The 144,179-nt window shown below is 42.5% G+C and overlaps 2 protein-coding genes, 1 non-coding gene and 2 pseudogenes across 6 annotated transcripts; 4 read left to right on the forward strand and 1 right to left on the reverse strand.

Moving 5' to 3' along the window:
- Positions 1 to 7,699: 7,699 nt before the first annotated feature.
- Positions 7,700 to 52,759, forward strand: DSP (desmoplakin). Of its 2 annotated transcripts, none has more exons than XM_036085131.2 (24): positions 7,700 to 8,239; positions 20,526 to 20,628; positions 22,653 to 22,801; positions 23,514 to 23,688; positions 27,893 to 28,021; positions 28,868 to 28,918; positions 30,342 to 30,503; positions 31,217 to 31,321; positions 32,192 to 32,287; positions 32,607 to 32,732; positions 33,071 to 33,223; positions 34,807 to 34,961; positions 37,284 to 37,410; positions 38,399 to 38,600; positions 38,845 to 39,071; positions 39,750 to 39,916; positions 40,362 to 40,500; positions 41,031 to 41,224; positions 42,304 to 42,466; positions 42,940 to 43,023; positions 44,038 to 44,145; positions 44,666 to 44,764; positions 45,506 to 47,800; positions 48,813 to 52,759. In XM_036085131.2, the coding sequence occupies exons 1-24, from the start codon at positions 8,040 to 8,042 to the stop codon at positions 52,062 to 52,064; spliced, it is 8,661 nt and encodes a 2,886-aa protein (XP_035941024.1). In that variant the 5' UTR covers positions 7,700 to 8,039; the 3' UTR covers positions 52,065 to 52,759. The 2 variants fall into 2 exon arrangements, with proteins under 2 accessions (XP_035941024.1, XP_035941025.1); XM_036085132.2 differs by having other exon boundaries at positions 7,702 to 8,239; positions 45,506 to 46,003.
- LOC118531213 (U6 spliceosomal RNA) lies at positions 43,290 to 43,396 on the forward strand. The gene has a single exon (XR_004915057.1). It is a non-coding gene; the product is annotated as a U6 spliceosomal RNA (small nuclear RNA).
- A 3,750-nt stretch (positions 52,760 to 56,509) lies between the features above and the next one.
- On the reverse strand, positions 56,510 to 57,044 carry LOC118531212 (large ribosomal subunit protein P1 pseudogene; annotated as a pseudogene).
- A 223-nt stretch (positions 57,045 to 57,267) lies between these two features.
- SNRNP48 (small nuclear ribonucleoprotein U11/U12 subunit 48) lies at positions 57,268 to 107,216 on the forward strand. 3 transcript variants are annotated; one of them, XM_036085137.2, is made up of 10 exons: positions 57,268 to 57,481; positions 60,839 to 60,952; positions 61,206 to 61,266; positions 62,099 to 62,173; positions 66,095 to 66,283; positions 66,725 to 66,846; positions 70,184 to 70,272; positions 70,669 to 70,833; positions 73,487 to 73,540; positions 106,929 to 107,216. In XM_036085137.2, the coding sequence occupies exons 1-9, from the start codon at positions 57,329 to 57,331 to the stop codon at positions 73,533 to 73,535; spliced, it is 1,017 nt and encodes a 338-aa protein (XP_035941030.1). In that variant the 5' UTR covers positions 57,268 to 57,328; the 3' UTR covers positions 73,536 to 73,540; positions 106,929 to 107,216. The 3 variants fall into 3 exon arrangements, with proteins under 3 accessions (XP_035941030.1, XP_035941028.1, XP_035941027.1); XM_036085135.2 differs by lacking the exon at positions 106,929 to 107,216 and adding an exon at positions 74,509 to 75,536; XM_036085134.2 differs by lacking the exon at positions 106,929 to 107,216 and having other exon boundaries at positions 73,487 to 74,405.
- LOC118531214 (U6 spliceosomal RNA) lies at positions 75,371 to 75,483 on the forward strand (annotated as a pseudogene).
- Positions 107,217 to 144,179: the final 36,963 nt, after the last annotated feature.

Raw genomic sequence — 144,179 nt, forward strand, 5'->3', positions numbered from 1 at the left:
CATGACCTGAGCGGAAACCAAGAGTCAGATACCTAACCAACTGAGCCACCCAGGCGCCCCCTAACACATACTTTTTAATGTAAACAGCCTGACCACACTATATATATGGCTTAAAAGTTGCTTTTTTTAAAAAATGAATCACTTTAAAAATTTTATTAATTAATTAATTAATTAATTGTTTTTAAGTTGACTCTACACCCAACATGGGATTCAACCTCACAACCCTGAGATCAAGAGTTGCTCACTGTACTGACCGAGCCAGCCAAGGGCCCCCATCCTTTTTTTCTTTTTTTCTTTTTTAATTTACAATACATTTGTCTTCTTTCTACATCCATGACTATATAAATGGACTACATCCATCCTCTTAACATTTATTTTTAATGATAACAATGGGAATGAGATGTTTTCCATGTTAATACAGTTCCCTCTTACAAAGACAAGTCCCTCGGCAGTTAAAAAAGAGGCTTAAAAAACCCTCCTTTGGTATATTACATATTTTCTCAGGGCTACAAACCCAAGAGAAATATTGATTTTTGTTTTCAGAATGCAGTAATCCTAACTTTAAATCATGAGATTATTTTTTTCTTATTCGGTAAAGCAAAATAAAAGGTTGTTTAGAGATGACAGGTGACATTTCTCCTCAGTACCTTGGTGGGAAAGGACTCCAGATGCTTTGCTTGATTCCAGCTAAAGCTAAATTGCTAAGCAGGTAAAACTTCAGGGAGCCGCCAGACAGGTTTAACGAGAATGATGTGTAGCTCTCCACACCCACCTTTGCAAGACAGAACTGCTTCACCGGCTTTGTTGAAACTGCCGTGGAACTGTGCTATAACTCTTCCCAAAATTTGAAACCTTTCTGTCTGATGTCAGCGTGGTTTAAATGTTTCAGGTGAAAATTCTGCAAATCATTAAAAATGCACAAATCAAATCCAGTTAGGTTTGTTGCAATGGGCACTAATTTACGGCAGAAGAAACAGTCCTGTAGGCTCTCCTCCTGATTTGCATGATTTTTTCTTGAATCCAAATCTTGCTGAAGGGAAGGTTTCTCGTTTGGAGATGAGTGTTCAGTTCACGAAGTCCTGGGGAGCTGATTAAAGAAACCAGAAGTAGCCCAGTCTCTTAGAGCTTCCCAAGTACAAATGTCCACGGGTTCCTAAAGGTTTTAGGAGAAAACCCTCTGGTTTCGGATGTCTGCAACCCTTATACTGAGGGCTACAGAGGGATTGCTGGAAGACCCTGCAAGGACTTGCTGGCCCCTGACGGGGCAGGGCTGTGTTCCTAAACATGTTTGGTGGTTGTTGTTAGCCTTCCATGTGATGATGGCTCACTGCTTCAGTTCTGCCTCTCCCTGTCTCATTTCCCATCCGCAGTGGATGCTACTTGCTATTGATGTGAAAAATTCTAGAACAGGGTGAATCACTCCTATAGAAAGCCCCAGGATCTGCACCTTGCCGCTTTGAAAGAGCCTTTTTAAAAACAAACAACAAAATGGTAAGCACCTTTTAAGGCAATGCTGACAAGACATTTTAAATGAGGTTGGAAAATGCTCGTGGTATGAGGCTAAATTAAGAAGTTGGATACAAATTTATATATAGAATCTGACATCAGGTAAAAAAAAAATTCATTGAAAAAAAAAAACTGGAAAGAAATCTACCAAAAATGCATAGTGTGATTGCCTCATCTGGATGGTGTAGTTATAGATGAAATTTCCTTAGCTTCTCTGCATCCCAGCTTTTCTGAGTTTTTTTTACAGCAAACAAACAGTTGTGGGGGAGGGGGGAATCCCCAACTTCAGATTCATCCTTCTAAGCAAACCTTTTACTTGATTTGCTAGAAAACTCTCAGGTCTAATCTAGGTTTTGCCCCCGACGGGCGGGGCCAGGATAAAGAATGCAACTTCTCACTGCCTCTGAGTTGTTTCTGTTCTGAAGAAACTCTGTTTCTTCCCCCAGATCTGCGATCTTAACAAGTCTCTGACAAAATGAAACTATTGCAACCCTAGGTTAGGAGAGTCTGTTGAAGCTGAGACTTTCCCCCTCCAGCTCCTGCTGTATTTAGATGCTCCCTTTTGTGTTTTTGTTACTACTAGCAGTTGGTTTATGTTTCGTATTTTATTTCCTGCCTTACATGCTTCAGATGTCAAGATAATTAAAGACAGGAGCTTATTCTTTAAACTCCCCTATGTGGACATTTCTTTCTGCAGCAGGGGAACAATATAACTGCAATAAATCCTTCCTGATGATAAAATGATAATGGTTGCAGGAAAGTGCTATTCTGCCTATGAATATCTATAATTTTGAAAGATGGTCACTTCAGGGACCAGGTGACATGTCCTTTGCATTACACGCTACCCAAAACTAGATGTCAGATCATTTATGGCTTCATTTCCATTCCGATTTTATGTTGTTTGTATATGAACCCGTGATTTGACTTTTTCTAAATGATGGAAGCTGTATTTTAAAAAAACCAACCAAAACAAAACAAAAACGTGCACTGTGATTTGATGACACCAAGAAAAACACTCACCTCACCTCACCTATAGGAATAGGACTAAATATAATGAGTAAGTTTTCTTGGTGTGACTTTTGCAGAGCAGGCTGATGATTTTGTAGTGACCAAATTTCCAGACATCCTATGTGTCTAATGTGGGAAAATAACAATTAATAAGATAGTTCCTTGGTTTTAAATTGATACCAAATTACTGCTCAGAAATGTATGCTTTCATGTCGGACTGTACAGGAATTTTGACATAGTGTAAAGGGCATGAGGCCAGAAACAGACAGGATTCTGATATTTTAGATATTAAGTAACTCAGGAAAGGTTCTTAACCTCTCCAGGACTCACTATTTTCTTTTATTAAAATGTGGGTTTTGGGGGCGTCTGGGTGGCTCAGTTGTTGGGCGTCTGACTCCAGCTCAGGTCATGATCTCAGGGTCCTGGGATCGAGCCCCACATTGGGCTCCACACTCAGTGGGGAGTCTGCTTCTCCCTCTCCCTCTGCCCCTCCCCGCAGCTCCTGCGCGTGCGCTTGCTCTCTCTCTCTTTCAAATAAATGAATAGAAAATCTTAAAAAAAATAAAATGTGGGTTTTGGCTTATATGGCATTTTAGTTGGGGAAATCTTTCTCGGGCTACAGCACCAGAAGACACAGGGCAGGTGCTGTGGGAGGACAGTGGGCTCCCATCAAGCTATGGCCAGTCTAGCGCTCTCACGATCTGTTCTGGCTGTTGGCCGTTCTCACAGGGTTTCCTTTGTAAAAAGAGTTCCAAGGCTCTAAAAGTTTTGAGAACAGGTGGTATAACAATTCTTTAAGGCAGCATTTGTTTCTGAAATTCTCTATGGAACATCAATTTTGAATTCCTTCAGTAAAGGCTAAGTAGCTATTCATAATTTTCTTCACGTGGCTATTAGCACATTATATATCCATGTGGCGTTTGGGGATAACTGGGTTTACCAGCAATCATCTGCATCTTGACTTTGTATTTATAGAAGTTGGAATAAGTGTTCCTGTCCCAATGTGACAGACTGACAGTTCCTCACAATCATGATGAGCTTAAAAAATTATTTTGAAGGGCATATTTAAAAGGCTAACTTACTTGGCACCTGTATTATGGTTATTGACTGTGTGCCTTACCCACTAAAAATTAGTGTGAGTTATTGTTTAGCGTGGCAGGTTAGAAGTCATTTGGCCAAGGGTGTGGGTGGTGCCTAGGTGGTCCAAAGCTGTGCTCACCATCATCCATGCCCTTAACCTCCAGCCCCTCAACCTTGCAACTCGGGCTCTTAATGCAAAAGAGGATCAGGCAGGAAAGCATGGATGGATCCCCAATATCTATGCTACCCAATTAAAGGCAGTAAAAAAACCCAGACTCTTAAAACCTAAAGGATAGCACCATTTATTAGATATGAACTGTGCGAAAACCAAAACAATTGGCAACCACAACAAATCTTCTCACTACAAGTGACAGAAAACGTATTTGAGAAGTTTCTCTCAGCTTTTTAATGTTTTTAAAAGTTAACCCCCTTCCCCTGGTAAAAATGAAAAACCACTACAAACAGAAAAATTCTCTGGTTCCTGAAGGACATTTGAACCAAAGATAATAAAGCTATTTATTGTATATATATATATATATATATATATGTATATGTGTTGCCAACATTTTCCTATTTTTGAAATGAAATTTATGTGGTTTATCAAATTGCTTTCTTCAATGAGTAGTTTCAACTTTAAGAGATCAATCTTATTTTGGGGATACTGAGAACCCAGATTTAATGATTCCTGGAGGATTGTAATTTACTCACAAGAAAGAAAAAGCAAAGATTAAACCCAAAATTAAATTATCTGCTATTTTAAGAGGCATTTTCTTTACCTCACGTTATAGTTCCAATCCTAGCTTAGTAGTTCTGATTTGTTAAAATACCGCTCCCCTGGCAGGCGGAACAGCTATTTTAATTCACGGGCTGTAAATCTTTTCTGTGTCCAAGGGATATCATTTCACCAACAAAGAGATATGAGAGGGTTCCCATGGGATTTTAAGCAAGTAAATGATCCTTCCTAATCTCATTGAAATCAAGGTGCTCTGTTTAGTTTTAAAAATATGCTCAGGATCTGACTGATGCCTCTTACCGAACCACAAGGTCATCTCCAAGGTCGGCCAGAGAGAAAGTTACATGTCAGTTATCTGTCTCTAACAGTACAAACGGACGTATCTACAAGTGGCAGGGAAAAAAATAGCTGACCTTAGTTAGGTCAGCTAGTGAGGACTTTGCCAGATTTTGGATGGGGCACTTTTTAAACCTGGTTGTAAGAAATAAGCTAAACCCTTCTTCTGTGCTCCCAAGATTCTATAAACATGCCTTTTTAATAAGGTATCGAATGTATTGGAATGATTTGTTTTCCTATCACAGGCTTGATATCCTGCGGAAAGGGAGCCCTGCCTTATTCATCTTCGTGTGATCAGCGCTGAGCCTATGGTGAGGCTCATAGTGGATGTTTTTTATTTTTTTAAAGGATTTTATTTATTTATTTGTCAGAGAGAGAGAGAGAGAACACAAGCAGGGAGAGTAGCAGGCAGAGGGAGAAGCAGGCTCCCCGATGAGCAAGGAGCCCGATGCAGGACTCAATCCCAGGACCCTGGGATCATGACCTGAGCTGAAGGCAGACGCTTAACTGACTGAGCCATCCAGGGGTCCCGCATAGTGGATGTTTAATAACTGCTTTTTAAGTGAATGAAGGTTAAATGTCTGCAAAAGGGAGTTTTATTGATTCATGGGGGATTAAAGACAAAGACACTAAAGCCTAAAATTTCCATCTAGCAAAGAGCTTTTGGTTTCATGGGTGATACCTTGGCTTTATATGTTTCTGTTTTCAAGAATGTTCACATAGTATAAAATTGGCAGGGCAAGATTATTATTTCCATTCTGCATGTGAAGAAATTGATCTCTTGCCCAAGTAAATTGTAGCACTAAGATCAGAACTCTAGTCTTCTGATCCCTAACCTTCACCATGGGACCTTCTATGAGGTGAGCCAATTTAGACAACTAATGTGTGTATGTCTGGATTCCATTTATCATGTCAATCTTTTATTTCATCCTTTTATCTTCCTTTATCATCCTTAGAGAAAGATAAATGGAAGCCATTGTCTTCCCAAACCTGGCATGTTTGGTTGGCTGGAAGCCGTTCACCTACCTGGGAATACCTAAAGGAGCTCAGGAAGCTATAGGATAGGCTACCAAGTAATGGTAGCCAGAGGTGCATAATTGGTGGGTTGTACTTTTCACCTCTTCTCCTGTTTCATAAATAGATCGAACAGCTCTGTGAGTCTGGGTGGTGTTTGGATCTATGTGTACCCAGGCTCCTGACTACCCAATGTGAGTTAGGTAGAGCTTTGTCATCAGTGGAATGTGGTTCATAGATTTGTCTTGTTTTTAAGGAGAATTCTCCTGTGCAATTGCATGACCTTCTCATTACACATTATTAGAATAAAGGAATCCCTGAATTTAATTGAAGGTTTACTATATTTTTCAGGGCAATGACTATGCCTCATCTATCTTCGTGTTTTCCAGAGTCCTCCCATACAGTAGGTTATAATTATTTGCTGAACCAATGAGATGCATAGAGGCAACAAAACACCCTACATTAAATTATGTGCATTATTCACTAACACCCCAAGTGGCTTTTCTCCCCTCCAACCAATGGATATTATGGGCGATTGGTGCTGATACGGACTCGCGGCCGTTGATTCAATTTTCAGAAGAAACACCATTCTTGTCTGTACATCAGTGTTTGTGTGAGCATTTGAATTTGAACTTTATCACATCCCCATTTATTAAAAAGGATTGGAAACTGAGACAGTGATGGGAATTACTGAGTGTGCTAACAGTGGCAAGCTTTTGTCTCAGTGTATTTAATCCAGTCAACTCTGTGGTCGGTCGGGAAGAAAAAGAACAGCATGTTTCGTTGAAGATTTGTGCCTAAAAAGTGAGGTGTGATTAGGGGTGCTATAATATGGGAACTTTTAGAAAACTACCCCACTCCCTTTAGGACATGCAAATATAGTTCCATTTTTGTTCTTTTCAGTTCACAAACATTTTGGAATATATCGTGTGAGAAGGTAAGTTAACGGGCATTGCTTGGGAAGATGACAAATACTTACTACAAAGATCTTTAAATGGTGTTTATTAAAGAGTAATTTAACAGTTTTCCAAATTATAAAAACAGCTTTTTCTGGGTAGTCTGACTGGGTCTGTACCTCAACCCTGGTCCCAGAGACTACAGTGTGGTTCACACCTAACTGGGAGGGGCCCTGGAGCAAGTTGCTGGGATGTTCTGGCTCAGAGTTACTCATCTGTCCCAAGTGGATGATCTCTGTCCAGGGTTCTTTGCTGCTCTCAGACTGAAGTCCCAGGAAGGCCACTGACTTGTGGGAAAAGCTGACTTTCGAAAGTGATGGGTCAAGGGAGAAGGTGCTCAGGGGTGTGAGACAAACTTTCCCAAGGTTCTTTAAAAATTTAAAAACTGGGTCTGGAGGTGGAAGTCTTTGCAATTTCTTGTTCAAAATGACGACCAGCTGGCAAAATAAAATAAATTACAATGTATATTTTCCTTTTACTTCATGGAAAAGTGGTTAGTGTGTTCCTTTTAATCCTCACACCAAAGAAATTAATTATTCATGGCGAAGACTTCCCCAGAAAGTGGTGGTTCGTTTTACACGTTGGAAATCGGACTTCTGAGACAACTTTTCTGGATTCCTGGAGTAAAAGAAAATTCAAACAAAGCTCCCTAAACGAAACCTCACTATCTAAGCTTGCTCTTCTCAATTATGTTTCTGTTCAAAGCTTGGCTGGCACCGTTTCCAGGGATTAGCAAAAGTAAATGTTTAATAAGTAACCGCCCAAGCGAATGGGCCTCATTTTTCGGCCTATTTCCGCCCGGGGGCCCGAAGAAATCCTGAAAAGCAGGGGCCGCAGCCGAAGCCTGCCCTCGGTCGCCGCGCCGGGGGCGCTCGGGTCTCGGGGACCCCGCCCCTGCCGGCGTCCCCCGGGCCTCGGAGGCGCAGGGCGGAGCCGCGGGCCGGCGGGCGCAGGTGGGGAGGGGCGGCCCGAGCGCGTCGGTGACACCCGCGGGGCGGGGGGGGAGGCGCGGCGGCTGCACCCCGCCCTGGGAAGAAACCGGCCAGGTGTGGTCTGGGCGCCGGGTGCCAGCGGGGAGGAGACTCGCGCCGCCACCGACCAACACCAACACCCAGCCGCGAGCCAGCTCCTCTGCGCCCTCGCCGCCCTCCGAGCCACAGCTCTTCCTGCCGCTCCTGCTCCCCGCCCGTCGTCGTCCCCGCGCCAGACCTCCGCCCGCCGCGCCGCGCCGCGCTCGCAGCGGCCGGGACGGCCCTCCTGGTGGCCAGGAGCGTCCCCACCACCCATCTGCGCGCCCGCCCCGGTTCCCGGTTTGGGGCCTTTCCTTTGAACCCCTCCGCCTTCTCCGAGCCGGCCCGCCCTCGCTTATGCCTCGGCGCTGAGCGGCTCTCTGAGTGCCCGCCGACATGAGCTGCAACGGAGGCTCCCACCCGCGGCTCAACACGCTGGGCCGCATGACCCGCGCCGAGTCCGGTCCCGACCTGCGCTACGAGGTGACCTGCGGCGGCGGCGGTGGCGGCGGCGGTGGCGGCGGCGGCGGCACCACCAGCAGGATGTACTACTCCCGGCGCTGCACGGTCACCGACCAGAACTCGGACGGCTACTGGTGGGTACCGGCCGGCGGGCAGGCACGGGGCGCTCGCGGCCGTGGGGGTCTCCCCGAACCCCAGCACATTGGGAAAGGGAGGGACCGAGCCCTCCTCTGACCTGCGAGAAAAGCCAGGTCCTGAAGGAGGAAAGTGGTTTTGCTGGAGTTCATGGAAGCATTTCCTGCTGGCGCTGGGGTAGGAGCCCGGTGTCCTCCCGCCCCGTGCGCTGCTCACACCGGGGTGGGTGGGTGTGTGCGAGCCGGGAGAGGAGCGGTTCCTTCCCTGCGAACGGGTGCTCCGTCCCGCCCTCCTCCCTTCCCGCGAGCGGGGGCAGGAGGCTGGCCAGCGAGGGGCGCAGGAGGACGCGGCGGGCGAGCGGGCCGCGGGGGTCTCTGCCTCCAGGACTGCCCCCTGCGCGGCCGGGCCCGGCTGCCATCCCCTTTGTCCCCGCCGGCAGGTGGGAGGTCGGGCGGGGCTGCGACAACAAAACCCAACCTAACCGGGCGCCTGGGTGGCTCAGTCGTTAAGCGTCTGCCTTCGGCTCAGGTCATGATCCCAGGGTCCTGGGATCGAGTCCCACGTCGGGCTCCCTGCTTGGTGGGAAGGAAGCCTGCTTCTCCCTCTCCCACTCCCGCTGCTTGTGTTCCTGCTCTCGCTATCTCTCTCTCTGTCAAATAAATAAATAAAATCTTTAAAACAACAACAACAACAAAAAAACCCCAACCTAACCAACTGTAACCAAAAGTAGAACAACAGTAAAGGAGCGGGGACTCCGGCCTGTCCTGTAGCCAGGGTTCGGATTCGGGGCTCCTCCGCCTCTCATGGCTTATCCCAAATGCCTGGTCACCCCGAGACCACCCCCCTCGGCACAGGCTGTGCGTGGGGCGGCGGGGGGTCCGGTCCCGAGAAGGCCCCGCCTCGATCTCCCCTGCTACCCAAACTGAGCTTCCGGGCAGGGGCAGCCGGCCGGCCCCAGGTCCGAGCTCCGCCGGGACGCGCCTGTCCCCCTTGCTCCGCTGCGCCGCAGTCTCCGCGGGCGAGCGTACCTGTGGCCCTGAGCCTGCGCCCTTGGTTTCCTCCTTTTAAAAAAGCCCCGGAGGAAGGACCTCAGTGTATTATTGGTAGAGGAGTGAGGGCGCGGGGTCTACGAGTGGGAGCGGGGGACATGTGGCGGGGAGGGCGCTGCTTCTCATCCGCGCCAGCCCGCGACGCTAGGGGCCTGTCCCGGTCAAGGGCCCCCCGGGATGCGGGCAGGGTCTGATCGCGGGGGTCATTTGGGAGGATGGGGGAAGATAATGAGGCTGCATGTACTCGGTCCCCAGAGCTGGACGCGGGGATGCCCACGAGAGCCGTGAGAATTTTGCGGTCCGCGCCCTCCCCGCCCCCCTGCAAGCCCTTCCCAAGGAGGGCTTTTGGGAAACTGGCCTGCGTTCCAGAAAATTACTTACCCTGCCTTGTGGCCTTAGGCTGGGGAGGAGCAACCTGAATACACTCCAGGAGTTTTTTGTTTTACCAGCAGTTTTGAAGGCAGGGACTACTCGAGTTGGGACCTGTTTTCTGCTTCGATTTACTTATGTATTTATTTCCCCCCCACCCCCCAGCATCTTGACAATTGAGTTCCTCTTTTTGAGTTAGCGAAGAGTTGTCTCAATCTTGGAGCTCTTGTTTTCTGAACATAATGCACCCCGGGGATTTCCAGGAGAAATGTGGCCAAGTACCAGGAAAAATGGGGAGAAAGTTTTGCCAGTTATCACTTTGGTTTTTAAGTTTGTTCTAAAACTTGGCCAACCGATTAAATCTGACACTTTACTTTTCCCTCCCAGTCTTCCTGTATTTGGGAAGCACGTTCTTTTAATCCACACATTTATAGTCAAGTCAGAATTTTGCAAGGATTCTTGAGCAGCATTTTTTTTTCTCCTGGCATTTTATGAATCAAGTATTTCATTTTGATTTTGTATTTTTTTAATAAAAATATGATTCTGTTCATCTAGAGCCTTATTTTTTTTAATTGATAATAAACATTACTGTTAATGGAATATTTCACTCCCTCGGCCTCCTATAGAGGTAAATTTGTACTGAATTAATATATCGGCTAATGAACTGCGTAAAGATCCATGGTTTATAAGGATTCTTCACGGAAACACTAAATTTCGAGGAGGCTCAATGTTTTCCCATCGTATTATTTCTTGTGTTCTGTTTTTCCAACCTAAAAGCTGTTTATAAATATGTCAAGTTTTACGTCTCTTTGGGAAGGAAAAACAGACTGAAGTTTTGAATTACGTAATTTGGGGGACGGGTGTTTCTTTCTGCGCTTTGATGTTGATCCGCTGGGGCAGCGGGGCGTCTTGCTTGGGGGCTGGAGTCAGCATGGGGCCCTTCTTTCTGGATCCAGTAATGGGGATTCTCCCAGCACGCCTGGCCAGCCAGTGGTGTGGCTGACCCTTCTGGAATTAGAGAATTAGCACACACACAAAAATTGCCCGCAGCTGCTGACTTGTGCATCTTAGAAATAACGATGACTGACTGAAGAGACATGGGGCTTGCCCGCACACCTTTTTTTCTGGTGTTTTTAAATGGTTTTGAGCGGAGGGATTTGTTGTCCCGGAGCATGTACTTCGTAGTAGGATGTCGTCTCTGACCCGACTGCCTTCTGCCAAATGAAGGAGGATTAAGAATTTAATAAGTGCTTTTCTGCCCCCAAGTTTTTCCAAATAAAGGGTTTTGTTTCTTTTTAAGGCACGAAAACTGGCATGAAAACTATTGGTTGAATTTAAGCTTGTTTATTTAAAAAACTGCCACTTTATTGTCTGAGTGATTTTTTTTTTAAATAATCGGGATTTTAAATAATAGGTGTTTGTATTTAATCTTTCCCTAAATAAACCAATTTGAGTGTGTAAAAAGCTCAAATCTTATTTTTTTAAGATGAATTTAAAACATCTTCCTGTGTCTGTGCTTTATATTAATAACACTTGTCAGTTGTTAAGACAGCATTTTATCTCATTTGCAGTTCTCCCTCCTTCCCTGCCCCACCCATCTTTTGTGTTTTCTTCATTGTGGTCTGAATGGAATCACAACTACTTTCATTTCTTTTTCTTTACTTAGCATTTCAAAGTTTGGTAAAAGTTAAGTGCTCGATGATGTAAGAGGTATATTTTTGAAAATTTAAACTGTGAATTTTGCTTGTATAGGATGTTATATTAATATGGCTTTCAATTTAGGCAGAACTACCACAGCCTTGTTCATGTGGTTAAAAGAAATGACAGATCTGTAGTGAAATTTGGTGGCCAAGTGACAAAGTCCCACAGTTGGATCTTTCACTGATCAAAGTGTGGATATTGTTGGAGGATTAAAAGCCAAATATAGTCAGTAAGCTGCAGAAATATGTGGTTATAAAGTTAATGCTTACTTTTCTCTAGAACTTGTGATTTCAAAGCCAAAATACATGTGATCTCTATTTGATATTAAAGTTCGTTTTAAACCATCTTTTAAAAAGAAGCCTCTTTCTTAGCAAGAGATACATGGGTCCATTTGCATTGAAGTCTAGAGGTGGGGAGAGTGCAAAAGTGTACAGAAGCCTCATTCTTCCACTTTGGAGATGAGTAGAGTAAGACTTGCCCTAAATCCCCGAGTCCACTCATGGCTAAGTTGGCACGAGAACCCACGGCTGCTCACCTCTGTCCTGTCAGCCTGTGCCCTTAGACCATGTACCTTTTGTAGTAGACTGGACATTCCTGTACTTAAACAATGAAAGTATCTCAATTCTATTCATTCGTTCATTCATTCATTCAGCAAATGAGGAACATGTGCTGTGTGTTAGGCGTCAAGGAGAGTCAAAGGTCGAAAATACAAAGACTTCTTGAAAGGAACGTAGCTCTTTAAAGTAAAATAAGCACCATGATACAAAAGGATAACAGACAGGAGGGTATCAGTGACTCCAAGGCCTCTTAAATATAACATCTGTGGTGGAGGCACTAGTGAGATTTTCTAAAGAAAGTGGTGCTGAGTTAGACTTGGGAGTGTTTCGGTTGGTCAGGATGGGTGGGCAGAGAGCATTCCAGGGGGAGAGAAGAGCATGAGAGAAGTCTGGGAGGCGAAAAACCAGGAGCACATTCAAGGCCTGTAGAGCGGTCTCCTGTCTGAGTGGGAAGCGGTAAGACGTCAGGAGGAAGGGCAGGTTGGGGCCAGAGCCTGGGACGCCTTGACTCCGTGGTGGGCAATGTGGATAGGCAGAGGGGAGCCATTGCCGATTTCACCGCAGCAAGGGATAGTGTCCTGCATCGCACGAGCAGGGAAATAAGACTGTTCCTAGTGAGCTGTCGGACTGTCCCTGCGGCAGCTGCGTGCAGGGTGCGGAGGGAGTTGGCTTAAGGAAGCCATCAGGCATGAAGGAGAGAGCTGATGAGTCTGACCGAGGGTGGTGGCCTGGCCGAGGGACAGGAGAGTGGTTGTGGCCAGGTGGAATGGCAGCTGGCCCTGAGAGCTGGAGGAGAGAGGCCAGGGAGAGTCTGGGAAAACAGGCTTGGAGCCAGGTGACTCACGGCAGGGATCTTCTAAATATTTTTCTGGGAAGTGATTGCAAAGTAAGATTCAGTTTAGCTTAATCTAGGGCAGATAACACTTACATGGTTATTAACTTTGAGTAAGTTCCCTCTTTTATAAAAATATCAGATCAGTGGTTAATAATAGTTACCATTACCTGGCAAACACCTGTGATGTGCCAGGTATCTTATGAACGTTATCTCAAGCTTCCCATTTTACAGATAGTAAAACTGAGGTTAAAGTAGTGACTTTATGACTTGGCCTAGGTCACACAGCTAGTTAGTGGTTGAGCTACATTTGAATCCAAAATACCACAGTGGATCAAGAAAAGATCAAACCCTGGCTATTAGAATTCATCTTTTGTCCTTGTGAACTCTTCTATCTAAAACTCTTTTAATCTCTTGCATTCCTGTGAAATATTTATTTCATAACCATTGTATTCTTTTGTTATTAATCCAGTAGGGTTTCCATCTGCTTAGGAAAGAACACAGTATGATGCTGCATTCAGCCAACTCATGTTGGTCAGATCTACAAAACACCTTTCAAGAGCAGTTAATTTTTTCTCTAAATATGGGCATAATTTCATTGTTGTTCAGGCGACTGAAATGTCTTGGGAAAGAGACAAAACCTGCTCATGCCCCTGATGCCTCAGAGCTGACTGCCTAGGGTGGAGCAAAGGCGGGCTTGGGTGTGACTTGGGGAGTCTAACTCAACCCTCAGCCAACCAGTCTTTCCAGATGAGGAGGTTCTAGAAGGAGTGTTTCAGTCTGGAGGCCATGGTGCTTAGGGCATTGCCCCACCCTTCACTCTGCTCTTTCTCTGTCCCGCACCGAGTGGGAAATGGTAGGTGTGGTTCTGATATTGAAGGCTCCCCGCCTCCCGCCACAGACCCTAAGACTCAGCGAGCCTCTCCTTTGAGGCAACATTCTGGAAAATGTTACTGTAGCCCAACCATTTACATCTTATCACCAACACCTGGGACTGGACGGTTCCAGGACCTGCAAGGACCTCACGAATGTGAAATCTACATTTCGTGAAAATGTTGATGCTTTAGCAAATAAGTATAAGTTCTTTCTTGGAATTACATTTAAAAAATTTTATTTATTTGTTTTTTAAAGTTTATTTATTTAGTAATCTCTATACCCAACGTGGGGCTCGAACTTAACAACCCCTAGATCAAGTTGCATGCTCTTCCAACTGAGCCATCCAGGTGCCCCTGAAATGAAATTTTTTGACATGCAAACATAACATCCCTTGCTTCATGTGGCACCTGAAAAAAGTTAAAAAGGAGCTGGCTTCTTGATGAATAACCAGATAACCTATAAATGATTTTTTTTTTTTTTTTTTTAGGTTTCAGAATGAATGGGAGGTTTCCCATAGGGGAATAATTCAAAATAGAAATTCCTTATTGCGGCATTAAGTTTGTAAGGACCAAATATTCATGTATCATCCCCACTTACTGAAGGAAAAGAGGGCATCTTTTTCTGAATCTTCTTGTCCCTTTAATAAGTTTTGTGCTGTTAAAATGTGTCACTCTCTTTGAATCGTCTCAAACTTTTATTTTCAGGCCTTTAATAATTTTGGGAACCTCTGAAATGCCTCACATATAGTACCTAATCCATGTCTTCTTTTTCATCTTTTTTTTTTTTTTTTTTTTTTTTGTGCTTCTCACCCTATCCCAACTTGATGCAAAAAATCCTTGGGCAAAGTTCAAAATTATGCACTGAGACAAAAACACAAAATGAAAAATAAAACTGAAATCTGAGAATCCTATCCTAGCAGCAGCAGCCGTGAGGATTGGGTTTGTGCGGGGTTTTGCCGACCTTCCCGGCTCCTCTGAGGCATCATGTCAACCCTAGGAGGTGGGTGTGTTCCTACGTGTTATAGATGCAGAAACTCCAAGCACAGTGAGTCTGCATTTGCTCAAAATCACAGGCTGTATGAGTAGAAGTGGCTGAGCAGGGAACGGACTCTTAGTCTACCCGACCTCAAAGTGTTCATGAAGTTAATGGTGTGTCATCCATTTGCCCCACAATGCTCCAGTCCACTGAAAACAGTGTGAAAATTAAAAAATGGAAAGGAAGTAGAGCTTTTATTAGAGACTGCTTCCAGAGCTCCTGGTTAAGGACAAAATGAAGGCTCAGAGGAGTCCCCCTTTCTAAAATTTATAGAAAAAAACCTTTTTTGCACATTGTTGGGGTGGGAATGGGGGTTAGGGGACAGGACAGGTGCACTACCTGACTTGGCTTTGGAAATCAGGGGAATGAGATGGTGGTCATAGTCTCAGATCAGTCTTTTATTTGCTTTTGTTTTTCTTCTCCTTTACTAAACCAAACAAACATGCATTCATTAAGTACCTTCTGTGTGCAAAACTGGGTTGTTAGGTGCATGTAGGAGTCACAGGTGACTAAGACGTAGGACTTTGCTCTCCAGGACTGGGGTAGACAGGTGTGTAGGTAACTAGCGCAGAATAAGGGCAGAGGTGGGAATGCAAGAGCTCGGGAGGAGGCAGCATTTGGTCTGTGACTTCCAAAGGATGGATACATGACATTTCGACTGATGTGTAGTGTGTAGTGTGTTTGGTGTGTCTTGGAGGTATAATATCGTCCTTTAATAAGAAAGTAAAATGATCACTTTTTCCCCTTTTAAGATCCTTTAAAGAAACTCAAAATAGTATACGTTAAAATGCTTTGAAAATTATAAAGAGCTAAGCAAATAGGCTTTAAGATCAATATTAATTGATGCATCGTATAATTATAATTTCCAATCAATATTTATTGAGCCTTTCTAAGGCCATTATTCTATGAACCTGAATACATAAAAAGACATAAAATGTCATTTCTGGTACCCGTTCAGGACCCTAAGTTGATGGAATGAACAAAAGAAAAGCAAGAGATAAAGATGGTGGCAGAGAGAGAGAGAGAGAGAGAGGAAGGAAGAAAAGAAGGAATCCAATAGGAGAGAAAGTATATCCACAAAAAGAAATACAAAATTCGTTGGCATGGGCCATGTGTGTAATGAGCAGTATAGATTAAAAACAAAAAGTAAAAAAAATTTACCTTGTAATGTTGCATGCCTCTGTTCAAAATATTTGTCTTGTATTTTTTTCCTATAATACTCTTGGCAGTAAGTGTTAAACTAATGTCTTAAAACAGCTAATTTTGAAATCTTATTTTTTAAGAAGAGAATGTTATTTGTTAGTAGTAAAATAAAACATAGAAAGCTCTCTAATATTGTTCACATATTTGTGTGCTCTAAGCTTAAAATATAGATTAGAATCCAAACACATTTTCCTTTTAGCTATTGTTGAACGGATCATTATGTAAACTGTTTGAACCATTACTTGTCTAAACAAGTTTTAGAATGAATTTAAAAAAATGTTTGTACAGGCAGGTTCTTTGTCGTATGAATCATTTGCCTTTGTAAGTTTGAAGATAAAAACCAGAATTTCAGAACAGTTAAAAACTTTGGAGGACTAATGTTATTTTTTTCAAGGACAGCTATTAATTTTAGTTTAGAAGTCAATATTTTTTTATTGATTTGAGCCAGGTGAGTTTTGTTTTCTTGTGGGCCTTTTTTTTTTTTTTTAACATGACATCTTTCATCTTCCTTGTCACTGAAATGGGATTTGTAAAACGTGAACTTTGAGCTTGTTCGTTAAATTCCCACCATGGTTTAAAATCTCTGCACCCCAACATTTATATAAATATATAAAAGTACCAGTACTGAAAAGTTCTTTGAGGCCAGCGATTTTTAAAATCTTTCTAAGCTTGTTAAATAAGTATATTTATTTAAAAACTATTTCTTCACCTACGATAGAATCTTGCATTTTCCCATTCACTTATGAACTGAAGAGAAAACTTCACTGCCATGAGACAGAACAGACTTTTATATTATTCTCAGTAGGAGTGAGTTCGTTTGGTAGTTTTGTGAAACAAAGTAACAGAAGAGTGAGCTAAATAAATCTTAAGTATCATCTAGGCTAACACATGAGAAAACCCAGGTCTAGACATTTCTGATATTAAAAAAAAAAGTTCTGGAATAGTTTTTTTTTTAAAGATTTTATTTATTTGAGAGAGAGAATGAGAGAGAGAGAGAGAGAGCACATGAGAGACGGGGAGGGTCAGAGGGAGAAGCAGACTCCCCGCCCCCGAGCAGGGAGCCCAATGTAGAGACTCGATCCCGAGACTCCAGGATCATGACCTGAGCTGAAGGCAGTTGCTTAACCAACTGAGCCTCCCCAAGTTCTGGAATTGTTACGTGGTCAGTAAAAAAATATGATTTGACTTAGGAAATTGTGAATGGCGCACAACTGTAAAAAAACACACGTGTTCCCCGAAGCCAGCTCTCCTGGCTGAAGGATCCAGCACTGCACAAGGTTGAGTGCCTGACGCCGGACTGACTCCATGACTCACAGTCCTTTTGCCCGCACTGCTTCCTTGATTTAAGTACAGCCATTTCTACGTGGATCCTCCCTTGGGCCAAAGACACTCACACTGAACGTGAAAGTAGATTCTCTTTTCCCCAGTCACCAAACCTCAGTGGGTCCGCGTTTCCCTTCCTCTGTCTGGTTTTGACCGACCGACCGACCTATGAGAAAAAGTGTACACCCGGTTCCCTTTCTCACCTAGCTCTGTGTCCAGAGGTTGTTCTCAGCCACACCTCGGACCGAAATGAGATTCTTACAGATGAAAGATGGGATGCGTGGATCTTGCTTTAAGAGCCAGGCGAAGTCTTGAGAAGTTGTGTGTCAGATGGAATTTGGTTAAGTAGATCATATTTTCCTATAGACAAAGAGCAAGGCCAAAGATTCTTCATTACATTGTTCTAACACTTAGCTTTTCCTTTTTTGTTGACCCTTAAAAAAATTAGATTTTTGTGCATTTCTCTTTCCTGTATTGTTTTTAATCTATTCACTTAATTGCCAAGCAACACATACAGGGTTTTAGTGGATATCTAGGGCATATGTGGTGAACATAGGCAGATCCTTTAGTAAAGCATGAAGAAGTCTTTTTAGAATTATCAGCAACATATGAAGTTGCCTGGGTTTTTCTGTTTTGTTTTGTTTTAAGTTCAGATGTATGTAGTGGAGAGGAAGCAGTTAAGATGGCATCTAAATTTATAGAGATGTCAACCACTCTCTAGACGAATGTCTTCTAAAAGGAGGAGGGGACAAAAAAAATGTAGAAAGTCCACCAGTATTTTAAGCCAATATTTAACTTCCTCACCTCCCTTTTTGCTGGATACAGTTCATTTCTGTGTCACGTAACTAATAGTTGGTTTCCAAGAAGCTGGTGAGTTTTATATTTTGTTGTCAAATGAATTTAGAATTTAGTGTCATAAACTCACTCTTAAAAAGACTTGTATGTACACTGTGGTCCATTCATTCACAGCTGAGTTGGCCTCCCTGCTTTTTTTTTTTTTTAAATACACTTTTATTTTGAAATAATTTCACTTTTACAGAAAAGTTGCAAAGCTACTAGAGAGTTTTCATAGACCCTTCACCCAGTTTCCCCTATCAGCTCTTACAGCTCAATTTGTGATACTTTTTATAACAGCATGAGTTATTAAGTCATTTAAGGGACCCTGACTTTCCATTGCACTAAGAGATAGCCCCTTCATTTATAAACTGAGGACTGGCTTTCTATGTGGGAATCACTCTCTGAACCAGACTGCTGAAAACAATCACTAAATGCTTCCGAACAAAGGTACTCTCATCCCCGTTCAAGAAAGAAAACAAAGATAATTACACAGGACCTTCCTAATTCCTTATCCATCCTAGGGTTCTAAATGAGCTTTTTGTATTTCCCAATTTTTTCCCTTTGTCTCTTGAATTTCTTTCCTGTGATTCTAAGGCAATTGGAATTTTGCACAAGTTGTGACAACTGATGGAGTTCTGTTTACATGTCAGCGATGTAATGTGCCAGATTTCCTGTGTAATTCTGCGTGGAAGGAAGAGAAGGCTGCATTCATGGGGGGTGAGGGGTGGGGCGTGCTGGTTTTGATAGGTGGGCCGTTCGGCAGCGCTCTGCCTGGGCCTGCCTGGAGGAGCCGTGTCATCATCTGGGAGCGGTTCCCAGGGAGAGCTTGGGTCCTCACCCCCATACATCAGCTAGTGCCGGCTTGTTGAGGAGCCTTGTTTGCAGGGAGGCCCGGCAAAGAGGTGGCAGGGAAAGTCAGTGCCTCTCCAGTGCGAAAAGATGCGGCATCAGGCACCGTGGGAGAAATCTCTTGCAATTTTACCCCGTCTGTGCATAGTATAGCCTGGGTTTTACAACTCCCCCCGACCTTTTTTTTTTTTAAACAGTGGAAGTCTTTCTTTACAGCACACACAGACACACCCACCCCCACACGCAGGTACATACACCAGGGGAGAAAGTGCAGTACATCAAACAGGCATCAGACCGTTCGTCTTATCTGCAGGTGCAGGCCGGCCCTGGCTGAAGGGGCCTGGGTGGCTCTGGGGCCCTGTGAGGAACTCGGGCTTCTTGCAGCGCGTTCAGGAGGCCTTTTCCTGAACATTAAACAATTTAATATGCTTTAAATCTCTCTTAAACTAAGCTATAGGCGGTTGTGCCCTGGCATAATGTATCTCGGCAAATTAACAAGCAAGACTGTTTTTATTATACCTTGCTCTTTTTGCTTGTGTCTGGAGCACATTACATTCCTGCAGTCTCTTTCTTTAAGATATGGCACACCTACAACACCAGGTTTTTTTTAAGGTTTCTGCCATGCATCTACCAGAAAATGTTTTGGGGCGCCTGGGTGGCTCCGTTGGTTAAGCGTCTGCCTTCAGCTCAGGTCATGATCCCGGGGTCCTGGGATCGAGCCCCTCGTCGGGCTCTGCGCTCAGCGGGGAATCTGTTTCTCCCTCTCCCTCTGTCCCTCTCCCCAGCTCATTCGCTCTCTCACTCTGTCTCAAATAAATAAACAAAATCTTTTTTTAAAAAAGTGTTTCATTTGAGGTGTACATTTGGGTGACTATCATTGTAGAGAAAAATATTCCATAGGGTCACCTTGAAAGGAAAAGTGGCTTGTTTTTGCATTAAAGTGGTTTACATTTCCCATCACTTTCCTGACACCGTATTTCTTTATCATTACTGTCTTACTGTGATTGCAGAAAATATTTTTGTAGAATAAGCTCATCTCATGCCTCTTACTGTTTTCCTCAGCCAGACTCGCCAGTGAAACTTTCATGCTCTGGGTCTGATTCCTTGAGGTCTGCCCTTGGAGGGGCTTGTGCAGATATTCCACACTGTCAATTATTGTGGGATGAAGCAGGAAAGGTGATAGATAAGCGGCTAGAAATGTGTTTTTACAACTCAAGGGACTATTTCTGGGTTGGATCTTGGACCTGGAAAAAAAAAAAACAACTTTGGGCTATTTAGTAAAATTGGAAAATGTTTTCTCCATTAGCAAATCGTATTCAATCAGTTTTAAATGCCCTGATTTTGATAGTTGTACTGTGGTTATATAATTGAATGTCTTTATTCTTAGGACACATATGCTGAAATATTTTGGTGTAACAGTTTATGATGATTTTCAAATGGTTCAGACAAGTGTATGTATCCATAGATAAATACACATACAGAGGCGGGAAGAGGGGTATAAAGGAATTTAGCAATGTTAGCATTTAGGGAATCTCGGTGAAGGGTCCAAGGGAGTGTTTTTGTTGCATTTTTTGCAACTTTTCTGAAAGCTAGAAATTATTTCGAAATGGGGAAAAAAATTCGTGCCTGCTTTTTTTGTTGTTTGCTTCATCAGTCAAACCGGTACCATGTCCAGACACCAGAACCAGAACACCATCCAGGAACTTCTCCAGAACTGCGCGGACTGTCTGATGAGGGCAGAGCTGATCGTGCAGCCGGTAAGCTTGCTTGTCCTGCTCAAGCATTAGCCACATCTTGCTTTGTTCCCAGTTAGCTTCGACTTATCCCCCTGACCCGTGCTTCCTCACTCATGACCCTCCTTCGCATACTTAGGGTTTAGAGATTATCTTTTTCAAAACGAACTAGAGAGGGATGTGTATCTTCTTAACCTAGTTGTAATGTTGGTTTAACAATGGGAACCAGTGCTCACCCAGGTTTTCCCCAGCGGATGTTTACACTACAGATGGCCACCCTTTTGGATTTGCAACAGCCCCTCATTTATTATTATTTGTGTGATTATTGTAATGCTTTCTCTTCCTAGAAACGCAACCTGACATGTGTATGTCACCATGTTGTGAGAACAATTCTATTTGAGAAACAAGAAAGAAAGAAAGGAAGGAAGGAAAGAAAGAAAGAAAGAAAAGAAAGAAAGAAAAGAAAGAAAGAAAGAGAAAGAAAGAAAAGAAAACATGCAATTAAAAATTGAGGAAAATGGTAGCCTTTATGAAAGCCTCATGATATTTCTGTATATTAGCTTAGGTTCTCATTGAAACAGGCTTAGAAATCCTGGACCCTGCGATGTTGTATGTGTAAAGTTTTTATTTTAAAACACTGTAGCTAGCATTCGAATTTGCTATGGGTTTGCTAAAAACAGACTAGAGAATGGTGCTGTAGACCCCTTCTTTCTCCCTCCCCTGATTTATTGTATCTCCCCGTGAAAGGATGGAGTTCCAGTCTCCCCGATGTGGACATTCATGTAGAGGTTAGACCTGGAATCTGGCCCATCACAAAGTACCCCTGTTAAATATAAAGAGGGATTTTAACCAAGTGAATTTTAAGGGTTCTGTTTGGAGAATATCTTAATGTTCTAATTTCTCAATTTTAGAGATTTAGGTGCATTCTGGTTTATTTTACCCAGTTAAAAAAATAACCTTACTTTAGTCCATGTAAAAGGATATTTGGGGCTTAGCAAACTAGCTTGGTTCTAGTTATGGTCGTTTCAGGTCTCTGATTTGCAGCACACTCCTCATCACAGAGCCGTGATTCCCTTACCTAAAGGAAAACGGGAGGCTCCGGCGATTTAATATTGAACACCTGACCTGGACACGATGTGTAGTGGCTATGGAAACATTTCACATGTGGTTCCAAAAATTTACGTGGCATCATGTTCTCAGTGTATTTCTACTTATGTGCACTGAAGTGTAATAACGTCAGGGAAATGTAGTGTATTTGCTACCATTTCTGTTAAGAGAAAGAAGGTTCATTTGGCTGAAGCCCAATTAAAGCAGCAAATGTAAAATTCTAAGGGAAAGCTGAAGCTTTATGGTCCTGAAGCAGCAGGCTTCTTTGCATGTGAAAAGAGGACGGTTTCCTTTTCTAAAACAATTTTTTAATTTTAAAATAATTATAGACTCACAAGAAGTTGTAAAAATAGCACAGAGCACTCTTGTGTGCCCATCACCCAGTTTTCCCACAGGTGACATCTCATATAAGGGTCATGCATCATCAGAAGCAGGAAATCGATTGGCCCAAGACAATGAATTAGATAGCTTCCTTTTTAAGAACTGAAAAACTATGATCCTATAAGATGGAGGAAAAGCTCAGCTTGTGTGGATAAGACCTTATCCAGTACAATAGTACCATGTTCTTACCCCAGTGAAATTCCCATTGGCTGAACGTCCTGTGTAAATATGAAAGATAGCACTTAACACATTGAAGGAAGGGAAAGATCAGTGTTCCATAAACACGCTTTTAAAAGCCTAGTAAAAATTTAAAATACAAAACAAATTTTGCTTCATGAATCCTTCTATATTTACCTACCTGTCTCAAATTAATAAGGTAATTTTCCAGTTAGGAATTTTTTTTTTTGCAGTCACGTGCAAAATGGAAAACTTACACTATTTGTTAAGTTCACAGCAGAAGGCTTTGCTTCCATTAACACAAGTGAAGCTTTTCTCTCCAGCATGAACACAAGTGAAGCATTCTCTCCACGTGTTTCCTTCATGTGAATTCTTTCCTTCAGGAACTGAAATACGGAGATGGAATACAGCTGGCTCGGAGCAGAGAACTGGATGAGTGTTTTGCCCAGGCCAATGATCAGATGGAAATTACCGATAGCTTGATCAGAGAGATGCGACAGATGGGCCAGCCCTGTGATGCTTATCAGAAAAGGTATTGCCCCTACCACAGAGCACAGATGCAGGCAGGCCTCCCCACTTACGCTCCATCCCACGGCCCAGGTCTTCCCTCGAAGGGAGCACAGCTTCACTTGGTATTTTGTAGCTACTGTGTCCAAATTGACTAAGATCACTGCCTCCATCTCATGTGGAATCACAAAGCTGCCATGAAAAGAATTACATAGACCCGCCCAAAGGAGCGGGCTTGTACTGAAGGGTTGAGTATGTTATGAGATGTTCACCGGACCTCCATTTGGGAAGCAGCAATGGCCTTTGGCACAGCATTTGACTTTTAAGAGTCCAATACCAAGCCAAGCGCTGTTTCATGCATACAAAAATGAGACTTGTAGAGTTGGGAAAGCAGGTTAAAGTAGAGACGGGTAGTCTTGATTTTGCTGTCATGGTACCTGGGGCCCAGGATATGAGGCTAATTCCCTGGGTGAAATCTGGGGGGAAAGCAGAAGGTGCTACCAGGTTAGGCAAAGCCGGCTACATTTCCCGTGATGTTTCAGACTCTGAGCGTCATAATATTGAGGGTTTTGTATGTGATTGAGAATTCGAGTCGTGTGGTAAAGAATTCTTCAAATCAAACATTTGTGACCTCCATCCTGACAATAAAGGAGACTCAGAAGGGGGGACATTTGCCCAGAACATGGGGTCATAGGCTGTTTTCTTGCAACAGTGTGATTGTGTTTCTTTCTTTTCAGACTGCTTCAGCTCCAGGAGCAAATGCGAGCCCTTTATAAAGCCATCAGCGTCCCTCGAGTCCGAAGGGCCAGCTCCAAGGGTGGTGGAGGGTACACCTGTCAGAGTGGCTCTGGGTGGGATGAATTCACCAAGCGCCTCACCAGCGATTGTCTGGGGTGGATGAGACAGCAGAGGGTAAGCAGCTTCCAGACGAGGTTGATTCTCGAATGTTCCAAGCCTGAGTGGGTCAGGGTCAGCCCCAGTGGTCTGGCTACAGAGTGGTCTACGATCTCGGCTGGCAGCAGAAACTTGCTGTTTTCCGTATTTTCCTCATATATAATTTATTTTTATTTTTTTACTTTTTAGAGAGAGAGAGAGAGCGTGTGCATGCTTGTGAGCGAGTGGGGGAGGGACAGAGAGAGAGAGAATCCTAAGCAGTCTCCATGCCCAGTGTGGAGCCCCATGTAGGCCTTGATCTCCCAACCCTGAGATCATGACCTGAGCCAAAATCAAGAGTCGGATGCTTAACCGACTGAGCCGCCTTGGCGCCCCGCCTCATATATAATTTAAATTGAAGGCTTCTATTTTGAAATAAATAAAACTTCAGACAGTTTTTTTTTTTTTTCCTTTCTTTCTTGTGGCTTAGGAAATGAGCCTCATTATTTTCTGGTCAAAACTTATCACACAGGTAACATTTAACAGGTATAACTTAATTAGTAGATTTTGAATATCTAGCTTTTACCGTTCACAACCTGAAAATGTGTTGGAGTTTATGTGCTAAAAACTTCATTGTTCTACCTGAGTCGTAAGTGACCTCATCTATGTTACTGATAGGTACTTAAAAATGTCGTGGAGGTTCATTTAAAATGTTAAATCAGAGGAGCTGGAAACACAGTAAAACTGGATATTCTGGTTTGGGCTCATCGGTTGCTTACCTTATATTTTTGAGGTATCAGTTGTTCTTGTGCAATCATTACGTCACGGGTGTGGGAGGGGAGCGAAATAATGGCCACCAAAGTATATGCCGAGCCTTTCCCCGCAACTGCAGTTTCTACAAAGTGTTTTCCCCTGCTAATTATTGTTGTGTGGTTTTATGTGGTCATTATGCCCTTTGATGAACAGGTGGCATTAGAAATATGCCAGAATCACGTAGATGGGAATTGTATAATTAAAACCTCATGCTAGTGAACCACTCTTCTCTGGAGAAGGTGGATACGTTAGATTGATAAATTGTACAGACATCGTTTGTGATGCCATGTGGTTGTGGTTGTAAGAAGTATTGGTCTTACTGCTTGTTGTTGGACCAGTTGAGCAGTGGTTCTAAAGTTTCTCAATCACTTGAGATTTTTTGTATGTGTTCTTTCCTAAGTGGTGGTGAGGGTTTATGGGTCTATACATTCATTCATTCAGTTAGTTAAGTTTTTCTTCCACTTAGCATAAAGACTATGCAATACTATCACAGAAGGTGGGGCTTATAGAGGAGAAAAGTCAGTAATAATCCCAGAAACCTAACTATAGTCCTATTTGCATGTTTTCAAATTCCTTTTTGATCTTTGAACACACATTTCTTGAGCTAAATTTTATATGTATTGGCACCATACCTGAAAGTGAGTGTTCAAAAACTGTTTCCTAGTCCTGAAAGTGAATATTATTGAAGAAAACAAGACATGTACACCCACATGCCACATTTCTGTCCAGAGCAGTGTGGGGTTAATTGCTATTTGAGCTGTAATAAAATCCTGCTCAGATAGGGCTGGGGGAGGGGTAGTGCTCTGGGCCCTGGGGAATGGAGCCCTGAAAAGAAGGCTTGGCAGAGCTGATGGGGCTTGAACTACATTGTAAGTGATGTTAGGTGAGACAACCTTTGAACCAAATAATTTATGAAACATCAAATCCCTTAATTTCTCCTTAGTATGACAGTTACATAAAAGGACAGCTCATAATTGGTCATTTTCCGCATTCACGTTGGGTGTAGCTTTGTGAGACTCCTTTGTCGCGAAAGCTCAGCATTTTTTAAGTTTTGGAAAATGGCGTTATCTCGTGGGCTCAGTTTTGTGTCTTGGTGGGGGAGTATTTTTTAATAGGTGCAACTGATGAGCAAAGCACTTCAGATCAGCTGGCCCCCAGGGGTTCAAAGGAACTAAAAGTCGTTTTATCACTTACAGCCCATTTGCTCCGGGATTCTCTGGGGCCCTTTCCCTCTTATCCTTCTTCCCCCAAGCATAGCCCGCATTCTTTCTCACTCCCGAAGGGACTGAGCTGCGGGCCCAGCTAGCTGATAAGGGAGCAGCGTCCCTCGAGGCCCCATGACCAGTAGGCAGTCACACATCTCCTGTGCCAGGCTTTTGTTTTGTTTCCCTGATTTGTGCTTCTGTTGATGGACAGGTCAGATACTGCACAGGTACCTGGCTGGTAATGAGGGGCGGGCACGGGAGCCTAGTCATCTCATTAACTTCCCAGTGTACTCACCTGTTTCTGCTTTAAAGCCGAGGGAGGGACAGGTCAAAGTCCTAGGTAACTTTCGGCAGTCTGGCTGAAATGGCTCCCCTCTCTGAAGGCTCGCCAAGTGTGTTAGGACATGGATGTGGCTTAGAACAATGTGTGTTATGTTCTTGCTGCAATACCAGACTGGAATGTTTGCCCTTGGCATGTCTAAGAGATGACACAGGTGATTTGGAAATTTACATGAGCTCGTGCAAAAGAAAGATGAGATGATAGGCTTGTGGAATAGAATGCTTGATTCTTATTATGTGGCGTTCTGAAATTTGAAGTGGGGGAGACTCAAATTAGAAAGGCAGTCAGATTTAACTTTTAAAGAGCTCACATAAATCTGCCATCTTTTTAATTTATTTTTATTTTTTATTTTTTATTTTATTATGTTGTGTTAGTCACCATACAGTACATCATTAGTTTTTGATGTAGTGTTCCATGATTCATTGTTTGTGCATAACATCCAGTGCTCCATGCAATACATGCCCTACTTAATACCCATCACCGGGCTCACCCATCCTCCCACCCCCCTCCCCTCTAAAACCCTCAGTTGTTTCCTGGAGTCCATAGTCTCTCATGGTTCATCTCCCCCCTCCGATTTCCCCCCCTTCATTTTTCCCTTCCTTCTCCTAATGTCCTCCATGTTAGTCCTTATATATATTCCACAAATAAGTGAAACCATATGATAATTGACTTTCTCTGCTTGACTTACTCACTTAGCATAATCTCCTCCAGTTCCATCCATGTTGATGCAAAAGTTGGGTATTCATCCTTTCTGATGGCTAAGTAATATTCCATTGTATATATGGCCCACATCTTCTTTATCCATTCATCTGTTGAAGGGCATCTCGGCTCCTTCCACAGTTTGGCTATTGCGGACATTGCTGCTATGAACATTGGGGTGCATATGGCCCTTCTTTTCACTACATCTGTGTCTTTGGGGTAAATACCCAGTAGTGCAATTACTGGGTCATAGGGTAGCTCTATTTTTAACTTTTTGAGGAAACTCCACACTGTTTTCCAAAGTGGCTGTACCAGCTTGCATTCCTAACAACAGTGTAAGAGGGTTCCCCTTTCTCCACAACCTCTCAATATTTGTTATTTCTTGCCTTGTCAATTTTTGCCATTCTAACTAGTGTAAGGTGGTTTTGATTTGAATTTCCCTGATGGCTAATGATGATGAACATTTTTTCATGTGTCTGTTAGCCATTTGTATGTCTTCTTTGGAGAAATGTCTGTTCATGTCTTCTCCCCAATAAATCCGCCATCTTAATATTGCCAACATTAATTGAAATGAGCTTTGAGTATGCTGTATAGTAACTTCTCTTTGAAATGGGTTATAGGGAGTTGGGCATCCTGAAAGGTAATGGTAAATGCTGAGTTTAAAGAGTTGATAATTACAGGAATCAAAACAATTTAAAGGAATAAACAATGAAAAATACGTTTAAGTTGGCTGTTTAGCTTGGGACATAGTACATGACTGAGCTTAATGAACTATTTCACAGTTTAAAATGACTGAATATAGAAACTTCTACCAGTAATTTCTAACGTGTCATACGTAGATATGCACACCTGTTATACACACACACACACCACTTCTACCCAGGTAGATTTTTTTTTTTCTTCAGAGGACATGATCTAGCTTTCAAGCATCTCATTCCTGCATCACCTGTCCTCAGCCATGGTGAGCTGGGGGTCAACAAGTTGTGGACCAGCCCCGTTTGCTGTTGAGAACTCCAAGCCTTTACAAAATTTTTTTGGTTTTGAAAATATTGAATATTGACATCTTCAGTCTTATCGGAATGGAAGCTATGTACGTCCCTTGGTGCTCTGACCTCTGATGCTCTGGGTAAGGTGAGTTAGATGCAAAGGATCGGACATGAAGGGCACACTCTCTTTCCCTCGGCAGGCGGAGATGGATCTGGTGGCCTGGGGCGTGGACCTGGCCTCTGTGGAGCAGCACATCAGCAGCCACAGAAGCATCCACAACACCATCGGGGACTATCGCTGGCAACTGGACAAAATCAAAGCCGACCTGGTACTTTGAGATGTTTCATTTTTAGAGTCTTGAAAAAGCATACCTAAGGATTGTGTAGTTCCTCAATCCTGGGCATTTTTTGTCTGTAAACATTAGCCTAAGATTTCTTCCCCAACGGACTGGAAACTTCTAAAAATCCCATTTCATAAATGGGGAAGTGGACTCGGATAGACCTAGTAGAGATTGTGTTAACTCTTAAGGAAGAGGTAAGCAAAAGGCGAAGGGCGTACACATGTGGATTTGTGTGTAGTTTGTAGATGAGTATTTTTGGGGATGGTAGGGTTTTTTGTTTGTTTTTTTTTCAGAAAGCAGAGCATCTCTTCAAATAGACAAAGCACAGCAATCGTAGAGATTTGTGTGCTTGGCGAATTCTTTTCTATGTGTCTCTTCCTGACACTTTTCCTTTGCTGAAAGGACTGGCTTGAAGCTGGGTCAAGAATTACAGCATGAAATAATCACCCGGTTTTAAGTGCCCGGTTCCGCCCAGATCTTCATGCTTCTAAATCCCTCACTTTTTTTTCTTTACTTAGACCAGAGATACTCATCTTCACTTCTGCGTTTTTTTCTCCCCTTACTTTTGTTCACTTGAGTATCTGACCAAATTTCTCCCTCTTTTCTCTAAGATCTAAAAGATGGTACCACCAGGCCAGTGGAGGGGGTGGGGGTTGCCTTCAAATCCAACTGGGAAAAGGTCCCTGTGGGTAAAAGTTTCTATAGAGCAAACACTTCTTTCTACTGAGTGATCTGAAGTCATTATCTGACAAAAAGGAGGTTTAGAAGGGTTGCTGTTTGTATACCAACCCACAAGGGGAATTAAATAATTACTCACTGTTTATCTTCTTCTAGCGTGAGAAATCTGCCATCTACCAGTTGGAGGAGGAGTATGAAAACCTGCTGGTAAGCTGACTTATTTCTGACATCTCTGTGTTCCATTCCATTAAAATGGAGCACGCCTGGGCGTGAGGCACCTAATGACCGTGGGAGTACCTGGAAGTATATACTTAGGGCCTATAGATGCGACTTTCATTTCTACTGCTGGGTTTCCTTTAGAAGTGAGTATTAGAAGATTTTTTTCTGAAGACAGTACCCAGCGCTGTTCTGTTTGTAAGTTGAGTGTCACATAGATAGCACCTATTTTAAATACTTGCAATTAAAGAGATAAAGCTTTTTCACTGGTGAATGGTAGCCTTTTTATGAAGTATTAGCAAAAATAAGACTTGTTTTCCCCAGATAGAAGTTTCTTAGACCATCATCACCATTTTATGACAAAATGGAAATCAATTCACTGGTCTGGTAAGAAGAAGAGCTATTGCCATTTTTTTTGCCTATTTGTGTCACCCAATCTTCACCTTTTCAGTATTTCTTTGTTGGTAGTGATCCTATTTATTTATTTATTTATTTATAGAGAGAGACAGAGAGAGAGAGAGCGCGCCTGAGTCAGGGGAAGATGGGGGAGGGGGAGAGAGAGAAGCCTCACACAGACTCCCCGCTGAGCATAGAACCCGACGCGGGACTTGATCCCAGGACCCTGAGATCATGACCCCTGCTGAAATCAAGAGTCAGACGCTCAGCTGACTCAGCCACCCAGGCACCCCGGCAATGATCCTTTTTAAATAATGTGGCTAGCTGTGACACAATTGTCCTGTTAGGTCTGGGTGTGACTAACGGTACCTTGAATTTTGGGAGTGCGGAAGAGGGCAGGAAAAGCTTAATTTATCTTTTTAAGATTCTAATTTTCCCTTTGTAATCTAAAACTAATTATTGAACCCAAACATCAGTGTCTGAATCAAGACCCTCTTGAATTAGGTTATTCCATTGAATCTAAAAGTACTCCCTGTTCATTGTTAAGCTTGGATGGGTCTTTTTTTACATACTAGGTGGTCAGTGAACATTTTATTGATTCATGTGATTTATTTATTTATTTAATTAATTAAAAAAATTTTTTTTAAAGAAGATAGCAGGAGGGGAAGAATGAAGGGGTGGATATCGGAGGGGGAGACGAACCATGAGAGATGATGGACTGAAAAACAAACTGAGGGTTCTAGAGGGGAGAGGGGTGGGAGGATGGATTAGCCTGGTGATGGGTATTAAAGAGGGCACGTTCTGCATGGAGCACTGGGTGTTATGCACAAACAATGAATCATGGAACACTACATCAAAAACTAATGATGTAATGTATGGTGATTAACATAACAATAAAAAATTAAAAAAAAAATTTTTTATGTAAAAGGGACCACACAGTCTTATCTCTGGAATCTGCAGAGAACACCATTAATGTGCATGATGTGATCCTAATGCTGCTTTTGAACTTCCTGTGTAGAAAGCATCCTTTGAGAGGATGGATCACCTACGACAGCTGCAGAACATCATCCAGGCCACGTCCCGAGAGATCATGTGGATCAATGACTGTGAGGAGGAGGAGCTGCTCTATGACTGGAGTGATCGGAACACCAACATCGCCCAGAAGCAGGAGGCCTTCTCTGTAAGCTCACCCCTTCTGGTTGTAGATGTGAGGCTCTTGCCTGGGAGGGCCCTGAGATGGGGATGAATGGCCTTGAAATAACTTAATCAACTCCTTTGTCATTCAGCCTCTGTTGAAATGGTCATGGAGAGCCATTCCTTTCTGGAAGCTTTTCTGGTGACTTTAGAGGGGCAATGCATTGCTTAACATCCTGGAAGTCAGCAGATAGGGTCAGAATTAGGCATTCAGATATCCCAGAGGGTGTGTAGCACAGTAGGATGGTGGATTAAAACTTATGTGTGGCTTTGGGCAAGACATGTCACCAGGGGGGCGCCTGGGTGGCTCAGTCATTAAGCATCGGCTCAGGTCATGTTCCCAGGGTCCTGGGATTGAGCCCTACATTGGGCTCCCTGCACTGCGGGAAGCCTGCTTCTCCCTCTCCCTCTCCCCCTGCTTGTGTTCCTTCTCTTGCTATCTCTCTCTGTCAAATAAATAAATCTTTAAAAAAAAAAAAGACATGTCACCAGTGTGGCCTCTGCCATGTACTAGATGACCTCAAACGTCCTTTTTGGTCTTAAAAATGCTATGATTCTTGAGGAAATCATAACACAATTCTTTGACATTGTTCATTTCCACAATGCAGTTTTGTGTTCTAAGTTCCCTTCAATATGGCGGAAGTGCTGGAAGGCTAATGGTGACTTGCTCTGAAGTGTTTACTTTTCTTTCATGTATAGATACGCATGAGCCAACTGGAAGTTAAGGAAAAAGAGCTCAATAAGCTTAAACAAGAAAGTGACCAACTTGTCCTCAATCAGCATCCAGCTTCAGACAAAATTGAGGTAGGCTTCATGAGATTTATATTTTTATTAGAGAAAAAAGGGAACTTTTTGTAAAGACTATACAGATGAATGATTCTTATCTGTCATAAAGCCATGACAAGTTTATTTTATATATTTTGGGATCAGCACCCTAGACTGGCAGTTGGCACGCTTTTCTGGAAAGGACCAAATAATAAACATTTTAGGTCTGCAGACCATTTGGTTTCTGTCGAAATTACTTAACTCTGCCATTATAGTGTGAAAGCAAACATAACAATATGTAAGTGAACAGGCATGGCTGTGTTCCAATAAAACTTTATTTATAAATGCAGGCAGTGGGCCAGATGTGGCCCTTGGGCTGTGGCTTGCTGACCTCTGCCCTAGGCTGCCATCTGTGGGCTGTGCTCAAGGCTGACATTAGCTGGTATGACATCAACTGGTATGGCCATATTGGTTGGAAGTATTTTCCTATCAGTTGGTGAGAGTCACTGCCTTAAGACCCTCAAGCCCTCTGCATGGGTTCCTCGGACTTGCCCGTCATCTTGGCAGCTGTATCGGGACAGGGTGCAGTGGAAGGACCCTGCTCCAGTGTCACCTCTAGTGTCTACTCTAATTCTGATTGGTCGGTAGCGATGCCATTTGAGTGAGTATTTTGACAAATACTCCTAATGGTATCTATTTGCTAAAACTGGTTTTAAAGTTTAATTTCTACGGTACCATGAGTTCCCTGTTGGGAAATTCTGTTTTCACTTTTTAGAAAAACATTTGCTTGATTTGGTAGTCGATAAAAAAATGTTTCATAGCTTTCAGTCGGGCTCACATATCTATCAAAGAACGGATGTCCTTGTATGCCTGAGTGGTGATGTGACAGCTGATGTTTTCTTGCTTCAGGCCTATATGGACACTCTTCAGACACAGTGGAGCTGGATTCTTCAGATCACCAAGTGCATTGACGTTCACCTCAAAGAAAATGCTGCCTACTTTCAGGTTTTTATGCTTAGTAGTAATTTAATTGTCATTTAGGTCCTAATACCTTATTTTTTGGAATGTATTTTTTTAAAGCACCGAAAACAATCTTCAAAATATTTTACAAATACCATTTATTGGCTTTCAGTTTAGAGCAGCACAGACTGGTAACCTGGGCACCAGTCACTCAGATGTCTCTTGCTGTCCCATGAGTTAATATCGTTTCATTAGCCACCTGTTAAATAGACTCGGGGAAGGTAGTCCTTGACATGGAAATGCTAGATGTTGCTGTTTACTGACTGCCTTTTCATTAACGCGTGATCACGCTCATCTTTAATAGTTTTTTGAAGAGGCCCAGTCAACCGAAGCCTACCTGAAGGGCCTTCAGGACTCCATCAGAAAGAAGTACCCCTGTGATAAGAACATGCCCCTGCAGCGCCTGCTGGAACAGATCAAAGAGCTGGAGGTATCATCACAAAGCAAAAACAGAGAGAATACTGATTACTTGGCGTGAAATTTCCTTTGGAAAAGCATACTTCAAATTCCATCTACGTAGGCTTTTCACACAATGATAGTCTTTCCCGCCCACTCAATTCACGGCTCTGTAGCTTCCAAAGTGGCTCATTATGAAAGGTCCCGAGAGTCCCTGCCCATAGAGGAATTTGTAGCTTTTTGGAGCTCAGACAATGATAGCAATTTCTTATTTGTCATGTCGTAGCAGCTATTTTGGTGTCACTTGCAGCTCTTCTCTGAAATTCACAGAGTATTTATGTGATGAAAACACGATCTTATTTGCAATTGCAGAAAGAACGAGAGAAAATCCTCGAATACAAGCGTCAGGTACAGAACTTGGTAAACAAGTCCAAGAAGATCGTGCAGCTGAAACCACGGAACCCAGACTATAGAAGCAACAAACCCATCATTCTCAGGGCTCTCTGTGACTACAAACAAGACCAGGTGTGCACTCGGTTATTCAGAATGAAGCCCAAGTTTTCCCTTTCTTTACACAGAGAGTTTTGTCAATAGAGGGAGTCGAGTTTAATCCAGGTTTCAGTGAGCAGCACAGAAAATGCCTTTCTTTCATACACAAAGCAGCAAGCTGTGGAAAAATGCAGCAGCTCTGTTCTAAGTCCTAGCAGAGTTTTTAATAATTAGGACAGCAGTTATTTATAGACTATTTATTTTATTTTATTTTTTATTTATTTTATTTTTTGGTAAAGATTTTATTTACTTGAGAGAGAGAGAGAAAGAGAGAGGGAGCGGGACGAGGGGCAGAGGGAGAGGGAGAAGCAGACTCCCCGCTGAGCAGAGAGCCCGACGAGGGGCTAGATCTCAGGACCCTGGGAGCATGACCTGAGCTGAAGGCAGACGCTTAACCGACTGAGCCACCCTGGCGTCCCTAGACTATTCATTTTAAGTCTTAACACTTTTCTTCTTCTAATATGCAAAACTTTATTTGTGATCACCCTTTAAATCTTAAATTTTAAAGTCTTTAAATTTCTTGAAAGATCTTTGAATTTCTGACATAAAAGAAATGAGAAATGTGACCATTATGCTGCATATGAAGTGACTATCATTGCAGATTTTCTGCAGTCACTGAGCCCATCAACTCTGCGGGCTTGCGGTAAATACAAGCATCTATATGGAAAGATGACTTGGTTTTACTAGTTATTTATGTAATTCCCACAGCTCTGATTTCTTATAAAAATTACGGAGGGTTTAAGAAATATGATCAGTTGCTTAGATAAATGTTCTAAAACAATGGAGTTTATTCTCGCAGGAAAAAATATTTTAAGAACTTGCATGGAGAGGAGAAGTTGAAATAGCGATTGAAATATGTAAATATCAAGCTTGTTACATTTCACCAGTGAGGATAGTTGTCATATTCGAAGTGTACCCCTTTCAAGAAGCTATGGAGTTAATTTAAAAAATAAGGTATTTGGATGTTGGAGTTAATTTAGAAAGTTGTTTTTCTGGGGACCTGATGCCAGAATTTGTTGTTTTTACTTCTAAATTTTAAGAGCGAATGTGTGAGGCAAGTAACTTTGCATAGTAAATCTAAAATGTAAAATATGAACTCACAAAAATAGGAAAGCCATGGGGTGAATTTTTGCTTTACAAAAGGATTTCTCACTTTACTGATGGATTCCCCAGGCTGTCTTTTAGAAAGTTACTTTACCTAATTCATTTTATACACACCTTTTAGGCTCTGGTGCATTATTTAAAGCATCAGTATTGTTGGGATGTATAAAGATCATCTTCATTTAAAGAAAAATAATAAGGAGCACCTGGGTAGCTTAGTCAGTTAAGCATTCGACTCTTGATCTCGACTCAGGTCATTATCTCATTGTTGTGAGTTCAAGCCCCATGTTGGACTCCACACTGGGCGTGGAGCCTACTTAAAAAAAATAAAATAAAGAAAAATAATAAGGTAAAAGCTCAAATGGTTTGCACAGTTTTATCTCTATTTCTCTTTGAGAAAAAAAGATAAACATGTGTACTCATGAGTAAAGCCAAAACACGGGCCACTTGCCTTACAGAAAATCGTGCACAAAGGGGATGAGTGCATCCTGAAGGACAATAATGAGCGCAGCAAGTGGTATGTGACGGGTCCTGGAGGTGTGGACATGCTCGTCCCTTCTGTCGGTCTGATTATCCCTCCTCCAAATCCTCTGGCCGTAGACCTCTCGTGCAAGTAAGTTGTTGAAGTTTCTAGTAGCCACAACGTGAATGCGAGTGTGGAGAAATAGGGCAAATGCTTATACGAAAAACACAGACATACTCTTTTTCACTAAAATCCCCTCCCTTGAAGAAAGGAGCCTCAGGAAGGTCCCCTTGCATTGTTATGCGACTTTATGTTGAAGATTCCAGTTTTTATTGGAAGGTAAAAGGGAATGTCTGACTGTGTACGGGGACCGGAGGAAACAATTCTTTTTTTTTAAATAGTAAATATTTAATATGTAAATATTAAACAACACACTACTGCACAAGCAATGGGCCAAATAAGAAATCAAATGGCAAATCAAAATATGTCCCAGAACAAAAGAAAATACCCCACAATATTCCAAAACCTATGGGATGCAGCAAAAGCAGATATTACAGTGAAATTTACCTGTGAATGCTTGTATTAAGAAAAAAAAGTTCAAATAAACAACTTAACATTATTCCACAAGGAACCAGGAAAAGAAGAAACCTAGCTGAAATTTAGTAGAGGAAGGAAAGAACAAAGAAAAATCAGAAATAAATAAAATCAAGACCAGAATAAACAATAACATAACACTGAAAGTAATGACCAGTTTTTCCAAAAAGAGAAACAAAATTGGCAATGCTTTAACTACATTAGCTAAGGGGGAAAAAAAAGGAGAGAAGATTCAAAAATCAAAATGAGAAATGGAAGAGAAAACAGTACAACAGTTAACTACAGAAATACATAGTGTGATAACAGATTACTCTAAAGAGTTATATACTAACAAATCAGATAACTTAGGGGGAAAAAAAACCCAGATAATTCCTAAAAATGCACGAGTTACCAAGATTGAATCATGAATCTTGAATCCAAGTAATAGGAAATCTTCGTAGACCAATAACAAGAATGAAAGTTAAATTAGGAATCAAAAATCTCCTGGCACAGGAAAGCTCAAGACCACATTAAAAATACATAATTAATGACAATCTTTATCAAAATCTTACAAATAATGGAATAGAGGAAACACATTCAAAATCATTCCATGAGGCCATTACTACCCCTAACCAAAGCAGGATAAAAATACAGAAATAAGAGTCTAGTTTGTCCCATATAAGTATTGTTACTCCGACTTTCTTTTGACATCCATTTGCATAATAAATGTTTCTCTACCCCCTCACCTTCACTCTGTAGCTGTCTGTTAGTCTAAAATGATTCTCTTGTAGGCAGCATATAGATGGGTCTTGTTTTTTTTTTTTAATCTGTTCTGACACCCTATGTCTTTTGATTAGAGCATTTAGTCCATTTATATTCAAAGTAATTATTGATAGATATGTATTTATTGCCATTTTATTACTTGTTTTGTCATTGTTTCTGGAGATGTTCTCTAATCCTTTCTTGTCTTTGTCACTTTTTGTCTCTCCTTTGCACTCAAAGAATCTCCTTTAATATTTCCTGCAGGGCTGGTTTAGTGGTCATAAACTCCTTTAGTTTTTGTTTGTCTGGGAAACTATCTCTCCTTCTACTCTGAATGACAGCCTTGCTGGATAGAGTATTCTTGGCTGCAGCCTTTTCCCATTCAGTACTTTGACTATATCATGCCACTCCCTTCTGGCTTGCCAAGTTTCTGTTGAGAAATCTCCAGCTAGCCTTACAGGTTTTCCCTTGTAAGTTAAGGACTTCTTTTGTCTTGCTGCTTTTAAGATTTTTTTCTTTACCACTCTTTTGCGAATTTAATTACAATATGTTTCGTGTTGGCCTGCTATTGTTAATTTTGATGGGAGTTCTCTGTGCCTCCTGGATCCAGATGTCTGTGAGGAAACAATTCCTACCATGTATCTTGAGGGCATTGTTTCAAAGTTCTTCTTCCCTTTTTAGACTATCAGTAATTTTGCAGGTAGCCACAAATATAAAATGCCCTTCATATTAATACCTGCTCATCAACAAGCAGGTAGAGCATTCATTGTACTGATTGTCCGTGGCAGATTCTTGTCCACCTTTTATTATGGAAATCCTCAGCCATACACAGAATAAGGAAGGTAACATAACAAGCCCACGTGCTCGCTTCCAAGCTGCAGTAGCCATCAGCATCCCATGAGCGGTTTCTCCCTGTCATCCTGCATGGTGTTAGACTTCTGTCTATTAGAAAGTGGCTGACAAACAACAGGAGAACAAAGTGAGTTACCTCTACTAATGTTGTTCACTGAGAATGAACTTTTGGAGAGTAACTTAGTCCAGATCCATTGAAATGTTGAGTGTTTAAAAAGTATACATTTGCCCATTACTCTGTTAGTTCTTGGGGACTCCAGTGTGTTTTCCCCTTGTGCCTTCTAGGATTGAGCAGTACTATGAGGCCATCTTGGCTCTGTGGAATCAGCTATACATCAACATGAAGAGCCTGGTGTCCTGGCACTACTGCATGATCGACATCGAGAAAATCAGGGCCATGACTATCGCCAAGGTACATCCTCAGGACCACTCGGGCTGCCTCGGGGAGGCTCCACACTGCCCCCCGTGGTGCTTCTTTCTGCCAGGCAGACCTCCTAGCAGTGCAGCTGATGCTTTTGTATGTCATCAGGAGAGTTAGCTCAGCCTGCCTGGGTGGTTAGGGTCCATCCCACATAGAGTGGGAGGGATTCACAAGTGGCTGGTTCTGGTACAAACAGAAGTACAAACTACAGTTCCCTGACAAGACAGAAGTACCATGGAAAAGGCATGTGGTCCTGTAATTTCTCCTTTGATGTAATGGAAAGCTAGATCATAAATTATTAACTGGATAGCACAGAAGTAAAAGGTGGGATAGAATTCTTGAAATAACACCCACAGCATTAGTTCTCTAGATCAGTGGTTTTTGAGTTATGGTCTGAAGAATCCTAGCTTAAGGGGGTCCTCTAGGGATGACAGGGCCAGCAGAGAGGAGAGAGGCACAGAATGGATACATCTGGTGCTCCCCCTTACTCCCCCTTTTCTCTTTTCAGTCAGAGCAGCTTTGCTATGATCTGCTTTAGGTTTGCGACTTCTGAGTAATATTTCCTTTGGCGAATAAAATTCTGCAGGAAAAAAATAGACAACCCACTGCCATGGCTTTGAGGAGCAAACTTGGAATCCTCAAGGACCTTTTATATCTTTTTCTTTTTTTAAAGATTTATTTATTTGAGAGAGTGGGGGGGGAGGGGCAGAGGGAGAGGGAGAATCTCAGGCAGACTCCACACTGAGCGCAGAGCCTGACGCAGGGCTTGATCTCACAACCTTGAGATCATGACCTGAGCCGAAACCAAGAGTCAGGTGCTTAACTGACTGCGCCACCGAGGAGCCCCAAAGACCTTTTATATCTTAATCAGCCTTTGACAAGTATTGCCTTAAGCCACTGATAGCATAGGGCTTTTTCCGGCACTCTTCTTGGTCATGCTATGGGGACAATCAAACGCTTCTGCCTGGTTTACTTGCAGCTGAAAACGATGCGGCAGGAAGATTACATGAAGACAATATCTGACCTTGAGCTACATTACCAAGAGTTCATCAGAAACAGCCAGGGCTCGGAGATGTTTGGAGATGACGATAAGCGGAAAATGCAGTCTCAGTTCACGGATGCCCAGAAGCACTACCAGACCCTGGTCATACAGCTCCCTGGCCACCCCCAGCACCAGACAGGTGCGCAGCGTCTTTCTCTTTGTATCCACCACACACACAGCTTTCACAGAAAGTAGTTTGCTTACAACTGGGTTCAGAATCACTTCTTTGGGAAATAACATATCAAAAGTCACCTATACACTAAATTTTCAGGATCAAATCAAAGGAGGGAGCTATAGTTTGTGCAGTATGGGTATTTTTTGAGGCCGAGCACCCTCCTAGCTAGGAATTCTCTGATTTTTGCTGTCCTGACATGTTTTTACAGTAACCACAACTGAAATCACTCATCATAGTTCCTGCCAAGATCTCAACCATAATAAAGTGATTGAAACCAACAGAGAAAATGACAAGCAGGAAACATGGATGCTGATGGAGCTCCAGAAGGTTCGCAGGCAGATGGAGCACTGTGAGGGCAGAATGGCCCTTAAAAACATCCTTCTAGCAGACCAAGGGTCTACGCACCACATCACAGTGAAAATAAATGAGCTCAAGGTAGGCATCCTGTACTGTTTTGCCTGATTCCAGCTATATTTGAATTTATCTGCAAACTAATTAAAAAAACTACTGGTTTAAATATTTATAGAGAAGAAGCACTAATTTTCAAGAAAACAGGCTTCTGGCAGGATTTCCTTTTTTCTTTGCCATGCCTCCAAATTTGTAGAAGGTTGCCAGGCTGGGGATTAAGCCACCTTTGTGTTGGTTTATGGGTTGCTGAATCAGGCTATGTCGTACTTCGTTCATTTTTAAAGTTTTCATAAACATTAATTTGGTTGCTGCCTGAAACCACCTATGATACAGGCTAAACAGGTGGAATCACTTTTATTTATAGAGAGGAGACTGACACGGAGAGATTTGATGGGGCGGGGGAGGGGGACTGGTAAAGGCTCAAAGCCATGGACAGAGCTGAGACCGTAGCCCCAGTGTTTTAACTCCCCGCTCCGGGATCTTTTCTGCTCAGCCACACCGGGGCACCACATTAGGAAATGCAACATATATACCCTAAGAAAGAGGGCCATGTTTACACAGTGCCGGAAAGGCCTCCCCGAAGAAGGAAATGAAATGTCAACTCCGTCTCTTGAGTCTTTTCCATTTAGTGGACTTGTTCGGGACAAAAAATGATGATAAGAATCAGACAGCTAAATCTAGCACTTTCCTTCTTTTTTTGAACAGAGTGTGCAGAACGATTCTCAAGCCATTGCTGAAGTTCTCAACCAGCTGAAAGATATGCTAGCTAACTTCAGAGGTTCAGAAAAATACTGCTATTTACAGAATGAGGTATTTGGACTGTTCCAGAAACTGGAAAACATCAATGGTGTTGCAGATGGCTACTTAAACAGGTAAACGCGACTGACCTCGATCACAGACATTTTGCTGTTCTCAGGCTTCATTTTGTCAGACTTCCTTTGCTTTCTATGCTTGACTCACTGTGGCCTTGTCTTCCAGTTTCTCGACTCACTACAGGCTTACTTACACTCGTCTGTGCTTCTGAGAGAGGGTCCTCTAGCCTCGGTGTTCATTCCACCGTGGTGAAATCTAATGCATCTCACAGCTAAGGTATATCTGTAAGAGCCAGGACTTCGAAATCTTCAGTGAATGCACAAGGGCTGTCTGAATCATGGTGCAGGGGCAGAGGGAGGGAGTTTATTCCTCCTGCAGCTTGTAAAATAGGCAAAATGAATTTTTATCAGCTTTAACATTCTTTCATTAATAGTGGCCAGAGCCAAACCTTCAAAGGCTAATTACATCACCGACAATGTTCTTGGCCTCCTTGGCTCTTTACAGCTTATGCACGGTGAGAACTCTACTCCAGGCCATCCTGCAGACAGAAGACATGTTAAAGGTGTACGAAGCCAGACTCACCGAAGAGGAAACCGTGTGCCTGGATCTGGATAAGGTGGAAGCTTACCGCTGTGGGCTGAAGGTAACCGAAGTTACATCCCGTTATCACAGTGCCCCGGGTTATGGGAAATAATGCAGGACTGCTCAGTCCCCAATCCTGAGGCTTCACTAAGTTTTTATGAGTCTTGAGGATTCCTGGATTTCACTGGCCATACATGGTTGACATCTGTCTTTATCTCTAGGACACTGTTTTCCAAAGTGTGCTAGCGGGAACTATGTGCATAGGTAATTTGTGGTGAGATGAGTTTGGGGAATGCAGAGTTAAACATAATTAAACTGGTTTCTTTACTACAGGACTTCTCCTCCTCTTCAAGAACGTTCATATGTGTTACAATTATTCAGGAACGGAATAGAGTATGGTATTCAGCATTTCGCAAACAAATGAATTTCTCACACCGAATCTTTTATTAACGGGGTAGCATAAGGAACTAGATCATGGACATAAATATTGGAAAATGCAATCAGTAAATACATCTTCCTGGATTGATTATCACTTAAAAATGCAAGTATTCCAAGAGATTAATTTGTACTCTTTTCTTTCTCCTGTGACAGAAAATCAAAAATGACTTGAACTTGAAGAAGTCCTTGTTGGCCACCATGAAGACAGAGCTGCAGAAAGCCCAGCAGATCCACTCCCAGACCTCACAGCAGTATCCACTCTATGACCTGGACCTGGGCAAGTTCAGTGACAAAGTCGCACAGCTGACAGACCGCTGGCAAAAAATAGATAAACAGATAGACTACAGGTGTGCCAACCTCTTTCCCTGCTTTCTTCCCATTTGGTTGTTCCAAGATAATGTCACTTGAAATAATCACTGTAAAAGTAGTGGTTTGGTTTGGTGTCTAAGGTAGGCACAAGGGGCTCTCTGTTCTTGGACTGCCTGGAGGTAGCTTTGTTGGCAATGGGAAGTAGCTAAATCACAATAGACCAGCTTGAATCAACCCATATCAGGTGCTCTCCAGGCTCTTAGGAAAAAGCGGAAGCCATTGCTCAGTCTCTTTTGGGCCCTATAAACTCTTGTTAGGACTGTTGGAAGGAGTAGATGCTTTGAGTGAGTGTTCTTCTGAAATGTAAGAAAATTACATCTTATACAAAAGAAATGCCTTATTCCAAATGAAGGTTAAAAAGTATCCAGAATTTTGATGTGGTTCCTTTTAGTAACTCCTTTTTTGAAAACATCTTTATTGATCAAAACGAACCAAACAAACGTCTTTATTGGTAACTAATTCACGTGTCATACAATTCACCCATTGGCAGTATACAGTCCAGTGGATTTTAGTGTATCAGAAAGGTGTAACCATCACCACAATTGACATCTACAACATTTTCTTTACCCTACAAAAAAAGCCCCGTTCCCATTACCAGTCACTCCCCATTACCTCCCAACCCTCTGGCCCCAAGCAACTGCCTGTCTTCCCTATGTCTCTGTAGATTTGCCTCTTCTGGACATTTCACATGAATGGAATCAGACAATGTGTGGTCCTTTGTGACTGTTTTTCCCACTCAGCATAATGTTTTCAAGGTTACTCCCTAGTGTAGCATGTATCAGTCCTTCATTCCTTTTTATGATTGAATCATATTCTACCATATGGCTATACCACATTTTATTTATTCCTTCATCCGTTGATGATTTTTTGGCTATCATGAAAGATGTCCCTAGGAACATTCATGTAGAACTTTTTGTATGGGTGCGTGTTTTCAGGTCTCTTGAACATGCAGCAGGTAGAATTACTGGGTGATACTGTGTGATGTCATGTGATAACTCTGTTAAATGCTTTCAGGAACAGTGGCACTGCTTTAACAATTTTATCCTGTTTTCTCCAGACTGTGGGACTTGGAGAAACAAATTAAGCAACTGAGGAATTACCGTGATAACTATCAGGCTTTCTGCAAGTGGCTCTATGATGCCAAACGCCGCCAGGATTCCTTAGAATCCATGAAGTTTGGTGACTCCAACACAGTCATGCGATTTTTGAATGAGCAGAAGGTACAAGCCAATTGGTCATTCCCTCAGATAACGCTAGGTGTGTTAGATAACTGGCTGTATTTTCCTCTGGTTTTCATAGCAGTACCTAGGTTCGAAACAATATTTAATATTACTAGTTCATTTTGTGAATGCTTGCAGAAGGCCCGGAGGAAAAAAAAAACAATTGAGATACTTACAAAGAAATCAATTATGAACTAGAAATAATGTAATATTGTAGCAAAGTATCTTTATAAATTGAGGTGTTAGGATCAGAAAAGAGCACAGATTAGAAAGTTTCCTCTTAGAGAAAAAAAGTTGAAGATTTCGTGCTTCTCTTTTCTGAGGAGAAAACATGCTCATCTCCTAAGGTTTAACTGTGAGGTCACTGAATGGAGAAATAAACTGAGGAAAAACAGTTGTTCGACAGTGAAATAACATTTATGTAAAATTATTTATATACTTTGATGTTTATAAATACTTTATTTTTTATATAGAACTTACACAATGAAATATGTGGCAAACGAGACAAATCAGAAGAAGTTCAAAAAATTGCCGAACTTTGTGCAAATTCGATTAAGGTATGTTAGCTTCGACAAAGAATGTTGGTATTTCTTTTTTTTTTTTTTAATTTTATTTATTTATTCGACAGAGAGAGTGAGAGAGCACAAGCAGAGGGAGCAGTAGAGGGAGAGGAAGAAGCAGGCTTCCCACTGAGCAGGGAGCCTGACGCGGGGCTTGATCCCAGGACCCTGAGATCATGACCTGAGCCGAAGGCAGACGCTTAACCATCTGAGCCACCCAGGCGCCCTGAATGTTGGCATTTCATCAAGAATAAATATTAACTGTGCTCCCTTCAGCAGCACATGTACTGAAATTGGAATGATACAGAGAATATTAGCATGGCTCTTGCACAAGGATGACATGCAAATTTGTGAAGTGTTCCAGATTTTAAAAATCTCTATTATTAACTGCATTATTTTCTGATTTACTTTAAAGAGCACACACCTCTTTTTTTAAATTTTAAAGATTTTTTATTTTTTTATTTTTTTAGAGAGAGAGAGCGCATGCGCATGCACGTGCATGAGCAGGGGGAAGGGCAGAGGGAGAGGGAGAAAGAGAATCCTGAGTAGACTCCAGACTGAGCACAGAGCCTGATGTGGGGCTCAATCTCATAACCTGAGCCAAAATCAAGAGTCAAATATTTAACCGACTGAGCCACCCAGGTGCCCCAAAGACTATAAACTTCTTGAGGATAGCAATTATGGCTTTATGTATTCTTTCCTGAACAGACCGTAGAAAGTTTGTCATCCGTTAACCTGAATTCATTGCACATTGGCAGTATCTATAGGAATGAGCTGGTCTTCATTCTTTACACTGGTAGTATGTGCAAAAATCTTCATTTGGTATATAAAGATGTACTACTTGGTTTAATAATGTAATATATTCGCTACTTGGACACCATCAGTACATGACAACCTTTGGGGTTGGTCATTAGAAATACAGCTTGATGATTTAAAACCGTGGAATTGTAGCTGTCAGTGACTCTTTTAAGCCCGTTAGGTAGGTTTATCTTAAACTTTTTTATTCGGCAGGATTATGAACTCCAGCTTGCATCATACACCTCAGGCCTGGAGACTCTCCTGAACATACCTATCAAGAGAACCATGGTGCAGTCTCCCTCTGGGGTGATTCTGCAAGAGGTAAATATGTCATTACATGTTTCTTAGTTGCCCCTCCTGCATCTTCTCTTTTCCCTGTGCCCTTCCTGTCTTCCCCGCAGACCCTGAATGCACCCCTTGTTACAGGGTACCTACTCAAAACAGGTTTAATAGCAGGTTATGCTCCCTTAGCGTGAGCCATCAATACCCGATGCATTTTAGGAAATGGTCAGTGGAAGTCTGTATCTAGTGTTTCTATGCTAGAATCTTTGCAGAAACTGGGCTTAAAGTCTAGGTTTAATGAGGGAGGCTTTTAACAAGTGGAAAGTGTCTAGTAGATTTTTAAAAGACAGCTTCTTCCCAAAGATGTCAGAGAACATCACCTTTCGGATGGCTTAGGAGAAACACCCTAGAGTCATGAGGTTGGAATACAATGTTATCAGCCCTTTGCTTTGTTGTACTTCTAGATTTTGGAATAAGCACACATGAATGAAGGGAGTTCACTCTTTAAATTATCTTTTCAATTTTAAATTATAATTTCTTTCACTCCTTCTTTTGCAAGGCTGCTGATATGCACGCTCGGTACATAGAACTACTTACAAGGTCTGGAGACTATTATAGATTCTTAAGTGAGATGCTGAAGAGTTTGGAAGATCTGAAGGTAATTTATTTACTTTATTTCCTTGGAGGATCAGAAAAGAAAATGGAATAGAACCTTATTATTGTTATTGCCTTGTTATAACCTGGATTTGGACATACTCACTGGTATATAGTTTGTTCATAAGTCAGGTATTAGTTCTGTGATCCAGGACACTGCTCTGAATGGAGTTAGGTAATATTTACAAAATTCTAGCTACTTTACCTTACAAAAAAACCCCAGTAATTTCCTTTATCGTTTGGTCAAGTGATTTGCTTTATTTGTTTGTGTGTGTGTTAAATTAAGGAAGAGAACATCCTGGACTGGCTGGATTTGGATTGTTTTATGTTGAATAATTGTTTCATTTACTCCTCATTTCTAATACACGCATTGAGTTTATATGGAAACTTCCTACCTTGAAATAAAGGAAACATAATTCATGAAATCTCAAGCTTTTGATCTTGGAAGAAATTGCCTCATTTACAGACGAGGCAAGGGAAACTCAAAGGTGTTCTATCAGTTGCTAAGATCGTACAGATAGTTGATGGAAGAATTGTGACGAGAACACAGATAGCATGCGTTCTTGTCTAGTAGCTTTCCCCTCATATCACTCTATATGTGTGCTTCTGCGTGTGTGTGTGTGTGTGTGTGTGTGTGGTGTGTGCACGCACGTATGCAGGCGTGTAAAGAGAAATGAGACCACATGATGGGCTTACAATGTGAAATGTTTTTCTTTCAACCTAATTTCTGCTTTTGCTTCCCCAGCTGAAAAATACCAAGATTGAAGTTTTGGAAGAGGAGCTCAGACTGGCCCGGGATGCCAATTCTGAAAACTGCAACAAGAACAAATTCCTGGATCAGAACCTGCAGAAATACCAGGCGGAATGTTCCCAGTTCAAAGCCAAGCTCGTGAGCCTGGAGGAGCTCAAGAGGCAGGCGGAGCTGGATGGGAAGTCAGCGAAGCAAAACCTGGACAAGTGCTATGGCCAAATAAAAGAACTCAACGAGAAGATCACCCGGCTGACTTACGAGATCGAAGATGAGAAGCGGAGGAGGAAGGCCGTGGAAGACAGGTTTGACCAACAGAAGAGTGACTATGACCAGCTGCAGAAGGCCAGGCAGTGTGAGAAGGAGAGCCTTGGCTGGCAGAAAATGGAGTCTGAGAAGGCCATCAAGGAGAAGGAGTACGAGATAGAAAGGTTGAGGGTTCTTCTGCAGGAGGAGGGCGCCCGGAAGAGAGAATATGAAAATGAGCTGGCAAAGGTAAGAAACCACTATAATGAGGAGATGAGTAATTTAAGGAACAAGTATGAAACAGAGATTAACATTACGAAGACCACCATCAAGGAGATATCCATGCAGAAAGAGGATGATTCCAAAAATCTGAGAAACCAGCTTGACCGCCTCTCGAGGGAAAATCGAGACCTGAAGGATGAAATCGTCAGGCTCAATGACAGCATCCTGCAGACCACCGAGCAGCGGCGGCGGGCCGAGGAAGATGCCCTGCAGCAGAAGGCCTGTGGCTCGGAGATGCTGCAAAAGAAGCAACATCTGGAGATCGAGCTGAAGCAGGTCATCCAGCAGCGCTCCGAGGACAACGCAAGACACAAGCAGTCCCTGGAGGAGGCTGCAAAGACCATTCAGGACAAAAACAAGGAGATAGAGAGACTCAAAGCTGAGTTTCAGGAGGAGGCCAAGCGCCGCTGGGAATATGAGAATGAACTGGCTAAGGTAAGAAACAATTACGATGAGGAAATCATTAGCTTAAAGAACCAGTTCGAGACGGAGATCAACGTCACCAAGACAACCATCCACCAGCTCACCATGCAGAAGGAAGAGGACACCAGTGGCTACCGAGCCCAGATCGACAACCTCACCAGGGAAAACCGGAGCCTGTGTGAGGAAGTAAAGCGGCTGAAGAACACGTTGGCCCAGACCGCGGAGACTCTCAGGAGGGTGGAGGAAAACGCCCAGCAGCAGAAGGCCACCGGCACCGAGGTGTCGCAGAGGAAACAGCAGCTGGAGATCGAGCTGAGGCAGGTCACTCAGATGCGCACCGAGGAGAGCGTGCGATACAAGCAGTCATTGGACGATGCTGCCAAGACGATCCAGGACAAAAACAAGGAGATAGAAAGGTTAAAGCAACTGATAGAGACGGAAAGCAGCGCGCGGAAGTGCCTGGAAGAGGAGAACGCGAAGTTGCAAAGGGCCCAGTATGAGCTGCAGAAAGCGAACAGCAGTGCGACCGAGATGATCGGCAAGCTGAAGGTTCAGGAGCAAGAGCTCACACGCCTGAGGCTCGACTACGAGAGGGTCTCCCAGGAGAGGACCGTGAGGGACCAGGACATTGCGCGGTTCCAGAGCTCTCTGAAGGACCTGCAGCTGCAGAAGCAGAAGGTGGAAGAGGAGCTGAGCCGGCTGAGGAGGGCCGCCTCAGAAGACTCGTCGAAAAGGAAGAAGCTGGAGGATGAGCTGGAAGGCATGAGGAGGTCTCTGAAGGAGCAGGCGATAAAAATCACCAGCCTGACCCAGCAGCTGGAGCAGGCGTCCATCGTCAAGAAACGCAGTGAGGACGACCTCCGGCAGCAGAGGGAAGTGCTGGACAGCCACCTGAGGGACAAGCAGAGGACCCAGGAGGAGCTCAGAAGGCTCTCCTCCGAGGTCGAGGCCCTGAGGCGGCAGTTGCTTCAGGAGCAGGAAAGTGTCAAACAAGCGCACCTGAGGAACGAGCATTTCCAGAAGGCGATAGAGGATAAGAGCAGAAGCTTGAATGAAAGCAAAATCGAAATCGAGAGGCTGCAGTGCCTCACAGAGAACCTGACCAAGGAGCACTTGATGCTGGAGGAAGAGCTTCGGAACCTGAGGCTGGAGTACGACGACCTCAGGAGGAGCCGGAGTGAGGCGGATAGTGACAAAAACACGACCATCTCTGAACTCAGGAGCCAGCTGCAGATCAGCAACAACCGGACCATGGAACTGCAGGGGCTGATTAATGATTTACAGAGAGAGAGGGAAAATTTGAGACAGGAAATTGAGAAATTCCAAAAGCAGGCTTTAGAGGTATTCACAAATATTTGATCACAGCTTCACTGTCTTTGAAATCATTCACTCCACTTTCATCTCATCTCGGCTGTGCTCTGCTCCTGGGATTGGCTGCTCGCAGACACTCCGCTTTTTCTGTTTATTGCTGTACTGCTATCTGTCGTAACCCAGGCCACTGCTTTAAAGTGATCTCAGTGCTGTTTGCCCTTCTGTTCTCTCCCTGCGTCGATGCCAGTCTGTGTGGAACCTCTGTCTGGCCAGGCTTTTCGAACATCAGCAGGGGTACAACAGCTCAGAGTTTGTCTTCTGAATGTTCCACTCTATTTTCTAGAAGATAGCTCTTGCTTAGTGAGTTCTGACCTGCACTTTTCACAGAAATTTTTCTAAATAAAAGCCTTATTAAAGGGGTTTTCTATGCAATTTTAAAATCACTTTTTCTTTCTTGCTTACATGATTTTTCTGCATGCATTATTCTATTCTCTTTTGATCATGACCCTCATATGTTTCTTTTTGTTTGCCTTTTCTTCTTTTAACCCCTAATTTAAAAATGCCTTCTTGAAGTTCTAATACATTTGACTTCTGTAGACAATATTTGTGTGGGGTGTATTTGTGTATTTGTGTGTGGGGCTGGGTGTGGGGTGCGTATATGTCCACAGATTTATTTTGCTTTATTAAACATGTTAGTATAGTTATAACAGGTGGGATGTAGGTGTAGCAGGGGGACAAAACTCCCCATCTTTTTTCGAACCATAATTCCTGTTAAGAACAAGAGAGGTCTACAACTTCTCCTAGTTCCTTCTAAAAAAAAAAAAAAAAAGTAAGTATGAAGCCATTTATCAAAGTGGCAACATATATCTACGGAATTTCTTTTCATGAATTTATAAGATAAAATAGCAGCATAGCAAAGGAACACAGAGGAAGGGCAAATAAGTTTTTTTTTTTTTAATGTAGGAGAAGAGATTGAATTATGATCGCCATATGATACAATCAAAACATTATTTCTTCCCATTTCTTTCTTTTTAAATTCCAGGCATCTAACAGGATTCAGGAATCAAAGAACCAATGCACTCAGGTGGTGCAGGAAAGAGAGAGCCTTCTGGTGAAGATCAAAGTTCTGGAGCAGGACAAGAGCAGGCTGCAGAGGCTGGAGGACGAGCTCACTCGCCTGAAGACAACGCTGGAGGCGGAAAGCAGGCTGAAACAACGCCTGGAGTGTGAGAAACAGCAAATCCAGAATGACCTCAATCAGTGGAAAACCCAGTATTCCCGCAAGGAAGAGACCATTAGGAAGATCGAGTCGGAGAGAGAAAAGAGCGAGAGAGAGAAGAACAGCTTCAGGAGCGAGATCGAGAGACTGCAGGCAGAGATCAAGAGGATCGAGGAGCGGTACAGGCGCAAATTGGAGGATTCCACCCGGGAGACGCAGTCGCAGTTGGAAACAGAGCGCTCCCGCCTTCAGAGGGAAATCGACAAGCTCAAGCAGCGCCCCTACGGGGCCCATCGGGAGACCCAGACTGAGTACGAGTGGACCGTTGACTCCTCCAAGCTGGTGTTCGATGGACTGAGGAAGAAGGTGACGGCCATGCAGCTCTACGAGTGCCAGCTGATTGACAAAACAACCTTGGACAAACTGTTGAAGGGGAAAAAGTCAGTGGAAGAAGTTGCCTCTGAAATCCAGCCTTTCCTTCGGGGTGCAGGAGCTATTGCTGGGGCATCTGCTTCCCCCAAGGAGAAGTACTCTCTGGTGGAGGCCAAGAGAAAGAAACTAATCACCCCAGAATCCACAGTCATGCTCCTGGAGGCCCAGGCAGCTACAGGCGGTATAATCGACCCCCACAGGAATGAGAAGCTGACTGTGGACAATGCAATCGCTCGGGACCTCATCGACTTCGATGACCGTCAGCAGATATACACTGCAGAGAAAGCTGTCACTGGTTTTGACGATCCGTTTTTGGGCAAGACGGTCTCGGTTTCAGAAGCCATCAAGAAAAATCTGATCGACAGAGAAACCGGAATGCGCCTGCTGGAGGCCCAGATTGCATCAGGGGGTGTGGTGGACCCCGTGAATAGCGTCTTTTTGCCAAAAGATGTAGCGTTGGCCCGTGGGCTGATTGACAGAGATTTGTATCGGTCCCTGAATGATCCCCGAGATAGTCAGAAAAACTTTGTGGATCCAGTCACCAAAAAGAAAGTCAGTTACATGCAACTGAGGGAACGGTGCAGAATCGAACCACACACTGGTCTGCTCTTGCTGTCGGTGCAGAAGAGAAGTATGTCCTTCCAAGGAATCAGACAACAGGTGACCGTTTCTGAGCTGGTAGATTCTGGTATATTGAGACCATCCACTGTAAATGAACTGGAATCAGGTCAGATTTCTTATGACGAGGTTGGCGAGAGAATTAAAGACTTCCTTCAGGGTTCAAGTTGCATAGCAGGCATATACAATGAGACCACGAAGCAGAAGCTTGGCATTTATGAGGCCATGAAAATAGGCTTGGTCCGACCTGGTACTGCTCTGGAGTTGCTGGAAGCCCAAGCAGCCACTGGCTTTATAGTGGATCCTGTTAGCAACTTGAGGTTACCGGTGGAGGAAGCCTACAAAAGAGGCCTGGTGGGCATTGAGTTCAAAGAGAAGCTCCTGTCTGCAGAACGAGCGGTCACCGGGTATAATGATCCTGAAACAGGAAACATCATCTCTTTGTTCCAAGCCATGAACAAGGAACTCATTGAAAAGGGCCATGGCATTCGTTTATTGGAAGCACAGATCGCGACGGGCGGGATCATCGACCCGAAGGAGAGCCATCGTTTGCCAGTTGACATGGCCTACAAGAGGGGCTACTTTAATGAGGAGCTCAGTGAGATTCTCTCAGATCCGAGTGACGATACAAAAGGATTTTTTGACCCCAACACAGAAGAAAATCTTACCTATCTGCAACTAAAAGAAAGATGTATCAAAGATGAGGAGACAGGGCTCTGTCTTCTGCCCCTGAAAGAAAAGAAGAAGGAGGTGCAGACATCACAAAAGAATACTCTCAGGAAGCGTAGAGTGGTCATCGTTGACCCAGAAACCAACAAGGAGATGTCTGTTCAGGAGGCCTACAAGAAGGGCCTGATAGATTATGAAACCTTCAGAGAACTGTGTGAGCAGGAGTGTGAGTGGGAAGAAATAACCATCACTGGGTCCGATGGCTCCACCAGGGTGGTCCTGGTAGATAGGAAGACAGGCAGTCAGTATGATATTCAAGACGCTGTTGACAAGGGCCTCATTGACAGGAAGTTCTTTGATCAGTACCGATCCGGCAGCCTCAGCCTCACTCAGTTTGCTGATATGATCTCCTTGAAAAACGGTGTTGGCGGCAACAGCAGTGGTATAGGGGGCGGTGTCAGTGATGATGTGTTTAACAACTCGCGACACGAGTCAGTAAGTAAGACTTCTGCCATCTCCAGTGTCAGGAACATAACCATCAGGAGCAGCTCTCTGTCTGACCCCCTGGAAGAATCGAGCCCCATTGCAGCCATCTTTGACACAGAAAACCTAGAGAAGATCTCCATTACGGAAGGAATAGAGCGGGGCATTGTCGATAGCATCACTGGTCAGAGGCTTCTGGAGGCTCAGGCCTGCACGGGCGGCATCATCCACCCAACCAGCGGTCAGAAGCTGTCACTTCAGGACGCAGTCTCCCAGGGTCTGATTGACCAAGATATGGCCACCAGGCTGAAGCCCGCCCAGAAAGCCTTCATTGGCTTTGAAGGCGTGAAGGGAAAGAAGAAGATGTCAGCAGCAGAGGCAGTAAAAGAAAAATGGCTCCCCTACGAGGCAGGTCAGCGCTTCCTGGAGTTCCAGTACCTCACTGGAGGCCTTGTTGACCCAGAAGTGCATGGGAGGATAAGCACGGAAGAAGCCATCAGGAAGGGGTTCATCGACGGCAGAGCGGCTCAGAGGCTGCAAGACACCAGCAGCTATGCCAAAATCCTGACCTGCCCCAAAACCAAATTAAAAATATCCTATAAGGATGCCATGAATCGCTCCATGGTGGAAGATATCACCGGCCTTCGCCTTCTGGAGGCCGCCTCTGTTTCATCTAAGGGCTTGCCTAGCCCTTATAACATGTCTTCTGCCCCAGGCTCCCGCTCAGGATCCCGCTCCGGCTCTCGCTCTGGATCCCGCTCCGGCTCTCGCTCTGGTTCCCGCAGTGGGTCCCGGAGAGGAAGCTTTGATGCAACGGGGAATTCTTCCTACTCTTACACCTACTCCTTTAGCAGTAGCTCTATTGGGCACTAGTAGTCAGTTAGTTGCTATTTCCTTGGCTTCATTTATGTGAATTTTCACTTTACTAAATACTTTACTAAAAGAAAACCTAGTGCTTATAGTATAGTGATAGAGCTTTCTATGATTAAGAAGACATAACTTTAGTTGAAATCAAATAGTAAAGGCTGTTCTGGCTTTTTATCTTCTTAGCTCACCCGAAGTATGTAACACACTGGATGTAGTGTGTATGAAGTGACAATCAGTTGTAAGGATAGCACAAATTGAATCTAGAGTTTGTTCCTTCTATGTTTAGATTTTTGATCGATTCGTGTACTTCTTTTGGCCTATAATACAGATTTCTGTTCTTGGAGATGAAATTAAGCTGATCATGGATACTTTAGTCATCATTCTGTTTCTCATCTAAATATTTCCATTTTCTGTATTAGGAGAAAATTCTCTCTCCCATTCTCCCTAGAATACTCCACCCCAAACCCAAACATTTTGGAACAAGTCTCCTTTAGTTTTAGATTGTGGATTGTGTAACCTATATACTCTTACATGCACCTGTTTGGTTTGGCATTAATTTGACTATATGTGAGTGATAGCAGCAATCTTTGCTTCTCTTTGGTCAAAGTTTTCTGTTTATTTTGCTTGTCATTTACTATGTACTTTAAAATGGTGTCTTTATGAAGTTTGCTATTCTGGCAATAAACTTTTCGACTTTTGAAGTTTTTGCGTTTTGATTTCATATGTTTATACACACAAGGTAGTTATCAGCATCTTTCTGTTAATTGTACAATATGTCTAAAACCTTCTGTTTACTAAGTACCTATTAAGACTATTAAAAAAAAAACAAACCAGTTTATTCCTGAATTCTTGCTAGAAGTTGGTCTTTTGTAGTTTCTCCAACATTTCTCAAGTGCCTATTGTATGCAGAGTCCTTGGAAAGAAGCCTGTGTCCAGGCCACAGGTCAATACCCAGTTCTTGTTTATTCTGGACAATAAGTTCTAAGGAGCATGGGCAAAAGTCACCACAATACCATTAGAAAAATCGGAAGTGGCTCAGATTCCATTCGGGTAGTCTCCAAATACGTGGGGTTTCATTTTGTCCCCTAAGAGGAAAGAATTGTCCTTGAACCTATAAAAACGAGTCCTGAAGAATTCTTGGCTCTCTGTTGAAGGACAATGAGATCTAAGCCTATTCTTTGTATCAAAGGAAACTTTGGAAATTCAGACATTTGTCATTAAATCAACATGACCTTACTGAATACTTATTATGTCTAGTATTAGGCTAGGTACTATGAGGATTCAACAGAATTTACAAGCCCCCTGACTTCAAGACATTTGCAGCCTGGGTGGGGACAAGAGATACATATAAAGCAATCAGAGGGACAACTTTCGTATGTCAGCAATATCTATTAATATACTCAAACATTTTATAGCATAGATTAGAAGATAGGCAAACAAATGAGATGCTAATTGTGAAGAACAAAAAAGATCATATGTAAGACAATACTTAAATTGTTGGGGCCTTTTGGGACTTTGGGTGAAAATAGCATTCATTTCTTCCTTGTCTTACCTCCTTTTCTTCTCCTTGCTCCCCTCCCAAGCTGGAGGACTTATAATTAACTTCATTCACTAAGTGTTGAGTTCTGTGTGCTACGCATTGTTCCAGAAGCTATGAATCCCATGGTAGAAACACATGTACAAAAATAGCCCTTGTAATAGAAAAGGAAGAGAAAAATATGTGGTAAATGCTGTGTTGGGCAAAATGAAGGAAGATCTTCATGCTGGAGCTAGGAGACTGTTTCAGTCAGTTTGGGCTGCCATAACAAGATGCCACAGACCATGTGACTTAAATTCATTTTCTCATAGTTGCGGAGGCTAGAAGTCCAAGGTAGAAGTGTTCTTAGGTTGGCTGCTGGTAAAAGCTCTCTTTCTGGATGGTAGGCAGTAAAGGGTAGGGAAGGAGCTCTGGTATGTCTTCCTTGTCTTAGAAGGACTTTAATTTTATCACGTTAGAGCCCCATCTTTATGACCTCATTTAACTTTAGTTACCTCCATATAGTCCTTATCTCTAAATACAGTCACATTGGGGGTTAGGGCTCCAATATATGAATTGGGGCGGGGGTGGGGACGACACACAATTCAGCCTATAATAGGGGCCTAATCTAGAATGGGTCAGAAGTTCTCTCCGGAAGAATGGTGATTAAACAGATTAATAAGGGGCACCTGGGTGGCTCAGTCAGTTAAGCGTCTGCCTTCAGCTCAGGTCATGATCCCGGGGTCCAGGGATCGAGCCCTACATCGGGCTCCTTGCTCAGCAGGGAGCCTGCTTCTCCCTCTCCCACTCCCCCTGCTTGTGCAGTCTCTCTCTCTTTCTCTGTCAAATAAATAAATCAAATCTTTAAAAAAAATAAAAAATAGATTAGTAAGCATCAATGTAAAGCAGTTCTTCAGGTTGAAAGAGTATACCTTCAGGCTGTTGCCAAAGTTGTCATTAAGCTCTGAGGTGGGATAGGCTGTGTCCTGGAGAGAGGACATCCTTGACCTTGGCTAGTTTTGATTTGGTTCACCTGCAGCGTGCCTCCACAGAAAAGTTATGTATGTATGTATTTTTCGATGAAAATCATCATTTCACATCCAAAAAGTCTCACATTTTCTAGACTGCTGCTGGGTTAACCACGTAAATGCAGATAAAAAGTAGGGATGTTGTGGGCAGAGTATAACTAAACCAGAACTCATCCCTTACCCCACAGCTGCTTGCAGCTATTGGCCTATTTCTGTATTTTGGGGGTACTATTTTTGGGCTTATTTATACTCATCACCTTTTTTTTTTTTTTGTGAGAGAATTGTACTATCTGCCCGTGGAAATAGCTATTCACAAAAATTCCGTCCACAGTTTCATCTGATAGAAACAAGCACAAAAGGAAGCAAAGATTTGGCATCAGGCTTGAAAAAAGTAAAAATAAATAATATAAGAGGGGTTGGGTTCTGGGAGTTAAAACCACTTGGGGAAATTAAAAGGGCTGATTCCAGGGCTTGGATAGGAAAATGTACAAAGTAAGCTTGGGTTAATCAAGGAAGAGGAAGTACTCAAGGACTAATGGGACACATCATAGAGACACAAAGTGGTTTAAGTGGCTTCCACTGGTCAAATTTGGGACAATTGGAGCATCAAGGAGAATTATGATGGTAATGGAGTATGTAATAACGAATTTTTTTTTTAAAGGTTTTTATTTATTTATTTGAGAGAGAGAGCATGAGCAGGGAGGAGGGGCAGAGGGAGAAGCAAACTCCCTGCTGAGCAGAGAGCCTGATGCAGGACTGGATCCCAGGACCCCAGGATCATGACCTGAGCCAAAGGCAGATGCTTAACTGACTGGGCCACCCAGGTGCTCTGTAATAATTAATTTTAAAACCTTATATCGGTAATAATTTTTAAAATCCCTTGATTCCATAGTGAACAACAAAATGAAGGTATGCTAAGAAGGCCAGTTAACAAATACAGAAGCCATGACAGTATTAGAGAATCATCATTTATAACTCCTAACATAATGACAGATTCACTGAAGGATTGTGTGAGTTTTTTGGGGAACAGGACATTCATATGGTCTCAAAGTATCATCCCACAGAGGGAAATGTCATACAGCGGAGTGATATAACCATCTACCTTTACCAAATGATCAAATTTAGCATTACTAATAGAAGGAGAATCTAAGATATGTATTCTGGGGCGCCTGGGTGGCTCAGTCATTAAGCGTCTGCCTTCCGCTCAGGTCATGGTCCCAGGGTCCTGGGATCGAGCCCCACATCGGGCTCCTTGCTCTGCGGGAAGCCTGCTCTCCCTCTCCTGCTCCCCCTGCTTGTGTTCCTCCTCTCGCTGTATCTCTCTCTCTGTCAAATAAATAAAATCTTTAAAAAAAAAAAAAAAAGATATGTGTTCTGTATGAGATGTAATAAAGAGTCACACACATCTCCTTGCAAAAATGCTTGAACAAAACCTAATCATAAGGGGAAAATCTGATAAATCTAGAAAGAGGAACATTCTACAAGACAACTGGCTGCAGCTCCCAACAAAATTCAGTGACTTAATTTGAAGACGGTGGGGAGACGTTCCAGGTTAAAAGAGATGATAGCCGATTACAGCTCATGGTTTGAAAAAAACTAATGAAATGGCTATGAAAGGAATTTGGGGGACAACTGGGGAAATTTGAATATAAACTGAACATTGGAAGATATTATGAAATTATGAATTCTCTTAGATTTGACCATGTATGGTAGTTATGTAGGACAATGTTCTTATTCTTAGGAGATGCATACAGGCATATTTGGGGGTTGAAGGAGCTGCAACTGACTCTCAAATAATTCTGCAAAAATAAGTATGTGGGGCTCTGTGTGTATGTGTATGTGTGGAGAGAGTGAGAGAAAGCAAACATGGGCAAATGTTAACAACTAATGAGCTGGAGGATGGTTATGCAAATGCTTGTTGTGCTACTCTTTAAACTCTTCTGTAGACATAAACCATTTTTTAAAAACAGTTCAGCTTTTTTAATGAACATGTTTAAAGGCGTTTAGTCAAAAAGACCAAAGCCCACGTCACCATCAGACTCCTCGGATTCTTCTTTCTTTGCTTCCACGTTCTTCTCAGCAGCGGCAGCAGTGGTGGACCGGGCAGGACCTTGGCTGGTGCAGCGCGAGCCGCTGGGGCAGGTCTACCAGCCCCTACGTTGAGATGAGGCTCCCAATGCTAACACTGGCCGGGGCCTTTCCAAACAAGCCTGGCCAGAAAGGTTCAACATTTAATGAGGTCATTGATCTTCTCCTCCGTGACCGCCACCACATCGTCGTGCAGCATGAGGGCCGAGGAGATGCAGGCGAGCTCCGAGGTGGAGGCCACGGTGCCGGCAAGTGGCCTGCGGGAGCTGCCGGAAGCCGGTGCCAGCCCCCGTTTGCACACCTCATCCCAACGTGGCCTAGCTTCATCGGAAGGACCGAGCATCTTAGCGGCAGCTGACGAAAGGGCGATATAAACCATTTTTTTAAAAAGTTGGGGGGGCGGGAGGGAATGCAGTTCAGGGAAGCCCAGGCGCAAATGCACCGGGGAGCAGTTGCGCCAGCAGCGACTCCTGGAAGACACCCGGAACACCTCTCAAAATGACAGCTCCCGCCCTTCCCGGGCCTTTCCCTATAGGCGGTTCCAGTCACGTGGCGGCCTGGTCCCGCCCACAGCTCCCAGAGGCCCGCGCGCGGCGCCGCCAGTTCGGCTGTTCCCTTCTGGCGGGTCGGGCGCGGCCATGGAGGGCGAGCCGCCCCCGGTGGAGGAACGGCGGCGGCTGCAGCAGGAGCTTAGCGGGTTCGTGGAGAGCTGCTGCCGGACGCTGGAGGAGGTGACGGCGTCCCTGGGCTGGAGCCTGGATCGGCTGGACCCCGGGGAGGAGGCGGCAGAGGTGAATGGGGGCTTGCGCGCCGGGTCCTTTTGGGGGCCCTCAGCCTGCGGTCTTCTGTGGCGGGGGAGGAATCCGCGTGGGAGCCCCTGCCCGTCTGCAGAGCCGTGGTGGGCGCCGGGGACCCGGCCTGGGGCGCCCTTGACGCCTACGGGCCTCGGGTGGGGCGCGCGGGGGGCCTTCGGAGCGCTCGGCGCCCGCCGCTTGTGCGGCGCTCCTTCCGCGGAACTCCGGTTCGAGGAGAAGGTAAAACTGCGGTGGGTGAGGAGGGGTGGCAGGTCTGGGGTTTATCTAGAAAATAGGTGAATCGGCCTCGGAGTGCTGCTAGCAGACGTATTGCCCGTTTGCTTTGTCATCTGTCACATGGATGCAGCAGTTGCACCAGATTCGGCGTCAAGAGAGCTTGGGAGTTCAGTTCTCCCTTTTCTGCCTTAAAATTCTACACTTCTGACGGGGACAGCATTGATTCTAGGATTATTAGAGGGTATCACTAAGAGATGGTGACTAACAACTCTTTTGAACATTAGAATTGCTTTAAAAAAATGTAGGTAGGGGCACCTGGGTGGCTCAGTCGTTAAGCGTCTGCCTTCAGCTCAGGTCATGATCCCGCGGTCCTGGGATCGAGCCCCGCATCGGGCTCCCTGCTCAGTGGGAAGCCCGCTTCTCCCTCTCCCACTCCCCATGCTTGAGTTCCCTCTCTAGCTGTCTTTCTCTCTGTCAAATAAATAAAATCTTAAAAAAAAAAAAAATGTAGGTAGGTGTATTAGAATGAACAATCCTGATTTTTTTGGTTTGTTCATTTGGGGGGATGGGAGGAAGAGAAGCGCTTCAGTGTGGGATAATTCATGATCTCTAATGCTCTTTCTGGGTTCATCACGCTGTAATAATTTCTCCCAGGTTTAAATTACATGCCTGATTCCCTGAAGACACCTAAGGCATGTTTGATTTATACACAAACAGTTCACATTTATTGTGTTAAAGGCGGCGTCATGGAAATTTTAAAATTTGTTTAGAGCGGTGTTTGAAGCTGTGAATTCTATCGAGTGGGGCCTACCATGCCCTTAACACTGTTTGCTCAGCATCGTAATAACCTGAAATTTCTCGTATTAACACTTAAATGGCACTTTGCTTATGCCACTGACTATACCTTAGTTACCTCGTTTAATACTTATAAGTACCGAATGAGTACTGTTAGCCACATTTTATAAATGAGAAAACAAACCCACAGAGGTGGTAATTTGCCCAAGGACACACTGCTCGTAAATAGCACTTGGGATTTTGAACCTAGGCATTCTGGCTCCTGAGAATCTCTGTGTTTAATTGCTATGCTGCCTCTCTAAAACTTCTTTGTAAAATTCCAAAATTATGACAAATAGCTGAGAGTATACATCAAAATGTTACAGAACCAACGTCTGATACTCAAGAGAGTGACTAGTTTCAAAATCCCGGTACGTGACATCCATCATTCCTGGAATAGGTGCAGTCCGCATAGTTAACGAAGCCTCACTTTTCTGCTAGAGTGTTTTAATACTGAAGTTCAGTGAACAGCAGTCACAGGTTCTAACAGAGCTTGCCGTCTGGTTGTAGTTGAGGGGAAATCCAGAGAAATCAGCCTACATTATAATGTGATAAAGTCTGTGAAGGGTGGAATAGCTGTTTATTATAGGCTGTGGTAGGACAGTAGAGGTTTCCTGGGTAAAGTGAATTCTAAGCTGGTAACAGTGGCTGAATTAGCTAGGTGAAGCATCAGCGGTAGGGGAAGTCCATACAAAAGGGTGTGACCAGATCAGGAAACCTAAGGTGGTTAAGGATAGATAGCCAAGCATAGGCTGTAGAGAAGAAGGGGACTGATGGTGGGAAGGATCCAGATCTTAAAGGTCCTTGTGTCAGCCGTATTAAAGAATCTGGATTTTTTTGTTGTTGTTTTTAAATGAGGGCAATGGGGAAGCATGGTAGTACTTTAAGCCAGACTATATCATCCTATTTGCCTTTTAATAAACTAATAATTGATTACATTTGAACACTTGCTATGTACCAGGCCCTGTTTGAATTGCTTTATGTGTATAAACTCATGTATAATTTATTTAATCTTCACAATAGCTGTGTGAGAAAAGTCCTATTATACCCATTTTATAGATGAGGAAACTGAGGCAAAGAAAGGTAAAATACCTTGACCAAGTTCATATAGTAAGTGGCAGACCTGGGATTCAGAGTAGCCACAGAGTGGAGAATGGGAAGGACAACAGGTCTGGAAGCAGAGCAGTTAGGCAATAGCTGTTGTAATCCAGGAGAACGATGCTGATGTCCCAAAGTGGGGAAGTAACAGTGAGGATGGATTATGTAGAGGGATTTCAGAGTTACTTAGGAGTAAAAAGGACTGGGTAATTGATTAGATGTCAATGACGAGGAAGAAGAGGTGATTTTCTGTGTGAGGAAATGGGACCTTTTATTGAAACTGGGAGACATAAGAGGAACATGTTTGGGGTCAGGTGACCATGAATATAATGAATTTATTTTTGTTATATTGAATTGTTAGGGTTTTTTGTATAAGGTACTCAAAAGAGAACAAGGTCTAAAGATCTAGATTTGGGGAGCCTTTTCTCTATAGTGAAAATTAAAGCCATGAGATTTTCCGGTCAGTGTATATCAAATGGCAAAAGGTCACTGGTTTGACTTATGTGAAGCATCAACATTTAAAGGGGTACAGGTAGAACAAGGAAGACATCTTGAGAGAAGACCAAGTAGAAGAACTAGAGAGGTAGAACATGAAGACTGTATCCGGATGACAGAAATGGGCAATTGGATTGTGACCTTCGAAGAGTTCAAATGTTTTAAAGAGTCTGACATGTGTTTTGACACATTTTCTTCAGCGAGAAGATTGTTAGTGACCTACTGACTGGTAGTTTGTAAACAAATCTTTTAAAGTGTTGGGCTTTGAAGAGGTGGAGAGGGGACTATAAAGGAGAGAGAGAGATTGAGGGAAGTTTTTTGTTTTTTTTTGTTTTAATTTGCACATACATCACACAGGGGGCTGGGAAAGAGGCCTCCAGAAGAGGAGATAAATGGATAGTACTACTTAATCAAGTAGTAAACATTTAATGGTATAATCATTTGAATATTATGTTCCCGTGGGGTGCCTGGGTGCTCAGTTGGTTAAGTGTCTGACTCTTGGTTTCACTTCAGCTCAGGATCTCATGGGTCTTGGGGTCCAGCCCCACCTGGGTTCCGTGCTCAGCAGGGAGTTCGCTTGAGATTCTCTCCCTCTGCCCTGCACATGTGCTGTCTTTCTCTCTCTCACATAAATAAATCTTTTAAAAAACAAATGTTTCTTTTTTCTTTGCTTCTCTTTCTTTTTTATAGGATGAAGTTGTGATATGTCCCTATGATTCCAATCATCACATGCCTAAATCATCTTTAGCAAAGCACATGGTGTCTTGCAGATTGAGGAAACTGGGCTATACCAAAGAAGAAGAGGTACCATATATTTATGATGTATATGTCATGTAATTCATGCGTGAATAAATTCAGAATATTTGGAAGGTATAGTGTAAAGTTTTCTGACATAAAATACTAGTCATTTGTGAGGTAGAATGGTATTTGCTTAATTGCGCAAATTTTTGTAAGAAATATTTAAGTGATAGTAATCTCTTGTTGGTTCATGTCAAATCTTAAAATAGTCAATTATTGGTTACTCATGAATACTAACTCTTTTGTTTTTACTGTTTAGGATCAAATGTATAATTCTGATTTTTTCTATGAGAATGTGAAGATACCTTCAATTACTCTGAGTAAGTATTAATTTAATAGATTATAATTTAAAAATAGTATAGGCATTGATATTTCATTTTTGAATTATCAAAAGAATGGACTTTATAAGTGTGCTTGTGATTAAGAAAGACATTTTGTACCTTAAGAGAATGTAGGATTAATTAATGTACAGTGAAACTAGTTTGCTTAATCTGGAATTTAGAGACCAGGCTTACATTAATAGGCAGTGAAAACCCTCCAAAGCTTTATACAGTAAGACAGATACCTTCTTTCTTGAATATAACAAAATCTGGCCATACAACACAGTTTGCAAACTGAGGATGGAAATGTGTTCCAAGTGTTCACAGCATATGTGGAGGTTAAAATTCCAGGCTCTGGAATCAATGCCCTGATTCAACTCCTGGTTTTGTCACTAGTAGATTTGTGACTTTCAGCAAGTAGTTACACATTTTTGTTGCTTAAATTTCTTCATAAAATGGGGGATGATGATAATAGCACCTTTGTGAGGATTAAATGATATAGTATATGTAAAATGCTTAGAATAGTCCCTGACACTTAGCTGGATTCAAAACATGGTAGCTGTTATTAGTTGCTAAAATTTGCAGCAGCTACTGCAGCATGCCTGATGATAATGTTTTCTAAACTACCTGAAATCTAGTTACTTATTGGGTTCTAGCTAGATCTGAAAGAATTCTGCATTCAGATTACCTAGGCAGCAGTGTAGGTTTTTTCCACTTTTCAGATTCTGGAGGTTTGTCAGTGTGCCCAAAGAGCTTGGATTGGAAACAAGTTAATAATTTGATTGTGGACACTGATGATTCATATTGTATTTATGGGTGCTTTTTTTGACAGATAAGGACTCACAATTCCAGATAATTAAACAGGCTAGAACTGCAGTTGGAAAAGATGGTGATTGTTATAGTCAAAGTAAGTGGCATCATAGTTTGAGCTAATTAATGATTTAAACTATTTTTGTCCCATAAGCATTTGTTACTAATTTTTAAGAAAAATCTTGTGGAAACAGTTGCATGGGAAAAGTTACATTTTATATTTAACATTAGACCAGTGTGTTTGGTGTCAGCTTCATTTGGTAGATATTTTCTGCTCAAATACAGAGATTCTTTCTTCATAGCCCTTTTATGTATTCATTTCTCTTTCATAAAGCACTGACATAGGCTGGACAACTATTTTCCCTTCCATATTAGGTGAAGAAATAGAGGCACACAAAAATGGATTAACACTTCTTTGCTAGGGGCTTAGTAATAGCCACACTGGATTGAGAACCAAGTTTTGGATTTGGTACATACTCTGAACTGAGTTATTCTGTTTTCTGATAGAAACTACATTTCAGTGGAATTTATGGACTAGGAATCACTGATCAAATATATTCATTATTATCTCTGTTATAATTAAGTCGAAGAATACCACAAACTTCAAATTTGTACCTACTCACTGCTTGCTATTATTAGTACTGTTCTTTGTTCTAGTTTGTGTAAGCCTCCTTTAAAGAAAGAAACTAGTTGCTTGGCCTGGTACAAATGACAGTTTTTCTGAGGGGTTTTGTTTCCTTGTCTGTAGTATAAAACTGTCTTGTATTGTTGTTTGGGGTAACGGAGATAATTAATGCTAAACTAGCCCGGCCTCTAATAATTGGCTGCTTATGTCTAAGCAATTTAATTTCTAAGCACGTTAATGTATAGAAAGTGATATAAAGATAATGAAATGGGTGAGAATTTTATATATGTAATTTAGAGAATGTTCTCAAGGTTTTTTTTATTTATATGGCTAAGTAATAAGGTAGATTTGGACCTTGAGTTTAGTTCTTTACAAAAGCAAAGAATTACTTTGAATAAATAGTTCCTTCAGTAGAAAGTTAAGAGGAACTTTTGTTTTGTTTTGGCACTCTCTTAAATTAAGATTTACCTTGAGAGTTTTGTTATATGATCCGTGACCCTCTTTTTAAAACTTTTTTTCATCTTGTATAGAGTTCTACAGTTTCTCAATGGACCTTATTTTTGTGGCCCACTTTTGTTTAGACATTTTAAGATCTTACAGCCCAGAACAACAATCTCTTTTACTATCTTACTGATTTATTTACTTTGAAGGAAGAATGACTAACATGAGCAATTTTACATTTTCCATTTAATTAATATTTTGTTTGTCACGTACTAAATTATAAGTTTTTTGATGAGTTATATTTATGTTTCCATTTCATCACTCATACCAGGTCTCCACTCAGTGTATAGAATTCTCAATTCATTAACCTTTGTGAAAGCTTGAAACAACCATTAGATCTACTTACTTATTTTCAGATATAATTACCTTGGTTAATTTTATAACCAAGATGCTAATTTTAATCATAAACAGTCATTTTATGTTTAGCGGTTTATCTTTTTCCTTCAGTATTATTTGCTGTACTTCAGTTTCATGACATATATTTGAATCATGGCCATGATTTGAAGATCAGTGCATTATACTAAAGAACCCTCAAGAGACCCAAGTAGAATGGTTCTAGGCCTAATCTGTTCTTACCACTTGTGAGACTTGGGCAAGTCATTTTTACCTCTATGGGCCTTAATTTCTTTTTCTATGATGTTTGGAAATTGACTCTATATGAATTCTCTGTAAAATTCTGAATTTGTAGCTTTGAACCAGTACTTTTTATGAATATTTAATATTATATGTCATATGTTTAAGATGCTCTGTCGTGGCAAAGGTGACTAAAAAGAAAGGATCAGAGTTACTAAAAAGCTAGATTAGAGTTTCAGTTTGGGTGATGAAAAAGTTCTGGAGATGGAAAGAGGTGATGGTTGCAAAACACTGTAATATATACTTAATGCCACTGAGCTGTACACTTAAAAATGGTTAAATGGTACATTTTATGTAATGTATATTTTACCACAGTTTTAAAAAAGCTACTACAAAAAAAGTAGAGGATCACAGAATTTAATATGATTACAGCACATTCAGATATACTTTTAAATCATATAGAAGCTTATGTTTGAAAATTTACTTTTTATGGAAATGTCAGCTTATTTGTGTTTATCCTTTTTTTTTTTTTTTGTCAGAAGTATCTATGTTCTCAATGATTTGAATGCAGTTTGTTGTTTAACTTTTCCTGTACTTTTTCTTTTTCAGTAATTGGGGTGAGTATAAAGAGGAATTAGGAACCTGAATATACTCCTTATTTAAAGATATGCAGTATCCTTTTTGCAAATGATATCCTTTTAAAAGTATCACTCAAATTTCTAAACTTCATCTTAACCACTGTCACAATATTATAGTCTTTGGAATTTTAGTTGAATTTCAAGGAATTTAAGTATCAATCTTCACCATACAGAAATTTAAGATGAATAAAGACAACTCCAGAATATTTTAAGGAGGAAATTATATTTCTTTGTCTAAAAGTAACAGGCAAAGGTTTATGTGGAGCTTGTTTATAATGTATCAGTGTTTTCTAATCTTTGTATTTTTCTCCCAGCTTTTTATAGCCTATATTCAAAGGAATTAGGCTTGTCAAAGCTAACTCATATTTATAGTACAAAGTTAAATGTTTTAATACCTGCCTGCATAAAAAGGCTTTTCCTACTGTCTACTAGAATTAGAGTGAAATTGATTGACTTGAAAGGAAGCCCTTCTCCACTAATTCAGAACCCTTCGACTAATACAAATGACCATGTATTGTTATCCATGGCTGTTCACGAACTCATATTCAATGTGGCACTCCTCTTAATTTGTAGACAAATGTAAAGTCACCTCTTTTTTTTGTGTTGTAGTGCTTAGTTCATAGTTTGCTCTTATTTTAATTTTTCTTTTGCCTCTTTACCTAGGAAGTCAATGAGGTTAGATTTATCAAATAAAAGTATCTGGGAAGAGCTACTGATCTTATCTTGTTCTGTGAACCAGAGTTATTATTTTAGGGTAACCTAGGAAACATTAGTAGCTCCTGTTCATTGTTTGCATCAGTGAATAATGAAGGCTAGAAAGAATTGTTTTAAAACAATTGCTTTATTTACAGTTACAATAATTTTTTTATTTCTTTGAGAAAATTTGAATCTCAAAACAAAAATTTTCTTCAGTGTTTAATAAACATCATATCAAGGTATTGTATTTACTTTCTTTCATTAATGAGCAGATTTTAGAAAGTTCTTTGACTTTTGGGGGGGCACTCCTGTTAACTTTTTAAAATTAATTCGGTTATGCCAAAATGCTTCTTCAGAAAATTAAAAATTTAGTCTCAGTTTAATCTATCTCTGGTCTGGGAAAGTTTGGGGTTTCTGCTACTTAAGTAATTGTGTTTTGGTCCCTAGCTCTGAGTTATTGTACAAGTGGGGTATGTTTTGAATAATGAACACCTAACTTGATGTCTCATATAAAAAAGACATTTTTTACACATTTTTCGTATTTCCATAATTTGTTTTCAGAGGGACTACAATGTGTATTACCTCTTGAAAGCGTTTTTCCCCCAGCTTTTATGGGGAAAAGCATATAAACAGAAAGTTAATAATCTACTTCTATAATATTGGTAGCCTTTCAAAAATTGTTACCCAGAATGTTTTCTTATGAGCAAATTATCTCGTGGTTATTACTGCCTGCCTTCATGGGATCTGTCCTAACATTGTTGGAGAAAATAGCAAACATCCACAATACATCCTTTCTGTGGATATAGCATTGAGGATAAAGTCACTGTTTACCATTTATCACATGGATATTTTGTATATTAAGGGATTACTATGAAAACAACTGTGTTAATGTTGCATTATTACAGCGCATGTTTAAAGATAAGGAGATTTTAAGTCCACAATGCTTCATGTATTTTTTATTCTTGTGGTTTTATTTTTACTTTAGGGATTTATTCTTCATTACCTGTTGAAGTTCCTCTGAATCACAAACGGTGTGTTTGTGATTTAACCCAAGCTGATCGTCTTGCCCTCTATGATTTTGTAATGGAGGAGACGAAGAAAAAGCGCTCTGATTCACAGATTATTGAAAATGACAGTGATCTCTTTGTAGACTTGGCTGCCAAAGTCAATCAAGGTTTGAGACGAATGTCATAGTTTTATATTTCTTAATTGTCATTTCATTCTTTGTGTGTTACTAAGATTTAGTTGTCAGACCACTTTGAATTGGAATAGGATGGTTTTGCATTATCTGATATTCACATACATGTTAAGATATTTACTCCGTGCATGAAATTTTGCTCTCTGACTTACATTAAGCATACTTTCCTTCTGTAAGATTGTTACAGCTGTGCTGGGTCCTTTAATCTTTGTACTTTAACAATCTTAGGTTCAACTAACGGCTAGAGAAAAGGAATGATATTAAACAGCCTATTTCTATAATATAGAATTTTTAGGATGTTTTTAGATGCAGGAAAACGTGTTGAAATACAGGATGATTGTGGTCTTTCTTCCTGCTAATTCATAAGAATTTAAAAGCTTCCAAGGATATAATAATTTTATTTTATTCTTTTATTAGATAATAGTCGAAAAAGTCCAAAATCTTACCTTGAAATCCTGGCAGAAGTGAGAGATTATAAAAGAAGACGCCAGTCCTATAGAGCTAAGAATGTTCACATAACCAAGAAATCGTATACTGAGGTAAGTTTTATATAATCTTTTAGAGCTTTGTTGAGAACAGAAATTTCCCTTAGAAGTTTTCTAAGTCTGCTGTATGGATTTCCACAGTTCCTTAGAGGTTATCTAAAAGAAGGTATCTTCAAGGCGGCCACACCTGATTTGTATTTGCTCCATTCCTTTCAGATCCACTGTGCCAGGCAAAGGCTTTTCAGGGTACAAAAATCTTACGTAAAGAGGCTGTACAATCTTAAAAAAATACCTACTTTTGAGAAAGTAGCATTACATCATGATAAAAGCATAGATTTTGGCCTTAGACATGTGTTAGAGTTTTGATCCTGCTGTTTATCATTGGCTGTTTGACTTGAACAACTTATTTGAGCATTTAAGTATCAACATTTTTCATTTTATACATTTTATGTAGACTTTGTAGGGTTGTTGTAAGAACTGATTGAGAGTGCATGTGGACACAGAAATTGGTCAACAAATAGCCTTTGTCTTTTCCTTACAGAAGTTTTAGCATGCTTTTATGTACTCTGTTAAATATTTGGGCTTAAAAAATATCTGGCATAAATTATTTATACATTAATCTCTTGATCTATATCTAGACTTATTTTCAGACTTCCTTTAGTGGATAGAGCTGGTGAATTTTTTGGTACATGAATTACCTTGCCCAGACTCTACACGTAATTTCCTCATTGAATCTCTAAATTCTTAGCACATTATTTTCTTACTTCTCTCTATGATTTCTAAGACTGTCCATAATCTGGCTTCATTTTATCAGATAGTTTCTTTTGGTTTAGTCAAGTATGTCTCTTAAACTATATCTGATTACACACATTTACTCTTGTCTTTGTATCCAAATGACATGTTGTTTGCTCACCTGAAAATGCTCTTTGTCGTTTCTCTTTTAAATCTTGATAAGTTTAAGGCCCACTGTCTCCATGAGGGGCTAGTTGACCCAGCCATTCGCTGGTTGATTGCTTTTATGTTCTCTGTACCACATAGCTTAGTACTTAAATCTTATGCTGTTCTTTTTACAATTAAAGTATATGTTCTAGACTTAACTCTTCCAGTAGAGGTCTGGGACCATGTCATAACTACCTAAGTATTCTTACAGTCCCTCAAATACTTGATGGTTCATCAGTTGTTTCTTCTCTAGTTTCATTCCTTGTAATCAAGTGTAAGTGTTGCTGCTAGTGTTCTTCACAATTTTATGGTTAAGTTTTTATTATGGAAATATTCAAACGTAGACTAAAGTGAATGGAATAGTCTAATGAACCCTTTTGTCCCTGTCACTCAGCCTCAACAATTACCAACATATGGCTTTGTCATTTTATTTATACTTACACTACCTCCTACTTTCTCCTTCCTCCACACTGATAATTTTGGAAGCAGATGCGAAATACCTTTCATCTGTAAAAACTTCAGTGTTTACAAATCTTTCAGTGATTTATCATATTTGTGGTCATGGCTTTTTCAACATCTTATCTCTTTCTAGCTTCATTCATATCCTCTATAATTTTTGTTTGCTTTGGACTAGAACCTAAACTTTGTCAAATTTTAGAAAAAAATTTATTACCTTCTATACTTACTATGCATAACACTGCTATTGGGTAGGTAAGGATAAATGGCACACAGCCCCCACCCACGAGGAGCTTAGTATAGTTTAACAAGTGAAACATCTTTCAAAATACAGATTGCGTTAAGTGCTAAAATAAAGTGAGATCAAAATATGTGGGAGAAAGGAGCGATTCTTTTTAAAAGATAAGATTGGTGTAGGCTTTATAGAGAAGATAGCATTCGAAGGAAAGGGAGAAGCAGGAACGGTAAAGAATGTCTATTCATAGGCCCTTTCCTATGTGGTGAACCTGGAAACCATCCAGTAACATTTGGGCCTCGTGGAGCTCATGTAGAGCTACTACTAGTCTGGAGTCATGTTGGGCTACTCTGGAAGTGCTAGAGCTGAGAGTGGGAATTTAGGTGTGTGTGTGACTCATGTCACATGTCTTAGATTTTCACAAGAGAATATGGTAGAGGAGGGGAAATGGTGGATAAGGATATTCCAGGTCGAAGGGCTAGCATTCCTAATATAAATATATAAAAGTGCAGGAGTTTTCCAGAGACCCATCAGTAATCCAAGGTGCCTAGAGCTTAGGGTTTTTGAACTATCCAGTAAGAGATAAGGCTGGTTTCAATTACATGATGTAGTAAAATCATGAAAGGTTTCAAAGGCTCTGTTAAGGATTTTGGACATTGTTCCATTTTACTTTGGGAGCCTTTGAAAGTTTCCTTAAAGTGGGGAGAAACTCAGTCCTGAACTATGTAGTGTGTGTCTTTGAGATTGCCCCTTGTCCCCTGTACCTACTAACTATTTGTCTGTCTGTCTGTCTGTCTATCTATCTATCTATCTATCTATCTATCATCTATCTATCTGAGAGAGATCATGAGCGGGGGGGTTGGGAGTGGGTAGAGGGAGAAGCAGACTTGCCACTGAGCAGGGAGCCTGATGCAGGACCCGATCCCAGGACCCTGGGATCATGACCTGAGCTAAAGGCAGACGCTTAACTGACTGAGCCACCCAGGAACCCTTTTTTTTTTTTTAATTTAAATTCAGTTATCCCCTGTACCTTCTTAAAACATTTCCTAATTAGGCATGAGGGAAGTGTAAGCTATTTTAGTTTCATCTGTGCCTCCCAGTTGAACAGCCCTATGCTCGACTGCATGGATAAATTGGAAAGAAAAAACTTCCAAGTGGCTCTTAGATGTAAGGGATTTATATAGTCTCTTAGGAAAGTATCTGTGAAGTGACTAGAATGTTTCATATTTTGTCGTCTTGACTTAATTATAAAATTTAAAAAAAATTTTATTTGTAAATAATCTCAAATATACAAATAAGTTGCAAAACTAAAAATAGTACAAAGAACTGAAAATCCTTTACCCAGATCACCTGTTGTTAACATTTTGTCCCATTTGCTTGTCATTTGCGCTCTCTATCTGTACATTTTTCTCTTTTGATCTCTAACATTATTTTTTTTCTAAACTATTTGAGAGTAAGTTACATACCCCATGATTTTTTGTCACTAAATACTTAGTATATACTTCTTAAGAATAGGGATAGTTTTCCTAACATAATCACAATATAGGGATTGACTAGCAAGTTTATCAATAATTATTGTACTTTCATCTACCATTCATATTCCAGTTTGACCATTGACTTTTTTATGTTCTCCAAACTGCTCATGTCCCAGAGTCCATTCTGTGATCCAAATATTTGGATGATTGTTAACAGTGATTTTTCTAGCTTTATATAATTTTTTGAAAAAATCTTATCTGAAATTGGGTGCTTATCTCTCCTGAGGTGATTCGTGATGTCATAAATGTGCACATGGAAGAACTCAGTAGTCATTGGCAAGAAGAGCAAGAAAGAGCAGAGGATGATGCTGAAAAGTATGTCATGGTGTTTACCGGTGAAAATATTCTCTTTTTAATCTGTTACATTATTATTTAACTAAATTTTAGCGTTTCCAAGACCATTAATAATAGCACACCATAATTCATTAAAATGCTTAAATTGTTCTATGTTGTCATTGCTCAAGATTATTATAGCAGTTTTTCTGTTGACATTGCTCTTTGACAATTTTGGAGAGACAAATATATTAGTGAAATAGTAAAGAGGTAAAACATGTAAGAGCTATATTTCTTTGCCCTCTCATATAGAATATAAGTTTATACCTATTTATATCGACTCTATCATTGTTCTGATATAGAATATTCAACTTTAAGCTAGTTTGTCTGTGTGTTTGGTGGAGACTTGTGGTTAAAACTAACTGTTCTGTGTTTCAGGAATGAAGAAAGGCGATCAGCTTCAGTAGATTCACGGCAGTCTGGTGGAAGTTATTTGGATGCTGAGTATTCACGACATAGAAAGGATCGGAGTAGGAGCCCACATAAACGAAAAAGAAATAAAGATAAGGATAAAAACTGGGATTCGAGAAGAAGGAAAGACAGGTAAGTCTAACACTGCATCATCTGATGTTGAATTGTTTACTCTTGAAAAGTAAATAGATTCTTCTGTTGTAGACAATGTTGAGAAAATGGATTGTAAGAGTAAATTACAGTAAGGAGAGTAAGTTTTTGATGAGAATTCTTATCATTTGATTTCAGTTCAAGTAACCATAGCTCTGGTGGCATAGTTCTCTATATGCCTGATTCGATGTGGGTTTCCCTCTTTTACTCCTTGTTTCCTAGCCAGGACATAGGGAAGTAATGTCTAGGTAGGAAGTTAACTCTGTTAACGAGGTGTTTGCCTACATCTCTTTTTTCTGCTCCTTCCTCCTTCCTTTTTCTTGTCATTTCTTTCTCCTGCTAATTCCTGAGTTAAAGAGTCTGTAGGGTCAGAGAGACATCCAAAGTTTAATGTCAAGTCAGTTTTGCCCTTGTTAACTTCGCTGATAGAATTTTGACAGCTGGAGGGGCACCTGGGTGGCTCAGTCGTTAGGCGTCTGCCTTCGGCTCAGGTCATGACCCTAGGATCAAGCCCCTCATTGGGCTCCCTGCTCCGCGGGAAGCCTGCTTCTCCCTCTCCCACTCCCCCTGCTTGTGTTCTCTCTCTTGCTGTGTCTCTCTCTGTCAAATAAATAAATAAAATCTTTAAAAAAAAAAAAAAAGAATTTTGACAGCTGGAAAGATATGAACTAATACTAAAATAATAAATTTAAATCAATTGTGATCTATTCCAGTAGTCCAGCTGCTTATGGGGCATCTACCTGGATCTCAATGTTAGGTCTCTAACTGAACTATCTCTTTTTCATACTGACCCTCTTTCCCCAGCATTCCTGTTCTGGTTAATGGGATGACCATCATCTGTCCACCTAAGCCAGAAATCATGGAGTTATTTTAGTTGCTTCTTTTTTATTCCTACCCTCTGGTTAGTTCCTAATTGCTATCACTAGTACCTGAAGATACCTTTACATGCACCTCCTTGTCTCTGTCCTTACTGCTGTCCACCTGGGAAATGATAGTTTTCCTAATTGTTCTAACCACCTGTAAGCTTGTCCCATATGGAGTCATCCCTACTTTACTGCCTGAGTGAATTTTCACTCCTAAAATTCTTCAGGGGCAAAATCCACATTGTTGAGAATGGCTCCCACGACCTCCAGGATCAGGGCTCTTGGCTCCCCATCCTTGTATTTTGCCACTACCCCATGAAATACTGAACTATGCTTTAGCTAGCCTAATTACTTACAGTTCCTCATCTATACTGGGCCACATTTATGCCTTTCTGTGTCAGGTTCTGCTGCCTAATTTTTATTTTTTTAAAGCCTGCTTGGTCTTTTAAGACCCAGCTTAGTCATTTCCATGAAACCTCTTTTCACTCATTGAGGCAGATCTGACCTTTCCGATTTTGTCAGCACTCCGCCCACCATGTATATTTTATTGAACTTAAGTTATTACTCTCCCTCCTAGACTGAGCTCCTTGAAGGCAAGTCCATGTCTGATTTAGTAGTATATGCACAGTATTTGTCTAGTAACAGCTTCTCAAATGATATCTTGTCCCTCTCCGGGCCACTGGTGATCAGGAATTAGTAATGCTTTTTAATTTTGCTCATCTTACTGTCATTTAGTTCGTAGGTTTAAAGCTAGCTATGATTTAGTCCTCTTATAAAAATGAAGTATTTGCTTTGTAATCCCTTTTGATTCATATAATGAATGATATTTTGTAATAATTATACACAAATTAACTTAATTATCAGAATTATTGTGCTTTTACTTCTTTCTGGTTTGTTAATGCTTCTTCCATTTGAGTAATTTTTGGCATCTCTGATCAATTTTTATTGACTTAAATACGTTAGACAGCCTCAAATGTAAACATGAAATAATTTGCCTTTAAAGAGGATATATTTAGAGTTTAAATAGTATTAGTAGGAAATACTTCTCAAAAGTGCAGGGCTGATCTTTGATATCCACGCCTGAGGTGGAATGAATTGTATGGAGTTGATAGGAACCAGCATAAGGATATCAGACAATTTCTGAATTCTGTCTGTGACTTTAATATTTTATTTGGAATGAATTCTCTGGTCCTCATGTATATATATTCGAAGTTAATTTTAAAGCAAAACTCTAAAATGCAATTTAAAAAAAAATCTCATTTTGCTTATCCCCCATTTTGTCCTTCAGTTTTAATGATTGATTTTCCATATTTACTCTTAAAAAAATTACTATTTGGGGCTTCTGGCTGTCTTAGTTGGTAGAGCATGTGACTCTTGATCTCGGGGTCATGATTTCAAGCTTCACATTGAGTGTAGAGCTTACTTAATTAAAAAAAAGTACTGAGGGGCACCTGGGTGGCTCAGTCGCTAAGCGTCTGCCTTTGGCTTAGGTCATGATGCCAGGGTCCTGGGATCGAGTCCTGCATCGGGCTCCCTGCTCGGTGGAAAGCCTACTTCTCCCTCTCCCACCCCCCCTGCTTGTGTTCCCTCTCTCACTGTCTCTCTCTGTCAAATAAATAAATAAAATCTTAAAAAAAAAAAATACGGAAACAGTTCTGAATGCATGTTTTAACTTGTTCTGAAGTACATTACTGGTGAATTACTATTTTAAAGTTCTGATATTAAAATGTCCATCATTTGTAATAGTTTTTTTTTCACTTCTGTCATTTCAGGGATGGGGAAAGACATCATAGTCATAAAAGGAGAAAGCAAAAAATATAAATGAGGTATTTGTGCATGTATTAATTACACTTATGCCATGATAACCAGTATGACAACATTTTAATTACAATTGCTTTGAGTAGGAGAATGTTTGTATGACTTGTTTAGTGCTCAGGTCATTAATTTTCAGTATTTATGTTTCAAACCATGAGTACACTTTTATGTCCTATAAGTTTGTTTTACTTATATTTTAATAGATGATTGCTTCCTGTTACAGATTTTGTTTCATTCTTTGTGATAATTTATGTATCAGAAAATTCTTTAATTAAAGTCAGTACTTAAACTATATAAATAATAAATGAATACATTCTCATTTTAAAAAAATTAAACCTTACCGCTAAGGTTAACGTCCCCTTGGAACACACCCCTTAATCCCTGTGGGCACCTCAGTAACTACGGACTTACCACTGCACTAGTGAGCTGTAACAGGGAAAACAACCTAAATATCTGTCAGAAGGGGATGGCCTGCTTAAATAAGATATGGGATAGTCATGTAATAGATTATTATATTGGATTTAAAAGAAATAAACTTTTTATTAACATGGATGGATCTCAGAAACATAATGCTAAGTGAAAATAGCAAACTGCAGAAAGATATATACAAGTTATATTTATGTACAATATAATACTGTACATTTTCTGTGACCATATATGTATGTAAATATATTTTTAAAGGTTCAGAAGGACCCATACCAAACCCGTAACAGTAATTATTTGGGGGAGGAGGTATAGATGGGAGAGATGAGGAATGAAAACCAGGATTGAGAGGGTGGTCAAAGAAAACTTTCGTGTTATTTACAATACATTAATTTTTTAAAGGTATTCATCTTTCACTTGTTAATTAAAAATAGATTTTAATTAAAATTAAAAGTATACTGTCATTTTCTTTTATGTAAATCATCTTTATTGAGGTACTGTTTTTATAAAATAAAATGCACCCATATTAAGTATACATTTCATTTAATTTTGACAGACTTACACCCCAGCCAATGAAGTCATCACCTTGATCAAGATAGAGAACATTTCTATCACCCCCAAAAATTCTCATATGCCCTTTTTACCAGTTTCTCTAGGCAACCACAGATCTGGTTTTTGTTGCTGTTGATTAGATGTATCTTTTTTAGAATTCATATAAATGGAATACTGTAATATGTACCTTCTTCCACTCCACGTATTTTTGAGATTGACCCATGTTGTGTGTGTCAGTTGTCTCTCTTTCTTTTTGTTTGTATTATATTCTGTTGTATGATAGGTCCCTCAGGTGAAACTTGGCCATTAAATGTTAATCATCTCCTGTCTAATAGCAATATCTTGAATCTTAGAAACTCAGGGTAAAGATTAAAAGGTGGGTTCCAAATAGAAATGAAACTTTAATTATTTCAGTAAGTAACTGACCGTGACAGAAAGGTTGACTGGATTTAGATCAGATTGACTATTAGGCTTTAGGTATAAAAAACAGGTCTCAGATTTATAAGTTGGAAATCAACTGTTCACTTGCCAATAGGAAGTCTTATTACTGCTGTTGTACTTAATTTCTAAATAGATACAATTCAGATTTAAAAATCTTAAGGACTTTGGCGTTACCATAATGGTGAACCATGTGTAATTGCTGCTTTTGTAGGTCAAAACCATTTGAACTAATCAACAATTCTATATGTTGTAACTTAATTTATTATTTTGTTTTTCAATGTGATTTCAATGATTTTGCCGAGTGGAAGAAACTAAAGAATGAGATTGAAAGGCATACTTGGATTTTTAGTAGAAGAGAGAAAGAAGTGGGTTGGTGGGCCTAAGGAAAAATAGGATAGATGGAAAAAGGAGATCTTCTAACCAGAGTGCTTGCTTCAACAGTACATGTACTAGAACTAGGAAGGATACAGAGAAGATTAGCATGGCCCCTGCGCAAGGATGAGATGTAAAATGTAACCAGAGTTCTTTATAGATTTTTAAGTGTTAAGACCAACTACTGCAAACTATCCAATAAAATGTAGATTTAGATAAGAGGCTTTGTTTGATCCTTGCACATACTAATTTTCCATGCTTATCTATTTGTGTTTCAGACTCCTTCACTGGATTATGAGCTCTTTGAGAGAAGGTTTTATATCTTTATCAATATAACCCCCATGCCTAGCACAATAGTTGTCAATTTATCGTTTTAAATTTTGGCAAAAGCATTTGCAAGCCCCTGTCACTTAACATCTAATTTTTTGATTCATAAAATACTGATATTAATAAGTACTATAACTGCTGTCCGTCTTACCCATTATTAAGTCCTATCTCAGATGGTACCTTCTTGCCTACATTTATGATGTACTGGCCATAAACAATTTTCTCTGCTGAACTCTTTTAAAAGCACTAAGGATAGTTAACGTTTATTGAGCACTTACTGTGTAGCAGGCTGAGCTTTTTTTTAATATATATATAAAGTATACATAACAAGATTTACCAGTTAGCTGTTTTTGAGTGCATAGTTCAGTGGCGTTAATAATCACACTGTTGTACAACCATCACCACTATACCTTTCCAGAACGTTTTCATCATCCCAAACTGAATCTCTCTCTACCCATTATACAGCAGCTCTTCATTTACCCCTTCCCCCAGCCCTTGGTAACCACCACTCCACTTTCTGTCTCTATGAATTTGACTATCCTAGGGACCTCATATAAGTGCAATCATAGAATATTTGTGTGTGTGTATGTGTGTGTCTGGCTTATTTTACTTAGTGTTTTCAAGATTCATCCATGTTGTAGCATGTATCAAAAATTCATTTAAGGCTGTGTGTATATTCCATATTTGTTCGTCCATTCATCTGTTGGGCATACACAACTTTTGCTATTGTGAATAACACTACTGTGAACGTGGCTGTACAGAAATCTATTTGAGTCCCTGTTTCCACTTCTTGTGGATATATACCTAGAATTGGAATCACTTGGTCATAAGTTAACTCTAGGTTTCATTTTTTGAGAAACCTCCATACTGTTTTCCACGGGTCTGTACATTTTACATACCCACCAGCAATGCAGCAGGGATCCAGTTTTCTCTCTTCTCTGTCTTCGGCAACATTTGGTATTTTCTGCTGTTTTTTTTGTGTTTTTGGTAATAGCCATTCTAATGGGTGTGAAGTGATACGTCTTTGTGGTTTTGATGAGCTCTTTGTATTAAACATATTTAGTTCTTAGGAAACACTCTGAGGTGTAAAGACTAGTATTTTCACCATTTTAGAAATGAAGAAACTGAGGTTCAAGGAACTAAATAACCTGCTCTAGTTCTCAAAGAGAGTGGTGGAGCTGGAGGCCCAGTCTAGGCAGTCTTGCCCCAGGGTTCATGCTCTTTCAGTATACTTACGTATTGCTTATGTCTCCACAACTAGGTTTTAAAATTTTTTGAAAGTAAAATATGTGTGATAATCTTTGAATCCCCAAAGTGCTTAGTATGATTCCTTGAATGATATAGGTGATAAATATTTGTGGATAAGAAAATTTAGGCATAGAAATGCATAAATTATTTTCCCAACGTCATACGAGCAATGCAACAAAGATTGTAATTAGAGCCCCTGCTCTTAACCAGTATACAGACTCTTTTTTTACTTTTTTAAAGATTTTATTATTTTTCTTAAGTAATCTCTACACCCATCGTGGGGCTCGTACTCACAACCCTGAGATCAAGTGTTGCACGTTCCACCGACTGAGCCAGCCAGGCACCCCTATACAAACTTTTATTAACTGTGGACAGTTGAATGGGCTTATATCATGGTAGTGTCTGCCATTTCATAACAGTCTCTGCATATCCACCAAGTTCTCTGAACTCCCTTATAAAATCTGAAAAAATGAACATTTTATCATCCACCATTTTGTTAAATTCAAACTGATTCATAAACTTGCTTTGTATCTTGATACCTATTAATTATGTACCAAAGTTCATTGCAGTGATCAACTTTACATTTCACATGAAGACATAAAAATCAAAATCTCACAGTACCTCCTAAAATTAAGAATGCTTGACAGTTTTGTTTTTTTAAAGATTTTATTTATTTGTCAGAGAGAGAGTGAGAGCAGAAGCAGGGGGAGCAGCAGAGGGAGAAGCAGGCTCCCCGCCGAGCAGGGAGCCTGATGCGGGGCTCCATCCCAGGACCCTGGGATCATGACCCGAGCCGAAGGCAGATGCTTACCTGACTGAGTCAGCCAGGCGCCCCAAGAATGCTTGACAGTTAAATACCAGATTCTTGGAGGAATCTTAGCCAACATAAGGAAGTTGGAAGCAGCTGAGGAAAAATTCAGACCTGCTCTGTCCTCCTGCCTCCCATCTCCTACGTTTGAAGAGGATGTGGGTGTGGTTTTTTAATCTGCCATAGGAAAACAGTGCTTACGCTGAAGTTTAAGAGAGAGGCAGTTGTAAGCAAAGAGAAATTAAGGAGACTTCTTAAATATTTAGACTGGTCTTGGTTGCTTTAATTTACATGTTTTCAAGGTGGTTGCTGTGCAGAGCCCAGGGTACTGATTACATTCAATAGGAAACTAAACTTGTCACTCAGATTGTTAGATCAGTGATCTGCAAGTCTGTCACTTTTGAGTAGGGCTGATTGGATAATCTCAAGCCTTTTAGTGAAAATTAGTTGTCACATGGTAAATTTTACGTAAAATGTTTTAAATTGGCTTTGAAAAATATTTTTGAATTACCTATATATTACGTCGCATGTAATATATTACGTATTAATATAGAAGTGTATGTAGGGTCTTTATCCCTCCCTGTCTTTGAGGATACTTTCTTTTTATGTTTAGTGAGTTTATAAAGGTCCAAGAGTTTTGGTGTGAAGCTTTGTTACATTGAGTATGAAAAAACAAAATCTGGTAGTTTTTGAGTATGTTTATGAGGCTCATTTCTTTTTATGTAGCTTGCTTTTGAGTTGTTATAATTGAGCCAGCAGGTGTGTTAATTATTAAACTAAATCTCACTTACTTCATTACATTTGTGGTTGTGCTTCCTACTCTTGTCACAGATTTGGGAGTTTGGTGTTATGGAAAGTCCTCACAGCTTTTGGGTATTTGGATTGCCACCAGTAATTTCTGTTGCTCCTTTTCAGGAAGGAAAAAATTAAGATTTGTCAGGCTCAAGGCTGCAAGTTGGATTCGTCTTCACTGAGCAAGTTGAGTCAGTTTCCCATCTAAAAACCCAGTATGGTCACCTAAGAGAAAGGATGCCACCATAAAATAGAATCTAAACTTCCAAGCTTACTTTTAGTCCTTTGGTTTAGTAATAAAAGGCAGGAGGCCCTTCTAGTTTAAAAAGTTGCTAGGTGCCCGGGTGGTTAAGTGGTTGCCTTCCGCTCAGGTCATGATCTCCAGGTCCTGGGATCCAGCCCCGCATCAGGCTCCCAGCTCACTGGGAAGCCTGCTTCTCCCTCCCTCTCTGCCTCTCCATTTGCTTGTGCTCTCTCTGTGTCTTTCTTTGTCAAATGAATAAATAAATCTTAAAAAAAAAAAAGAATAAAAAGTTGCTATACACAGCATCTGGACAATGTTAAATTAAGGAAGATTGCAGGCTCCAGAGAGTCCTGCCTTCTGAGGATCATACCTTGTGGCACCAATTAAGGGATTTGGGGTTGGGTTGCTTGAGTACTGTGTTTATGAAGCTACTTTCCCATAATCATGGAACTTTGGTAACCCGTGTTGTTCCTCCAGCTGCAAGCCACGATTTCTCTTCTAGAATGAGAAAGCTAATTAAGGGGAGCTTTCAGGAATCCAGAGAGATGAAGCATGGGCCTGGGCTTTATTTGCTATTGCTAACACTATTTAGTACAAGTGAAACACTTGTAAGTAACAAATTCTTCACATAATGGAAGGAATAGCCTTGATCAAAGGGGGCGCTGGGATGAGTGAGATGGATACAAGACAGTCTGCCTCTTCACTGTGACCCGGGGCAAATTGATCTTTCCATGCCTCCTATTCCTCATCTGTAGATTGAGAATAACAGTGTGCTCTCAAGGGTCGCGGTGAGGTTTAGAGATAATGAATGTGTCTTGCCTCACATAGTGTCTGATCAATGGCAAGTATAAATACCTGCCATTATTTTTTGTAGCACACTTGTGAATATTTTCTTTCTGCTCTGCCTCCTATGTTTGGCTTTGATTAGGGACCAACCTAGATACCTGTCTCATTCCCTCAGAGAATTCTGTCCTACTATAATATTAGCACCCATGCCATACATCTTTGAAGACTCCATAGAGAAGTGTATTTAGGGAAGTGCTTCACATGACCTACCTCCAGGGCATATGAATGGCTGACGAGCATAAAAATACTGAAATACCCCTAAGCTGCTTGGTAAATAACTTGCTGTCCCAAGTCCCACCTCCCATCTCCCCTTCCTTGTCATGGAAATTCTTGACCATCTCCTAGGCACCACCCTGATCCAGCAAATAAAGGGCTGATGTCTAGCACAGTTGGAGGCCTCGGAGTACCCTGCTCCAGAGCTAAGGCTGGTTGGTGGCTGTTCTGATTAATTGGTGACTATGCCGTCAGCCTCTCCCCCAAACAGTGATACCATTGTTAACATGGGATGTATTACTCCATTTCTCACTTTGCCCTATATAGTGGGCTCTGTGTGCAGGTTGCTATATTTTGGGAATACTGATCATGTGGACATGGTTACACACACTTGAATCAGCCACAGCTTCCTGTAGACTACAGTAGTACAAGTGTGGAAGGAGGAATCAGAAGTATATTGTTGTAAGGGTCTCACACTATACGTGTATATTTGAATACAGATTATGGTAAGTGAATATATATAATAAACCCTAGAGAAGCCACTAAATAAATAAAACAGGAATAGCTAATAAGCCATAGTAGAGAGGAAACAATCATTAAAAACAATCCAAAAGAAGAAGATTGGAGGAAAAAGAGAAGGAAAGAACAGACAAGATAAAAAACAAATAGCAAGAAGGTAGAGTTAAACCCACCCATATTGACCTTACTAAACATTAAATGTAAATGTTCTAGGCACTCAAAAGGCAGAGGTGGTCAAATTGGATAAAAAGGCAAGACCTAGGTGTATGTTGTCTATAAGAAACCCATTTTAAATATAAGGGTACACAAATAGGTTAAAAATAAAAAGATAGGGAAAATGTGTCATGCTAACACTAAACAAAAGAAAGCTATTTTACAATCAAAGTAGACTTCAGAACAGTGAATGTTACCAGAGATAAAGAGGAACATTTCAAAATGTCAAAGAATTCAGTTCATCAAGAGGACATAACAATCCTAAATATATGTGCACCTCATAAGAGAGGTTCAAAATAACCTACAACAAAGATAGGACTGAAGGGAGAACCAGGCAAGTTCACAATTACAGTGGAGATTTCAACACTTGTCCCTTAGCAACTCATAGCAGGAGCAGACAGCACATCAGGAAAGAGATAGAAGAGTTGCACAACTGACATTTATAGAACACTCCACCTGGACAACCAGCAAAATACTCTTTTCATACACACTTGTGATAGTGACCAAGATCATATTCTGGGCCATAAAACAACTCCCAATGCATTGGAAAGGATTGAAATCACACAAAGTATTACTCTGACCACAAAAGAATTAAACTAGAAATCAATAAAAGATATCTGAAGAATCCTCAAATATTTAGAAATTAACCTACTTCTAAATAATTCATGGGCCAAACTTTATAAGGCAAATTAGGAAGTATTTTAAACTGAATCAGAACAAAAACACAGCATATCAAAATTTGTGGGATGTAGCTAATGCAGTGCCTAGAAGGACATTTATGATATTAAATGCTTGACTAAGAAAAGATGAAAGTGTTACATTAATGATCTAAACTCCCACCCTGAAACAGTATAAAGATCAAATTAAGCAGAAGGAAGGAAATAACAGAAATCAATGAAATAGAAAACTGAAAAACAATAGAGATGGTAAATAGAACCAAAAGCAGATTTTAAAAAAATATCGAGAGGCATCTGGGCGGCACAGTCAGTTAAGCGTCCCACTCTTGGTTTCGACTCAGGTCATGATTTCATGGTCCTGGGATAGAGCCCTGCATCACGCTCCGCGCTCACCGTGAAAGTCTGCTAAAGTCTCTCTCTCGTTCTATCTCTGCCCCTTCCCCCCGTGCTCTCTCTCAAATAAATAAATAAATCTTAAAAAAAAATTGAAAATGATGAATAAAATTGACAAGCCTCTAGGCAGATGGATCTAACCAGACTCCAGCCAGGAGGAAAAAGGAAAAAGAAAAGAGGAAAAAAAAAGGAGACACAAATTATTGATTGTTTATGTTCACTCTTGATAGAGTGAACATAAAAAAAAAGTGAACATGGAAAAGTTGCTATAGATTCTACAGACTTTAAAATGATAAAAAAGGGAGTGTTATGATATTATGCCAATAAATCCAACAACTTAGATGAAGTGGATAAATTCCTTGAAATACACAAATTACCTAGACCCACTCAAGAAGAAACAATTTGAAATATTCATATCCAATAAATATATTGAATTCAGTTAGAAACTTTCCCACAAAGAAAACCAGTCCCAAATGGCTTCACTGGTAAATTCTACCAAATGTCTAGGGAGGAATAATACCAATTCTTTACAAACCCAGATAATAGAAGAGGGAGGAAACTCCCAGCTGTCCTCTTGATACCAAAACCAAAGATATTATAAGTAAACTTTTCGACCAACAGAGCTCATGAACATAGACACCTTAACAAAAATTTGGCAATGTTTTGCAAACAAATCCATTAAAAACAAACAAACAAAATCTACTTTATGATCCAAGTAAGTTTTATTCCAGGAATTTAAGGATGATATAACATTGAACATCAAGGTAATTCACCATATTGACAAAGAAGAAAAATCCTATGATCCTCCACAGATGCAGGAAAAGCATACGATAAAATTCAATACCTATTTGTGGTTTAAAAAACAAAACAAAACAGTCTCAGCAAACTAGAAATGGAGGGAAACTTCCTCAACCTGGTAAGGAACATCTACAAAAAACCTGGACCTAAGCTTGTACTTAATGGTGAAAGAATGAATAATTTCTTCTGATTGGGAGCAAGGCAAAGATGTCTGCTCTGCCCCTTCTGTTCAACATTGTACCAAGGTCCTCACAGGCGCAATAATGCAATAAAAAGAAAGAAAATGTACAGATTGGAAAGGGTGAAGTAATACTGTCTTTATTCACAGATGACAATCATCTATCTAGAAAATCCTAAGGAATTTACAAAAAAACAACTAGAACTAATAAATTTAGCAAAGCTATATAGTCAATATGCAGAAATCTTATAATTTTTATATGCTAGTAATGAAAATTGGAAATAGCATCAAAAAGCATAAAATACATTAGGGGTAAATTGAACAAAACATGTGCAAGACCTGCACACTGAACACTATAAATCTTGCTGAGAGAAAGAAGATTTTAATAGGAGATATGTCATGCCCCGCAATCAGAACACTCTGTTTTTAAGGTACCAATTCTCATTAGATTGAACAACAGAGTCTATGCAATTGCAATAAATTCCCAGGAGGCCCCTTTTAAAAAAGGCATAATATATTTTTTATTATAAAATATACATAACATTTACCATTTTAACCATTTTTAAATGTACAGGTTAATGGCATTAAGTACATTCACATTGCTGTGCAACTATCACCACCATCTGTCTCTAGAACTTTTTCATCTCCCCAAACCGAAATTCTTGTACCCATTAAACAACTCCCCATTTCCCCTCCCCCAGCCCCTGGCAACCACCATTTCACTTTCTGTTTTTATGAATTTGGCTACTCTAGGAACCTTGTTTAAGTGGAATCATACAATATTTGTCCTTTTGTGTTTGGCTTATTGCACTTAGCATAATGTCCTGAAGGTTCATCCATGTTGTAGCCTGTCAGACTGGCTGGCCTGCTTTCTTTGTTTCTTTGTACCTTACCTTTTCCTCCCTCCCTCCCTCCCTCCTATCCTTCCTCCCTCCCTCCCTCCCTTCCTTTCCTCCTTCCCTCCTTCCTTTCCCTACCCCCTTGCTTCCTTCCTTACTTCCATTCTTTCATTGGCAGACTGATTTAAAAATTATGTGGAAATGCAGTGGACTTGAAGGAACCAGAACATTTTAGGAGGAAAAAGAACAAAGTTGGAAGACTTATACTACCTGATTTCAAGATTTATTATGAAGCTATTTAAGACAGAGTGGTATTGGCAAAAGGATAGACATGTAGATGAGTAGAACAGAAGAGCAAATCCAGAAATAGATGCACAGATGTGTGATCAGTTGATTTGTGACAAGCTGCTGAGATAATTCAATGAGGAAAGGATAGTACTTTCAACAGAATATGCTGGAACAGCATGATATCCATAGGAAATACAAGGAAACTCAAGTTTTACCTCACATCATATACCAACATCAACCTGAAGTTAATCATAAACTTACATGTAAAAGCTAAAGTATAAAATTTCTAAAAGAGAACATAGCAGAAGTTGTTTGTGACCTTGGGTTAGGCAAAGATTTCTTAAATAGGACACACAAAAGAGAAAGCCACTGGGTTGGATTTCATCAAATTGAACTTTTGCTCTTTCAAAGACACTGTTAAGGGGCGCCTGGGTGGCTCAGTCGTTAAGCGTCTGCCTTCGGCTCAGGTCGTGATCCCAGGACCCTGGGATCGAGCCCCACATCGGGCTCCCTGCTCCACGGGGAAACCTGCTTCTCCCTCTCCTACTCCCCCTGCTTGTGTTCCCTCTCTCGCTATGTCTCTGTCAAATAAATAAATAAAATCTTTAAAAAAGAAAAAAAAAGACACTGTTAAGGCAAACCATAGAATGGGAGTAAGTATTCACAAAGCATATTAGCAGACAAAAGTCATATCTAGAATACATAAAGAACTCTTAAAACAACCTCACAAGTATGGACAAAAGATTTCAGTAGACACTCGACAAAGGAAGATATATGGATGGTAAATAAGCACATGAAAAGATACTCAAGAGCATTACTAAGGGAAATGCAAACTAAAAACCACAATGAAGTAAAACCACACACCCCAGAACGGCTGAAATTAAAAGACTGATACTACCAAGTGTCGGTGAGAATGCAGAACAACCAGAATTCTTGTTTATTGCTGGCAGGACTGTATGATTGTACAATCACTTTAGAAAACTTCCAGAGCGTGAGTTTTTCTTTTTTAAAGTTAAATATATCATACAGTCCAGCAGTCTTTCTCCTAGACTGTTCCTAGATTGCCTCTGTGTTGCCAAAGGTAAAAGGAAACATGTCCACACTCTGACCTGTCCACAAATATTCAAGCGGCTTTATTCACAGTAGCTCCAAAGCGGGGACAACTGAAATGTCCATCAACTGGTGAATGGATAGACAAAGTATCTATCCATTCAGTGGAATACCATTCAGCCATAAAAAGGAGTGAACAATGGACGAATCCCAAAAGCTTGTTAAGAAGCCACACGTAAAAGAGTGTATACTGTAGGATTCCACTTACGTACAATTCTAGAAGATGTAAAACCTAGTGACAAATCCGTGGTTGGTAGGGGTTGGGGGTGGGGAGAGGGAGCTGTAAATTAGCACAAAGAAGCGTTTTAGAATGATGGAAATGTTCTATATCACTATTGTGTTGGTTGTAAAACTGAATACATTTGTTAAAACTTACTAAATCGTACACCTAACATTGGTGAGTTTTATTGTATTAAAATACTCAGTAATGAAAAAAGAAAGAATATGATGGCTTCTCCCCTCCAGGAACTCCCAGTCTATGTAGGGAGTCAAGATAGTCTGGAAAAAAAAACTTAAGGCAATGAATGATTAGGAGTCAGGTATAGTTCAATTAAACATGTTCTATCACACCTGGGGTTGGTAGTTGTAACCCCATGCCCCGGGCTGGTGAGCAGTAATGCTCAGCCATGCCATGGGAATGAGGGAAGCAAGTCCAGCTTCCTTGGAAGAAGGAATTTAAAACTGAGGCTTCCTTCGTAACAAGTGAGTGTGGGCCTTCCCATCTTACTTTTGTCAATGTGGAAGGACTCTGGATTCTTCCCTGTGTAAGGCAGCTTGCAGCAACTGTACTTCAACTGGAATACACATAGTGTGTCCAGCCCGGTCCTGGGAATTTGCAAGAAACAGACTTTAGGGCGATCAGTGGGAGAATAAAAAACAACACTTGAGAAGTACGAGAAGGTTGATAGTAAAGGTGAATACATAGACTGCATACAGAAAAGTTTGTTATTCCGTATGCAGAGTATTTGTGGGCATATCCCTGTGGGTCATGGGTTTTGAGTAGCAGACTAGTGGAGATGAAGTGTCAAACCTAGTGGTTCTGATAATAACCCCAAAGAAGCACAAAGAAAAGAACTCAGACCACAAAGGGAAAGGGATCGAATATGAGATGGATGCTGAGTCCTGAAGGGATGAAAGAATTTTCTCCCTGTTACAGAAGATCTATGTGGACAACCCACTTGAAAAACAAGTAACAGCAACCCCACCTCCCAAAAAATATCGCTACAGTTTTGAAGAGTTTGATTTCTTTGGAGAAAAAGTAGAATTTGGAGCAAAGGAGGCAAAATTGATAGCTTTGTTGAATTATGGTTTTATCAAGAATAGATACATTTCCCATAATTTTTTGCCGAGTTAGAGTGTGACTATATACACAGGGCAAGTTATTCCATGAGATACATGAAAAAAAGGTTCTGTACCTTTGGAGAGTTCATTTTATGAGAGGTGATCATTGAAGACGATGTTAGGGAGGGCGGCCGACAGTCGGGGAGGCTGTGCACATGGGGTTGGGAGCTCTGCACCTTCGCTCAGTTTAGCTGTGAGCCGAAAGTGTTCTAAAAAATAAAGTCTATTTTTTTTTAAAAAAAGATTATTTATAAATGTGGCTTTGTTTGACAAGGTTAGAATCAAGATTTGGAATTTTCAAAAAATTCTAGGAAGTCAGAGTTTTCCGAGTAATATGCGACCCTGAAAGGGGCAGTGTGCCACATTTTCCTGGCTCCGGGCTGGGCTTCTTTTAAATGGAAGCACATTCAAAGGCAAAATGAAGAAGCAAGTCTAGATTTCAGAGCATGGGGCTTTCCGAAGTAGGAAAAGCTGGTGAGTTGGATTCTCTGACGAAGGGAATAGCTGCTCCCAGCTCCACCCCCCCCCCCCCCCCCCCCCCCCCCCCGCCATTCTCATCCTTCCTTACCTGTCTTATCTGTCTCATTGTCGGTGTAGGGCCTGTGGGGGTTGAGCAGCACCAGGTATCATCCGGGTGCCTGAGGGAATGGATGGAGGGACGCGGGCACAGGTGAGCGGACAGCAGCTGACGCCCTCTCAGCAGGCAGGACAGACAGCCCCCAGATTTGGCATCCCTTAGAGGGGCACGCAGGTGTTAACCAGGAAGCTGCAATGAACTCTTCAATTCCCCGAAAATTCTCTAGCCATGGGAACATCCCAGAAACTATGTCAGGAACGTCACACCTACATCTAGACGGGACGTGGTGGCTGGTAACCGTAGCAATGACGGCAACAATGACGGCACTGATAACCGCTGTCATTTTCTGGACACTTGTACCCTCCGAGTTCGGTGCACCCGACACGCATTATGTCACTTCAGCCCCACAACCCCGTGGGAGGTAGGAGCTACCGCCATTCCCACTGTAGAGCTGAGGAACGGGACTTAGAGCTCCGGGAGCGTGTCCAGGACGGCACAGCCGCGACATCTAAGCGATCCCAACACAAAGTCCGCACTTCACTGCTTCGCCGTCGCAGTCATCTGAAAGCCATCCCTTGCCGTGCTCCCGTCCAGGGTCCCGGTGGATGGTGCGTGATCCAAGGGGACCGGACCCCCGAGGGGCGCTCGGGAGTGGGGAAGGACGCAGTGCACCTGGCAGTGGGTGTGGCCTGGGTGTGGCCAATCAGAGGAGTGCTCTGTCTCCAGCCGCCTCCGCCTCCCCCAAATTCCCACCTTCCCAGCATGCCCTGCGAGCAAATAAATGTCTCATTACCAGAACTCAAGTGTGCAGTAGATTAACACGTTTTTAAATAGTATGTGTGGAAGTAGGCTCTTACCATATTCCACTTCTCATACCCTGTCCGAAGCCTGGCCCGTGGGGAACTGACCCTTCTCTGTGGTCCAAGAGGATGGCAAGTCTGCTGCAGAAGCAAGAACAATTTACAGTCACGACACTAGAATCTGCTAGAATGTAAGCCCCACAAGGGCAGGGGTTTTGTTTTATGTGTAAAAAGGTGTATCTCTGGGATCTAAAACATGTAGGAAGCATTCAATAAATACATGTTTAATAATAATTATTAACTCTTCAAAGTACTGTTTCATCTAATATAATACTTGAGCAGGAAGGATAGTTTTTCTTTTTTACCCCCTCTCATTGATGGGCAGGTGTGAGAAAAATCGAGCCTCAGGAAAGTTAAGTGGGTTATCTTGGTTCAAAGAGCTAATTAATTAGGAGTAGAAATGGACTGGGACCCAGGCCCTGCAGTCTCCCCTCTGAGCTCTTCCCTGCCATTATCAGGCTTACTGGAATGTGTTATTTCTGCCCATAGTGGCTTATGCTCTCATCTCAGTGACTTCTGGTCTGGGTCTGCCGGCTGCAAGGTTCACAGGAAACCTGCTCATTTCCCCTGGGCAGCTTTGATTATGGTGAACTACAGCGGGCCATGATTGGAGTCACCACCACTGCTGAGTGACACGCGGGCGTGCTCCCGTCTTCGTGAACAGAATGCTTCTGTACATCACTGATTCTAATATAAATACCTCTTTTGCTTATTTTAACATCTCTGCAACTTGAACAGGTTTTGCCGTCACTGTTGGTGAGAAAAGATGTTGAGTTTTTCGAGAGAGGATTTGGGCTTGCTTCTGCCAGCATGAGAGGGGTGCTCCTGACCTGAGGTTCCTTCAGCTTCAATTCTTTGCTTGCAGAGAGCTCAGTGCAGATTATCAGGGCAGTTTTTCCCTCATTCTTCACCCAGTCATGTGGCTGAGCCTTGCTGTCCTGTTCTGTGGGGAGGACACTCTGGTTGGTGTTTTGGCTCTGTGTGGGGGTCACCTATCATTAGACTTCCCTTTTGGGGTACTTTGCTTTCTTAGTACATGAAATAATGGGCCTCCTGTGATTGGTAACTCTTAGACTTGATGACAGATGGAGCTTCCCTTTACTGAGTTCTTCCTATTCACGAGGCACTTTGCATACATGTCTTCGGCTCCTTGGGGACAGTCTCTGAGACTGAGATCTGATGCAGGAAGTTTGCTGAGAGTGCCCTCCGGATCTGCATCTGTAGGATGGGGAAGGAAACTGGACTGGCCAGAAGGGGAAATTGAACTACAGTGCAGTCAGGACAAAGGCCTTAGCTGCTCCTACAGGGGAGGAGGGCTTCTGGGACTGGGATGATCCTTCAGAGTTGTCCCCAGCTGGGGCAAGCGGGAAGCAGGCCTTTACACTCCCACATCAACCATTCACGGGGCGCAAGCTCCACCTCCCACCAACACCCTAGATGGGCTGTCACCTTGGGCGGGGTCTCCCTTTGACCGAGGGCAATTTGGGGGGGTATCTCAGACAGTGGCTGTCATCTGGCTCCATGTGAAGGGGAGCTCTGGATGGCACAGCACAGCAAACACTAGAGCGTGTTACCTCGTTCATGCTTCACCCTGTGGGAGCTACTGCCGTCGTCAGCACCCAGGGTGACCATGAGGAAACAGGCTTGGACAGATTGAGTGGCTCCCGTAAGATCTCACAGCCAGTTGCAGAAGATTCAAATCCAGTCCTGACACCAAGACCCAGCTCTTAACCCCAGAGCCTGGGGCTGCACTCTTGGCAGCTCAGACTGCATTCTTTGTTTGGTAAGAAAGAAAGAGGGCAATCAGCCCTAGTACGAATTTTTACCCAGAAATGCAGAACTAGCGAAGACTCCACCACAGTGATGTAGTAGGGGGCAGCCTGACCAGCTTACTGCTCTATCGTGCCTGCGGTCTATGCCTGTGTTTTCTCTTCTGTCCTCATATCCATGGAAGGTGCTGGAGAAAGTAGGCTCAGTCCCCATTTTAGAGATGAGAACGTTGAGGCCAGGGAAGATGGTAGTTCGCCCAGAATCATGCAAAGGGGTGACTTGATGACCAGGGCACAGATGTGTCACCTTGTCCCTGCACTCCCCACATGTATCCCAGTGGAGGCACCTTTTTTTTTTATCTCTCCAAAGATTTTATTTTTCAGTCATCTCTACACCCAATGTGGGGCTCGAACTTACAACCCTGAGATCTAGAGTCCTATGCTCTACCGACTGAGCCAGCCAGGCATTCCCCCCAGTGGAGGATTCTTAACAGAAGGGTGAGATGTTGTCCCCTTTACCTCTGAGGTGAGTAGGGCAGGTGGCGGTTAGATGAACCCCCTCATCTCCTCACCTGCTTGCAGAAACAAATGTCACCAGCCTTGAAATTGTTCATGGGAAGCAAAAAAGTAAAGCATTTCAGAAAATTTCTGAGATTTCTAGGGCTTTGTTGGCTTAATTAATCATTAAGAAGGAGCAGTGTATTTGCAGGAAAATAAAGCTTTTCAGTGAATCCACTGCAAGAGCCATAAAAGGCAACTTAGTTGAAAGGAGCATTCTTTTACTTTACCTAGGAGTTTCACTTCCTCAGCTGCTTTGCAAACCAGCTACTCCAAAAAATCATCTGTGTTATTGCTGGGTAGATAACAGTGGGAGTCATTCCGGTTTGGGAACAAAAAAGTCATCCGGAAGAAAAGAAACAGGTTAGCCTTCCCCTTTTATTTGACTCTTTCCTGCGCCCAGAGGGAAGACACGTATCAGTTTTCATTGTGTGTTTCTAGCTGGAAATGTATTGGGCACTTCCTAGGTGACAGGCACAGTGCTAGGCTCTTTAGAGAAGCTCCCTGGGGTGGGGGTGGGGGATTGGCACTCATTCTGCCCTCCTAATCATTTGTTTTTCTGCACTGAAAGCTGTTCTTCTGGGTCGCAGCAGTGTTGATGGGGAGATGGTCAGCCAGTCAGAGGAGCCTGTGGGCCATCGGGCAGGCACACGTGAGCGCGGCATGGGCAGACCCCCAGGCAGGAAGCAGGGCATGTACTCTGCAGGGGTGGTTCTGGGGGAGATTTCGTGGTGTTTTCTGAGCCAGGGGCGTGTCTGGAGCCACAGTGGCAGAAGCTTTCTCATCACCGAACCTCTGGATCTTTGTCACTCAGCAACTTCCGGACTGCAAGCATCCTGGTTGTGGCAGAGGAGGCCCTTTGAAGCGGGCCCCGTCTCAGGTGTTGTTGTGGGATTTGTTTCTGAAAGCCCAGCCCAGGTCCTAGTCCTCCAGCCCTTCCAGTGGTTTCGTAAGCACCTAATCTCTTAATTAAGAGCACACTTTGTCTGGGACCATTCAGGCTGCGGTAACAGAGTATCATAGGCTGGCTGGCTTCAATAACAGACAGTTCTGGAGGCTGGGAAGCTCAAGGTCACAGTGCCAGCACATTCAAGTGTCCGGTGAAAGCTTGCCTCCTGGTTCATAGACAGCTGTCTTCTCACATGGGAGAAGGGGTGAGGACTCTCTCTGGGGTCTCTTTTATAAGGGCACGAACCCCATTCATGAGCGCTCCACTCTCATGACCTAATCATCTCCCCAAGGCCCCACCTCCTAACACCATCACAGTGGGGGTGAGGTTTAAACATATACATGTTGTGGGGGACACAGACGTTCAGTCTACAGCATGCATCTTGACTTGAAATGTGGCAGCTTCCCTTTCTTGAGTGCTTTCTACTAATGAGGCACTTTGCATCGATGTCTTGGGTGAGGTTCCCTGGGAATTCTTCTACTTAAGAGAGTGAGCAGCGTTTCTTGTGTGGTGTGGAAGCTGATCAGTAGCTGATGCATTTGACTTTCGTTAACTACCCCTCTTGGGTAGTTACACAGTTTCACAGCTCACACGACTCAAGTGACTTGCCCAAGGCCACCAGCTTGTCAGTGGGGATGCGGGTTGCAAGGCCAGGTACATTCCCTCCCTACCCTGTTGCCCCATCCCACCTTGCATGGGCTACATTTGTCACCTGGAGGTTTGCTTATCCTGTTTGTTTCTGGTACAACGTATTTGCAAGGGAGAAATAACAGTAAACCCTTCTTCCAAATGACTTCATTTTACATTGTCATTTGAAAAGTATCTTTCAAGTGTAGTTTCTTCTTAGTTTTCTGCTATAAGCTTTTCCACAAATGCATGATATTCATTTCCTCCCGACTTCAATGAAGTTTCTTATCTCTCTTTTTAACAGAATCATGCTCATTCCCCAAGTCCCACCTAGAAGGTCTCCCTTGGTTACTCCAGCTTCCACTCTTCAGTGTTAAAACAGCATCTCTATCATCTTATTGATCACTTAGTGGATATTTTCAGGGGTTTTTTTCTAGATGGTTAGCGCTTTGAGAAAAGGAACCATTATATGAATAATGAGCCCAGTAATCATATTAGCATCATTATCAGGCACCTGTTCATGCCAAGCACTTTATGTGCATGATTTCTCTCCTTGTAACGGCACTGCACAGAATTTGTTGCGATCCTGTGATCTTGTCATTTGGAATTGTTAATCTTATTGGAAGGGGCAAATAGGTTTTTGTCATATATCAACTCTGTGGCAGCCTCCCTGCTCACGTCTCCGTCCTCCCCGTCCTGCAGACATCCCCACTCCTGGCTCCTGTGTTTCCCGTGCTCTCATTTCTCTACTGTGATTCCAAACATGTGCCCTCAGCATATATTTCCTGTCTGAATTGTTCTGTGTGTCTCCTTCTGTGACCTGCTTTTCACTCAGCGTTAGGTGAGGTGCAGCCTCGCTTCTGTGCCAGGCTGTGCTCACTGTCACTGCGGTCTGTGTCCGCTGTGTGTGCGTCCGTACTTCCTCTGTCCTTCTGTTCAGGGACGTGGGCGCTCCCGGAGTTTGCTGCTACGCACGACTTCCCTGCGAGCATCCCCGCTGGTGTCCCGGAACACGCGGAGCGTTTCTCCAGAGCACAGACCTCTGGAATCGCTGGGGCTGCGTGAGAGACGATTCGGTTCTGTTTGCTGGCAGGTCAGATGCATCCCCCCCACTCCCTCCCTGACCATCCCGAGGGGACAGGAGTCCTGCCCTTGCTTGTGGTCTGAATGTCTGCGGTCACGGGCCCCGGGACGAGGAAGAGGAAGGGAGGCAGTGTGGACGGGGCTTCCCACCAGCAGCCCAGGGAGGCGAAGCGGGGACAGCGAGGCCAGGCGGGGCCCTGGCACTGGCTCTCAGACCAGCCGGAGCCTGGGGACTCGGGCTGCAGCACGGCGACATCACGGAATCCACTGTGTGGTCACCGCTGGGCTGTGGGACACGGACTCCAGCCGAGGACGTGTTTCATTCGGAGCTTCTTTGACCTCGGTTCCTTCACGGACCGAAGTAAGGAAAGCCGACTGGCTCTGGGGACACTGTGTGGCCCCGGCCGCCGCTGAGTCCTGCTCTGGCTCCTGTTGCGGGCTCCAAGGTCACCGCCCTCTGGTCCTGCATGTCAGCCCCGGCCACCCTCTGCTGTCGCCTCACTGGCCCGTGTGCAGCCGCACGGCCTTAGACAGTTGCCAGCCCTCAAGCCCGTGGTGGGCCGGTGACAGCTTTGCCCTGGGCTGGCTTTGACCTTCCTCGAGGAGGAGCCGGTGCTGCCGGGCCGTCCCCGGCAGGGCCTGGATGGGTGGTGTCAGCACCCGCCGGCTGGGGAACGGCCAGACTCGGGGGGCTGGGGGTGCTGTGCGCCGGGGAGCCGCGTCGGCTGCCCCTGGGCTGCTCTAGCCTTTCCCTTTGTCATCGCTGGTGGGGCAGCCGCAGGATGGCTGCGGGGGTCGTGTGCGCCCCTGCCCTGTGGTGAGGGGAGCTCCCCATCCGGGGGTCCCCATCTCCCCCTGCTTCCCTCCTGGGTCTCCGCTCGGAGCTGAGACTCCCTGGCTTCCACCTCAGCTGCTCCTGTCGCCGACCCCTGCCAGGGGCACACGTGGCTCGGGGTTGCGGCCTTCGGCTGTGCCCGCCATCCCCCTGCCGGCGTCTCTGCCCCTGCAGCGGCCCCATCGTGCAGCCTCCGCGGAGGGGGAGGGCCGGATATGCCACCCGCGGCCGCCGCATCAGTACCCTGGGCGGGGGGGGGGGGGGGGGGGGGGGGGAACTGTGCCACTGTTCCCCCTGCAGTGCTGCCTTTGCCCCTTCCTGGGCCTGGGCCGCTGCGCCTGTCCTTGCTGCCCGGGTCCGTCCCGCGCCTGCAGAGGTGGGTGCTGCGGGGCCCGTGGCCGGTCCTGCTGTGGCTCACGTGCCGGCCCGTGGCCACAGCTACGCCCTTGGTGACTGCGCGAGGGGTGGATTCGCTGGGCGTCCCATGTGCAGTCGGGGAGGGGGGGGAGCTGTGGATTCCCTCCCCCCTCCTGACCCTCCCCTTCCAGCACAGCCAGAAGAGGTAGCCTCGGACACCTCAGAGAGCTTGTGAAGTTCAACGTTACCTTCATCCCCTCTCCATGGAGCCCTCGGCTAATCCTGAGAAGAGGGGAAAGAAATGGGGTAGAGAAGACAGAGGATGTGGCCCGAGCATCTCACCTCGAGAGCACGGAAGGGAAGACCCTTTGAGGTTGTCAAGTCCATAGTCCCGCGTGGCGCAGGGAGGGCTCCCCTCGGCGGGGCCTGTCCCAGGGCCAGTCCGGGTGCCTGGACAGCAGGAGATGACAGTTCCTTCTGAGAGTTGGCCGCCGCCGCCGTTTCGCACACTGTGCTCGCCTCTGTGGGACAGATTCCGAGAAGTGAGCCTGCCGGCCAAGGGGTACGCTCACCACAGGTTACATTTTCATGGTACCCCCGTGCCCGTACACACACGTTGTGCGGCTGCTCAGCGTGTGGCAGTCACTGGGGGCCAGACTTCGGCTCAGACAAACCAACGACTTTGTCCTGGCTGAGATGTCCCACAGCCGCTGAGGCACGAAGTGTTGGAGAAGCGCAGGGACAGGCAGGGGGCCGTGGCGAGGACTGTGATGTCGGGAGTGAGATCAGAGTGGCTGGGAAATTCAGCTCTGTGGCGCACTCGGGAGAAGCCCTAGGATTCTCTCCAATGCCACATGTGCGCCCAGTGGTGACTCTAGGCCCGGGGCCCTTTCCAATGTGATAACTTTTCCGGGTGGGCCCCACAGGGCCCCAGCAGCTCTGCACTAGCTACCACCTTTCAGCGCGCCCCCAAGCACCCCGCTCCCACCCTCCCGCATCTGCCAACTTGCTGCTGAGCTGTGCTTGCTCTCTGCCCCACACAGGCTGGCGCGTCCTATCCTCCGCTGGGCTGGCCTGGCTCTGTGGCACCTCCCTGGTGGGCTCAGGTGACCGTGACCTTTCCGCAGCAGTGAGGTCTTCCCTAGTGTCTGAAGGGGGACGCTATTGTAGGTACAGCCATGGCAAACTTCAGGTGTAGCTGCCGTGCCCTATGATGATGAATGGGGATCTTGAGAAACATCAAAGAAAGGAGTCTGGTTAGCGCTAAGGTCTTTGTAGAGTCCTTCCCTGCTGGCCCGGTTTACCTGCTCCCCATTGGGCCAGCAGCAGGATGTCGGGTAGTGGGCGATGGGGCTGGTCATGTGATGCCCCCTGCCGCCATCACTGTGCACTTCTCTTCTGTTGGTCCGAACAAAGTCAAACACAGGTGCATGCGTGTGTGACTACAGCAGTGTCCCCTGCGTGGCTGTCTCTGCTGGTCCCCGGGGAGGTGCTGAGCGTGCCCCCTGAACCTTCCGGGAGGCTGTGTGATACAGTGACGTCCATCCACTGCTCAGGGCTGTCTCTTTTCAAGACAGTTCTGCCCCTGGCTTTCGTCTTCCTGCAGGGGCTGGGGGAGCTACTCGTCTCCCTCTGGGAGCTCGACCCCACTGCCTGGCTGTGCTCCTCCTCCACTGCCCTCTGTGACCTGTCCCACCACACAGCCTTTGTCCTCCAGCCCCCAGCAACGGCCTCCTCAGGCAGGGCCATCACCTGCAAGGAGGGGGGCAGGCCCCGCCCCTCAGGGGATGCAAGCAGGAATGGGGTACACATCTACATATTATCTCTACTTAATTGATGAGAAAATCAAGGTGAAGAGCCACAATCCTGCTTATGTCTCATCGTATCCTAGGTCTCTGGGTAGAACTGAAATTCCCTACAAGGGGCTGGAGGTGGGCTGGCCGGCTTAGTTCCGATTCTCCAGTGGGTCATTAGTAGATACTGGATGAATGACCCGTGGTCATTACGTTTTTGTGACCCAGGATGTCAATGCACAGGGAAGCCGGTGCAGCCTTAGGGTCCTGGTCCCTGAACACTGGACCTGTGTGATTTGATGCCAGTTGTTGGCCCAGAAACCTGAACTGGGCTGGCTGTATCATGATCACACTGGGGGCTAATAACAAATACAGATTTGGGGGCTCTCTCTCTCTCTCTCTGAAGATCTCAATTTACAGGTCTGAGATAGGACCCAAGAATCTGTATTCCAAGAAAATTTCCCAGATAATTCTGACGTCAGTTAAACTTATAAACTACCTGGATTGAGAGAGCACCAAGAACAAAAGTGGCTAATTAAAGAGGGGTGGTAGGATGTAGGAAGATCATGATTATTTTTCTTGACTCTGTGTTAGAGATTTGTCGACAGAAAGGAAAAAGAGAAACAGGATTCTATTGTAATTGTCAGCCATGTGTGTTTTTGTTGGTGTTGTTTTAAGTTCAGTGACTCTAAAGGGACTGAATGCAAATTTTTAGATAAACTCCATGTTTCCAAAGCACTGCCTTCCAAAGTTGCCTACAAAGGGGGCGCACACCCCCTTCACACACAATGTGTACTAATCATAGAAATGAATACGATTTAAGGAGGGAAAACTTTTTGATGACCTTGGAAAGGATGAAGGAAAGGAGTGCTTTTTAAAAAGACTTTATTAAATACTTTCTTACATCTTAGAATGTTAGGGCCAGAAAAGCCATTGGAATTTATCTGATCATTTCTCTCCCCTCATATTATAGGTGAGGAAACTAAGGTCACCTCGTGTATTGGTCTCTCCTGATGCCAATACACAGACTTCAACAACAGAAATTTGTTGGAGTCCAAGATCAAGGTGCTGGCCATTCGGTTCCTGGCGGGAGCTCTCTTCCTGGCTTGTAGACAGCCACCTTCTCAGTGTCCTCACAAGGGAGAGGGAGTGAGGTCTGGGGTCTCTTCTCACAAGGGCACTAATGCTATTGGATCAGCACCCCCCTCTTATGACTTCATTTAATGTAATCACTTCCTTACAGGCCCTATCTCCAAATACAGTCACACTGGGGGTTAGGGCTTTGACATTTGGATTTTGGGGGACATAATTCAGTCCATAGCATCTAGCTGGCGTGGAAGAGAACCAGGTCTACAATCCAAGCTTTCTAACTTGAATTCTCACTCTCTTCTGAATACTCACAAATATTGCTTCTCTTTGATCACACTATCAAAATGATTTATAGAATTGAGGGAGTATTATAGACTTCCTTTTTTTTTTTTAAAGATTTATTTATTTAACAGAGAGTGCAAGCAAAGGGAGGGACAGAGGGTGAGAAAGAATCTTCAAGCAGACTCCCTACTGAATGCAGAGCCCGATGTGAGGCTCAATCTCATGACCTTGAGATCATGACCTGAGCAGAAATCAAGAGTCGGACGCCTAACTGACTGAGCCACCCAGGTGCCCCTACGAAAGGCTCTTTAACCACCCATACTGAATCTATATTCTCAAGCGGGGTTGGCAAACTACTCCCCACAGGCCAAATCCAACAGGCCACCTGTTTTTGTTATCTGTGAGCTAAGAATGGCTTTTACGTTTTTAAAATTGGGAGAAAAATCAAAAGAAGAATAATATTTCATGACACATGAAAATCATATAAAATTCAATTTTCCGTGTCCATAACGACTGTTTCCTGGAACACCATTGCACCTAATTGTTTACATATTGTCTACGGCTGTGTGGGAGATTCAACAGCAGAGTCGAGGAGTTGCAACTGAGACAGGACCTAAAACATTCACTATCTGCCCCATTTTTGGAGAAAGTTTGCCCACCCCTGATCAAAGAGGCTGGGTTTTGTTCTCTTTTCTAAAAGAATGACTAATCGTGTGTTTTTATTTTTGAAGTGGTGTCTTGTTAGTGTAGTCCTATGGGACACTGCAGCACTGATGGGGTTTAGAGCCTTGGTTCACATGTGGTCTCTCTCACCTCCCGCCTCGATAAGACAGCTCCTCACACCGCCCCCTGGCCCCATGGGAGCTTGGGTGCATTCACCCCAGTATTCCTATGGCAGTCATCACTTGACCTGTGACCATTCTCATGCCTGGAGGGAGCATGACATTGAAAACAAATAAAAGAAAACAACTGATTTCTGTGCATTGATTTTGTATCTTGCCACATTGCTGAATTGCTGTATGAGTTCTAATAATTTGGGGGTAGAGTCTTTTGGATTTTCCACATAAAGTATCATGTCATCTGTGAAGAAAGAGAGTTTGACTTCTTTGCCAATTTGAATACGTTTTATTTCTTTTTGTTGTCCGATTGCTGTTGCTAGGACTTCTAGTACTATGTTGAACAATAGTGGCGAGAGTGGGCATCCTTGACGTGTTCCTGATCTTAAGGGAAACGTTCTCAGCTTTTCCCCATTGAGGATGATATTCGCTGTGGGTTTTTCATAGATGGATTTTATGAACTTGAGAAATGTTCCCTCTATCCCTATACTCTGAAGAGTTTTAATCAGGAAAAGATATTGTATTTTGTCAAATGCTTTTTCTGCATCAATTGAGAGGACCATATCGTTCTTCCCTCTCCTCTTATTAATGTGTTCTATCACATTGATTGATTTGCGAATGTTAAACCACCCTTGCATCCCAGGGATAAATCCCACTTGATCGTGGTGGATGAACCTTTTAATGTATTGTTGGATCCTATTAGCTAGGATTTTGTTGAGAATTTTGGAATCCATATTCATCAGGGATATTGGTCTGAAATTCTCCTTTTTGATGGGTCTTTGCCTGGTTTGGGGATTAAGGTAAAGCTGGCCTGATAGAATGAGTCTGGAAGCTTTCTTTCTGTTTCTATTTTCTTGAAACAGCTTCAGGAAAATAGGTATTATTTCTTCTCTGAATGTTTAGTAGAATTCCCCAGGGTATCATCAGGCCCTGGAATCTTGTTTTTTTGGGAAGTTTTTGATCACTGCTTCAATCTCATTAGTGGTTATTGGCCTATTCAGGTTGTCAGTTTCTTCCTGTTTCAGTCTTGGCAGTTTATATGTTTCCAAGAAGGCATCCATTTCTCCCAGGTTGCTCAATTTATTGGCATATAGTTGTTGATAATAATTTTTAATAATTGTTTTTATTTCCTTGGTGTTAGTCATGATATCTCCCCTTTCATTCATAATATTATTAATTTGAGTCCTTTCTCTTTTCTTTTGGATGAGTCTGGCCAGTGGTTTATCAATCTTATTAATTTTTTCAAAGAACCAGCTTCTAGTTTCGTTGATCTGATCTACTGTGTTTCTGGTTTCTAATTCATTGATCTCTGCTTCAGTCTAATTATTTCTCTTCTAATGCATGGCTTAGGCATCGTTTGTTGCTTTTTTTCCAGTTCTTTAAGGTGTAAAGTTAGTTGGTGAATTCGGGATTTTTCTATTTTTTTGAGTGAGGCTTGGATGGCTATGTATTTCCCCCTTAGGACCACCTTTGCAGTATTCCATAGTTTTTGGACCAGTGTGTTTTCATTCTCATTGGTTTCCATGAATTGTTTAAGTTCTTCTTTGATTTCCTGGTTGACCCAAACATTCTTGAGCAGACTGGTCTTTAGCTTCCAAGTGTTTGAATTTCTGCCAAATTTTTTCTTGTGATTGAGCTCCAGTTTTAAAGCATTATGGTCTGAGAATATGCAGGGAATAATCTCAATCTTTTGGTATCGATTGAGACCTGGTTTGTGACCCAGTATGTGGTCTATTCTGAAGAAAGTTCTGTGTGCGCTCGAGAAGAATGAGTATTCTATTGTTTTAGGGTGGAATGTTCTGTATATATCTATGAGGTCCATCTGGTCCAGTGTGTCATTCAAAGCTCTTGTTTCTTTGTTGATTTTCTGCTTAGATGATCTGTTTATTGCTGAGAGTGGAGTATTGAGGTCTCCTACAATTAACATATTATTATTAATATGACTCTATTTTGGTTAACAGTTGGCTTATGCAGTTGGCTGCTCCCATGTTAGGGGCGTAGATATTTAGAATTGCTAGATCTTCTTGTTGAATAAACCCTTTAAGAATGATATAGTGTCTCTAACTACAGTCTTTAGCTTAAAATCTGATTTGTCTGTTATAAGAATTGCTACCCCAGCTTTCTTTTGAGGTCCGTAGGCATGGAAGATGGATCTCCATCCCTTCACTTTCAGTCTGGATGTATCTTTAGGTTCAGAATGAGTCTCTTGTAGACAGCATATGGATGGGTCCTGTCTTTTTATCCAGTCTGCAACCCTGTGCCGTTTTATGGGAGTATTAGGCTGTTCACGTTGAGAGTGATTATTGAAAGATATGAATTGATTGTCATCATGTTGCCTGTGAAGTCCTTGTCTCTATAGATTATCTCTGTAAATTTCTGTTCTATATCACTCTTGGGGTCTTTCTCCTTTTACAGAACCCCCCTTAATATTTCTTGCAGGGCTGGCTTAGTGGTCACATATTCTTTCAGTTTCTGCCAGTCTTGGAAGCTCTGCATCTCTCCATCCATTCTAAATGACAGCCTTGCTGGATAAAGTATTCTTGGCTGCATATTCTTCTCATTTAGTACCTGAATATCTCTTGCCAGCCCTTTCTGGCTTGCCAGGTCTCTGTGGATAGGTCTGACATTATTCTGATGTTCCTCCCTCTGTATGTAGGAATCTCTTCCCCCTAACTGCCCTTAAGGTGGTTTCTTTGGTTCTAAGATTTGCGAGTTTTACTATTACATGCTGGGGCGTTGGTCTATTTTCCTTGAACTTGGGAGGGGTCCTCTGCCTCTAGGACACGAATGTTTGTTTCATTCCCCAGATTAGGAAAGTTCTCAGCTATGATTTGCTCAAATACATCTTCTAGTCCTCTCTCTCTTTCTACCCCCTCAGGGATCCCAATAATTCTGACATTGGAACGTTTCATGGCATCACTTATTTCTCTAATTCTGTTTTCATGGATTTTGAGCTGTTTTTCCCAGGCCTCCTCTTTTTCCTTCTTTTCTATCAATTGGTCTTCTAGATCACTAATTCATTCTTCTGCCCTGTTTACCCTAGCTGTTAGAGTATCTAAATTAGGTTGGATCCCATTGATAGCATTTTTAAGTTCTGCCAGTTCAGCTTTCATTTCTGCCCTTAGAGATTCTATATTGCCATTAATCGATTTCTCCATTCTAGCTATCATCTTCATAACTGTTACCCTGAAGTCCATTTCCGACATTTGTAAATCTGTGGCAGAAGTCACAGTCTCTGAGTCTTTCCTATTTTGGGAGTTCCTTCTCCTAGTCATTCTGTTGAGGGGTGTTTGAGGGAATGTACAAATTATTGGCCACAACCTAAGCAAGATGCACCTGTTTTATAGGGACCTCAGGGTTGTCGGCCTCTTGTTCTACCAGCCTGTCTTCTGGGGGCGGGGGCTGCCATGCTGTTACTCAGGCAACCCTGTTTGGGCAGAGTTGCCCTGCCCCCTGTGGGGGGGGGGATGGGCTCAGTGAAAACCGGTTTTTGGGGGCTTTTGTTCTCTGGTGGCTTTCCCTGGTGGCTTTCCGCTTCTCCTCTGAGAGTCATCGATTCCATTTACAATAGCATGAAAAACCATAAGATACCTTGGAATAAACCTAACCAAAGAGGTAAAGGATCTATACTCTAGGAACTACAGAACACTCATGAAAGAAATTGAAGAAGACACAAAAAGATGGAAAAATATTCCCTGCTCATGGTTTAGAAAAATAAACATTGTTAAAATGTCTATGCTGCCCAGAGCAATCTATACCTTCAATGACAATTGAAATTCCAATGACATTTTTCAAAGTGCTGGAACAAACAATCCTAAAATTTGTATGGAATGAGAAAAGACCCCGAATCACCAAGGAAATGTTGAAAAAGAAAAACAAAGCTGGGGGCATCATGCTGCCTGATTTCAAGCTATATTACAAAGCCATGATCACCAAGACAGCATGGTACTGGCACAAAAACAGACATATAGACCAATGGAACAGAATAGAGAGCCCAGATATGGACCCTCAACTCTATGGTCAACTAATCTTTGACAAAGCAGAAAAAAATATGCAATGGAAAAAAGACAGTCTTTTCAATAAATGGTGCTGGGAAAATTGGACAGCTATATACAGAAGAATGAAACTCGACCATTCCCTAACACCATACACAAAGATAAACTCAAAATGGATGAAAGACCTCAATGTGAGACAGGAATCCATCAAAATCCTAGAGGAGAACATAGGCAGTAACCTCTCTGACATTGGCCACAGCAACTTCTTTCAAGATACATCTCCAAAGGCAAGTGAAACAAAAGCAAAAATGAACTTTGGGACTTCACCAAGTTTCTGCACAGCAAAGGAAACAGTCAACAAAACAAAAAGGCAACTCACAGAATGGGAGAAGATATTTGCAAATGACACTACAGACAAAAGGCTGATATTCAAGATCTATAAAGAACTTCTCAAACTCAACACCCAAAAAACAAATAATCAAGTCAAAAAAATGGGCAGAAGACATGAACAGACACTTCTCCAGAGAAAACATACAAATGGCTAACAGACACATGAAAAAATGTTCATCATCATTAGCCATCAGGGAAATTCAAATCAAAACCACATTGAGATACCACCTTATACCAGTTAGAATGGCAAAAATTGACAAGGCAAGAAAGAACAAATGTTGGAGAGGTTGTGGAGAAAGGGGAACCCTCTTACACTGTTGGTGGGAATGCAAGTTGGTACAGCCACTTTGGAAAACAGTGTGGAGGTGCCTCAAAAAATTAAAAATAGAGCTACTCTATGACCCAGCAATTGCACTATCCAGCAATTTACCCCAAAGACACAGATGTAGTGAAAAGAAGGGCCATATGCACCCCAATGTTCATAGCAGCAATGTCCGCAATAGCCAAACTGTGGAAAGAGCTGAGATGCCCTTCAACAGACAAATGGATAAAGAAGATGTGGTCCCTATATACAGTGGAATATTAGTCAGCCATCAGAAAGGATGAATACCCAACTTTTACATCAACATGGATGGGACTGGAGGCGAGTATGCTAAGTGAAATAAGTCAAGCAGAGAAAGTCAATTATCATATGGTTTCACTTGTTTGTGAAACATAAGGAATAGCATGGAGGACATTAGGAGAAGGAAGGGAAAAATGAAGGGGGGGAAATCGGAGGGAGAGACGAACAATGAGAGACTATGGACTCTGAGAAACAAACTGAGGGTTTTAGAGGGGAGGGAGGTAAGGGGATGGGTGAGCCCGGTGATGGGTATTAAGGAGGGCACATATTGCATGGAGCACTGGGTGTTATACGCAAACAATGAATCATGGAACACTACATCAAAAACGATGTATTGTATGGTAACTAACGTAACACAATAAAATTAAATTAAAAAAAAAAAAGAAAACAAATAAAATGACCATGACAGGTCAAGAAAGAGATCATGAAAGAGGAAAAAATCATTTTTGTTTTCCTGCTTTATGAACAAGGAGCTCTGCATTTTTATTTTTCTCAGGGCCCTGCAAATTATGTAGCTGCTCTGCTCTTATGACTCAGCCTAGTGTTTTTATTGAATATAAGGAACTACTTGTCTAAATTAGAGAATGTTGTAGCACATAAAACAGGAGATAAATCATACTTGTTTTTGCTCTTTTATTTCTACTCCTAATATTAGCATTTTAAAATAATCACTCTTTTGATTTACTAACATTCTTTAATATTTATTTGGCAATGAATCAAGGCATTCATTTGGGAATGAAAGACTAACATCATCAAAAGTTATGAATTTTCCTTTTGGTACAGAGTTTAGTCATATTACAGATACTTAATAAATGTTTCTTTTATGGTCTTTTCCATTCAATAATGATCAAGTGTTATATGACTTTACTATTTTGAGAAAAAAATGCAGAGAGGTTTAAAAAAATTTAGTTTTGATTAAATGAATTATGCATAACTTGAAGGGCAATTTTTAAATTTTTTTAATTATTATTTTTATTTTATTATTCTATGCCCAGCGTGGAGCCCAACTTGGGGCTTGACCTCAAAACCCTGAGATCAGGACCTGAGCTGAGATCAAGAGTTGGTCACTTAACCCACTGAGCCACCCAGGAGCCCTAGCAAGTGCTTTTTAATAACAACTTTGATATATTACAGATCAAATAAGTGCCCCAAACAAGAGCATAGTGCATTTACACATTCATATAATAAGCCATCAGAATCTCATTGTCACAAAGCGCCCCTCAGGCAATTCTGATGAAAAGGCCTGATCATTGTTCACTGGTTGGCCTTGAAGAACTACTGCTTGATCCACCGAAAAACACCTAAAGCAATCAGGTTTTAATACAGTTCATCCTTCCTTAGGGGTCTTAAAAATTATTATCTTTGAGGGGCACCTGGCTGGCTCAGTTGGTGGAGCATGTGACTCTTGATCTCGGGGTCATGAGTTTGGGCCCCACGTAGGGTGTGGAGATTACTTAAAATAATAAAATCTTTAAAAAGAAAATTGTGATCTTTGAGGCAGTTGTTTGATTAGAGGTTCGGGGGAGAAGGGGAAAGAATTATCAAGAAAAAACAACTTATTTCTTTTATTCCTTAGAGGGGAAGGGATATATAACAGGTAGAGGAGATATCTCTTGATAAAAGACCTAGATGAACAGACATGGTATGTTTGTGCTTTTAACAAACACATGTTTTAGATGAGAATTTTGAGTTTTACTTTCATATTAGAAGCTCATATCTTTCTTTATTCATTGGTCTTCCAGGGAAGAAGGCAGTGATTCATGAGGATTCTTGGTTATTCTTCATTAATAGGCAATTGGTCAATGATTCTTCATTATTAAATAGTTCAAGAATTTACTAGTCAATTTATAGTTGATATACATTTCCTGCCTCTCCTCCCATTGCCTACCTCACCCTCATCAACATCTCCATCATAAGCAGGAGCAAGGGATTAGAAATGAAACACAAGTACACTCAGTGTTGCTGTGATCAGCTCAGAGTATAATTTCAAGATGCACTTAATATACTTAGTTTCTTTGTGGGTGTTAATGCTCTCTGACTTTAAAATGAAATGCAAAGCAAAACCCATTATCAGACAGCAGTCAATCACACTCTAGGGAGAGTTTGCATAAATGTATTCCCTTTGCAGGGTTTTGAAATTTTGGAACATATCATCATATCATCATAAAACGAAAGGATTTGCTTACCTTATACCCTTGCTTGGGCTGACTCTAAGCCTGCTCTAGTCATTCTGTGGTATCTAGGGATGGTGGGGGAACTCGACTGGTTTCTTCTCTGTCATCTCTCTGCTTCTGTGTAAGGACCAGGATAGAAGTTGGGGACACACTTGGCTGCTGGGGCGTCAGGAAGTAGAAGCCAATTAGGGCTAACTTGGGCTATGGGGTACATTTGTAGGGAACTCTGGATTGGAGGAGTTGGGCCTCTCTAAAAATGTGTGTTAGCCACATGGCTTTAAGAGATTGTAGCTTTCTATAAAGTATGCAGAAGATTAGGATTTAATTCCAATTCTTTCACCAACTAGTTTGGCTTTAGGCAAGTAATGTAACTTCTATGAATCCTACTTTCCTTTTCTGTAAAAAAAGGGGAATCTCTAAGATCCTTCCTGATGATATTAATTTAGGTCTATGATCCTATTAGGAAAATGGTCATTATCATCCCTGATCAGAAATACTGTAGGATTAACAGAGCATGAAGAGAAAGACTGAAAATCTGGTTTGTTTGTATGGTATAATAAAGAATACATCTGGTTTTTGCCCTCAGTTCCTGGCACAAAGCTTCAAACACCCATAGAATTTCCTGAATGACCAGAGTGTCTTTGTTATGCTAATGAGGCAACTCAGGGTGGGTCCTGAGATAGCTTAAGGATCTGGTCACCAGAAAGACCAACCACTTAAGGGTTGGAATGTTGGGCCAGCCCAACCTCCACAGAGGGGAGATTGAGTTCAGTCATGTGGTCAATGATTTAATCAATCATGTGTAATCATGTGTAATCATGATGCCCCAATAAAATCTCTGGACATTGAGATTCAGTAGAGCTTCCCAGTTGATGAACACATTGTTGGGCTGGGAGGATGACATGGTTAGATTCCATTAGGAGAAGGCATGGCAGTTCTGTGCCCCCTCCTGTCTGCCCCCTCCTCCTGCCCCCAGACCTTGCCCTATGTGTCTCTTCATTTGGCTGTTTTTGAATTGCATCCTATATACTCAACTGAAATCATAAGTAAAGCTTTAAACGATCTCTGTGAGTCATGCCAGCAAATTATTGAACCTGAAGGGGTTATGGGAATCCTCAAATGTAGAGCTGGTTGATCAGAAGTGCATGTGGCCTGGGAACCCCACTTGTGGCTGGCATCTGAAATGAGGGCAGTCTTGTGGAGGATGAAACCTTTAAGCCTATGTTAGTGTGATACTAACTCCAGGTAGTTAGTATGAAAACTGTGTTGCAAGACACCCACTTGATGTTGGAAAGTTGTTATCAGTTTGCCTAGAATTAATATGAATTATAATATTTTATATGAACTTCCCACCTTTATGCTTTATTTCAATAGCATAATGCTTGTATTTGTAATTGAATATGTGAACTTATATATTTAATATTTAATATAAAATTATTTGATTACAGTCCCAGACTATGTTCATGGATACCCAACCTTTAGTTTATGTTCACTTATTTTGGTCGTCTGCTTACATAGTATGTGCATGACTTAAAAAAGAATAAGGAAATAAAACTAAGAGAGTCCTTTAAAAATGGTTTTGCTTTGGGACACCTGGGTGGCTTAGTCAGTTGAGCATCTGACTCTTGATTTTGGCTCAGATCATGATCTCAGGGTCAAGAGATCAAGCCCTGCATCGGGCTCTGTGCTGGGCATGGAGCTTGCTTGGGATTCTTTCTCTCTCTCTCTGTGCCCCTCCCTCCTCCTAAAAAAAAAACTGGTTTTGCTTTTAAAAAATAATGTATTAAGTCATCAGGTATTAATTAACTAATTAATTAATTAATGTAAGACATTAATTGATCATTCAGATGGTAGCTGTCAATGTAGAACTAGAAGATAGAAATGTTCAGGGAAAGAGTCCAGGTTCTGATGATTTGAGAAGGAAAGTGTCTGTGATATAGACTAGATGTGTTCATCCATTTAATTTTTCTCTACTTCCCAGGCACATGAGAAGACTTTCCAGATCCTTAGCAGTTATGTGAGGGCCATATGACTAGTTTTGGCCAATGGGTTGTAAGAAGAAACAAGTGTCATTTCCAATCAGAAGGCACTCATGAGCAGATGTGAATGCTCTGTGTCACATCAGACTCTGAAGCTGTGTTAATATGGTGGCGTCGCGAGCTGGTGGATCCTCCATCAGCCTGGATTGCTGAGTGACTGCAGAGCCTTCTGCTGACCCACGTGGGCTGTGCAACATGAGGAAGAAATAAATCTTTGTTATGTGAAGCTACTAATAGTTTGGGATTAATTCATTACCATAGCGAATTGTAAGTTATTCTAACTAATGTAGTGACTTTGGGTACTTTTTTAGTGTGGTTCTAAATTCCTGTCCTGGGTTGAGCTCTTGAATGAATCCTGAGGTTCTCGGTGGAAGATCTGAGCTGAGGTAAAAGAACGAAGAGGCAAATCTTAGAGATAAGGAGCACTACTTAGCCAGCGTTACATGTTGGTTTTCACAAGGTGGCCAGATATTTGAGCTGCAAGGACCCTTAGAGATCATTCAGCTCACTAGCAAACACCACTGGTTGCATACCTAAATCCATTCCTCACCCTTTTTTTCTTGTTTACAGAGCCCATGTGCCCAGGGAAGGGCTTCCCTGGGCTCCCTGGTCTAAGCTAGTCATGTGACCCCACCCCCTTGGCAGTGATCTTTCTTGGAGTGGTCATGTGACTCTGTTCTGGCCAATGTTAAGTAAGAGGCTGTCTCCGGGGGGCCTCTTGGGAAAGGCTTTTCTTGCTCTCAAAAAGAGATGTCTCATAAAAAGGCGTTCCCTTTTGTACCTCAGCACATGGCTGTGTGAAGCATGATGCTTGGAACATAAGAGCACTTGGTTCTTGGTTGTTGAGACTGTGAATAAGGCAACCCTGGAAGGGCCCCTCATCTGGACTTCTCAGTGTGCGAGATGAAATGTGGTTGTTGTAAAGTCACTTGAAGCCCCAAACCTCCTGTCTGATGTGCCTACTCCCATCATTTTGCAGGTGGAATCTGCCATGTGTTGACTTTAACTCTCTTTCACTATGTGTAAGTTCTAGAAGAAATCTGTGTAGGGCGCCTGGGTGGCTCAGTTGGTTAAGCGTTTGCCTTGGGCTCAGGTCATGATCCCAGGGTCCTAGCATGGAGTCCTGCACTGAGCTCCCTGCCCAGAGAGGAGTCTGCTTCTCCCTCTCCCTCTGCCTCTCCTCCTGCTCATGCGTGCTCTCTCTCCCTCTCTCACTCTCTCTCTCTCAAATAAATAAATAAGATCTTTAAAAAAAATCTGTGTATAAAATGTTATCACTGCTTAAAAAACAGTTTTATTGCTACAATTTATATACTATGCAATTCACCCATTTAAAGTGCACAATTCAATGGCTTTTGGTATATTCATGGAGTTGTGTGTCCATCACCACGATCAGTTTTAGAATATTTGTATTACCCTAAAAAGAAACTGTACCCATTGGCAGTCACTCCCTATATGAGTCAGCTTGGGCTACCTAAGAAAATACCCTAGACTGGGTGGCTTAAAAGTAGAAATTTATTTCTCACAGTTCTGGAGGCTGAGAAGTCCAAGATCAAGGTGCTGGCAAGGTAGATTTCATTCTGAGGCTTCTTCCCTGGGCTTGTAAGTGCTGCCTTCTCTCTGCGTGCTCATGTCACCTTTCTGTTCATGCTCTGGGACAGAGAGCAAGCTCCCTGGTATCTCTTGGTATAAGGGCCCTAATTCTGGGGAGCAGGGCCCCGCTCTTATGATCTCATTTAATCTTAATTACCTCCATACAGGTCTTATGTGCAAATATAGTCACCCTGGGGGTTAGCTTCCATCTATGAATTTTTGGGGAATATTATTCAGTCCATAGTACTCCCCATTCCTTCCTCCCTTCCCCCAACCCCTGCAACCACTAACCTGCTTTGTTTCCACAGAAACACTGGGCATCCACTGTTTCATAATTGGTATGATTTATGATACCCCTACTCCCTACCCAAATTCAGAACAGGATGGACAGAGGGGCCAGATGGAACAGTAATGTCAGCTTTACTGATGCTTATGCTCAGCTGAAGTATGGGGGACCCCGACTTCATCCTGGGAACCAACCAGCGAGGCATCCCCCCCAGTTGGCACAGCTGGGCAAGTGCAGACCCCTCCCTCGGGCCCTGTTCCTATGTGGCAGAGAAAAGCACAGCACACCTGCTTTCTGCAGGCTGAGAATCCCCAGCTCCTCTTCCCAAACTCACCCACCAGCCAGTCCTGTCCCCAGGAGGAGTGAAGGGGGCAGAACTTCCTGTGGAGCCTTCACAGGAGCTCCACCTCAGCTGCAGGGCTATGCCCCTCCACGCTGTGACTGAAATGACAATTTCATTTCTAGAACTTCCTGTTTGTCTTGATTTGCAGTCATTCTAAAACTCTCTGGCCATGTTGCAGTAACATTTTTTCCCCCAAGTGTTTGAAATCCACATTCCTAAACCTAAGGCGACAGGTCAGTCTGTGGCCAGGACCCCCTTCCTTTGTTGCCCTGGGCTCCAAGATACAGGGATCTCTTTCTCCTCAAGACACCTTCAGCCAATGGTTTGAATTCCATTCAGAGCCATGGATTCTCTTGCAAGGCCTCTCTGTTCTCTGCAGGAGGGGCAGGAGCTCACCACCCTCTCTCCTTCACTCACTTCCAGCGGGCGACTGAGTGGTTGATCCTCATCCCTGCTTTATCTGGTTCCCGGGTTAGTATTTGACCTGTGCTAGGAAAAAACAGTCACCTGCTGATCTCAGATGACTGGACAAAATCCAGAACTAAAAGTGGACATTGACATACCTCACACAGCCTATCAGGGTTGATTTTGTGTACATGGATTTACCATGCACATAGTTATTACCCAGGTCCCAGGTCATTCCTGCCCTCATAGTGAGGTTCCTCCAGAAGGACTGCTTTGATAAAGAAGAGGGATGGAGATTAAAAAAGGGAATGATTTTCCCTCTTGAGGCAATAATCCCAAAGATTCTTTGTCTCTTGGGTGTTGGAATCACGGTAGTAGCAAGAGAACTGAGGCACAAGAGAGGAAGTCTGGTTTACCTCTTACACGCCTCATTATCTCCACACTCCCCCATCATCTCCACAGTCTCTCCATCATCTACACACTCACCCCCATTATCTCCATGCTCACTCCCCATTATCTCCACACTCCACCATCATCTCCACACTCTCCCCTCCCATGTCCACACTCCCCCTTCATCTCCACACTCACCTCATCCTCTCCACATTCCCCCCATCATCTCCACACTCCCCCCATCATCTCCACACTCCCCCCATCATCTCCACACTCACCCCATCATCTCCACATTCCCCCATCATCTGCACTTTCCCCCATCATCTGCACATTCCCCCCATCGTCTCCACACCCCATCCTCTCCACATTCCTCCATCATCTCCATACTCACCCCCATCATCTCCACACTCACTCCCCATCATCCCCACATTCCCCCCATCATCTCCACAGTCACCCCACCATGTCCACACTCTCATCATCTCCACACTCACCCCTATGTCTCCTCACTGTGAGTTCTGGAATTGCCAATCACAGGGCATGAGGCAAAGAGATATCTTTCAGAGTCTGACTCTTCACACAAATTTAAAAATGCAAGACATTGTGATAACTTTGATCACTTTAACTTCTATTTACAAGCCATCTTCTTCCTGGTTTCCCAGAGTCATGGAGCAGTTCTTGAGGGTGCTTCAATTACAATGCCTGTTGCTTCCTGATTGAGGGCTTTTGCAGTTTGGACTCCTTTATGTCTTACAGTTACTGAGACTATTCCTATAAATCAGAATAGGTTCAACCTCTGTAATTGCTTGGTTTCATTTTAATATTTCATACACACATTACTCAGGATTAATGTGTATATTAAATATTAAATGTTCCACTCTTTACTTTCAGGGTTCATCTTCCCACCCTGGTACAAGGGCACCATGCCAGTGCATGTGTGTGTGTGTGCATGTGTGAATGTATACACACGCATATACACTCACACACACTACTTGGCAGACTTATTGAAATCTTACAGATACGAGTTTAGATTGGATTCACGATAAGGTGCCAGGCACATCATGATAAGGGAATAGATGCTTCTATTCTTCTTCTGACTACTGTGTCACTTCTCTCTTTCTGCCTCTACTCCCCGAAAACATGTTCATACCCACCATTCTCCCTGTTCCAAATGGGCTGAGTGTGACCAGAGGAAAATTGACTCTTCAGTCTCCCTCTGACTCTGACTAAATAAACATGACTATCATGAAACATCTCCAGTATTGAAATGTGACTCTCCTGGAAGGGTCTTCTCAAATATGCCTGATCATTTCGGCAGAGCCATTTCCTGGCAGAGTCACTTCCTGTTTGTAGTGTCTTCACCACACATCAGAATGATGTCTGAATGAGTCTTCATCCTTATGCTCAACACCTATTTGTTGAATGACGACAGGGTTGTTGTCCCCACTGCACAGATTCAGTGCCTGGCTCTGGGTCTTGCACCTCGATGATGCTCAGTTCAGATTTCTCTAAGAATGAGTGACTACGGACAGGTCCTGTGTCCTGCTGGTGTTGCAAGCTCCAGAATGAGGCAGAAGTCCCCGTTTGTGCCCCAAGGGGGTTGAGGATGTGAGAGGTGACATAAATACCAAGCAAGGGAACCGAAATTGTGGGTGAGCTCTCTTGGCAGGATTTCTCAAAATTGTATTCTTTTTTTTTTCCCAAAATTTCCTTCTTGCCCTGGTTTTACTATGCCACAGAAGCAGTTATCTGCACAAACTACCTTCTTTTGATTGCCTAATACAAAAATAGTTTTACATGACACAAACACATTTTCTACTTATCATAGGAAATGTGAGAAATAGAGGCAAGCCAAAAAAAAAAAAAGAAAAAAGAAAAATCATCTGTAGTCTAATTCTACCACTCAGAGATTCTACTGCTATTTCCGGCGTGGTCTTTGTCATTCACTCACTCCCTCACTCGGCACCCATATTGAGCACCCACTGTGTCTGTGCGTTGTTCCAGGCACCATTCTGGGGTGAGAGCAATGAACGAGACAATACCCCTGCTTTCATGGAACTCACAGTCCAGAGGGGAGCACGGAGCAGATGGACAAAGAAGAGAATTTCAGTGATGCCACAATTCTGTGCAGACAATTTGCATGCTATGGCAGTGAGGGGCTGGGTGACAGCTGTGGTCAGGAGCTGGGGAAGGCCTCCCCAAGGAAGGGACATTTGAGCTAAGATCTGACTGATAAGAACCTGCTAGGGTGAGCTGAGCAGTCATAGAGGGCCAGACCTCGAAAGGCAGACCGTAACCTCACAGGCTATGGCCCTCAGCTGGGAATTGATTTAGATATTTGAAACGTTTTGGTCTCTGAATGGAAAATAATGGATGAAGGGATCAGAGAAAATCAGGAGGGGATTGCATTAGCCCAGATGAGAAACCAAGGACCACTGTTCTTCCAGTGTTTTGGGAAAAAAAAAAAAAATTAAGACATATTTTTATAAAATGTATTTGTATAGATTTAATATAGTTTTGAATGAGATTATGCTGTACGTATAACTTCCAATCCACCACTCAGCTTACTATTCATATTATGACCACTTTGTTTCTTTTTCACTTGATATTCTTCTAGGCACCATTGTAAATGGTTAGTCACTATACTGATATGGGATCCTGAAACACTCTAGCCTCACGAACTGATTTGTGATGACAAAGAGAAACTGTATGCTGGACTCTCAAGGTCCCATGAGACTAGTAGACCAAGAAAAGAACAAGTAGATTTACAGTAGATTCTCAATGATAGTCATCATAATGATGCGAACAAGAATAGTTACTCTTAAGTGATTACTACATGTCAACCTCTGTTCCATGTGCTTCACATGTATTAACTCAGCCAGTCCTCATCTCTCCTAATCTCTGGGAGGAAGGCACTATTATTCTCATTCTCATTTTATTGATGAGAAAAAGGAAGCAAAGAGCATTAAGTAAATCTATGTGAGGTCTTTTATCATCAGTCTCTTTATTAAAGAAGCACAAGGGCACCTGGGTGGCTAAGTCAGTTAAGCGTCTGTCTTTGGCTCAGGTCATGATCCTAGGGTCCTGGGATTGAGTCCCACATCGGGCTCCTTACTCAGTGGGGAATCTGCTTCTCCCTCTGCCTGCAGCTCTCCCTGCTTGTGTGCACACACTCTCTCTCTCAAAAATAAATAAATAAATAAAATAAAGAACCACAATATTCAAAACGTGAAAATAACCCAAGCGTCTGTTGACAGATGAATGGATGAAGAAAATGTGGTCTATACATACAATGGAATATTATTCAGCTTCAAAAAAGAAGGAACTTCGGACACACGTTACAACATGTATGAAACTTGAGGATATGATGTTCAGTGAAATAAGCCATTCACAAAAGGACAAACGTTGCATGAGTCCACTTATGTGATGAGGTCCCTGGAGGAATCAAATCCACAGAGACAGAAAGCAGAAGCGTGGTTGCCAGGGGCTGGGGTGGAATGGGGGATGGGGAGTCAGTGTTTCACAGATAGAGAGTTTCAGTTTGGGAAGATGAAAAAGTCCTGATGGTGATGATTGTTGCCTAACACTGTGAATGTGCTTCCTGCCACTGAACTACACAGAAAAATGGTTAAGATGCTTAATTTTATGTGATGTATATTTTGCTCCAATAAAAAGAATGCACACTTCTTTCTCCAAAAGAGTTCCCAGCATGTTCAGTGCGAAGCCTTCAAATTTAAACATAACCACACTTAATAAGAGTGAAACAAATTTGTTTGGCTTAAAGGAGTATTCCTCAGTCCTTCCAAAATTAGTTGGAATACCCTCAGACTGAATGTTTTAGGCATGGAAATGTTTATCTTAAAAAGGAAATGTTCTCGGGAGGCGGAGCAAGATGGCGGAGGAGTAGGAGACCTGGATTTCGTCTCCTCTCAGGAATTCAGCTGGATAGGGATCAAACCATTCTGAACACCTACAAACTCAACAGGAGATCGAAGAAAAGAAGAGCAACAACTCTCTGAACAGAAAAGCGACCACTTTCTGGAAGGTAGGACGTGCGGAGAAGTGAATCCGAGGCGATATTCGGGAGGATAGACGGCGGGGGAGGGGCCTCCGTCGGCCGCTTCTGGCAAGTGATAGAGCCACGGAGCACAAAGTCGGAACTTTGAGAAGTCTGCTCCGCTGAGGGACGTCACTCTGGTGGCGAAGTGGGGGGTGGAACCCTCGCGGGACAGTGTGGTCTCAGGACCCCCGGGGTCACAGAAAGACCGGGGGTGCCTGAGTGCGGCAGAGCTCCCAGGTATCGGAGCAGGGAAGCCGGCTGCAGAGACGGAGCCCAGGCGCGGGCTCTCAGCTCGGGGTCGCTATAAACCGTGATCCGCGGCACAGTCGGGCCACTGCTCCTCCAGCAGGGACCCAACAAGCGGCAGATCCGGGGAGACTCACCTTCTTCCCCCAGGAGGAGAGGTGCAGGAGCGCACCGCGGGGATCTGCTGGGTTTGGAGACTCCACCCGGGGTCGGGTGCCAGATAGAAAGGCGCGGTCACAGGCCGGGTGAGCACGGAGTGTGGCCGGAGACCGGGGAGACGGGAGTGACTGACGGCTTTTCTCTGGGGGCTCGCTGAGGAGCGGGACCCCGAGTTCTCGGCTCCGCCGGGGCGGAGACTGGGAGGCCACCATTTTCACTCTCCGCCTCCAAAGCTGTACGGAGAGCTTGCAGGGAACAAAAGCTCCCGAGAGCAAACCCGAGCGGATTACTTAGCCCAGACCGGCAAGGGCGGGGCGATTTTGCCTCCGGCAAAGACATTTGGGAACCACGGCAACAGGCCCCTCCCCCAGAAGATCAGCGAGAACAGCCAGCCAAGACCAAGTCTACCGATCAATGAGAACGGCAGAACTCCAGCGCTAGGGGAACACTGCACATAGAATTCATGGCTTTTTTACCATGATTCTTTAGTCTTTCAAAGTTAATTATTTTTTTAACTGTCTTTTTTTCTTTTTTCCTTTTTTCTTTTTTTTTGAATTTTTCTTTTTCCCTTTTTCAACCAACATCTTATCAATCCCTTTTTTTAAAAAAAAAAAACATTTTTATTTTTCATTTTTAAAGTCATATTCTATCCCTTCATAGTAGTTACCCGTATTTTTGGCATATATATATAAGTTGTTCTCTCTTTAAAATCTTGAGATAGTTTCTTCTAACAGATCAAAATATACTCTAAATCTCTAGTGTATGGTTTTTTCCTACTCCCCTGCCTGATCACATTCTCTCCCTTTTTTCTTTCTTTCTTTTTTTTTTAATCCTCTTCTTTCTTTTTTCAAACAACTTATCAAATCCTTTTTTAAAATTTTTTATAATTTCCATCTTTACAGTCACATTCCATCCCTTCATCATATCAACCCTTATTTTTGTACATATATAAGTTTTTCTTTCTTTAAAATTTTGGGAGGGACTTTCTTTTAACAGACCAAAATACACCCAAAATCTAGTGTGTGGCACTGATCTATAATCCAGCCTGATCATATTGGATCACATTCTGTTTTTGTTTTGTTTTGTTTTGTTCTGCTTTTGTTTGTTTTTATCTTTATCTTTTTCTTTTTTCTTTTTTTCTTTCCTTTTCTTTTTTCTCTCTTTCCCTTTCTTTTCCCACTGCTTCAGGTCTTTTCTGATTTGTTTAGAGTATATTTTCTGGGGACGTTGTTATCCTGCTAGCATTTTGTTCTCTCATTAATCTATTCTCCTCTGCACAAAATGACAAGACGGAAAAAATCACCTCAACAAAAAGAACAAGAGGTAGTACCGACTGCCAGGGACCTACTCAATACGGACATTAGTACGATGTCAGATCTAGAGTTCAGAATCATCACTTTAAAGATACTAGCTGGGCTTGAAAAAAACATGGAAGTTATTAGAGAAACCCTTTCTGGAGAAGTAAAAGAACTAAAATCGAACCAAGTAGAAATCAAAAAGGCTATTAATGAGGTGCAATCAAATATGGGGGCGCTAACTGCTAGGATAAATGAGGCAGAAGAAAGAATCAGTGAGATAGAAGACCAAATGATGGAAAATAAAGAAGCTGAGAAAAAGAGAGATAAACAACTACTGGATCACGAGGGCAGAATTCGAGAGATAAATGATACCATAAGACGAAACAACATTAGAATAATTGGGATCCCAGAAGAAGAAGAAAGAGAGAGAGGTGCAGAAGGTATAATGGAGCAAATTATAGCAGAGAACTTCCCTAATTTGGGGAAGGAAACAGGCATCAAAATCCAGGAAGCACAGAGAACCCCTCTCAAAATCAATAAAAATAGGTCAACACCCCGACATCTAATAGTAAAACTTACGAGTCTCAGAGACAAAGAGAAAATCCTGAAAGCAGCTCGGGAGAAGAGATATGTAACCTACAATGGTAGAAACATTAGATTGGCAACAGACTTATCCACAGAGACCTGGCAGGCCAGAAAGGACTGGCAGGACATATTCAGAGCACTAAATGAGAAAAATATGCAGCCAAGAATACTATATCCAGCTAGGCTGTCATTGAAAATTGAAGGAGAGATAAAAAGCTTCCAGGACAAACAAAAACTAAAGGAATTTGCAAACACGAAACCAGCCCTACAACAAATATTGAAAGGGGTCCTCTAAGCAAAGAGAGAGCCTAAAAGGAACATAGACCAGAAAGGAACACAAACAATATACAGTAACAGTCACTTTACAGGCAATACAATGGCACTGAACTCCTATCTTTCAATAGTTACCCTGAATGTAAATGGGCTAAATGCCCCAATCAAAAGACACAGGCTATCAGATTGGATTAAAAAACAAGACCCATCGATATGCTGTCTGCAAGAGACTCATTTTAGACCCAAAGACACCCCCAGATTGAAAGTGAGGGGGTGGAAAACCATTTACCATGCTAATGGACACCAAAAGAAAGCTGGGGTGGCAATCCTTATATCAGACAAATTAGATTTTAAACCAAAGACTGTAATAAGAGATGAGGAAGGACACTATATCATACTTAAAGGGTCTATCCAACAAGAAGATCTAACAATTGTAAATATCTATGCCCCTAACATGGGAGCAGCCACTTATATAAGCCAATTAATGACAAAAGCAAAGAAACACATCGACAACAATACAATAATAGTGGGGGACTTTAACACCCCCCTCACTGAAATGGACAGATCGTCTAAGCAAAAGATCAACAAGGAAATAAAGACTTTAAATGACACACTGGACCAAATGGACTTCACAGACATATTCAGAACATTCCATCCCAAAGCAATGGAATACACATTCTTCTCTAGTGCCCATGGAACATTCTCCAGAATAGATCACATCCTAGGTCATAAATCAGGTCTCAACCGGTACCAGAAGATTGGGATCATCCCCTGCCTATTTTCAGACCACAATGCTTTGAAACTAGAACTCAATCACAAGAGGAAAGTCAGAAAGAACTCAAATACATGGAGGCTAAAGAGCATCCTACTGAAGAATGAATGGGTCAACCAGGAAATTAAAGAAGAATTAAAAAAATTCATGGAAACCAATGAAAATGAAAACACAACTATTCAAAATCTTTGGGATACAGCAAAGGCAGTCCTAAGAGGAAAGTATATAGCAATACAAGCCTTTCTCAAGAAACAAGAAAGGTCTCAAGTACACAACCTAACCCTACACCTAAAGGAGCTGGAGAAAGAACAGCAAATAAAGCCTAAACCCAGCAGGAGAAGAGAAATCATCAAGATCAGAGCAGAAATCAATGAAATAGAAACCAAAAGAACAGTAGAACAGATCAATGAAACTAGGAGCTGGTTCTTTGAAAGAATTAACAAGATTGATAAGCCCCTGGCCAGACTTATCAAAAAGAAAAGAGAAATGACCCAAATCAACAAAATCATGAATGAAAGAGGAGAAATCACAACCAACACCAAAGAAATACAAACAATTATAAGAACATATTATGAGCAACTCTATGCCAGCAAATTAGATAACCTGGAAGTAATGGATGCATTCCTAGAGATGTATCAACTACCAAAACTGAACCAGGAAGAAATAGAACACCTGAACAGACCTATAACCACTAAGGAAATAGAAGCAGTCATCAAAAATCTCCCAAAACACAAAAGCCCAGGGCCAGATGGCTTCCCAGGGGAATTCTACCAAACATTTCAAGAAGACTTAATACCTATCCTTCTGAAACTGTTCCAAAAAATAGAAATGGAAGGAAAACTTCCAAACTCATTTTATGAGGCCAGCATTACCTTGATCCCAAAACCAGACAAAGACCCCATCAAAAAGGAGAATTACAGACCAATATCCCTGATGAACATGGATGCAAAAATTCTCACCAAAATACTAGCCAATAGGATCCAACAGTACATTAAAAGGATTATTCACCACGACCAAGTCGGATTTATCCCTGGGCTGCAAGGTTGGTTCAACATCCGCAAATCAATCAACGTGATACAATACATTAACAAAAGAAAAAACAAGAATCACATGATCCTCTCAATAGATGCAGAAAAAGCATTTGACAAAGTACAGCATCCTTTCTTGATCAAAACTCTTCAGAGTATAGGGATAGAGGGTACATACCTCAATATCATAAAAGCCATCTATGAAAAACCTACAGCGAATATCATTCTCAATGGGGAAAAACTGAGAGCTTTCCCCCTAAGGTCAGGAACGCGGCAGGGATGTCCACTATCACCACTGCTATTCAACATAGTATTGGAAGTCCTAGCCACAGCAATCAGACAACAAAAAGAAATCAAAGGCATCCAAATTGGCAAAGAAGAAGTCAAACTCTCACTCTTTGCAGATGATATGATACTTTATGTGGAAAATCCCAAAGACTCCACCCCAAAACTGCTAGAACTCATACAGGAATTCAGTCAAGTGGCAGGATATAAAATCAATGCACAGAAGTCAGTGGCATTCCTATACACCAACAACAAGTCAGAAGAAAGAGAAATTAAGGAGTCGATCCCATTTACAATTGCACCCAAAACCATAAGATACCTAGGAATAAATCTAACCAAAGAGGCAAAGGATCTGTACTCAGAAAACTATAAAATACTCATGAAAGAAATTGAGGAAGACACAAAGAAATGGAAAAACATTCCATGCTCATGGATTGGAAGAACAAATATTGTGAAGATGTCAATCCTACCTAGAGCAATCTACACATTCAATGCAATCCCCATCAAAATACCATCCACTTTCTTCAAAGAAATGGAACAAATAATTCTAAAATTTGTATGGAACCAGAAAAGACCCCGCATAGCCAGAGGAATGTTGAAAAAGAAAAGCAAAGCTGGCAGCATCACAATTCCAGACTTCCAGCTCTACTACAAAGCTGTCATCATCAAGACAGTATGGTACTGGCACAAAAACAGACACATAGATCAATGGAACAGAATAGAGAGCCCAGAAATGGACCCTCAACTATATGGTCAACTAATCTTTGACAAAGCAGGAAAGAATGTCCAATGGAAAAAAGACAGTCTCTTCAACAAATGGTGTTGGGAAAATTGGAGAGCCACATGCAGAAGAATGAAACTGGACCATTTCCTTACACCACACACAAAAATAGACTCCAAATGGTTGAAAGACCTCAATGTGAGACAGGAGTCCATCAAAATCCTAAAGGAGAACACAGGCAGCAACCTCTTCGACCTCAGCCGCAGCAACTTCTTCCTAGAAACATCGCCAAAGGCAAGGGAAGCAAGGGCAAAAATGAACTCTTGGGACTTCATCAAGATAAAAAGCTTTTGCAAAGCAAAGGAAACAGTCAACAAAACCAAAAGACAACTGACAGAATGGGAGAAGATATTTGCAAATGACATATCAGATAAAGGGCTAGTATCCAAAATCTATAAAGAACTCATCAAACTCAACACCAAAAGAACAAAGAATCCAATCAAGAAATGGGCAGAAGACATGAACAGACATTTTTCCAAAGAAGACATCCAAATGGCCAACAGACACATGAAAAAGTGTTCAATATCGCTCGGCATCAGGGAAATCCAAATCAAAACCTCAATGAGATACCACCTCACACCAGTCAGAATGGCTAAAATTAACAAGTCAGGAAATGACAGATGTTGGCGGGGATGCGGAGAAAGGGGAACCCTCCTACACTGTTGGTGGGAATGCAAGCTGGTGCAGCCACTCTGGAAAACAGTATGGAGGTTCCTCAAAAAGTTGAAAATAGAGCTACCATATGATCCAGCAATTGCACTACTGGGTATTTACCCCAAAGATACAAAAGTAGGGACCCGAAAGGCTACGTGCACCCCGATGTTTATAGCAGCAATGTCCACAATAGCCAAACTGTGGAAAGAGCCAAGATGTCCATCAACAGATGAATGGATAAAGAAGATGTGGTATATATATACAATGGAATATTATGCAGCCATCAAAAGGAATAAGATCTTGCCATTTGCAACGACGTGGATGGAACTGGAGGGTATTATGCTGAGCGAAATAAGTCAAACAGAGAAAGACATGTATCATATGACCTCACTGATATGAGGAATTCTTAATCTCAGGAAACAAACTGAGGGTTGCTGGAGTGGGGGGTGGGGTGGGAGGGATGGGGTGACTGGATGATGGACACGGGGGAGGGTATGTGTTCTGGTAAGCGCTGTGAATTGTGCAAGACTGTTGAATCTCAGATCTGTACCTCTGAAACAAATAATGCAATATATGTTAAGAAAGAAAAAAAGAAGAAGAAGAATGTAGCAGGAGGGGAAGAATGAAGGGGGGGAAATCGGAGGGGGAGAAGAACCATGAGAGACGATGGACTCTGAAAAACAAACTGAGGGTTCTAGAGGGGAGGGGGTTGGGAGGATGGGTTAGCCTGGTGATGGGTATTGAGGAGGGCACGTTCTGCATGGAGCACTGGGTGTTATGCACAAACAATGAATCATGGAACACTAAATCTAAAACTAATGATGTAATGTATGGGGATTAACATAACAATAAAAAAATTAAAAAAAAAAAAAAAAAAAGGAAATGTTCTCAGAGGGTGCAGTTTGAAATGAGGGAGGGAAAACAAAACACGTTTCAAACGTAGCTATGTTGTTTGTTATTGTGAATGAAGGGACAAATAAAGGCACTTTTAAAGAACCTTCACAAAATGCATAGAAAGCTTTGATGACTTGGAAGATTATGTGGGGCTGGAGATTCTCTTCCCCCCAAACAAGATATTATGCTGCTCTGCGTGATAAAGCAAAACCAGACCAGCTTTTAGTGGAACATGAATTTTGAGCTGTCGGGACCCAATGTGCCCATGGCAGATGCTGTTGGTGCCAGACCTACATCTCTCTGGCCTATCCCTGAGGTGGCTTGCCAGCAGTCCTTGTACACATCCATGGCCTGTGCACCTCTCTGGACTGGAGCATTGGCTGGCCTCTGGTGGGTGCTTTGCCTGGTGTAGGCAGGTTAGAAGGGTCAGAGAGTTAAATGCTCCTGGATCAAGCATGGGACTGCAGGTGGTGGATAAATACCCCAGCTCCCTCACTCTCAGGCGGACCATTCTGAGGTGCGCTCTGCTCAGAGAAATGGAGCCCGCTTGCCTACAGCGGGAACTCATTAATATATGATAGGTGGAATTTCTTTCTTCCCTTATGGTGCTTCCTGGGGTTTCCTCCTAAAGGAACTACTTGGATCCATATTCTTTTTAGCTTTAAGAAATGTTTTTTTATTTTTATTGTATTATGTATGTATGTAAAATATACATAACATAAAATTAAAACCTTTTTACCATTTTAAGTGTTCAGTTCTGTGGTATTAAGGTTATTCATATCATTGTGCCACCACCACCACTGTCCATCTTCAGAACGTTTTCATCTTCCCAAGCTGAAACTCTGTCCTCATTAAACACTAACTTCCGCATTCCCTCCCTAAACCCCAGCCCCTGGCAACCACCACTCTACTTTCTGTGTCCATGAATCTGACTGCTCTAGGTACCACATACAAGTGGATCATACAGTATTTGTCCTTTTGTGATTGGCTTATTTCACTAAGCATCTTGTCTTCAAGTTTCGTCCATGTTGCAATATATGACAAGATTTCCTTCCTTTTTAAGGCTCGATAAGATTCCCTTGTAGGTGTACCCCACGTTTTGTTTATCCATCCATCATCTAGGGACACTTGGGTTGCTTTGAATCCACACTCTTATCTCAAGGTCTTTTTTGGAGAGAAACTAAGATATTTTGAATACTGTCCAGGAGGGAATTCATGTGATGGTTACTGAAAGTTGGAATCAACGAGTTAAATGGAAGGATCCCAGAACTCCTTGTGATGGAGACCCCTTCATCTTAGCCTGAAGAGGCATCTATACCATCAATATGTGGGCAGTGGAAACAGAAGTTAAGGAACATGGGTGACATGCAAAGAAAAATGAGTTCAGTTTTAAATATTGAGCCCAGTGAATATGACCTTGCAGTGGTCCCAACATTTAAGTAAGGTTATGTGTTAAGCTCTGTCAAATGTCAGATGGCTAGTGAATATTTGACTTAGGTCCTGAGCTACAGAAGAAGTGTATATGCAAATGTCACAGATTAAAAGACTGTGGTATTAAGCAGGTTTATGTAGTCAGTGCTATTTGCTGTCACAGTATCTACAATACACTGCTCCAAGTGGTTCTCGTGGACTTGTAAATATGTGGGACCCAATTACCAGTTCATTGACATGTGCTTCCTCATGGTGTCACTCTGCTTCAGCAATGAGGGGACCACACTCACAATTCATGTGTAGGAAATACATGACCCGGGACATTCTGAAGGTGGTATCTGCATGCGCTAAGGACCGGATGCAGAAGCAGAACCCACGTTCACCTAATTATCCAGTGAAAGTAGAAATTACCTTTGTGCAAAGTGGAGCTTTTCCCCTACAAACATGTGCCTGTCCCAGGAGGGATAATTTGTAGTGAATACAGACACCTTGTGTACTTGGAGTCTCTCTCTTTTGTATCTTACAAAGAACTTGTTTATAGAGTCAGGAGTACCTGTGTGCCCCACACCTGCTCGGGAAGAGCTTCCAAACATCTTTGCACATGAAAAACACTTAAACAAATGCATTTTATTTCTCATTAGTGTTACCCAATCTTTCATTAGCTTCATAAACACTCACCTCCACCCATATGATCTTAATACTCTACTAGGGATAAAAAACTACATTATCTTAGCAGTTGGTATCAAAATCCTTTTAGGAGAGACACAGGAGACTTTCCTCTGAGCTCCCACAGCACTTTCCCAATACTTTTTAAAGTTTTTTTTTTTAATGTGGTAAAAATATAACATAATGTACAATTATAACTACTTTTAAGTGCAGCTTAGTGGCATTAAATACATTAAGTACATTGTTATGTAGTCCTCACCATCCATCTCCAGAACTTTCTTCATGTTGTAAAACTAAAACTCTATACATATTAAAAATAACTCCCCATTCCCTCCTCCCCCAAGGTTCCTGGCAACCACCATTAGACTTTCTGTCTTTGTGAATTTAACTTCTCTAGGTGGCTCAGATAAGTAGAGTCATATAGTATTTATTTATTTATTTTAGAGAGAGGCTGGGGGAGGGGCAGAGGGAGAAGGAGAGAGAGAATCCTCAAGCAGTCTCCCTGCTAAGCGCAGAGCCTGACATGGAGCTCGATCCCATGACCCTGAGATCACGACCTGAGCTGAAATTAAGAGTTGTACACTTCACTGACTGAGCCACCCAGGTGTCCTAGAATCATATAATATTTAACCTTTTGTGGGTCTGGCTTATTTTACTTAGCGTAATGTCCTCAAGATTCATCCGTGTTGTAGCCTGGGTCAGGATTTCTTTCTTTTCCAAGACTGATAATATTCCACTGTATCTAAATACCGCAATTTTGACCTATGCTTTTTTAAATTGGGATTTAATTGACATATAACATTATATTAGTTTCAGGTGTAAAACATAATGGTTTGATACGTGTATATATTACAAAACGATCACCACAATAACTCTAGGTAATATGCATTACCACACATAGTTACAATTTCTTTCTTATAATGAGAGAGTTTAAGATTTACTCTGTTAGAATCTTTCACAAATACAATACACTATTATTAACCCATAGTCACCATGCTGTACATTACATGCCCAGGACTTACTTGTTTTATAACTGAAGTTTGTACCTTTTGACCATCTTCAGCCATTCCTCTCTCCCCCTACCCCTGACCTCGGGAGACCCGTATCTATTAGTTCATTTTTTTAAAGATTTAACATGTTATTGAGATAATATGGTATTTGTCTTTCTCTGTCTGACTTATTTCACTTAGCATAATACCCTCTAGGTCCATCCATGTTGTCACAAATGGCAGGGTTTCCTCCTTTTTTATGGCTGTGTAATATTCCATTCATACCACATTCTCTTTATCCATTCCTCTATTGATGGACACTTAGGTTGTTTCCATGTCTTGGCTCTTGTAAATAATGCTGCAATGAACATGGGGTTGCAGATCATCTTCCGAGTGAGTGTTTTCATTTCCTTTGGGTAAATACTTGGACATGGGATTACTGAGTCATGTGATAGTCCTATTTTTAGTTTTTTGAGAAACTTCCATACTGTTTTCCATAGTGGCTGCACCAATTTACATTCCTACCAACAGCGCACAGGGTCCCCTTTTCTCCACAGCCTCGCTGACAATCATTATTTCTTGTCTTTTTGATAACAGCCATCCTAACAGGTGTAAGGTACTATCTCACTGTGGTTTTGATTTGCATTTCTCTGGCCTGTACTTTTGATACAGCACTTACTAGCTACTGTCTCTTTTAGCCTATAAGCTGCATGCGGACACAAACACACTAAAGATTCATACTTGGAATTCATTCACCTCCCCATGTGTCAGGGGAGCTAGTTTAACATAAGGACATATTACTCAAAGAGTCAGTTAATGGTAACATTACACAAACACACACACACACACACACACACACACACACACACACACGTCCCAGAATAATGTGTGTCGGGGCCTGATTGTTACTATGACACTATGAGTGAGAGAGGGTAACCTGGTCCTACCTATAGATTAATTGCTTTACTGACTGATTTGTTGATTAACTCATTCATCTGACAAATATTTTATACACGTAATACATGTGTCAGGCATCTTGCTGATGACTGAGACCACAACGCAGATACAATCCTTGCCTTCCTGGAGTTTCCAACTAAAGGGGGAGAAGTTAAAAAATAACTTCTCACCTAAATACATAATTACAAGTTGTGATAAGAAGGGGCACCTGCACCCCAATGTTCATAGCAACAATTTCCACAATAACCAAGGAGGAGACACCCTTCAACGGATGAATGGATAAAGAAGATGTGGTTCATATACACAAAGGAATATCACTCAGCCATCAGAAAGGGTGAATACCCACCATTTGCATCAACATGCTTGGAACTGGAGGGGATTATGCTAAGTGAAATAAGTCAAGCAGAGAAAGACAATTATCATATGGTTTCACTCATATTTGAAACATAAGGAATAGCATGGAGGACCATAGGGGAAGGGAGGGAAAACTGAATGGGAAGCAATCAGAGGCTCTCAACTCCGGGAACCAAACTGAGGGTTACAGAGGGGAGGGGGGATGGGGTAATGGGGTGATGGGCATTAAGGAGTGCATGTGATGTGATGAGCATTGGGCGTTACAGGCAACTAATGAATCATTGAACACTACATCAAACACTAATGATGTACTATATGTTGGCTAACGGGACATAATAAAAAAAAGAAGAAAAAAAAGAGCTGGGAAGAAAATAGCATATAGGCTGGTGTATGAGACACAACAGAAACATATACGTCCTCTAATGAGATTTTTTTAAATAAAAAGAAAACATATTCCTTGGATGTCTGACCTCTGATTGACATTGACAGAGGGAACTCCCATCTTGGAAACTTCTTTCCTTCAAAACCTAACAATGTGAACAACAAAAAAATGAAAGTCAGGAAAGGGCGATTGTCAAAAAGATAAGAAATGAGTGTTCAAAAAACAGCTCAGCAGCCCCATCCCGTTCCCCTCAGTGCCTAACTCCACCCTCCATAGAAACACTATCTGGGAGAAATGCGTATATGAAACCCTGACAAATGGCATAAATGACCTCCAAACTGTAGCGAGGCAGAAGAGAGGCTGCTGGGGGGTGGCCGGCGAGCCAGTGCCAACAGCAGGTGACCTAGGAGACCGTCAAGCAGGATGGCGCAGGGAGGGCTGAGCTGGGCAGATGCCACCATTTAGATGTCAAGTGGAGAATTAGGAGCCGGCAAAGAGGAAGAGGGGTCAGAGACAAAGAAGGGAAACCACGGATGTCGAGATGCTGAGAGAGGAGGGTGTGATAAGTGCTATGGAGAGATGCCCTGGGGTGAGCGTTAAGCACTGTCATTGGACCTGGCAAATGGAGATGAGAGTTTGCTCACCAAGAGAGCTTTGAATGGTCAGATCTTCTGATCCTCCAGCTAATGACACTCGGGCCCCTTGAGAGTCACTTTGACCACTGCCATCAACCTAGAGTGGTTGGTGGAGATGCCCAGTGACAGTCCATTAAGACAGCATCACAAGCACAATTCATAGTCACCGCCATGATGGTGGAATTGGATGATTCACCACGTGCAGGACACTAAGCATCCTCATGATACGTGTACTGCAGCCTCTTCTTCCATAGCTCTCTCAGTGTCACCACGAAGTCTAGCTTCTACTCTCTGTTGCATGAAAAAGCCAAAAATCTGAGATTAGGAGGACATGTCTGTGGGGGAGAAAAGCCTCAAAGCCCAGTGCAGTCGGCTGTCATTGCCAAAGATGACCCACCCCCTTCTAGGAGTGGCTTCCATTGGTCTTCACATCCTCCTCTCAGCTTCAACCAGGTCTGTGAGCCTGAGAGCTTTGTCTGCTTTCAGTCAAGGATGCTCGTTGGTTCTGGGTGAGCAATTTGAAAGTCACTCATGCAGCTAGAGGCTCTCCTGAAAGATCTTCATCTCTGCCAGGCAGGATGTGAGCTGACAGGTAATCCTTTTTCCATTTGGTATCAATATTTCTAGTAGTTTTGTGTGTTCATTTTGTCATCATTTAAAAACGTGAGTTATTAACATGTCACAAACACTACTCTGTATTCTCAGGATAATTTTGTAGCATTAATTTATGTTTTCATTCCTGTGTATTTTTCTTTCTCTTCTCCCATTCAAGTAGCTAACAAGTTACTTGGGTGGAAAGTAGGAGCTATTTCCAAGACGTTTTTTTTTTTTGCCCCTGATTTTTTTTTTTTTAGGATTTTATTTATTTATTTGAGAGAGAGTGAGATAGAGTATGAGAGGGGGGAGGGTCAGAGGGAGAAGCAGACTCCCCACTGAGCAGGGAGCCCGATGCGGGACTCGATCCCGGGACTCCAGGATCATGACCTGAGCCAAAGGCAGTCGCTTAACCGACTGAGCCACCCAGGCGCCCCCCCTGATTTTTATTTATAAGCATTTTTGGGCACTGTGTCCTGCTCCCAGAGGTGGCAACACCTCAACGAGAAATGGGCTGTGGAATCCCTAGCCTTGTCAGATATTCCTGTGCCCTGAGCCACCTGGGCAGCTCAGTCGGTTGAGCATCTGATTGATTTCTTCTCAGGTCATGATCTCAGGGTCATGAGACCGAGCCCCGTTTTGGGCTCTACCCTCAGCTCAGAGTCTGCTAGTCCCTCTCCCTCTGCTCCTCCCCACTACCCACTTGGACGCGCATGTGCACTCTCTTTCTAAAATAAATAAGTAAATCTTAAAAAAGTATTCCTGAGCCCCAAGAATCTCATAGGCATATCAGGGGTGCTTGACATTTGGAGTTACTTAGACCAATAGGGGCCTCCTGTCATCATTCCTCCAAGATTGGCAGAAATATTTTAGTGACTCTCTAGCACAGCCAAGGGACCTGAGGACTGGTCAGTCAGTGTCCCAGAGGAGCTGATGACAGACACAGCAGGACCCATCCCTTGGCCTTGGTCCAGGTAAGTCCCTGACACCTTTTCACTTCACTGGAGATAGGGAAAGAACCCTAAGAATGATTGAGGTTGAGTTTTCCTCCAGCCCAGAGAATGTGGGCACCAAGTCAAAATTAATTTGATCTAAAAAAAATTTTTTAATGCATTTTTCCTGGTGCATTCGAATCTGAGGTCCGAGAATGGTCATACCTGTCTCACATTACGTTAACTTGAAGAAGTCAAAGTACAACCAGCTCTTGATTTTGTGGCCCATGGAAAAGAATGGCACATAGAAATGGAACCCACTGCTAATTCCAAACGGGTTTTCCTCATTTAAAGCCTTTCATTTTTGTTCTTCACTAAACAGCAGCAAGATGATTTTTCCTACTTTCTCCCTTTCCTCTCGTTGTCATTTAAAAATCGTATACAGCCACTTTGAAAAGGAGTTTGGCAGATTCTTATAAAATTAAACATGCACTTACCACATGATCTGGCAATCCCACTCCTAGGTATTTACACAACAGAAATGAAAACATATGTCCACACAAAGGCCTGAACATGAATGTTCGTAGCAACTTTATTCATCATTGACAAAAACTGGAAATGATCTGAATGTCCAGCTGGTATGAGGAACCCCAATTTGGTATATCCATATCATGAAACACTATTCAGCAAACTGAGTGAATGAATTACTGATACATGCAACAATATGGAGGGAGCTCTGAAGTATAATGCTCGGTGAAAGTGGCTCAACACAAGAGTGCATGCTGTATGATTCCACCCATACGAAATTCTATAGACACCACAGCCGAGTGATTGGCAGGAGGGGGGGAGAAGAGGGGGAGGGGGGTTACGGAGAGGGGATTGACTGCAAAGGGGCACAAGGGAGCTTTTGGGAGTGCTGGAAATGTTCCATATCCTGATTGGGGTGATTGGTAACATGACTATGCACATTGGCCACCACCCATCAAATTGTAACTTTAAAAACTGGTGAATTCTATTGTATGTACAAAAAGCTCAAAAAAGCTGACAAAAATCCTAAGGAAGGAGTAGAGATGAAAGTAATGAAGGTATTGAATAACTAATTCCTGGATACTTGAGAGATCTGTGTAAAGACTCCACAGCTTGCTCATGCCGGTTTTTCTTTCCTTTCTTTTTAAAATTTATTTATTTGAGAGAGTGAGAGAACGTGAGTGGGGGGGAGGGGCAGAGGGAGAGGGAGAAGCAGGCTCCCTGCTGAGCAAGGAGCCCTCTTCGGGTCTTGATCCCAGGACCCCGGGATCATGACCTGAGCCGAAGGCAGACGCTTAACCGACTGAGCCACCCGGGAGCCCCTCATGTTAGTTTTTCTTCCATGCTTTTGAATTGTATGTTGCTCACTCCCTCCACCCACCCACACTCCAATGTTCCAGTCAGAGGAGGCCCTCCACCTTCTCCAGCACCCCTTCTTTCCCTGTGAGAAGCCAGGCTGCCTTGGTTCAACACTATTAACTGCTATCTGGCTCCCAGTATAACATGAGCCAACATGAGCCCTTCCTCAACACCTCTTCCTCTGCAGTAGCTTACCCTTTTGCCTAGCTTTGCTCCACAGCCTTACTGCTGAGTGTGGGCAATATTTATCCCATGTGTATTTGGATTCTCCAGAGAAACAGACCAATAAAGATCTCTATATCGTCTATCTATCTAGCTATCCATCCATCCATCTGTCCATTCATCCATCCATCTATCCATCTATCCATCTATCTGTCCATCTAGCATCTATCTGTTTGTGTATCTATCTGTCTACCTCTCTAGAGAGAAAGAGAAAGAATGAGAGAGACTTTTATTTTATGGAGTTGGCTCCTGCAATTGTTGGGACTAGCAAGTCTGGAATTTGCAGGGCAGGCGAGCAGGCTGGAAATTCAGTGAAGAGCTGATGCAATCTTGAGTCTGAAGGCTGGGAATGCAGGCAGAATTTCTACATGGCAGTCTAGAGGTAGAATTCCTTCTTTTCTGAGTGTTCTGAGTCTTTGCTTTTAAGGCCTTCAACTGATTGGATGAGGCCCACCCACATTATGGAAGGTAATCTGCTTTACACAAAGTCTGATTTAAATATTAATCACATCAGGGCACCTGGTGGCTCAGTCAGTTAAACATCCGACTCTTGATTTTGGCTCAGGTCATGATCTCAGGGTCGTGAGATTGAGCCCCAAGTGGGTTTCGCACTGGGCATGGTGACTGCTTGGGATTCTCTCTCTCCTTCTCCCTCTACCCCTCCACCCTTCCACTCTCCCGCTCTCTTAAAAAAAATTGTAAAAAAAAAAAAAAAGAAAAGAAATATTAATCACATCTAAAAAATACCTTGATAGCAACATCTCAACTGGTGTTTGATCAAACAATGGTTACCTCAGCTTAGCTAAATTGCACATAAAATTAACCATCACACATCTTCATTAGCCTCTTTCCTCTCATTTAAAGCCATTAAAATCTGGGTTTACACTTCTGCTCTGCCCTTGGCTAGCTGTGTTACCTTGGAATAGTTACTTCATTTCCCCAATATAAATCTGGGGCAATAATAGGATTGTTACACAGGAATTAAATGAATGAATATAAGAGAGTTAATACATTCAAAGAGCCTATAGAAGAGTACCCAGCGCTATAAACCACTTACTACATGTCAGGCACTATTCTATATTTTACATATATTAACTAATTTTTGAAAAAAAATTCTATTCATCTTAAAATTACATTTATGAGTCAAGAAACTTCCCAGTCATGGCCAATGAATGACTTGAATCAAAGAGCAGGGAGGGGAACCATATGTTTGAAGTAAATTGGACAGAATAAAGAAACGTTTCAAATGCAAATGTTCAAAAAAATGCCCTAGAGCATTCCCCTACTTACTTCCTTAGCAAAATTTAATCAAGGCCTAGCATTTAAGATAATTTTCAAAAGCTTTTTGCTCAATGATATTCTTGTTTTGCTGTTTTATTTAATCACTAGTATGGCAAAAGCCTTAGATTTCTCTTTTTTTGGTAGTATATAAAAAGCATTTCTCATCCATTATACTTGAAACAGCCCACTTGTGGGCTGGTGGGGGCCCAGTCACCATGGATCACATTTCTATGGGAAAATGTATTCTGAGATCCAAGCAAATGACTTACAAATGAACTTTTAGTAAATATCCCATCTCTAATTTGCTGACTACTTTCTTTTTATTTTTTTCTTATGTTCAGTTAGCCACTGTGTAGTACATCATTTGTCCTTGCTGCGGTGTCTACTTTAAATACGGACAGCACAACGAAGTGGGTAAGGACAAGACCTTTGACACTTTCAAACAGCTGTGAGGGTGACTCCCAGCCCGGCCACCTGCGGCCTTGTCACCGTGGGCAAATTGCTTAACCCCCAGAAGACTCAGTTCCTCAACTTGTTGTGAAGATTAATGAATCTTTCTAGCACATAAAAAGTGCTCAGTAGATGAAATTATTCTGTTCTGGAGATCATCTCATGGTAGTCATAACATTTCAATCATTTGGTACCAAATATCCTAATACCTAGCTTTTCAAATGAGAAAAGTGAGCAGAGACATTATAGCTACCCTTCTAAATACTCCGATGCATACGCATCTATCCACATTCCTCCAGAGAGTGTTTGTTCCCATTCAGGAACCTCCCATAATGCCCTGCTCTCTTGTGTCCGCAAGCACCAACCGAGATCAATGATTTCTGCATCGCCAAATCCTAAGGGCAGTTTACATCTTTTTTTTTTAGAGAGAGGGCGCATGCTCATACCTGTGTGAGCAGGGGGTGGGTGAGAGGGGGAGGGGCACAGGGAGAGGGAGAAAGAGAGAATCTCAAGCAGACTCTACGCCGAGCCTGGAGCCAGACAGGGGGCTCGATCTCATGACCCTGAGATTATGACCTGAGCTGAAATCAAGAGTCAGAAGCTTAACCAACTGAGCCACCCAGGCGCCCCTGCATCTTTAAATTACTGGGCCTCTGTGCTCTGTTTAACTATCAAACCACTGTGATGGGTTAAATGGTGTCCCCCCACATTCACGTGTTGAAGTGCTAATCCATAGCACGTCAGAATGTGACTATTTGGAGAAAAGCCTTTGAGGAGGTAATTAGGTTAAATCTAACCCAATAAGACTGGTGTCTTTCTAAGAAAAGGACAAGAGGACACAAGATAGGTAGAGAAGAAAGACAGTGTGAGGACACAGGGAAAAGACTGCCATCCACAAGTCCAGGAAACAGGTCTTAGAGGGAACCGACCCTGACAACACCTTGATCTTGAACTTCCTTCCTCCAGAACCATGAGAGAATAAACTTCTATGTTTCAGGGCCCAGTCTGTGGCCCTGTGTTACGGCAGCCCTTAGCAAACTAATACAGCCTCATTTTGGAAACTTTCTACTACTGCCTCGAATCCCACAGCTCCAACTGGTTTTCCCACTGTTCTTTCTGGATAGACTTCTTGTCCTTTGCCCATTCTTAAATACTGGTGATTCTCAGGGTAAATAACCTTCCTCATTTTATATGCTCTGCCCAGCAGATGTCACCCACTCTTATGTTTTAACTACTGACAGTAACCAATTCAATGATTTCAGCGTAGAGCTCTCTGGCAAGCACCATGTTTATGCGTAAAATTGCACACCTTCCCCAAATATTGTCCACGTACTTCAGGCTCCGCAGCGCAAAACCGTGGTCTCTGCCTCCGTGTGTTCAGTTCATGTCACCATCTTCCTGTTCACCCATGCTAGAGATCTGAGAGCCATTCTGGAGTTCTTCTCTTCTTTACCACTAGATAGGATCTCCTAAATATGTGTTTAAGCGCCCCATCCTTCCCATACTCACCACCCTGCTCGAGTGTAGACAGCAAGCCTCTTTTGCTCTGACCGCTGCAAGAACGTCCTGATTGCTCGTGGTGATTCTCAAATCAGTCCCGGTTGTGGTCACCTGGGCAATGGCCTGGACTCTCTCCCCTATGCTCTTTCCGGGATAGCACCATGCATCCTTCAGCAATTTGATCAGGTTATCACCTCCTCCAGGAAGACTTACAGATCTACCTAAGAAGGTTAGACAGGGAGGGACTGACTGAGAAGACACTATTTAAGATGAGGCTGGAAGGACCAGGAGGCACCAGGGTAGTTCTTCCCAACACGTGTCCACTGAGTCTTAAAAAAAAAAGAAATTCAAAATCGACTTAAGCTTTTGCCATTTTCCTAAAGGCGTTCTTTAAAGGTTGTTGGGTTTATATGAAGCCATCTACTGCCACCTTATGGCAAAAAGTTGAAAAGAAAGCCCCACGCAAAAAGTTCTGCTGACTTCTAAAAGCCTGATCCTTGCTCCTGTTACAATGGATGAATTATTCAGAGCTCCATCTAAAAACACCACCTCCTCTCATGTGCTGGACACTGCCCTCTCTCACTCACCCAAAGATGGTGTTCCTAGTATCTCCCTCTGTCTCGCCATCATCAATTTTCCTCTCCTTATGGATACCTCCCATCAGGACTCAAACATCCTGATACTCATCATCTTAAAACAAAACAATACAACAGAACAAATACCTTACCTTCACCCCCCCACTCCTCTCTAGGGACCACCCCATTTCTCTGCTCTCCTTTACGGCAAATCGCTTCAAAATAGTTTCCTATACGTGCTGTCCTCACTTTCTCTTTTCTTTTCTTCTTCTTTTCTTGTCCTCTCTTGAGTCTATTCCCAGTTGGGTTTTTGCCTCTAGCGCTCTACCCAGACAGCAGAGTTAAGGGTAGAAATGATTTCCACATTGCCTAATCCAGTGGTCCAGTCTCAGTTCTCATCTCGACCCAACTGTTGTTGACGTCGCTGCTGAGTTTCTTCTCGAAACACTTTCCTCACACCCCAGACTCCACTCTCTCCTGGCTCTCCCTTCCATGTCAGACAATTCCTTCTCAGCATGCATTGCTGGCTTCTCCTTTTATCTCTAAGCCTTAAATATTGGAATGCCCACAGCTCAATCTTCTGGTCTCTTCCCTACATACATGTACTCCTCGGCCCTCCCATCGAGTACTGCTACTTTCGGGACCACTCATATGCTCACCACTCCAAACTACCCCTGCCTTTGCCACTGAATTTCAGACTGGACATGGCCACTGCATGCCTGATGCGTATCTCCAGATCACGCATACTTAAAATTGAACTACCGATTTCTTCCCAAATCCCCATCCAACCGCCCTTCTCCAGGTTCCCTCATCTCAGTAAATTGCATATCATGTGTCCAGTGGCTCATCCTTCACTCTTTTTCTGATACCCACATCTAACCCATTGGGAAATCCCATTGACTTGATCAAGCATTTTACCATTTCCTTCCACCACCACTCTCATCAGACTCGTTCAAGCCCACGTCACCCTCAGACAGTTAGAAAAAACTCTTACTAGGTCTCCCTGCTTCTGCCTTGTCCCTCTTATAGCCTGTCTCTCCACGTAGGAGCCAGGGACCAGCATGGTCCTTTTAAACTGGAAATAAGGCCATGTCATTTCTCTGCTCAAAATCACCCAATGGCTCCCCATCTCATGCAGAGTAAAATGCAAAGTTCTCACTGAAATCTTCAAGGCCCCTGTAGGGTCTGTGCCCACACCCAAGCTTCTGGTCTCACCTCCTATCACTGTCTCCAGCACTCACCCTACTCTAGCCTCCTTAAGCATGAGAGGCTTGGTCCCATTCATTGCCCTCCCCCTTCCTTCTGCCTGAAAAGCTTGGTTCTTACATCTTCCAGTTTTGTGCTTAAAAGTCTTATCGAAGAGGCCTTTCCAGACCATCCTACTGAAAATTGTGCTTTTCCCCCCTTCCCCTGACTGTGTTATTTAGCTCTGTCGCATTCATTACCTAATATAGCTTACATTCTTATGTAAGTTTCACGAGGACAACACCACGTCCCCAGTGCCTACAGCAGCATGGACACGCAGTAGGCATACAATGCGTATTTGTTGGGTGAATGAATGAGGGTCACTGTCCTAGGTGATCCCATCTCAAAAGAAGGAATATATTCTCTCTAATCCATCTACTTCTGCTCAAATGAAGCAACAGCAACACTGTCTTCGATCAATTATTATTTACTTAAAAATATCTTTAAGACTTTATTTTTGTAGAGCAGTTTTAGATTCACAGCCAAATGGAGAAGAAGATACAGCAATTTCCCATATACCCCTGCTCCTCCATGGGCACAGCATCCTCCATTTCAACATTTCCCACCAGAGTGGAACACTTGGTTACGATCGACGAACCTGCGCTGACCCATCATAATCACCCAAAGTCCATAATTTACATTACGGTTCACTCCTGGTGTTGCACACTCTATGGGTTTGGGCAAATGTATAATGAAATGGATCCATCATTATGGTATTATACAGAGTATTTCTACTGCCCTAAAAATCCTCTGTGCGCTCCCTATTCATCCCACCCCTGCAACCCCTGGCAACCACTGATCCTCTGTCTCCCTAGTTTTGAATTTCCCACAATGTCATATAGTTGGAAGCACACCATATGTAGCATTTTCAGATTGGCTTCTTTCACTTAGTCATATGCCTTTAAGGTTCTTCCGTGTATTTTTATGGCTTGATAGCTCATTTCTTTTTAGCACTAAATAATATTCCATTGTCTGGATGGACCAGAGTTTATTTATCCATTCACCTTCTGAAGGGCATCTTGATTGCTTCCAAGATTTGGCAACTATAAATAAAGCTGCTAATAACAACTGTGTGTGGTTTTTGTGTGGACATAAGTTTTTAACTCCTTTGGGTAAATATCAAGGAGTGCAAGTGCTGGATCATATGGTAAGACTACGTTTAGCTTTGTAAGAAACCACCAGTCTGTCTTCCAAAGTGGCTGTACCATTTTGCATTCCCACCAGGAATGAATGAGAGTTCCTATGGTTTCACATCCTCACCAGCGTTTGGTGTTGTCAGTGTTCTGGATTTTGGCCCTTCTAATAGGCATGTAGTGGCATCATTATTGTTTTAATTTGCATTTCCCTGATGACCTAGGATGTGGAGCATCTTTTCATATGCTTATTTGCTATCTGTCTATCTTCTTTGATGAGCTGTCTGTTAAAGTCTTTGGCTCTTTTTGAGATCAGGTTGTTTATTGTTGAATTTTAATCTTTAACCTTTTTTTTTTCCCCCATGGAGAGAAGCTCTCATTGCTAGTTGTTTGTAGAGATGCAGACAGCCAGTCAGATTTTCTGTGTTCCAGGAAGGGTCCAGTGAGCCCTTTGTTTATAGAAATGCGCAGGAAGCCTTGTCCTGTGGGGCGGGGCAACCCTTTTGATGGCTTGATTGAGACTGCCCATCCCTCTGGTCACCAAAGCTTAGAAAGAAAAGAAACTTCCTGTGAGGACATGGAAACTGAATCTTTTCCCTTTTGCGGTTGAATGCTGTTTGGACCCTTACAGACTGAGTTTGGACCCCTACAGACTGGCTTCTGGCTGAGGCTGTCCTACAGAGAGAGTAGTGATCGGTGGGAGCCCCTGTCTGCCTGCCGTGGGGTGCATGTTTGTAGGGGGACCTTGCGAGCCTGAGCTGGTTTGGGTGTGTGGCTTCCTGTGCGGAAATACCCTTGGAAAGTGGGATTTTGCTGCCTTGAAGAAATGCTATGTCTTGAAACCCACATTAGCACCAATGATTTCTTTGAATCAGACAAGATGAGTACTTAATTGTAGCCCTTGTGATCCTCTCTGCCTGGCCGAGCAGCTAAATCTGGAGCAGCCCAGTTCTGGGGGTGGCTGTGGTTTCCTTCAGCCCCGGGGGCATCTGTCTCTGTTTTGCTTCATGCGACCGGAGGGGACCGGCTTTGGAGACACTAATAAGCACATGGGGGGCTTGGGGGGGGGGTGGTGGACGATGCTAAGACGTTGGCGGGAAGCCACAAGCGGGAGATGTTGAACTTCCTGCTAATCTGGCATGTTGCAGCCTGAGCCGAATTCAGTTTGGAAAGTAAAAGGGATGCTGCCTTCCTCGTGCACGAAGCCAGTGGGCTGGCTCCAGCTGGTTATGGAAGAGTCTGGTGTCCTCTACAGAAATAAGCAGGGCGCAACATTCCTGCTTCTCTCTGTCCCACCGCCCCCTCTCTAGCCCACATCCTTGTTTCTGATGGCCCTCGATCACACCCAGCTGAAACCCAGTCTGGGCTAATCCAGGTCTTTCTCCCTGTTCCCAGCCCTGTGCCCTGGAGGTTACCACGAGATCCAGCCTGGTGCTGCTGGAGGTGTATGGACTCCCATCACTACCCTCCATCCCTCTAACTTCCCTCTTCGAGTGTTGTTTGCTTCCCTCAAAATGACAGCTTGACCACTTCCCCCTTCGCTCTGAAAATGGAGACCAACAGACAGAAACCTCTTTCACTTTCCCCCACCAAAGCTATTCCCTTAGCAACGTCTGGAATGATAATAACTGAATATGAAGTGCGAGCTTACAATGTCCCAGCCTTGCCCTAAATGCTTCACTGTCCAACTCACTTCATCTACTGTTTGGCCTTTTTTTTACTTACACCAACAAACACCCAGGCACAGAGAGATTAAGTGACTAGACTGAGCTTGCAGGACTTGTCCTGGGCAGAACTGGGATATGAACTCGGGGCTAACTAAGTCCAGAGGGCCCAGCACCTGTTAGGATGCCCAGAACACGTGAGCACGGGGGTGCTGCGTAAAAATGTGTTCAGCGAATCTACTGATGAATACATGAATGTGTGAAAGCAAAGAGGTTGAACTCCAGCTTTAGTTTGGGATGCCAGGCAGCTCAATATCAAACACAAGGGGAAAACTAACGATTTTGGGGAGGTGGAGGTGGTGAAACACAGTCAATTTATATTTGAGTTAATTTTTCCAATGCAAAAACTATACCCACTAACTGAGGAATGTATGAAAGAATCACAAAAGTATAAAGAAGAAAAACAAAGCCACTAGGAGAACCAGTGATATTTGTCCCCTTGTGAAATTCAGGTATCTTTGAAAAAAATAATACGTGAGGCTCCTGTCATTTATATAACTGTGCGAATGATTTTGAGATCCTTTTTGAAACCAGTTGGGATAAATGCCTAAGGTTAAGGGTGCCCACTGCTCATCTTCCTTCCTCCTTTAATTGATAGAGAACAGATGCAAGGAGCCCAAATGGGGATTGAAACATTGATTTGATTACTGGCAACAATGCAAGTACCTGGCCCTGCAATGGGAGATTACAGAATATACCGGGGCCTCCTACATCCTTCTCCAAACTATACCTGTATGAGTGGACCAGAAAGCCTGGCCTGACTCACAGTATCAGTCAGGGTTCTCCAGACAAACAGAGCCAATAGGATCTGTATAGATTTATAGAGAGAGATTTCTTTGAAGGAGTGGCTCATTCTATTATGGAGGCTGTCAAGTCCAAGATCTAGAGGATGGGCTGGCAGCCTGGAGACCCAGGGAAGAGCCAATGTTGCAATTCAAGTCTAAAGGCCATCTGCTGACAGAATTCCTGCTTGCTTGGGAAGGTCAGTCTTTTTGCTCTAGTCAGGCTTTCCACTGATTAGATGAGGCCCACCCCTATTATGGCGGATAATCTGCTTTACTCATGGTCTCCTAATTTAAATGTTAATCTCATCCAAAAACCCTCACAGAAACATTCAGAATAATGTTTGACCAACTCTCTGGGGATGGTGGCCCAGGCAAGTTGACATAGAATCATGCTCACCTAGGCTCAGGTGTCAAACGTGGGGAGTGATCTCCTTTCCCCAGCCAGAGGTCTAGGTGGTGGGTAGGGCCCACCACATGGAGGCTGGAGGTGGAGAGCTCATTGTCTTTGAACTTTGACATCCTCAAAGACTCAGAGCCAGTTGTTGAACACAGCGTACTTGGGAAGTTGGTCTAACACCAGTCAGTCCCTGGCTCAGGACGGTGAGATGCAGAACTGTAGAATGCTGGAGCTGGAACAGGGTGGGGTTTGTCTTCTTTCCAGCTTGACCCCCATCTGCTTGCTTGTCAGGTGAGAGAATGAGGGCCATCTGTTCGTTATGTAATGCATTTCTGAACTTTCCTCTTACCCCGATCAGGATTTTACTTTCTCACGGGTATTAAGTGTGATTTGTCCCTGATGTTTTTGGAAATAAACTTTCAGGGTTTCATTGGAATGATTAGGAGGATGTAGGCTGGTGGAGGGCGGGGTTAGGGGCGAAGGTCTTTCGGTGTGTACTGTCCCTTCAGTAGAAAAAGCACACAGCACAGGTGTGGTATGGCCGTCAGATGTGCTGTGATGCTTAGTGCTATGTGTCCGCTTCCCGGGCACACTGGGCTCAGGGACCTGGTGAAACATTATTTCTGGGTATGACTCTCAGGGTGTTTCTGGAAGGGATTAGCGTTGGAATCAGGGGCCTGAGTAAAGCAGATCACCCTCCCCAGTGTGGGTGGTGCTCTTCCAATCTGTGAGGGCCCCAATGGAACAAAAATGTGGAGAAAGGGAAAAGTCAGTCTTTCTGCCCGAGTGCTTGAGTTGGGACAGCCATCTTCTTCCCTCGGACGAGGGCTTACCCCCCTGGCTTCCCTGCTTCTCCAGCTTGCAGACGATAGATCAGAGGACTTCACAGCCTCCAGAATCACATGAGCTGATTCCTCAGAGTAAATATGTATGTATGCATGTATATATGTATGTATGTATGTGTCTATCTATGCATCTATCCATGTATGTATGCATGTATCTGTGTGTCTATGTATCTTTCCATGTATGTATGTATCTATCTATGTATCTTTCCATGTATGTATCTATCTATGTATCTTTCCATGTATGTATGTATCTATGTATCTTTCTATGTATGTATGTATGTATCTATCTAAGTATCTACCTATGATGTATCTATATATCTATCTATATTTGTCCTATAAATATCTATACTTATTTCTCCAGACAACCCTGACTGCTACAGTGTCTTATTTATTGCGCTTAGAATAGTGCTCAGTCTACACCCTTAGTACTGGGTCACTTAAATGGAATGCCAGACTCCAGGAGTCTTCATTATTCCAGTCTTCATTATCTGAGTTTCTGAAGTTATAGAGTTACACAAAAAAGCAGAAATAGACACACCATGAAAATATTAAGTAATGGACTGGCCACATGTAAAAATCTTCCTCTGCTCAAACATCTGTCCCGGAGACCAAATATCTCTGATTGGAATCTGGGGTTGTAAACACTCAGCGATCTCGTGCCAAAGCCAACGGGCTGCACAATGACAATGCAAACCTGGTAAGGGGTAGGGCTTTTCATGCAGCTGATGAAAATGATGTTGGATCCCTGCTCAGATCTCAGGCATAGCCCTAAGCAGAAGAGGCCCCGGCAGCAGGAGACCAGTTAAGGAATGAAGAAGAGAAAGTTTATAAGCAAATCAGGACAGATTCTTCAAAAGGGGATGATTTGAACATCAAAGGATTGAGAGAATCCCGTGGGAGAACTGATGCTGTCTGCAGATATTTTTGTAAAATTTTATTTTTTCTGATTGAAGTCTGTAATTGCTATATTACACAATCACAGATTTCAATCAGAAAAACGATCCCCCTCTGTAAAAGCCTGATTTATTTCTTGTTCATTTTGAAAAGTAGTTTATGGTTCAAATTATAATGGAAATGTTGCTAGATATAAGAAACACTTATTTAATTTTACTGTTCCAGATAAAATTTCAACCCAAACTTTTTTTTTTTTTCATTGTTTCCTTGGTAACCATTATCCTTGGATAATGAGGACTGTTTTCCATATGCTGAGGTGGGAAAAGCTTCCCTAAGCAAGACACAAAATGCCAAAGGAAAAGACTGTTGTAACTGACCACTTAACACGTGATAATTTTGTATGGTAGACTAATAAAAGGCACAAAGCTCACTGGGTGAAAATCTGGGTAGCATGTATAATCGCTAAAGGTTATTAGCCATGAAATATGGCAAGCAAATTCAAATCATTAAGAAAAAGAAAAGTAACGCAATGTCAAAATCGGTAAAATTTGTGGCTGGTGGATTCACAGAAGAAGAAAAAGGGGACCAAGGGTGGAGAATGGTTCACGAACTTGTGAAAAGGTATCGACACTTTTCATGGTAATCTGGGGAGTGCAAAATAAAACATCAAAACACCATTTCAACCCACAGATTGCCAAAGACTGGAGATAACATCAGTCCTGGCTCAGGTGCAAATAAATACACACTCGTGCACACATTTTCTCTCTTTTGGAGACACAGCTTTGTACCGTCTAGCAAAGTTAAATGTGTATGTCTTTGAATACAGCAATTCCACTTCTAGGAATAGAAACCTATCCCATAGAAATGCTCACACAGAACTGCCTACAAGTTGATTGCTAAAATATTATTGTAGAAAAATGGGAAATATTGGCTTTACTGTGAATAACAGCTAATACTTAGAGAAAGCCTCCTGGGGGTCAGCACTTGCCGAAGCACTTTACATAAATGAACTCACTTAATCCCCTGTGACAACCCTGCAAATGCTTTCATGAGCCTCATTGTCCAGATGAAGGACACAAAATAGTGAAGAGGCAGTTTATTCGTGGCCTCGAGCTAGCAGGAGACAGAATTGCAGTGGGATGGGGTGGGGGATGGGGCGGGACCCCAGGCGGTCTGGCGCGAGTCTGTGCTCTACATCGTTTGCCGCGCCACCTACGTCCAGTATAGGAGGACTTAAATAAATCAGAGAAAATCCTTGCAAGCAATACCAAGACCTATTGTCAAATGAAATAAATGGGTGGCAGTGTAATTGCATTTATGAAATATGCAAACCGTCAGCGGTGTGTGTGTGTGTGTGGTGTATGTATGTAAATGCACAGATGAGTGCAAACTGGAAGAAACACACAGACCATTTTTTTTTTCTTTTACATCTTATTTATTTATTTGAGAGAGAGAGAGAGAGAGCAAGCATGAGCAGCAGCAAAGGGAGAGGGAGAAGCACGCTCCCCACTGAGCAGGGAGCCCCATGCAGGACTCGACCCCAGGACCCTGAGATCATGACCTGAGCAGAAGGCAGACGCTTAACCGACTGAGCCACCCAGGCACCCCCACACAGAGACTGTTCTTAGTGATTGCATCTGCTAAGGGACATGTGACTGGGGGCAGGTGATGGGGGTTTCTGGTAAAAGACTTTTCATTTCTAATCTATATTCTATTTGTTGTTCTATTCTAGTGTATATTCTAATTGTGGATTTTTTTAGGATATTATATTTCTGACATGTATCATTTTCAAAGCTCAAAGCCAAACTCTAAGGGGTTGCAGGTACTTCTGACCTGGTCTGAATAGCTGAGTTTGTGGCTCAGTGATTGTTTCCAAGTTTTACCAGGGGATGAAGAGAGCAGCTTGCGGTCAGAGAGACCTCCGTGGTTGAGGGAGTGGGAGCTGTGGGCGGGCAGTCTCTCCCTCAAGTGGGGCTCCTTCGCTGGACTCCTCCCAGCCCTGGTCATGGGGACAAGCGGGAAAAGAGGAATATTTCTCACCTGTTACCCATTTATGAGAGGCCTATTCCTAATTGCAATAATCTAGCCATCAGCCGGGCCACAGCACGCGTTCTCGCGCACGCAGTATTTATTTGTTAAATAAGGATATACTGGGGACAGGAGAGACGCAGGAGGTGTATTGACACTCGTGCCCCGAACGGGGCAATGACAGGCCTTGTTATATGAATGATGTCATTTTGCATTGGCAAGCCCACAGTCATTTACAATCCCACTTGAAAACTAAAAATACTCCCTTTCCCAGACTTCCTTGCAGCTGGAGGGTGACCGCGTGACCCGGTCCTGTTCCGTGAGATGTTCATCGGGATCACTGACTGGACTTCTGGTAAAGCTTCCTGAAGGCGCAGTCTAGACTAGAATGACCCATCAGACTTTTGCTCTTCCCCCCTTTTTTCCTGAGCAGACTACAGATGCCTAGAAATGTAGCTGTCGTCCTATAACTATGAAGATCAAAGTCACACGCTATTAATTTCCCAGGGCCGCCATAACAAAGTGCCGCAAACCGGGTGGACTAAAACCCCAGAAGTTTATCCTCTCACCATTCTGAGGGCTAGAAGTTCAAAATCGAGGTGTCAGCAGGGCCATGCTCCCTCTGAAGTCTCTAGGGGAGGATCCTTCCTTGCCTCTTTTTGTCTTCTGGTGTTGCTGGCGATCCTTGGCGCTCCTTGGCTTAGAGAAGCATCACACCAATCTCTGCCTGTGTTGTCACATGGCCTCTGTGTCTCCTCTTTTCTTATAAGGGAACCAGTGATACTGGATTTAGGGTCTACTCTACTCCAGAATGACCTCATCGGAACATGAGGACGTCTACGAAGACCGTGTTTCCAAATAAGATCACATCACAAGTACCAGGGGTCAAGACATGGACACATTTTTTTCGCGAGTGGTCATGAAACACACTAAAAATAGACAGTAGGAAGATCAAAGCCCCTGACAGCTCTGTGGGATTACCACCATTGGACAGCCTACCTACACCTTCTCGTTGTGCAAGTCAAATAAGTTCCTTATTTATTTAAGTCATTGTGTAGGTTTTATTTTTGCTGTAGCTGAACACATTCTTAACTGACACGTTCCTAAATGCCATAGCTATTCATCTATCTATCCACCTAGTCAGCCAATCTGGGGGAGACTCCCACAGTATCCCAGACAGGGAGCAAAGGCGATGTTTTACTCAGAGTTGAGCCTGGCACAGAGAGAGTACTCATTATTTATTTGTTAAGTACATGCTCAGAAGACACATTTCTTGCTTTCATGGAACTTAGAGTTTAGACAATACGCAAAAAGATAGACAATTCAAGTGTAGAAATACACTATGTGTGGGGTTTGTACCTAACTCTGACTTGGGGTTTAAGGGGGGTTTCGTGGTTATCAAGGGTGCTGGGAGTACGTACAGAGGCTGAAGAGAGTGTGATGCATCTAAGAAACGGAGAACAAATTTACTATACTGATCCATGGAGGGCAGGGAAAGGGGGAGGGATGAGGAATGGGAAGAGAGAGAGAGAGAGAGTGTGTGTGTGTGTGTGTGTGTGTGTATGAAGAGCAATCTGGAGAGAGGGCTAGAGACACAAGCATGAATACTTGAGATCATTTTTTAATATCTGAACCTGTGTCTGCTCACATGGTGACCGTGGGGGGACTACTGTGTATACTTTTATATTTGGGGAGGAGAGGGTCTGTCGGTGGGATGCTTTCCCTCTGTAAGTTGCCTG

This window comes from Halichoerus grypus, chromosome 9, assembly GCF_964656455.1.
Source record: "Halichoerus grypus chromosome 9, mHalGry1.hap1.1, whole genome shotgun sequence".
In the NCBI taxonomy this organism is placed as follows: Eukaryota; Metazoa; Chordata; class Mammalia; order Carnivora; family Phocidae; genus Halichoerus; species Halichoerus grypus.

What these genes read in the sequence shown, in the direction of transcription:
- DSP (XM_036085131.2), top strand. Translation starts at nt 8,040, where the DNA reads ATGAGCTGCAACGGAGGCTCCCACCCGCGGCTCAACACGCTGGGCCGC. An exon ending in AACAGATCAAAGAGCTGGAG is followed by an intron (nt 32,733 to 33,070) that starts GTATCATCACAA and finishes TTGCAATTGCAG; the next exon opens with AAAGAACGAGAGAAAATCCT. An exon ending in AGAGTTTGGAAGATCTGAAG is followed by an intron (nt 44,765 to 45,505) that starts GTAATTTATTTA and finishes TTGCTTCCCCAG; the next exon opens with CTGAAAAATACCAAGATTGA.
- SNRNP48 (XM_036085137.2), top strand. Translation starts at nt 57,329, where the DNA reads ATGGAGGGCGAGCCGCCCCCGGTGGAGGAACGGCGGCGGCTGCAGCAG. An exon ending in GGCTGCCAAAGTCAATCAAG is followed by an intron (nt 66,284 to 66,724) that starts GTTTGAGACGAA and finishes TTCTTTTATTAG; the next exon opens with ATAATAGTCGAAAAAGTCCA. An exon ending in TCGAGAAGAAGGAAAGACAG is followed by an intron (nt 70,834 to 73,486) that starts GTAAGTCTAACA and finishes CTGTCATTTCAG; the next exon opens with GGATGGGGAAAGACATCATA.